This window comes from Dryobates pubescens, chromosome Z (genome assembly GCF_014839835.1).
Source record: "Dryobates pubescens isolate bDryPub1 chromosome Z, bDryPub1.pri, whole genome shotgun sequence".
In the NCBI taxonomy this organism is placed as follows: Eukaryota; Metazoa; Chordata; class Aves; order Piciformes; family Picidae; genus Dryobates; species Dryobates pubescens.
In genome coordinates this window covers 39752138-39896316 of record NC_071657.1, presented here as the reverse complement: position 1 = coordinate 39896316, position 144179 = coordinate 39752138, and the positions used below count along the sequence as shown (strand labels likewise).

General features: G+C 43.7%; 2 protein-coding genes across 2 annotated transcripts; one reads left to right on the top strand and one right to left on the bottom strand.

Annotated features, from left to right (window-relative positions):
• The first annotated feature begins 18064 nt into the window (after positions 1 to 18064).
• TMEM271 (transmembrane protein 271) lies at positions 18065 to 20420 on the top strand. The gene has a single exon (XM_054178298.1). The coding sequence runs from the start codon at positions 18220 to 18222 to the stop codon at positions 19309 to 19311; it is 1092 nt and encodes a 363-aa protein (XP_054034273.1). The 5' UTR covers positions 18065 to 18219; the 3' UTR covers positions 19312 to 20420.
• Positions 20421 to 52368: 31948 nt separating this feature from the next.
• PIGG (phosphatidylinositol glycan anchor biosynthesis class G) lies at positions 52369 to 138650 on the bottom strand. Its single transcript, XM_054178291.1, has 13 exons — positions 138473 to 138650; positions 132635 to 132840; positions 132005 to 132214; positions 130359 to 130547; positions 128313 to 128451; positions 120992 to 121204; positions 116824 to 117041; positions 113182 to 113463; positions 102020 to 102477; positions 97283 to 97474; positions 91931 to 92240; positions 84924 to 85084; positions 52369 to 52802 (listed from the first exon to the last, which is right to left on the bottom strand). Exons 1-13 carry the CDS (start codon positions 138630 to 138632, stop codon positions 52577 to 52579), a joined length of 2964 nt encoding a protein of 987 aa, XP_054034266.1. The 5' UTR covers positions 138633 to 138650; the 3' UTR covers positions 52369 to 52576.
• Positions 138651 to 144179: the final 5529 nt, after the last annotated feature.

The following is a 144179-nucleotide window of genomic DNA, read 5'->3' as shown; positions in this document are numbered from 1 at the left end:
TGCTGTGTGAAAGTCACCTGTGAAGGTTCACAGGTGACAGGCTCCCCCAAGCACCTGAAGATACCTATAGTCAGGACACCATCCACACCAGGCCCACAGCAGTGTAGGGAGTTATCATTCTTTAACATATCAAACACCAGCTACAACCAAAAAGTATAGCAGTGTGCCAAACTCTCAGAAAATTAGGTACCATGGCATAAACAGTCTACAACATATGCTTGCCCGGTCTGTTACTGGATCTTTCCAATAATGTCATTTCCATACTGTGTAAAGCTACATGTTCCTCAGTTCAGTATCCAGACAGTGACTTGCTAGAATTTCTATAAATTCATTAACAACAAAAGGATGACTGGAGAAATTCTCTATCCTTTATTGGATGCAGAGGGAAACATAGGGACTAAGCGACGAGGAGCAGGCTGAGGTGCTCAGTGCCTACTTTGCCTCAGTCTTTCAGCACTGGGTCCAGCAGTTCCCTGGACATCCAGCCTCATGAACTAGGAGTCAGGGAGGGGAATCAGAATGAGGTCATCACCATAAATGAGGAAGTGGTCAGTGATCTGCTATGCCACTTAGACACACACAGCTCAATGGGGCCAGATGGGCTACACCCAAGGCTGCTGAGGGAGTTGGCAGATGTGCTTGCCAAGCCACTATCCATTATTTGCCTGAAATTCTGGCTAACTGGGGAGGTCCCAATGGACTGGAGGGTAGCAAATGTAATCCCATCTACAAGAAAGGGGGATCCAGGAAACTATAGACCTGTCAGTCTGACTTCAGTACCAGGTCAAGGGTAGGTCACCTCAAGCACCATTACACACCATATAGAGAACAACCAGGGAACCAGGCCCAGTCAGCATGGGTTTATGAAGGGCAGATCCTGCCTGACCAACCTGATCTCCTCCTATGACAAGACAACACAACCATTGGATGAGGGAAAGGCTGGATATTGTCTGCCTAGACTTTTGAAAAGCCTTTGACAGTGTTTCCTACAGAATTCTCATGGACAAACTGGCTGCTCATAGCTTAGATGAGCACAGGCCCTGCTGGATAAAGCATTAGCTGGGTGAACAGGCCCAGAGAGTGGTGGTCAATAGAGTCAAATCCAGCTGGCAGCCAGTCACAAGTGGTGTTCCTCAGGGCTCAGTGTTGGGACCACTTCTGTTTAGTATCTTTATTGATGACCTTGATGAAAACATAGAGTGTGTCATCATTAAGTTTGCAGATGACACTAAGTGAGGTGGGAGTCTTGATCTGTATGAGGGTAGGGAGGTTCTATAGGTGGACTTGGACAGATTGGATCCATGGGCCAACATTAATGGGATGAGCTTCAACAGGTCCTGTGTCAGGTCCTGCACTTGGGCCACAACAACCCCAAGCAACACTGTATACAGGCTTGGCGAAGCATGTCTGGAAAGCTGTCTGGCAGAAAGGGACCTGGGGGTTCTAATTGACAAGCTGTTGAATATGAGCAAGCAGTGTGCCCAGGTGGCCAAGAAAGCCAGTGGCATCCTGGCCAGTATTAGAAATGCTGTGTCCAGCAGGAGTAGGGAGGTGATTTTCCCCTTGTACTCAGCTCTGGTGAGGCCACACCTCAAGTATTGTGTCCAGTTTTGAGCACCTCAATACAAGAGAGTTGTTGAGGTGCTGGAGCGAGGTCAGAGGAGGGCACTGAAGCGGGTGAAGAGCCTGGAGAATAAATCTTATAAGGAGCAACTGAAGGAGCTGGGGATGTTTAGTTTGGAAAAGAGGAGGCTGAGGGGAGACTTCAGTGCTGTCTACAACTACCGGAAAGGATGTTGTGGAGAGGTTGATGCTGATCTCTTCTCCCTGGCAATTAGTGGTAGAATAAGAGGGAACAGCCTCCAAGCTGTGACTAGGTACATTTAGTCTGGACATTGGGAAAAAATCTTCATAGAAAGAGTGGTCAGGCATTGGAATGTGCTGCCCAGGGAGGTGGTTTAGTCACCAACCCTGCACGTGTTTAAAGGTCGTTTGGATGTGGTGCTCAGGGATATGGTTTAGGGGTGAACCTTGTACAGTAGCGTTATCGGTCGGACTTCATGATCCTGAGGGTCTTTTCCAACCTGAATGTTTCTGTGATTCTGTGGTATATAGAATCATAGAATTATTTAGACTGGAAAAAACCTTTAAGATTATCCAATCCAACCATTAACCTCATACTACCAAGTCTGCTGCTAAACCACATCCCTAAGCACCATGTCTACATCTCTTTTAAATACCTCCAGGGATGATGACTCAACCACTTCCCTGGGTATCCTGCTCCAGGGCTTGACAACCCTTTCAGTGAAGAAATGTGACAGGTAATTCATTTCTTCAGTATCACTTCCTTCGCCACTAATGGCACAAATTTTAGTGCCTCTTTGAGCCATTAGTCTAAAACAGAAGGTGATTTCAGCAAATTAATATCAATGCCTCTTATGGTAGTCAGTCTATTCTTCAGACTATGAGCTATACTAAGGAGAAGGTCAGGATAGAAACAGACCCTTCTTCCTGCCATCATATGGACTCTTGCAGGCAAAGGCATGCCAACTGTCGTGGTAAGACCGCCGCATTCCCCAAACTTTCCATGGGCTGTTTATCAACAGGTCTAAATCATATTACTTTAAAGGCCATTTAAAAAATCCCCTACCTGCCCTCACACACAGATATCCACACCCACACACAGGCTAATTCTGCCCATTTGATTTTTTTCAGAATTTTTGAAAAAAGGTTGCAGGTAGGAACACCAAGAGAAAGGATTTTCTGACTTTCGGCACTGGCTCTTGCAGGAGTCAAGGTTTCACACAGTCCTTATTTCAGAAAGAATACCACTTCATGAAGAATACACACCAGTACCAATGTTGCTTGAAAACACAACTTTACAAAATCAGTATTTAACACATTGGATTTCCTAGCAAGTCTTCAGAGACAAGTGTCTGACATTTGAGCACTCCTGGGTCACTATTAATTGCATGTAACTTCTCATCTGCATTTACTGTCGTGTTTCTGCAACTAAATTATAAAAACTAAATGAAATCTCTAAGCTTCATAGATAAATCTGCAGGCTAAGTTAATTAACACTGTAATGGAAACCATATAAAACCCAAGGCCTGAGTGATCCAAGGCCCATTCAAATCTATGACAACTAGATTATAATCTGACGCAAATTAATACCCATGCAGCCTTGGAAAACTAGGGAGCAATGAACTGTTACATAGGTGTCAAGAAGCTGTTTCATATGGAGGATAACCGAAAGACCTTCTTGTGTCAGTGTCATCATTTGTGGCTGTAGCTGTCTGAATATTCCCGGAGCCAAAAAGCCCTATGGGACAGATGTAGGTGCCCCCTCCCTCCTCTCCCCTTCCCCGAGTGGGGAAAAGTTAGGCAGGAGACAAAGGGGTACACAACAAAAGAACAGCTGTGCACCGACTTGAAAGTTTAAAAAAAATTTTAAAAAGTAATTTTAACAAAAATGTAAAGGTATTTATGGGGAAAAAAGGTTAAAGAGATATAAGGGAAGAGAATAGATACAGGTATATGGACAGAACCAGACGGGGTGGCAAAGGAGATTCTGGATGGCAATGGATTCTCTTTGGATGCAGGCTCCCAGAGGAGGTAGAAGGCCAGACCACATGGAGTAGGCCCAGCCACATGGTCAGCAGCAGGAGCAGCAGGAGCAGTAGGAGCAGGAGCAGTAGCAGTAGGAGCAGCAGCAGCAGCAGCAGAAGGCAAGAGAGGAAGTGCCCCCCGCCTCTTTGGGGGCAGACAGGAAATGGCAGTGTAATAAACATGACCCGGGGGGCCCCTCCCCTGGAGTCCAGTTTCCCTGCCCACCTTGTGTGCACCTCCTGCCCAACTGGGGACTCTCATTCCCAGCTCACTCCCTGGCAGGCCTTAATCCACAACAGTGGCATGTACTGTGCATGCACTTTTTATTTTCATGAACTGTACACAGGGTAGACCTTAAAATACACACTATCAGCCTTGCTGCTTCCAGACTTTCTTCAGGAGACAATATGTTAGGCAGCACCTAGAGGACAAGGAGCCACCATCGAATGCTAGGCTGAGCTGCAAAGATGCTGATTTTCCTTTATTGGAAAAGTAGAGTGTTGGGCACGAGAGGGTGCGACAATATGCCACAGAATGCTCCTCACACATGAACTGCATTAGCATCCTTTCTCTTACTGCCAAACTGCTTTTGTCTTTCAATCACCTGTTTTATATAATTTCATAATGCATGACACTTCAGAGCATTTTCCAACAGGAACAACAAAAGCAACAGCAAAATTAATCTTAAAAAGTAAAGGGAAACAGACTTTTAAAAGAGCCAGAATGTTGTCTCAGTGTTTAAGAATAGTGAAGTGTTATTCATCACATTTGGTACTTAGGCTTTTGTCAAACATGGCATTTACACATCTAACTAGCTTTGGCAACGTAAGAAGATGATAAACTGGGCACTGAGATGCCACCATGATCAGCAACTCCCCAGAAGTGATAATGGTGTGAAGAGCACCACAGATGCACAATGAGGATCCTGCACTCAAAGCATAAAGCCTTCCAGGATGGAAGTTCATTATGCAGCAAACTGAAAAACCTACCATTGGATTTAAAGGTACAGGTAGTGGAATGAAAAAGGGAACACCTTCAATATGAATGAGTTTGAACTTGCAAATGTAGGTTTGTTAGTCACAAAGGCAACTAAGGCCAGCCCAGAAAATGGTAGAAATGTCAGAAAAATTAGTATGGTTAATTGAAAATAATTATACCTAATTATGTATGTGCCATATGGCAGAGAATTATTTCAAAACACATACACTGTACAGCACTTACAATATGGAAAATGATGACGAAGATTTAAAGAAAAAAGATATGTATGAAGGCTAAAGTTAACAGTGACAATTCCTGAGTATCAGTGGCTGCTCACACTCTAAGAGCATCTGCAGGTGGCTGCACTCACTCATTGAAAGATACACAACACCTTTCCGCTTCCATCCCTGTCCCACAAAGAGCACACAGGCCCTACCACCCAGATGCTCCCCTACAGCCACAAATCCTCTTCACACGCTGGCACTTTAGGATCTGCAGTCCCCCCAGGCTAACAAAAAAAAAGTCACTGCTGGTGAGATCAATATAGGGTAAAGAGGCCAAGAAAGACTATCCTGTCTCTGTCAGCTATTACTGTAGTAAGTCACCAAAGGAGATGGAACTCATGACTCAGTTGACTGAATACCTGATGGTCAGGTCCAGATGTCTCACAAAACCACTGTCCAATGTGTTCCATCAGGAAAACAAGGTATTTGAGCACAGCCACCTGGCCTGGGACTACCCAAGAAACTATATGAGGCTCAGGAAAAGCAATGGTTGTTAAGGAGGGCTTAAGATAAGAGAGAAATTTTTTAAAAACCCTGTTACCCAACAACATTGATTCTCAAAATTATAATTGTGGGGTACAGATTTATGTTGTCAGATCATACTTCCAGTACAGTGAGAAATAACTGAGTGTTTCCAGTATTTTCAGCTTGAGAGCTTACTTGAGAAAAATTTGGTATTCACTTCAGCAAGAAGCTAGTAAGGTTTAGAAGCTACTTCAGAGATCCTTGCAGCAGCCTGTATCAATGGAGCACCAACATCTCCTTTGTTTAAGTGTTCAACCACCTGTGACTGCCGGTACCACCCTCTGCAAAGGAGCTCCACAGAGAGGTCCTCATGAGGCAGCTGGTACAAACTAGAACACAGAAAGCACCATCTAAACATAAAGAACAGAGAGGTTGTGGAGTATCCTTTTCTGGAGATAATCAGAACATGCCTGGACACAATCCTGTACAGCTTGCAGTAGGTGAACCTGCTTCAGTAGGTAGTTGGACTAGATGATCCTCAGAGATTCCTTCAATGGGAGTGGGAGGTCCTTGCATGCTTTTTAAGTTGAAGGCAGTAAAGAAAATCCTAAAATTATGACAGTGATGGGAAGACCTGAAAAGAATATAGACATCAACAACAGATTAGAAGGATGAGACATGCTGAGCATCCTTTACAATCATCTTGCAGACAAGCACCTAAGATTCAAATTGGAATATGCAGCCATAGCAGAAGGGGGGGAGGAAATAAAGGAAAAGAGAAGGTGCATGAGATATAAAGAACGAGACAGATCTTTAGCTCCAGACGATGCACAGGAAAGGGGGTGGGGGGAAGAAGAAGAAAGATGCAGCAAACAAACATAGAATCATAGAATCAATAAGGTTGGAAAAGATCATCAACTCCAACCTATCATCCAAGACCTCATGACTACTAAAACCATGGCACCAAGTGCAACATCCAATCCCCTCTTGAACACCTCCAGGGATGGTGATTCCACCACCTCCCTGGGCAGTACATTCCAATGGCTAACAACTCTATCTGTGAAGAACTTTCTCCTCACCTCAAGCCTAAACTTCCCCTGCCACAGCTTGAGACTGTGTCCTCTTGCTCTGGTGCTGATTGCCTGGGAGAAGAGATCAACCTCCTCTTGGCTACAGCCTCCCTTCAGGTAGCTGTAGAGAGCAATAAGGTCACCCCTGAACCTCCTCTTCCCCAGGCTAAACAATCCCAGCTCACTCAGCCTCTCCTCATAGGGCTTGTGCTCAAGGCCTCTCCCCAGCCTCATTGCCCTTCTCTGGACACATTCAAGAGTCTCAATATCCTTCTTAAACTGAGGGGCCCAGAACTGGACACAGTACTCAAGGTGTGGCCTAACCAGTGCTGAGTACAGGGGCAGAATGACTTCCCTGCTCCTGCTGGCCACACTATTTCTGATACAGTCTAGGATGCCATTGGCCTTCTTGGCCACTTGGGCACTCTGCTGGCTCATGTTCAGCCTACTATCAACCAGTACCCCCAGGTCCCTTTCTGCCTGGCCACTCTCCAGCCACTCTGGAGGACCCCAGGACCTCAGCCTGTAGCACTGCATGGGGTTGTTGTGGGCAATGTGCAGCACCTGGCATTTGGACTTGTTGACTGACACCATGCCCTTGGACTCTGCCCATCTGTCTGGCCTGTCAAGGTCCCTCTGCAGAGCTCTCCTACCCTCTAACAGATCAACACCTGCCCCCAGCTTGGTGTCATCTGCAAACTTAATGATGATGGACTCAATCCCCTCATCCAGATCATCAATAAAGATATTGAACAGGATGGGACCCAGCACTGATCCCTGGGGGACAACACTAGTGCCTGGCTGCCAGCTGGATGTGGCACCATTCACCACCACTCTCTGGACTCCGCCCTCCAGCCAGTTCCTAACCCAGTGCAGAGTGCTCCCATCCAAGCCATGGGCTGACAGCTTGTCCAGGAGTTTGCTGTGGGGAATGGTGTTAAAGGCCTTGCTGAAGTCCAGGTAGACTACATCCAAGACTCCCACCAGAGGAATGAGTTACTCCTGCTAGAGCTGAGGTACTGCTTGTACCCAGACAATGAGAAGAACTAAGCAGGAGAAGGATATGGGATATCCAGGAAGAAAGCAGTAGCAAGTCTAATGGAAGTAAGAGAAAGAGAGGCTGTATAAATGAAAAAAAAAAAAATACAGAAAAGACAGAAGAATTATAAGGGAGAGAACTGGAAGGGGCCGACTTACATGACAGAGGACTTTGTTAAGACAAAAAGGGGAAAAAGAAAAAGAGGGGAAAAAAAAGAAGATTTATTATCAAAGGAAAAAATCCTGAAGAGCCCTGGCAGCCAGCCAGAAGCAAAGCCATGATGCTAAGAACAGGGTGAAATAAAACACATGGAAGAAGATGAGCAAGAATGGAATAAAATGTCACCTACAAATATGACCAAGAGTTGGACAGCAAAGTGAGAATTACCAAGAGTCAAACAGAGCTACACTGCACAAAAGGGTTTGCCAGTTTTTAAAAAGGAAGATAAGGAAATAAAATCCTCACATGCCATGAAGTAAGCAGAAGAGAGAGGGAAAAATAGAGGGGGGGAAAATTACAGTGGCGCATACTGCCTGAACACTCTGTCAAGCTTTCTGTAAAGATGGTACCAAGTCTAGAGCAAAGGCAGGACAGTGCATGGAAATTAAAGCACTGAAGACAAGGAAGCTATGGCACTCAATGTGGAGCTTAAACTCACAAAGCTTCACAGACTCAAACTGAGACACGTGGACAGCACTAGCCTAGTGTTACAGAAGAAGCAGCAGATGCAAACCTGGAGTCATTGTGTGACAAAAATTTGGAATTGGTGGAGACAAACATTAAAACATACACTTGCCCCTGCTGAAATACCACATGAAGAAGTCTGGGTATATTATTTGCATCTATATCAGACACCAGAACTAATTGTGAGGTGTGGCAGAAGGGTGGGGGGTTCAAAATAAGCAGAGATAAAACAGCACAAGTTTCCCAAGTTTGAACAGTTCATTCTCCTTTGGTGGCATCCCCAACTGTCTCTCCCTATTTCAATAAAGATATGGGAAGATAACTATGAAGATGGCGTAAATGGGGACAAAATCTGAAAAGTGAGAAAGGAGCTTGCTAAGAGGTAGATGACAGCAGCTAGTAAAGTGAACTGAGTGAAGACAATAAAAAAGGCTCTTTGAGGAGCAGAAGGCATAATGATATTGTCAATGCAGAGGACAATCAAAATATCAGAAAGGCAAGAAATTAATTACCTTAAGGATGCAAAAAAAAAAAAACCAACAGTCAAAGAAGGAGAAAGGTCATCAGTGCCACCAATTGTCAGCCCCTCATCTGGGAACAGGAGTGGAGGACAAAGAACAAGGTATGGATATAGCCTCCTAAGGGAAGGACCTGGGTAAAAAGCAATCACAAATTCTTGCATAATTGAGAAAGGACTTTCCACTAGAGAGGAGGAAGCTCTAACACCATCATCCAAAGCCTTGGTAACACCACAAAAAAGGCATCCTACTACCCTGTCTGGTTGTGTGTTTAGGGAAGAACTCAAAGTGCAGAGTATAGAGAGGTTTTAATAAAAAATAGTAAAAAGTTGTATTTTAAAAAAATACCTGTTTGGTTTAGCAAAATGAGAACTCAAAGGGGTATGCTTGCTGTCTATAAATACATCCAGAGAGTAAACATCAGAGTAAGAAGGTCCATTTAAGGACAATCTTGATGCAGGACAAATGTGTGCAAGTGGACATAAAATACATTTAGCACTGAGACAGTCAAAAGGTTTCTAACCATCAGAGTCATTGAGTGCAGCTCAGCATTCCAACAGACAAATAAAGGCTTCAAGATAAAAGTGAGAGGTCTTCATGAGTGCCATAATAGGGACATGACGTGTACAGGACCAGCAGCCTGCATAGGCTGACTTGAACAGTCCCTTGTGTTCCACCATTTTCTAATGACTTCCTCTCAGCGGTGCTTTAAACTCTTCTATAGTGAATGTAAGTTACCTGACAAAAGGTTGCCTTTCACCAGCCCCTTAAAAGCAGTCCCAGGGACTCAAGAAAAAGACAGTGCTGCTCCATCATCACCCCACAATACTTCTAACACACAGACTGATCAAGTCAGGACTGACACTTGAGATGTCAGGATGCAATGATGGCTCCTTAAGGGAGTAAGAAAGGCAGCTCTGGCAAGAGCTGATTAAACAATACTCCCAAAATGGCCCTGTGATGTATATATGGAGGTGCAAGAGCCATGTTGGTTTGACAAGCATATGGCACTCTGCAGATGGCTCTCCCTGAGGACCCTAGTAGCCACATGGGAGGTTGAGAAGACAATAATCTAGTAGCCAACAAAAATGGCTACTTGTGGGCAATGTTGTGTCTTCAATGAATGTGGCACTTCTTAGAGTCAGCTTTCCCCAGCAGCTGCTGCCATAGGTGAAAAGGATAGCATGCTCCTTGCCCCACTGACTGTGGCATCTTCAGCTCTCTTGAATCCATTGCTCACTACTTACTAACCTACACCTCTAAGTGATCTTGACTTAGTGACTAAGTGATCTTGATCTTCAGGAGAGACAGGCAAGGAAGAAGGGGTGGAGGGGTGGCCCTGTACATCAGGGAGGCACTAGATGCCATTGAGATGGAGATCAGGGACAGTTGGGTTGAGTGCTTATGGGTAAGAATTAGAGGGAAGACCAGCAGGACAGACATCCTGGTTGGAGTCTGTTATAGACCACCCAAACAGGAGGAAGATGTTGATGAATCATTCTATAGGCAGCTTAAGGCTATCTCAACATCGCCTGACCTTGCTCTCACGGGCGACTTCAAACTGTTTGATATCTTCTGGGATCTCAGCACAGCAGAGAGGAGACAGTCTAGGAGGTTCTTAGAGTGCATGGAGGACAGCTTCTTATCCCAGGTTCTGCGTGAGCCTACCAGGGGCAAGGCTATGCTTGACCTCCTCTTCACCAACAGGGAAGGGCTGGTGGGTGATGTGGTGGTCGGAGGCTGTTTAGGGGCCAGCGACCAGGAGATAATTGAATTTTCGGTATTCGGTCAAACTAAGAGGGGCAGCAAGAAGACCTCCACTCTGGACTTCCAGAGGGCAGACTTCAGGTTACTCAAGGAACTAACTCAGCAGGTTCCTTGGGAAACAACTCTTTAAAACCAAAGGGGTCCAGGAGAGCTGGACCTGCTTCAAGGAAGAACTCTTGAAGGCGCAGGAACAGGCTGTGCCAATGTGCTGGAAGATGAGCCGCTGGGGCAGACGGCCAGCCTGGATGGGCAATGACCTTCTAAAAGAACTATGGGGAAGAAAGAGGGTGTATCATCTTTGGAAGAAACGTGAGGCAACTCATAGACTGTTTAAGCATGTTGCTAAGTCATGTAGGAAGAAAATTAGGGAGGCAAAAGCACATTTAGAGCTTAGACTGGCCTCTGCTGTGAAGGACAACAAAAAGTCCTTCTATAAATATATTAACATCAAGAGGAAGGGCAAGGACAACCTCCACTCCTTGGTGGACATGGAGGGGAACATATTAACTAAAGATGAGGAAAAGGCAGAGGTACTTAAAACCTTCTTTGCCTCAGTTTTTAATAGCAGGACAGAACGTCTTGCAGACAGCTGGCCTGCAGAGCTGGCAGATGGAGCCAGGGAGCAGCATAGCCCCCTTGTGTTCCAAGAGGAGGTAGTCAGAGAGCTCCTCAGCCGCTTGGATCCCCACAAGTCCATGGGCCCAGATGGGATCCATCCTAGGGTGCTGAGAGCTGGCAGATGAGCTGGCCAAGCCACTCTCCATCATTTTTCATCAGTCCTGGCTCACTGGAGAGGTCCCAGAAGACTGGAAGCTGGCCAGCGTGATACCCATCCACAAGAAGGGCCGGTTGGATGAGCCAGGGAATTACAGGCCTGTCAGGATGACCTCAGTGCCAGGAAAGATTATGGAACAGGTCATCTTGAGTGCAATCACACAGCACTTAGAGGATGGCCAAGGGATCAGGCCCAGCCAGCATGGGTTTAGGAAGGGCAGGTCCTGCCTGACCAACCTGATCTCCTTCTATGATCAGGTGACCCACCTGGTGGATGTGGGGAGGCCTGTGGATGTAGTCTACCTGGACTTCAGCAAGGCCTGTAACACCATTCCCCACAGCAAACTCCTGGACAAGCTGTCAGCCCATGGCTTGGATGGGAGCACACTGCAATGGGTTAGGAACTGGCTGGAGGGCGGAGCCCAGAGAGTGGTGGTGAATGGTGCCACATCCAGCTGGCAGCCAGTCACTAGTGGTATGCCCCAGGGATCAGTGCTGGGCCCCATCCTGTTCAATATCTTCACTGATGATCTGGATGAGGGGATTGAGTCAGTCATCAGCAAATTCGTGGATGACACCAAGCTGGGGGCAGGAGTTGATCTGCTGGAGAGTAGAGAGGCTCTGCAGAGGGACCTCGACAGGCTGGACAGATGGGCAGAGTCCAACAGCATGAGATTTAACACATCCAAGTGCCGGGTTCTGCACATTGGCCACAGCAACCCCATGCAGTGCTACAGGCTGGGGTCAGAGTGGCTGGAGAGCAGCCAGGTGGAGAGGGACCTGGGAGTACTGAGGCTGAACATGAGCCTGCAGTATGCCCAGGCAGCCAGGAGGGCCAATGGCATCCTGGCCTGCATCAGGAACAGTGTGGCCAGCAGGAGCAGGGAGGGCATTCTGCCCCTGCACACTGCACTGGTTAGGCCACACCTCGAGTACTGTGTCCAGTTCTGGGCCCCTCAGTTTAGGAAGGAGGTTGACTTGCTGGAACGAGTCCAGAGAAGGCCAACGAAGTTTGTGAGGGGTTTGGAACACAAACCCTATGAGGAGGCTGAGGGAGCTGGGGTTACTTAGCCTGGAGAGGAGGAGACTCAGGGGTGACCTTATTGCTCTCTGCAACTACCTGAAGGGACGTTGTAGACAGGCGGAGGTTGGTCTCTTCTCCCAGGCAAGCAGTACCAGAACAAGAGGACACAGTCTCAGGCTGTGCCAGGGGAGGTTTAGGCTGGAGGTTAGGAAGAAGTTCTACACAGAGAGAGTGATTGCCCATTGGAATGGGCTGCCCAGGGAGGTGGTGGAGTCACCATCATTGGAGGTGTTCAGGAGGAGACTTGATAGGGTGCTTGGTTGCATGGTTTAGTTGATTAGGTGGTGTTGGATGATAGCTTGGATGCAATGATCTTGAAGGTCTCTTCCAACCTGGTCTATTCTATTCTATTCTATTCTATTCTATTCTATTCTATTCTATTCTATTCTATTCCATTCTATTCTATTCTATTCTACTCTATTCTAAAAAAGGATGCACTTTGATGAGGAGCACTTGCAGTAACAACCTAGGAACGATCAGGCAAGCAGCTGAGCTAGGGACAGAGACCTAACAGAGTAACGAGTTATGACAGGACAGCTAGGACATCAGTTTTGTTACCAAGCCAGAGCAGGAACCCACAGTTCACCACACTAAGTTCTCAGGCAGCAGAGACATATTTCAGTCTTACCATGGCCTTTGCTTTCAAAAACCAAGACATACTATTCCTTGTTCCAACATGCAGTCAGCAGAAGAACTCATGATGCAAGTGAGCTGCAACTGCTCAATACATCATTTTTGTTACAAGACAGACCCAGGTAGGAGAACAATTCCTGTATTATTGGATCAGGGGAGATCCTAGCGTATATCATAATGCTTCCTTGAGTGAGGACCTGCTCTCCCCTTCCACTTCTGCCTTGCAATTTCTTTCTTTAGAAAATTCAATGTTGTTTATTCAATTTATTCAATGTTTAGTCTAAAGAAAAAACATTCAAAAAGGAACTACAGTTTAGCAGGGCACTTACTAGAAGGTGCATAAGCCCTTGACATGAAACAGATTGGATAAAACTGAATGTAGGTGCATGCAAAACTTTAAAATTCAGAAGTAAGGCATATTCTGAGGACTGACTTCTTTAACACAAAGAGCAGGTCAGAAGAGACACCTCCCATGGTCCACTGCAATCTAAATTATGCCATGATTTTATACAGCAAATGGCCTTATGTTAAAACCCAGAATTTCACAACCCTTTCTTGCCTTAATTCAAAACTCCAAGGGCTATCAGCTGCCACAACTACACACCTCTAGCTTAGCTACCACAGGGTTTGCTTTCTCTGTCTTAACTCCTTATATTTTCTTTCCAACCTTTCTGCTTGCTATTTTAAATGCCATTCATTGAAGCAGCATGCCTAGACACTGTGTTCCTATGAGTGCACAACCATCAGCTAGCTCCAAACTTGCAAGCTGATGTAAGGCCTTTCCCAATGCGCTCTCCCTTAATGTATTTTCCATATGTTCCCTGCACAGATGAGTCTACCGTGTGAATACTGCGAAAATACAATAGCAGGCTTCAAGTAGACAGAAACATCTTGATGGATCTTGCAAATGGAACAGAAGGACCAGAAAGAAATTTGTTAAGTTTCCATCTTCAGAGTTTAAAAATTTCTAATTTCTAATGTATTCTTAATGAGTAAAGCAATTTTTGTATAAAGTTTTTCCATTCCATAATGCCTACTAAGAAACACACAAAAAAATCAAGTAGTAGGCAACAGAATAAGTTATGGGAGGTAACACAGCCATCATGATTGAGTAGTCAAAGCTGTGACATCCATTCATCAAACTGGTGCTGAAATAACAACACATAGATCTTACCATAAATGTAGTGTGGGAGGAGAGGCACACAATAAAATAATACAGTGCTTTGCACTTTGGTAGTACAAGATGAAGTTCTCCATCTATTTCATAAAGACACAGTTTAGCTTCCAGCCTGGAGAGTAAATAATTAATAGCTCTGTCATCCTTTGTGCCACTGAGTCACCACAAAAATGTTAAGAGGCTGATCTGCACCTTACTGCAAACATCCAGCTCTGTGTACACAGAGCACAGGAAGCCTGCATGACTGGTCATGAGAGTGCCCACTCCCAGCCAGCATCTAGCAAGCACAGCTTCAGCTCCCCTGTAAGCTAAACAAATCCTCAGACCAAAGCTCCCCACCCCTCTCTGGAGACAGGATTTGGCCATAAATATCTTCTCTAAGACATGCTCTATAATCATAAAAAGTGTTGGGTACATTGTGTCCCAAGCAAATGTCTTACAAAACTGTTGTTCTTAAGTCCACCAAAATAACCCTTGAAAACAGCTGTGACAGATTTTCATTTGGGGAATTTAAAAACAAAGCAACACCCAACCAACAAAGCTTGAAGATAAAACTAACACCCACAGACTCAGAACATGGGGCATCTACCATATTTCATAGTCAGCAGCTCTATAGCAGTTCCATCAGGTTCTGACTGGTACTACTTGAGTCTGACAGATCAACTTGCCTGCAGTGACAGTCAGGTAATGGACTATGGTGGCCAAGTGGCTTGCAATTCAGTCTCCTTTTGTTGCACAAGAGTATTCTTTTTCAGTAGACCTGGATGACTGATCAGACACATATATACCAGCTATGAACATGCAGATGGACATCCTAACCTTGGTGTGAAGGGGTTGCTTACCTGTGACTGAGGTGATCAGCAGTACCCTTTGGGATCCACAGAACTCTCCAGTGACCCTTATTTAGGCTGGTAGGCCAGTCATTTCAATTCAGTCATCAACAAATTAGTCAATGTAAGATGTAGATGTGATACAGTATTAAGTAGAATCCTATGTCTTTTATTGATGTAACATCATTACTGTGTTTTCAGACCTGTGTTTTCAGAACTACAAAATGAAATATATCCTAATGACCTTACTCTTGTGTGTACATTTGCACGTGTTTATGAAGTACTCTTTTACTGGAAAAGTGCCACAGTGCAAATCTGTAAATAACCATATCTAAAATCATGCTAACACAGAATGTCACTGAAACACAAAAGGTTTATGAATAATAAATAATACATGAGGATGCATGTTGTTTCTGAAACATCTAACCTCGCTTATTGAACATGGTGCTTGGAAACCAGAGAGTCATTTTGTGTAGAAACAGGTAAGCTTTGGAAAGGATCAATACTAGCAAGTTATCACAGTATCACTAAGGTTGGAAAAGACCTCAAAGATCATCAAGTCCAACCTGTTATTACACAAGAGGAATAAAAAGATGTGGCAGAATTACTAGTTACATTATTAAACTGGTGTGTCAGCCTTGCCTCTCACAATGCCTCTCACAGAGCTCTCTGCAGTCATAACACAGAAAGGATTCCTTCCGTGTAGGATTACATTTCAGATTAAAAAGACTGGACAGCTGAGACAGATGTAGGAATGTGTGAAGGACCATAGTGGCTTGCTGCTTACCTCCAAAACAGGAAGCAGGAAAGAAATATCAATAAAGTCTTTCTATAATACAGGAACAATCTACCCCGGTGGAAGGTTTGATTTTCCTACCCTAATCAGTACCAGTTAAAGGCTCATTAATAATTTGATTTATAAAGGCTTAATTTTGTATTTATTTACTGTGAAGTGGTTGTTCTCACTATTCATAATAGCTTTTCTGAACCCCGTTAAGCTCTTGACAGTAATAATGAAACAGTACAAATTATACATTTTTCCTCACGAGTTTGCTGAGTGTCAGAGTAAGTCACTTTGCCCATTCTACATCTAATTGGTTCATTAAGTGCTTACTTACGAGTAGTTACAGCTCCTTTCCCTCCACACCTACACATAGTGTGTGTCTCCCCAAGGCATTCTGAACTCACAGCTGCATTGTGAATTTACACATGCTTTCCAAGGCAATATTTAGAGCTCAAGAGAAATCTCAAAAGATGAGTGCTGTTTCTTATAAATCTGTTGTGCCCTCTATGCATTTACTTTTAAGGCATCTTAATAACATAGTGCAAGTTGTTTTACAGCCATCTGAAGATCTTCCCCAGCAATCCAGGCATTCACAACAAGCAGAGCTGAAGTCCCAGATCCTACAGCAAAACCTTCATAGGGTGGCAGACCAGCAGACCTGCATACCCCCATTCCTCAGGAGCCAGGCCTGGGAAGGGGAAGACCTGATGACAACTGTGTGTAGCATGCCCAGTCACAACCTCATAAAGGGACACAAGAAGACTGGTTTTACCCCCACAGCTAGGGCTATGACCCAGAAAGGGATCATGAGCTACAAGTTAGCTAGCTCTAGAGTATCGGGATTGCCATGTTTCCTCACACAGTCAAAGTGTGCCATGGGTCCTTTATGAACAACAGCGAGGGTGCAAAATACCCTGTCTGACACCAAGGGGCAGGATGACATGACTCATTCCAGCCACTGATAATTTTGGACAGGGCCACCAGGGAGGGCTAGACTGCAGGCAGGGCAGTCTTTCATCAAGGGCCCTTGGAGGACCACTGCCCCAAGCCAGCCCCAGAACTTTCAGAGAGGATCAGGACCTGCAGCAGAGCCCCACGCACAGCTGTTCGGCCCAGCTTGGGGCTGCAGCAAGGTGCTGGTGCTGCTCGGGGAAGTGCCGATGGGGCCTGACCTGACAGGACAGAATGAACGGGATCGCATCCCTGAGAAAGCTAAACACCGGATCATGCCCCACATACACTTCCAGTCACCAACAGGTGCACTGGTCTTGCTGGAGAGGGAGGAGAAAACGGCTTGCTCTCCCTCACTTACTCCCCTGAATGCTAATCAGCGGCGCCTGCTAAAAATATCCAGGCAAAGCTGGCGTGCACACGGCAGAACGGGAAAATGGGGGAGCTGGAGGCTTCTACCTCCCGGAAGCAAAAAGGACAGGCGAGGAGGAATCTTTCCCAAGGCCCCCTCCTTCCCCCTCCAGTGCCTGGCTGCTGGCACACGGCCGGGGACCCTGCTCCACCGCTCCAAGGCAGAGGTTCCCACCTCTCCTTCGAGAGGGTATCCGGGATGCTCCCCGCGGAGCTGCCGGGCTAGCCGGTGCCAGGGCTGGTGGCGGAGCCCTCTCTAACATCGGCTTCCCTCCACTGGTGCTGCGGGTGCTCCGGGACGGGGCGTCCCGGGGGTGCCGCGGAGAGCTGCCAGCCCTCGAGCCCCGACGCCCACAGAGCAGCATGCCTGGCCCGGCGCGGAGCAATCCCAACGGGATTCGCCGGCAGAGCACAAAACAAAACGGGATTGCTGGCCACAGCCGCCTGCTTGAGCGCGAAGGGCTCAGTCCGCTGCATCAGAGCCTCCGACACACTGCAAAGCAGTAACAGGGATGCACAGCGGCCTCCCGGCCTCCTGCGAGAGCAATCGCTAAAAATAAAAGAATAAAATTAAGAGGGAGAGAGAGGACGCGAGCACGGCGACAAGCGGCAGCCCTGCGCAGCAGAACCGGCGGGGAAGGTGCAAGCCCCTGCCGCCCCCTACCCTTGTTGCGCGGCCTGCGGCTGCGCCTGCGATCCCCCCGCGACCCCCCAGCGACCCCCGTGCCACGCCGGGGGAGGGCAGGGAGACAGGCCTCTTCTACCCCGGGCCGAGGCAGGTCGACCTGGGGGTCGCGCTCCCCCGCACCACCCACGGCGGGCCGACGAGCGTCCCCCTAGTCTCCCCGCCCGCCGCGGCTCCATCCATAATTAATCGCCTCCCCGCAACCGCCGCGGTAAGAGAGGGCGGGCGGGGACGAGGAGGCGGCGGCGGCCAGGAGGCGGGGGGGGGGGAGCGTGTGCGCTCGCCGCGCCCGGCTCACTGCGGCCGGCGGCTGCCTGCCGTGCGGAGGGGAGCGGAGCCCAGCCGCCCCGTCGGGGAGCGCCGCGTTCGCATGGCCGCGCCGCGCCGCGCCGCCGCCGCTGCCGCGGGGCCGGGGGGGGCCGCGGGAGGAGGATGAGGCGGGCGGCGGGGCGGCGGCGGCGGCGGCGGCGCGGAGGATGAAGTGGAGCGTGCGGGGAGCCTGCGCCGCGCTCTCCAGCTGCCTCCTGCTCGCCTGCGCCCTCAGCGCCGCCGCCGTGGGCCTCAAGTGCTTCTCGCTAGGCTCCGAGCTCAAGGGTGAGCCCTTCCGCCTGGGCACCGCTGCCGGCGCTTTCTACTCGGGGCTGCTGCTGGCCGCCGGCCTCTCGCTGCTCGCCGCCGCGCTGCTCTGCTGTCGCCCGCCCGACGAGGTGCCTGCGGCTGCAGCTCAGTCTTCGGCCCCGGCCCCGGCCCCGGCCCTGGCTGCGGCCGAGGATCCGGAACCTGCGGGGGGCTGCCCCGGCGCGGGGGAGGCAGCGGCCGCGCCGTCGGGTCCGGTGGAGAAGTCGCCGCCTGGGGGGCGGCAGAACTTCCTGCTGCTGGGGGTGCTGGTGTTCATGCTGGGCGTGCTGAGCGCCTTCGCCGGCGCCGTCATCGACGGCGACACCGTGTCGCTGGTGGAGAGGAAATACTCGCACTACTGCCTGCTGCAGCCCGGCGGCGCGGCTCGCCCGCGGAGCGGCCCCGCGGCACCCGACGGCTCTGCTGCGGCGCTCCGCTGCCAGAAGCTGCGGGACTACCAGCAAGGCTTGGTGCTTTCCACTGTCTTCAACGCTCTGGAGTGCCTCCTGGGCCTGCTCAACCTGCTTCTCGTCAAGAACTACAAGGCCTCGCAGCAGCGCGGGCGGCGGCGGCGGCGGCGGCGAGCGACCCCGGCGGCGACGGCTGTGGCAGCGGGCGGCCGCCGGCGGCGGCGGAGGGGCGGCGGCGGCGGGCGGCGGGCGCCGCGCCACAGCCAGGGCTCCCTCTTCTCAGGCGGCGAGCCCGAGCTCAGCCCCGGGGATTGCCCCTTCCAGGCTGTCTCCTACATCAACGTGGGCGTCTTCCACGTCTTCGACGAGGCTGGCGTGGAAGTGCACTGCGGCGGGCATCCCTCCGTCGAGCTGCCAGGCTACTCGCCCATGGACCCCGAGCTCAATGCCTCCTACCCCTACTGCTACCCGCTGCCCAGCGAGCGGCCCCCGGCTTACGAGGAGATCTACCCCGGGGAGCCCTGTTCTCATGGCACCTAGCCCCGACAGCCGGCGGGACGCCCGGCTCTTCACCCGGCCCCCGGCTCACCGTGACAGCTGGGAGCGGGCCCGCTAGCGCCTCGCAGCTGCTGGGCTTGGGGACAGCCCTCGCACCACCGACAGCGCGGCTCTGCTGCCGCGGGCGCAGCTGGCCGCGGGCGCGATGCCGCCCTGCCTCTGGCTCTATGGAAGCATCTCCTCCGACCCTCTCTACTTTCCTCTTCTTTACCCCTTTTCCCTCCCACACACAGACCTGCCGTCCGTCTGTCCGCCTGCGGCTGAATTTTCCAAAGGCTGTGCAAGAAACGCCTAAGGGTTGGTTCTTCCCGCCGCCTCTCCTCCGTAGCCAAGTTTAGTTCTCTTCAAGTGATTCATCAGTCTTCAGCTTTAGCAGTCCAGAGTTACCCATTTATGATAACCAGCCAGTGTAAGGAAAAGGTGTCATGAAGCTTCTTTACCTCTCAAAAGAGCTAAATTTCTGAACAACGCAGAGACATTTGTGTCACGTTTACTAGAGATGTATTGGGGATCTTTAACGTTTACACTACTCCTTGGGAGAATTGAGTTCTGTTTTAAGATTTAGTGAGTTAAAACATTCGTTGGTCTTGTGAGATGCACATTGAGAAAAACCTGCACTTTGAAAAAGAAACAGGAAAAAAAATCAACAACGTTTTTGTACACTAATGTGCCTGCTTTTGTTGATAACTTCTTACTGTAAAAGCTTTCAGAAGTCTATAGTGAAAATGTTTGGTAAATTCACTGCAGTTTAAATTGATGATTAATTCCTTTACTAAAACAGCTGAGATGTTGCTAGGATATGGCAGTTAAAAGGAAGTCCAAATGTCATACACATTCCTTTTTGTAAACAGGTTCTGTGTTTTTAATGCAAGGCAGTATTTCTTTTTGTTTTACAAAGATGAAGGATTTAATTCTATTTTGTACAACTATATGGTTTTTCTTGTAAAGAGTTCTGTTTTACCTGTTACAATTCATCAATCTGGTAAGCTTGAATATTAAAAATTTTATTTGAAATATATATATATAGTAAAACAGCCTTAACTGGTGCAGTGGTCACAGATTTAAAGAGGAGATAAAAGTAAAAGAAAAAAAAAAAAAGGTGAAAAAATATAAACCATCTTGGAAGGCATCTTCCAAATGTGTTTTCAAAACAGTCTATACTCCCATTACAAAGCAAGAATTTAATTTTTAAAAAGAAAGGCTGTAGGAAGGGTGGGGAGAAATAATAGGGGTTTTACTATCAACTCTTTCTGAATTCAGAGTTATCAAAAAGGCTTTCTGCAAAGAGAAAAACTGCTAAATCCTCCTTCTGGAATCTGCTGTGGAATGCTATTACCAGGTAGTGTAAGAAAGTGCTAATTAAAGAGAAGCAGGTATGGCATATACATATTACATCATTCAAGAACTGGTGAAGGCTTAATTTCTTGTTGCACGATGAGCCAAAAAGCAATTCAGACTGCATTTGGTTCAGTACCCACTCCCCCGGTTATGGCATACTGAAAAGAAACATTACAAAATAACCTTTCTGTTAATCTTGTGTTTGGAGCCTGCTGCATAATGCCAGTGTATCAGCTACCCAGAGAGAGGGTACAGGGAATGCAAAGTTACATTGTATTTCTGTGGTCAATTGAAAATTATTTTTTTAGTTTTCAGCTGCATAGAGGCTGACGTAATTAGCAGCCTTAGAGCAGAGGAGAGAAGATTTTAGTCTGAAAACTATTCTATTCTATTCTATTCTATTCTATTCTATTCTATTCTATTCTATTCTATTCTATTCTATTCTATTCTATTCTATTCTAATCTCTCTGCACTGTTTTGCTTTCCAAAGTGTTTGAACTTTATAATCTAAAATGTGGAATGCCTGAGAAGTCCTGAAATTGCCAACTAATGTCTGTGAGACTCACAATTAAGACTCTAACCTAAAGAATACACTTAAAAAAGCAGCAGTTGCCAATTTGCCAAGTAGTTCCAAATAGCAGAAATTTGAAACACAGCTCTTTTTTTTGGCCAGCAGGTTTCTTTGTGTGGAATGCAAGCCTAAAACATATGCCCTAGCTATGTCCCGTTATACTACTGAAGACTGGCTTTATATTGGCTCTCTGCAGATGCACCTCCATAACCCCTTATCAGGGGAGTGACTGGGAAGTCCTGTAGTCTTTACTTATAATACTAATGTAGGCACAAACTCAGTCTTGTAACATACAGTATTGTTCATTCAGCAAGATTTTGCAAAATGAGTAGCTAAAGCAAGGAGGCTAAATCCTTTTGTAGATCTCTGATTAAACTGAATTTATGAGACAGCTGACTCAGAACTGTACCCGGTTCTGAGTTAAATGGGAACTGCTGGGCTGCAGGGCGAGCTTGAAAAACAGACCAGCCAGGTGCCTAAATACAGATGCAGAAGTGTAATAATGATTTTTGGCTTTAAATGAATTGGCTATGTACATTGTCATTCATGGAAGTTTAATCATAGTTTTACTTAAGGAATTGATTTTTGACATTAAAAGACAGTATTTTACTTACTATAACTATTTTAGGAATCGTGAACTAGACAATTCTGAAACTCCAGATGTTCCAAAGATCAGTGCTCAGGGAAATAAATGGAAAGTCAAGAAAGCTACCTATTATAGTCAGACGTTTAAGTGTAAACAATTTTAAGCTATGAATTTTGAAGATTGTCGTTTTATTTTTGTGTGTGTGTGTGTGTGCATACATGCGTGTTTAAGTGTGTTTGTGCTTCATTTAAGTCTTTTCAGAATGCCATTGAATTAAGACATTTGTCTGTGGCATAGTTTTAGTTCCTGAATTTTTACCTTTCTTCATTTGGGCTTTTATTCCCAATAAAAGTTTCATTTAGTGATGGACAGATTGCCAGAAAGATATCCAAGGCAAGCTCCCACAGAAGCCAGTAGGCGTCATTTAATTGACTTCAGTGCATCTGGGCACAAATGATATGTAACACCTACTGTAGATAATCTTAAAAATAATATTGATCTTCTGGCATGACAGGATGCAGCAGTGGCATATTATTTCTCAGTTATTATTTTATGGGCAGCAGTATTAAGGGAGGTCACCTGTGGTATTATACACATTTATTTTTATTTTTTTTTTTCACAAAAGGAATTTTAAAAAATCACCATAAAAACTTAGCAGGCAAATTGACCATACAAGCCATGTTTTCTGAAAGATGGTATACAAGTGTTTCAGGTATCTGGCAACTAACTTTTCTGATAAACCACCACATGAGTTTATTTCTCAGTGAGAAGAAATTTATAAATACAGGATACAAGATGAAGCTTCACAAGCATGATTGCAGTTTTGTGAAGCCATTTTTAGTAAACCTGAATCATCACTCTATCTTCTGAGCAATAATGTTAGAGTGTATAAACTGTACTGTGCTGAAATTGAAAATAGGCTGGTGTGGGAAGCATCTGAGCGTAGGTTAATTACCTAAGAGGACTCATACTCTCCCTTTATTTTCCATTCCCTGTCACATGATTGTCAAGGCAAATGCAAGCCTGATCAATTTGTGTCTCTGGAGGGTGTTAACTGTAGGGCTTTTGCCTTAAATAGCAAAACCAGGGAGAACGTAAGAGAAACATCTTGTGTGTGCTATCAAGACTCCATTTTGCTTAGCTGAAGCAACAAGACTGGATTTTTTGCCCCATGGTTTGTTTTACTTTGCTTACAGCTTTATTCACATGTGTTCAAAGGGAGGGATGAATAGACACAGTACTGCTGTTTTGGTCACAGTGGAGTACCAGTTCGGTAGCAGACTGCTCCCAGCTTTCCTGTCCCTTTTGCAGGTAGTAGCAGCTAGTTGAGGGCTGAAATCAAGACAGCTGTCTTTGATGTGACAGAACTTGCCTTTATGTGGAAAAAAAATATATTCCCACCAGCCTATTAGCAATTCACGTGAATTATTTTCACACTCCAACATCCTTGCTTAGATCTGTAACTTATACTTTGCATTGTAATTGACACACAGAATATATGTGAACCTAAAAACAGGAAAACATGTTAGAGGAAAATTGTACTAAGTAGCACAGATTTTACTCAAAAGTTCAATTTCACTGTAGGACTTCCTTGGTTTACCAAAAAGCGCTATGGTGGCTGGTATAACGTAGATATATTTCAAACACATACTGTTTAATCATTAGAAAAGGTTTCTGAATGTTACATGAGAATGGCAATCTGTTTCTGCTTTTGGACATAGTACATATGAAAACCTTTTCTTCATTTTGCCATTTAATCCAAGATTGATCCTCAAGAAAATGTCAGTAATTGATCTTGTAATTTTAGGATCAATAAAATACGTTTTAAAGCACAGCATATCCTATAAGAAAAGCGTAATGCTCTTTCTTCATTTCATATTCATTGTCTTAGATGATTGTCTGACAGTACAACTGAAACTAGGAATTTTATTACCACTTTTATTACAAAAACATATTTTTCAGGGACTTAAAACTTGTACAAGTGGAACCCTGACACAAAATACCAGGTTTTTCCAGGAAGTCAAGTCAGTTGCTCTAAGTTAGATATTTCTCAGTTACAGCATGTTCCAATATTTTAGATAAATTCTATTGGTAAATATCTAGGTCTATTAATTTCATGTGATGGCACATTTTAAGTGTGCTAAAATTACCTCTCCTTAATACAAGCTCATATTTCCAATTAAAATGTGTAATTCTGAGTAAGATTGAATTCCTCCTGGTCACTATCGAGTTTCTAAATGTATTAATTATCTCTCAGTACTTAATGGCATGTGACTAGTGCTTAGTATATGTTCCAGAATAAATAATAGCTGAACTAATAAGAGTTCAGCAGATGAAAGCTGAAAGTCCTGGAAGTCCACAGGCTAATGTAGTGCTGGGGGAAAATCTTCAAATATATGTTGCAACAGTTCCATGTATGGCATGTCCTGCCCAAAAGGAGATGCTGCCTAAACAAAGCAACTAAAAGAAATCTGAGTGTTCAAGTTGGGTACAGGGTGTTTTGTTCTGTTCTTTTTTATTACAGTACTGGTTCTGAAATTCTTCCACCTGTATAGCTTTCTAACAGGGAAGTCCACAAATTGTGCTCTCAAAATTTGATTGGAGTTAACTGCCTCACTTTCAGCTGTCCAGCTGGGCTACGTACTTTCCACCCGATGTTCAGGCACCTGGCAAAATTCTTCTCAAGTTCATAGACATGTCACCCATAGGTGAGAGGCCTTTCTAGAAGGCCTTCTTGGATAATCTCAGACTGGAGTTCAAGTCATTGAAGAAGTCATAAGACTCTCTTAAGAAGAGCCTATTTTTTCTTACAGGGAAAAAAAAAAACAAAACATTAAAATCCCGATGTCTTTCTTCAAATCTAGCTGTTTTAAACTTCAGTGAGTTTGCCTTGAGGTAGAAGTGGACATGACATTGCAGACTGCTTACTCCTTCACTCAATGGGTTTTAGATATCTGAAAGAATTCAATAAACTTTATGGAAGGAAACATTACCAGTGAAAAACATACAAAATGGCTCTGACTCATCAAGAGATTACAGAAAATTCAACATTCTGTGTGAAACTCTCCAGTAGATATATCCCAGCAGCAATACAACCTAGCAGAAGCTCCCAGTGTTTCACTCCTGGATTTCTACTCCTGGCATGGTTTTGTCTAATGGGGATGTTAGGAAGTTAATTTTATGGTGTTTGCAAATGAATTGTTTGTTTCGCTACAGCATGTAGGAAATTAAACACCTTCTAAATACCACAAACATCCTCACCACTTATGTCTCCTCTGTGGCCATTGTTAGCAGAGGATAAAGTGTGGGAGGAGAGAAAGCTTATGATATTCTTAATGGTTTCAGAGGACTAAATGTTTGTGTTTTGGTGTGGGTTTTTTTAATTAAAAAAACAACATTGTTTTTATATTAAGATGGCAGATTTGGGGACAGAAGAATACCTGTAATATTTAAAAGGATTATGTTCCAAGGATCTATTTTTGGAAACGTAATACTTGGGTTTAGAGCAGATTCTTTCAGAATTTGCATTTTCTCTCAGGTTCTGCTTTCAAAATGAAAGCTTATTTCACAGAAATACTCTGCAGGCTTTTAAATTATTAAATTTGGGGAGTCTGAGAAGAGCTTCCCTACAAGTTACTGAGTGCCATCAGTTCCTATAGAGGTCGTATTGACACATGGTGCAGATGGAGCTTTATTAGCTAACATCCAAATTTCAGCATTTATTCACAAACAAACGAGGTAACAGCACAAAGTTGTGCTACAGAAAGGAAAGCTCTGGATTCCCAAGCAATCTGGCAGTCGTGGATTTTGGATGAGCTACACACAGTCTCAAGGTGTATGTAGTTAGCAAGCACTTGAGATTTAAACAAATGTCCTCACAAAGATATTCACAAGGGATTGTCGGTGACGCATCTGTGTAGAAGCTCGTATTGCTAGCTCTGGCACAAACAGATCCTAGAAACGGAAAAGTCCTACCCAAAGAAGCTCATGTACTGGAAAGCAGAGAGCTGCTGTGAAATTTCTACTCTGTTGCATTTCGGAGTATCTCTTCCTGAAGGACCCAGAAGCTACCAGTGATGCAGATTGTCTTAAATTAGACCCCTGGGAAAAAAAATAGAGTAAACAGAAATGCAAGTGTTGAAAACTACACAATCCATCTTAGGTTTGTTTTTTTTTTTTTTTAATGTATAACCAAGAACTGTGTTAATTCCAGAAGCAGTACTTCGTCATGTGAACGGTCAAAGTTAGTAGTAGCTGAAAAAATTACTAACATAGTAAGACTAGGAGATGAAGAAAATCTTATGCTTCTTTCTCTCTTGTCCTTTGCTCTAAATCAAGAGAAGGAAAAAAACCCAAATCACTATAGTTCATTGTGAAACTGGTGCTAAGATGTATAGCTTGTTATGCTGAGTAGAACAGAAGGGTACTTCTCTCAACAAACTGAGGACAGATAGTTGCACAGAAGCACATTTGGCTGGCAGGGAGACTTCTTCTTCAGTAAAGTCCTTGGAGAGCTACCAGAATTTATTGAAAGGCACCATCATCATCTGAGCTTACCCAAACCATTTTTTAGTGTATTGAACTCTATGTGCATTGAGCTTTATGCAGTGGACCACATGGTCTTGTCTTGCCAGTGGGAACAGACAGCTGTCTCTCAGCCAGTACATGACAGATACATGCAAGTAGCCTCTGAACCTCTGAAAATGGATGTGCTGTGGCACTGTTCTGTGTATCCGTTGAGAGAAAGTCAGTCAGGACATACTGCAGACCTGGTGAAACACCATCCTGTATTACATGATGGGGAAGGCAAGTTGCTGCCATAATGCCAAGCCTCCATACTTGGTACACAGAGGTCTTGGCTGCAGATGGGCCTAGGCTGTATGTGGGGAATTGCTCCTGGGTCACTTCTGCAAAAGTAAAATGCCAAAGTCAAATGGAATGGAGATAGGAGGACTGTCTTATTTCCCTGCAGCCCGCCCTACCCCCACCCCAGGCCCCTGGAAGAAATGGAAGTGATCCAATTGCAGACCTTTCATGGAGGTGTTACTTCTTGAGCTCCATTTTCAAGCTCTGCTCCGCCTAGCAACTGCCCCAAAAGAGCAGCCTGCACACAGGATGCCAAAGTGCCAGAATCTCTACTGCCTCTGTGCTTAGGGGTAAAGCCTGCTAATTATTCAATCAGCTGGTAAAATAATGTGCAACAGGATATGAAAAACCTTTGCCTGTGTCCTGTGGGAAGTTACAAGATGCTCTGAGCTGTTGTTTACTGAAGGCTGTGGCAATTCTTACCTGCTGAGGGTTTGCAAGATCTAGAGCTGTAAGAATGAGGATTCTCATTTAAAGTTTTCCTGAACAGATCTATCTCAAAGGTCAAAAAGCAACCCTGACCCTGTTTCAGTAAATGCATCTCAGCATCCAAGCATGAAAAGAAAAAAGCATAAACAAGGAAGAACTGTTCATTCATTCATAGTCCTTCAGTTTTTCATCAAAAGCAGCAAAAAGACAAACATTAGTGTTAACATCTCAGATCTGGAAAAACTGCTTCATTGTTAAAAGTTTTGAAGCTGACTGATACGGAAGCAGCAGAAGGTGTTTACACCGGGAGAAAATGGATACTTAGTAATTCTGCTGTCACGCTGTTCATAATGTGCAGCAAAGGCTTACAATTACAGGAATTTCATCTTGCCTTACACATGCAGCTGGAAGTGCTTCAAAGCTACAGATGACTATTCAAAAACTATTTCATACATGAGTAGAATACACTTGCAGTTTGGAACCTACTGGGTTCATTACTACATATTGGAATGTTTTAGTCTTGAGTGTGCACCGTTACAATGTGTATGCTGGCTGTGGATAGATGGCCATCTTCACTAGCCAGGTCACTGCCACTGGTGGGGCAAGATCATTCCTTCTGTTTGGCACTGCAGTGGAGTACCCCCACTCAGCCACTGAAGTTCAGCAGAAGTGCAGGCACTTCCAGCATTGTGGGGCCACATCTCACTCTTTCACATTCACACGCTATGGGTAGGCCCAGTGAAACATGCAGGTCTGTGGATGGGCAGGTATCATCACACTTTTTCACAGGTCTCACAAGAAAAAGAGGAAAGAGTGGGACAGCTGAAATCTTCATCGACTCACCTTACCCTTAAGGCCAGGAACAAGGCCACAGTGCGCTATGGGGTTCAGCACACCAGGAGGTAAGGGTGCCACAAGAAATGCCTTTCTTACCCAAAGGAGTTATCAGTATCACAAGACCACACAAGAGAAACTAAAGCACTGATGTCTCTAACTTACAAAGCTGTATAGTTAGGGACTGAGAGTCATGGCACTGTGCTATGGTCCCCAACCCCTACCACTCATCAACTGGTGCATACATGGTGAAGTAGAAGAAGTGTATTTAACCATTTAAATTAATTACTGATGGACCAGCTAAGGGTCAGAGGTGGAATTAAAACAAACAGAGACAACCTCATCTTCACCCTGCACATGTCTAGAGAATGTCTGTGGAGACAGGTTGGACTCAATGATCCTCAAGGTCTCTTCCAACCTTAGTGACACTGTGATACTGTGTGACTTTGTGGGGAGAAGTTTTAATAGAATCAATTGAAAAGAAAACCCCTTTTACGCTGTGGTAATGTCCAGGTACTCTCAGAAAATAACGGCTGTATTGTGAAATAGAAACCCACAAGAAACTCCCAAGAAATGTAGTTCAAGTGGAGATATCCAGCTAAAACCCACACAGTAGATGATCTCTTAAAATTTCACACATCTTCTTTCTTTTGGAACAGTCAACGTCAATTTGTTCTTTACATTTTCAGCTCTTAGGCAAGATAGAAGCTGGTAGGAGATAGATACTGATAAAAGCTCTACTGGCAAAGTGTCAGGTAGAGGGAAACCATTTTTACATTTCTGCTCTGACAAGACAGGACAATATATTCTAGCCCAGAAGCTTAGATAGCAGAAGCAGCACTGATGAATTGCTCTAATTAGGGCTCCAAATAGGAAAGAGCCAGTTTCCTGAGTTACTGCCTGCTAGATTCCTCACTTCTGCTAATAACTGTATTGCTCAGAGGAGATGGGCATCAACGTGCATCTCTAGAATGAACATTTATCCACTTCAACTTAGAAATACCACTGGAACCTCAACAGAGATAACTAATGCAAAAAGACAATAGGCTATTTCTGCATCTGAGAGGCAGCATAATAACCTGGTTCAGCTGCTTCCCTAAGAAACTTAAGTGTTTGCCTGAGCAACTGTACTGAAAATGGGTGTGTTGCTGGCCTACCACACTACCAAATGCTAGTTTCAGTGAACCACCACTTTCTGCTGACCACTGCAGCACTAACAGGAGACTTCTCAGGAAAGGAGTGATAATTATCTTTGTCTGTTTTTCACTAAGGTTTGTTCCCTTTCTACTTCCACCTGCCTTTCAGCCAGCACTTTGAGGTACCAGTCAAATCCTGATTCTAATGAGTAGAACTGGAAATAAAACCACTGCGGTCAATAGAATTACACTAAAACCTGCCTCTTGTCACCAGGAGAGCAGAGCAAGTGAAGTGCTGACTATCAGCTTTGTGTTTCTCTAGAAATAAGCTGAAGGAGTTTAGAACACATAAATAAATAAGGGTATTTGGAGTATATACTACACAGTCCAGGATTCAGTCGACTTTAGCAACCCTCTTCTGTCATATGCAGATAAAGCTTTTGCTTCAGCTGAGTCAAGCTGCCTCTTATTGACAATCAGATGCACTGGCACAGAGCATCTCATCTGGATTGTGGCCATCTACAAATAGCTAGAAGCACACAAATAATAACGGTTCATCACTGCACTGTGATTTATGTGAGCATTAATATGGCCATTATTTTCTTCTGGTGTTTGCTTGAACTACTTGCTTGCCTGGCTAATACAAAGCACTAATAGAGGCAGCAGGCATGTCAGAGGAGTCTTTACAGCACTACATTGCCAGAGATTTAGCATCAGGGCTGCAGAGGAATGTAGGCTGGTCTTAGAAGTGTTCCTGCTGGAGAAGCAAAGTAGACCAGAAATGCATTAAATAAGCTCAGCTGCTAATTGTACCCTTCTATTTGTATGCTCAACACTCTTCCAGTAATGAATCATCAGCCCCAGATTCTGCTCAGCTGTTTGTGGCTCCAAGGGCTGCAATGGCACTAAACTGAAGAGGGACACAAATTCAACTCCAAATGACCAAGCACAGGGGATGCTGGATGCCCATGAAGCTGCCAGCTGGCATAGTACATAGCAGAGTTGAATAAAGGAGAGACACACCATGACAAGTTGTCTGCAGTGCAATGTGTATCGGCAGCAATGGAAATTTTACTCCCCCTTTACTCTGAATGTTCTGGGGAACTGCAAAATTACCCAACTATGGCCATGCCTCCTCTAGTCAGAAAAATCTTTTTATCAAGACAGGGGAAAGTGATGCATTCTATGGGGAATGGAGTATTCCATCCCTTTCCAATAATCAGAACAATATAGAGAAAAACCATGATGTTTTGGACATTGCCTCATACATTCCCCAGCAGCAGGGCAAACCTGTTCCAGGTATACACAGCTCTTGCCTGAAAGAGATGCCTGGAAATTACACCATAGTAAGCAACAGAAAGGATCTACCAATCCCACAGACACCTGCAACCAGCTATGAACTTTTTCCCAGCAGTCCCATCTCTGGAAGAAAACATGCCTTTGCCTGCCAAGAGCAGAGCTTACATGCAGAGATAACAGTGCAACATGGTGTTTTTTTCAAGACTCCATGTGAGGAAAGAGTGAGAGGTTGGTTTGTTAACATCTCAGTTTTGGTTACAGATGCTTATGTGCCAGTCCAGCTAAGTGAAACAATGCACAATGCTGGAAGAACTTGAGGGACACAACCAAGCCTCAGGTACCACCTTCATCTGAAGGTGAACATGTGCAAAGTACACCTTGTCTTGGTGCCTTTCAGGGGAATGGCATCAAGTAAACAAATCCCAGATGCAGAGGAAATTAAAGATGAAGTCATGGTCTACATAATAAAGAGGGGATATACCTAAGCACAATTTCAAAATTAAAAATTTAAACTCAGACTTGAAAGGTGAACATTTACATATGGAGCCATTTCATAGAATCATGGAATGGTCTGGGTTGGAAGGGACCTCCAAAGGTTATCTAGTCTAACCTCCTCTGCAGTCAGCAGGGGCAACCTCAACTAGATCAGGCTGTGCAGAGCCCTGTTGAGCCTCACTTTGAATATCTCCAGGGATAGGGCCCTAACCACCTCCCTGGACAACTTATTCCAGTGTTCCACTACCCTCATGGTGAAGAACCTATTCCTAACACCCAATCTAAATCTCCTCTTCTCTAGTTTGAAGCCATTGCCCCTCATCCTATCACTCCAGGTCTTTGTAAATAGTCTCTCTCCATCCTTCCTGTAGGCCCACTTCAGGTAGTGGAAGGCTGCTAGTAGGTCTCCCTAGAGCCTCCTCTTCTCCAGGCTGAACATTCCCAGCTCCCTCAGCCTGTCTGTATCAGAGGTGCTCCAACCCCCTGATCATTTTCATGGTTCACTTCTGGACCTGCTCCCTCAGGTCTGTGTCCTTCCTGTACTGAGGGCTCCAGACCTGGACACAGTACTCCAGGTGAGGTCTCACCAGAGCAGAGTAAAGTGGCAGAATCACCTCTCTGGATCTGCTGGCAGCACATCTTTTGATACAGCCCAGGATGTGATTTGCCTTCTGGGCTGCAAGCTCATGTCTAGCTTCTTATCCATCAGCATCCTCAAGTCCTTTTCCACAGGGCTGCTTTCTATCACCTCATCCCCCAGTCTGTATTGATAATGAGGATTGTTCTGGCCCAGGTGCAGGACCCTGCACATGTTTTTGTTGAACTTCATGAGGTTCACTTGGGCCCACCTCTCCAGCTTGTCCAGGACCCTCTGGATCACATCCTGTCCCTCTAGCATTTAGTCTTTAAAAGCTTTGCCATCAGGAAAATTTGAGATGCTTCATAAAGTCAATCCTGAGGGAACAGAGAAGGTACAATTTCCCATTTTCTCATAATGATTCACTTATAGCAGGCCAGTAAGAGAAACAAAGGCAGTATCAGGTATGTCATTGTCATAAATAAGGAAACATTAGATATGGATGAAGGATATGGATGAAGGATCAATTAAAGAGAGATAGAAAAGATGGGAAAGAACTTGAAAAGGTGTATTGTTTTGACAGCAGTGGGATCAGGGAGGTCACGTCTTTATAAGATATACAGGCTGTCCACACATCTCGGCTAACAACTAGAAAATAATTTCCTTATGTAACAGCCAGGTGGTGACTTAGACTATGACTTAGACTTTCTCAGTTCCAGCAACTGCGGCCTTTGCCACTTTTGCTCCCTAGCACTGCTGTGGAAGGAAGTAGCACCTCTCTGTTACAAGCAGGACAGATGGCGCTTATGGTCCAACAGCCCTGCACAAAATTGTTTGCTCCAGGAATTAAGACATTTCCTTTTCCTGCTGCATTGTTGCTAGGGAGATCCTGAGGTTCCCCTGGATACTGTGGAAGAGATAATAAAACACTCTCCTCTGCCTGAACAAAACATGACTGCTATCTGCAGTTCTCCTTCCCTCTTCTCCTTTTGGCTTTGTTTGCTTTACCCCTGATTTGTTAAAAAAAAAAAAATAAAGAAGAAGAAGGTATTGCCTAAGGTCCACATAGGCAAGATAGCATTAAACTCATGCACATTAAGCTTTCTTGAACTGAAGCTGTGTGCATGTCAGCAGCTTAATCTGAGTTTGCTGGGATGTGTTCAAGGCTGTGATCAAATGCTTGTATCAAGCTTGGGTCCTCCATGCTTACATAACCTAGCAGCTTTTCCAGGATCCTTCCTTGTAGTCACGCTCCTTGCTTGACAAGCACTCCAAAATGTGCATACTTAGTATTTTTGAGATGAAGCCAAAGAGCTAAATGTCTTTTTGTGAACTGCAGTGACCCATGTGCTGCCTATGAGGACTCAGGCTGAAATAAGCTCTGTGGAACAGAGGGCCTGAAGCCGAAAGGACAAATTGGATGGAATGTTGAAGTAATGCTAGAAAAAGGAATGCATTCCAGGTAAATCTGTGATTCCTCTGCCAATAAAAAATTTGAAGAAGATGGTTTCATCTGCTGGGTTTTCAAATAAGCCAAGGCTCAAACACACAGCACCACATACCTTTCAGTTCCCTGGAATGCAGGCATTAGCCAGCTTGGGTCAAATGTCCTGACTTTTGCTTATCCCATCTTAAGCTCTTTGCTGACAGCAAAATTGCTAATGGCTTGCACACAATGGCCTGTGATTCTGTCCCCTCAAAACCAGGATAGTGTGACCCCTTACTCAATGTGTTTTTGTAAGCCAGGACAGATAAACTGGGTGGCTGACACCTGAGCATCTGTGTTTTACTTTTGGTGAAAATCTGTGGCAGGAGTGCCTGTGGTTCTCCAGATGGAGATGGCTGGTTTTCTTCTGTGCAGAAGGGAAAAGAGTGACAGGTTCTGAGCTGTAAGATACCACTTGAAGCTTAGTGGTGTCTCTCGGTGGTAAAAGGTAGCTGCTATAGCACGATCACATTTCAGTCAAGCTCAGCAGGGGGCATGGGGTGCTACCCTTCCTCTGAGTCCAGCAGGTAGTAAGCAGCTGAGCTCAGCAGGAGCCCTCTGCCCACTGCCTTCAGGGCCATTTCAGGCTCTGGCAGGGCATTCACCAGCTGAAAAGACCCAGAGCAGCAACTGGGCTAAATTGCCCAAAAGTCCCACAAAATTAATCAAAACCCAGCCTGAGCTGGCTTTTCCTGTAGACCTGGGCACATGCAGGGGAAAAAATAAATCATTGTTTCATAGCTTTCCTTAAGCAAGAACAGCAGATGCAGCATGACCAGATGGCTTTCTATGTGGCCGTGGATGTCTTGTGATACTGATAGGGACCTTTTTTCTTTAGGCTATGTCCACCACATTCATACATTCTTAATCTATAGGGGATGAATCAGCTCCATTTCTAGGGCACCAGCAGCAGTAGTGCAACAAGCCATGCTATTGCCTGCATTTGGCAGACCACGTAGACCAAACAAATCCAAACCTTTCCTCAGCCACAAGTTGAGCTGCAAGGGATTATCTCAATGATAACACATTGACGCAAGAACCCCATCCCTTGTGGCTCCCTTGCACCTACACTTTGTGGATAATTACTCAAATCCAAAAAACTGAAAATTAAACCTGATGGATCTATTCTGCATAAAAGATATGATCCTGACAGTGATGAATTACCTCTGCATTTCACCTCCTCTTCACAGACCCTGGAGGACAAAATAGTGATATCAGTTCATCCATTACTTCTTCATATACCACCTTCAGGGTTGTGATGGCAGAAAAAAAAATTACAGTAGAAATAAAAATGTTGATTAGAAAAATAAATCTGCACAATTAAATTATTTTTGTATGCTTCCACAGAGATCACCAGTGACAAAAATGGGTCCTTTGAATCAAAAATTCCCTGTAAAGAATGAAGTCCAGGCAGATCTTTGTATGTATGATTAACACTCACATGAGCATGGTCCTGATCCTTATCACCTCTTGCTTATCACCCTCAGCCTTACACATCATCTCTCATCGTGTCCATTCAGCTAGGCACACCTTTGAACTTTCTTTCTCAGAAAATGCCTTTCTAAAAGGCCAGAGATAAATGGTAATAATTCTACAATATGGACCAGAGGAAATCAGTAAAGTGTATATACCATCATCTAACATAAGCACATGAGCTGGAAGAATGTATACTCTGCAGTTACTAGACAAAGACTCTTCCAAAGCACAAAGAAAAGCAGGAACCTAATTTAGCTGCACTAAACTGTCCTCTGGAAAAGCACAATGTGCTTGCTGATAAATTAGGAAATAATCTCCCTAGATAGCTGATTATTTACTAAAGATGCTCAAAATCATGTGGCATGAGAGCTCACAGCTACAGGAAATGCACCAGGTGTTGACTGGTTACTCTGCACAAGGCTGACAAGGAGCTCACCTGCAGGACAGGACACACCTCTGCTTACACATTGCCATGGTTTTCCAGGAGTGAAAGCGGGAGGGCTGTTCACAGCCCCCCGGGTCCTCTGGGATGGTCAGCAGCATTCACTTGCCCATACATGGCTGCTGTCAAGCAGACAGTGATTGGAAATCAGCCATACCTGCAGGCAAAGCATAACCCCCATTCCTGTTCACCAGCTGCTTGGAGGGTGGCTTCCATTACCACCCAACCCCCGCAGACAGGGAAGTGAAGCAATTCAGCTATTTAGCTAAAAATAGGATGAGAGACTTCCCTTTCTCCCTAGGCCTCTTCAGTGAAAGCTCTCCACACTGATTCCAGCCACTTCAACAGCTGTTTATCTCTTTCCTCTTTATTTCCCAGCTCTGACCTGCATTCCCTGCCCTAACATTTCATATCCAGCCTCCCCATCTCTCCTCTGCCATGCCACTTCAGCCTTTGCTGTCTTTCTTCCACAGATGCATCCTACCCCAGCTTTTCCCCATCAGGATTCATACTGACATGTTTAGAGTATTACAGATGTGTAGGAAACCACCATTTTGAGCACAGTCTCATTACTACTATGCCTTCTGATGGCAGCAATTGGCAGGAACCCAGGTCTGATGCAGGCATCTGGGTTGGTGTCTTCCAGCCTCTGCAAAGCCACAGAGTACTAGAGGCATCAGGGAGCATGAGCACACACTGAGCAATTGTCTCACCATGGCCAGCATGTCAGACTAGCAGGCTGCCTGGCCTTTGGAGAGAAAGGCTGAGGGGGACAGACCGAGGTGTGAGGCATCTTGAAGCAAACTCAAGCTCAGTTTACAATAACTGCACGTGAACTAATTTTGCTTAAATTCTTGGCCTGGTTCCACATTAAAATGAATCCTAAGTGAGACCAGAATCTGTTCCTATTTTCAGGTTTTGATCCCTTCCAAAACTCTGTGATTGTGCTTATAAACACAATATCTGTAATACTAGAAAATTCCAGTGGTGTATTGTCATGGTTTGAGGCATGTGCCTTTTTAAAGAAAAACATAGAGTCCTCCAAGAGGACCAGAAAGGTCCAGGAGGAGGACCTTGGAAAATTGTAACTTTGTTATTCAATCCCTTAATTCTGCTTTCTCTTTATAAACTAGCAGCAAGGCCAACTAATTGTCTCTCCTCCCTCCATTCAGCTCTTTGGCAGGAGTCCTTATCTGCTAACACAGGGGAGTAGACCTGTTTATGGCCTTTAGAGGCCAACTAATTTTCTCCTGTGCAGTTACAGCCTGCTTAGGCCAGGGAGACAATGATGGGGGTAGATAATGATGTGGGGAGAAAAGAAGCAACTGGGGTCTGTAGTTTAGTCTGGTTGGGAGAAGGTTTGGGGGGGGAGGGGGGTCATGTATCCTGTATATGTACTTGGTGTTAAGGATTCATGTATTCTGTATTTTCCTGTATATTTTTAAATTCAATTTCTGTATTTCTCTCTAATTCAATGAGAGCATCTTTATTTCACTTCCTTTGGGAGTGAAAGTATTTCTGTCTCTCTTTGAACTAAGACATGTATCCAGCTAAAATCCTTTGACCAGAATCAGCTGCCCCATGGAAATACACGAAAGCCTCGGGCATTGGGTTATTACCAACTAATCTGCTTGTGGGTTGTTTCTTCCAAGCCTCCATCAAGGCTGAGGGTTGGCCTATGCCTGAAGGCACATATACAGCACTGAATGTGCTTATTTCTTCCTTGAAAGTCGTTTTTGTTTATTTGTTTATTTGGGTTTTTTGGTAATTTAAAGTGAATACCTATTTTGGTCCTGCTTACAAAAGTCATGGGCAAAATGCTAAGGAACATCAGGGAATTCAGTCATCATCTCAGAATGTGCCCTGCTCACCAGCTTTGTGCCTAAGTGGCACAAAGATGTCATTGCAGCATTTCACTCTTACTTGAGTTCTAGCATCAAAATTTGTTGGTATAAAGATACCTTCAGGAGCCATTTGTATTCTGGTCCTAAAGCTGCCACATCGTTCTAATATAAGCAGTGAAGTGCTGACCACCTTTATGGAAATTAATCCATTTTTCTAAGGTTTTTCAAAACACGACACTGTCAGAACAGTGCTATACAAGGAAAAGAGAAAAAAAAAGGGGCGGGGGGAAGGAAAAACAAAAAGACAAGGGAAAAAAAGGCAAGTTTATTATAGTAACATTGGCATAATGGAATTCTTCTACTGAAAATATGAATCGCTGCCTATTTATTCTAGAAAAACACCAAAAAATCTGTCCCACTCCTCTCTAAAAATTGCAGATAAAAGCAGAATTTTTGCTTTTCTGAAGCAAAGCATCCCAGGTATAGGAGATATGTAATTATATTGAAAAGTTACCTCCCAAAGGGAAAAAGTATCCTACAACTTCTCATTAGGTAATAGCAGATACTGTCATGAGGTATGTTACCTACCCAGTAACTAAATGGCATTCATTCCTCCCCTCTGAGATGTGAGGGTAGAGCTGCATCTTACAACAACTCAACAAGTTACTACCTCTCAGAAGAAAATAAAAGGCCACTCCTGTGTGGGCTGTATGCTGCTGACTCATTAAGGCAATTTTCTGGTGTCTCCCCTACAAACTCTCTCATGCACAGCCTAATGGCTGTACACTGGCCAGCCGGTGCTCCGACTCAAGCTGAACAGGTAACTATGCAGCAGGTTTTTACTGATTTGGGAAGGAAGGGGGGATTTCTGAGTGAGGGAGAAGCTCTCGGCTGGGTTGGGTTTAGTTCTTGTAAGAAAGAAGACAAAGTAGGAACTAAAAATTTAGTATCCAAATGCTTCATGTAGCAGAAAAAGTACAGTGCTGACAGCAACAAATGCTATTGTGGCACTCTCATAGGCAGAGCGTTAGTCAAAATCCATCTCCAAGCCATTGTTTGTTTCTCTAATATAGTGCCTTGTTTGCAGTCTGGGCAGCATGGAATACTAGGAAGACATAAAAATGCTGTGCTGGATCTTGTCCTCGCTAGCACAGAGGGGCTGGTGAGTGATGCAAAATGTAAGGGCAGCACTGACTGCAGTGACCATGAGATGATAAAATTTAAGATTCTGAAGATATCAGAGGGTATGAAGCAAGATCACTACTCTGGATTTCAAGAGAGCAAAATTCATCCTCATGAGGGATCTGCTAGGCAGAGTGTGATGGGATAAAGGCCTGGAGAGAAGAGGGGCCCAAGAGCTGATCAGATTTTAAGGACCATCTCCTCCAATCCTAGGAGCAGTGCATTCCAAGAAGGAAGAAGGCAGGCAAGAGTTCCAGGAGGCCAGCATGGAAGAACAAGGTGCTCCTGGACTTGATAAAAAAAGGAGAGTCTATAAGCAATGGAAGCAAGAAAATGCTGTGTGAGAGGAGTATGAAGCAGTTGTCCAAGCAGCCAGGGATCAGATTAGATAAGCTAAAGTGCAGACAGAATTAAATTTGGCTAGAAACATAAAAGGGAATAAGGATTTCTTCAGGTACATCAGGGATGAAAAGATGACTAGGGAAGATGTGGAGCCTCTACAAAAGGAGAATAGAGACCTGGACAGAAAGGCTGAGGTACCCAATGACTATTTTCCCTCAGTGTTCACTGGCAAGGGAACCCAAGCTATACCACACAAGCTCCAGAAAACACAGGTTGGGAGTGGGAAAAGGAAGATCTGCCCACTGTAAGCAAAGATCAGGTTCAAGACCATCTAAAGAACCTGAAGGTCCATGGAGCCCAATGAGATCTACCCACGGGTTCTGAGGGAACTGGCAGATGAAGTTGGCCAACCACTGCTCATCATATTCGAAAAGTCATGGCAACCTGGAGAAGTCCCCTGAAGTTCCCTGGTTGGAAAACAGGAAACCCCCATCTTCAAAAAGGGAAAACAGGAATAGCCCAGAAACTATAGGCCAGTCAGTCTCACCTCTCTTCCTGGCAAGATCATAGAGCAGATCGTCATGAAAGCTTTGCTAAGGCTTATAGAAAATGAAGAGGTGATTGGTGATAATCAACATGGCTTACCAAGAGCAAATCATGTCTGACAAACTTGGTCAGAGAGGGACCAAGGGAAGAGCAACTGATGTCATCTTCCTGGACTTGTGTAAAGTGGTTGACACTGTCCCACATGACATCCCAGTCACCAAATTTGAAAATCTTGGGACTGAGGGATAGACCACTCACTGGAAAAGGAATTGGCTGGATGGACACACTTCCAGAGTTACAATCAGCAGCACAATGTCCAAATAGAGACCAGTGGCAACCCTCAATGATCAGTACCAGGATCTTTGCTGGCAGTGTGGACAGTGGGATTGAGTGCACCCCCAGCAAGTTTGAGGATGACACTAAGCTGTGTGGCTTAGTTGACATGCTGGAGGGAAGTGATGCTATCCAGGAGGACTAAGGCAGGCTGGAGAGATGGGCCCAAGCCAGCTCATGGTGTTCAACAAGGCCAAGTGGTAGGTCCCAAACCTGGGTGTTATGAATGAGGCAAGAAGTATTATAATATAATACTTATATATTTATTTATAATTTGGCTCCACCTCCCTTGTAACATGATACAAAGTTTATAAATGTTTGGACACTTGGTTGTGGGTTATCTTCACAATAATAATGGTTAGAGAGAGTTTGAGAACAGTAGGTGGAAAAGATAAATCCGAAAGTAGCAGTGTCCCACCTACCAAAGGAAGGAACTTCCTGGGGACTTAGGAACATATCAGATACTCAGAACACTGTTTGCTGATTGTGGGGATTCTTCTTTTTGTCTCCTTTTATCAGAAGATTCTTCTAAACTGCTCCATCTCTTAGTCCACGTGTGTGGTGAGAAGAAAAAAAACAGAGAGAAAGAGCTCAGTCTCTCTACAACTGTCCCATTTTTATGAAGAGCTAGGTCTAATTTTGTCAGATGTCACAAAGGAAGCATTTCCAAACTCAGGCAGACAATAGCAGTAGGCACCAGGAACAGATGAACCTCTGTCCTTTGCCCAGACTTGTCCCAGCACAGGGTCTGTGTCTTACCATGTCTGGCAGGGCACATGGTTTGGGGAAAGGACTCATGTGACCCACAGTCCTGGGTCAGGGGAGGTGTCTCCCCACTGGCTCACTCTATCCCAGATTCTCTGCTTTCTCCCAACCCAGCTTTGCAGGGGTGGGGAGGGGCTTTGGATGTACTGCCACACTGGGTTGGAGTAATCCCAGACACAAATACAGGCTGGGCAAGGAGTGGCTTAAGAACAATCTTGAAGGCCGACTGCATACTGGGATTCATCAAAGAAAATGTGATGAGGAATGTGATGAGGATGAGGAAGCTGATTCCCTGCCTCCGCTTTGCTCTCATGAAACTCCACCTGGAAGACCATGTCCTAGCATAAAAGGGACATGGAGCTGCTGCAGTGGGTCCAGGGGAGGTCCAAAAGTTGATCAGAGCACTGAAGAACCTTGCCTATGGGGACAGGCTGCAAGAGCCGGGGGCTGTTCAGACTAGAGAAAAGAAGGGTCCAGGGGCATCTCATAGCTGCCTTCCAGTACCTGAAGGAGGCCTCAATAAAGTTGGGAAGGGACTTTTTACAAGGGCTTGTAGTGACAAGAGGGAACAGCCTTAAGCTTGAGGAGGGTAGTCTTAGACTAGGTATTAGGAAGAAATTCTTTACAGTGATGGTGGTGAGACACTGAAACAGGTTGCCTAGGAAGGTCATGGATGCCCCCTCCCTGAAGGTATCCAGGGCTAGGCTGGATGAAGCCTTGAGCAGCCTGGTCTAGTGGAAGGTGCTCCTGCCCATAGCAGGTTGGAACTAGTTGATCCTCCTGGTCTTTTTTCCAACCTAAACCATTCAATGACTCTATGAAAAAGAGACCAGAAAATAATTAAAATCCAGCCAAGACTTCTCTTGAACAATCAGTTTTCACAATCAGTCAGGCACAAGGTGTTCAGGGGAAGGAGTCTCTTCAGCAAGAAAACTACTACTTTGTTCATGCTATTGAAGCAACTCCACAGATGCAAATTTATCATCTACTACCAGCTCACAAGCAGCACAACCTCAAAAACATGAGGTCTTTGACAGGCGAAAGTGAGAATCCTGTTTCGGTAAAGTTGTGAAACATCATTCTCAAGTTCTTCATTTAACTACAAATCCTGAGATTTTGTCATGAGATTGTTTCTTCTGACAGTTTCAGATTCAAGAAGTACACAGGTCTGGCTTTTGGTCTCAAAGCTTGTAGGCCTTACCCAGACCTTATGCTGTACATCAAAATTTGGAATGCTTTGTAAATCTCTTTCCCTGTCCCCAGCCTCCTACCCCTCTAGAAAAAAAAAATAATAAAAAGTGCCTGTGATTGTTATACAACTCTGTCACTATATTTTTGATGGCACTAGATGAAAAATGTATAAAAATCTGTTGCTACCACTAAACTTACATCTCATGATAATAATCTAAGCTATTCAAAGAGATTTTTCCTTGCATAAAAGAGATCAGTGCATTTAAATTAGCCTTAAAGTATTGGATTGAGATAATTTTCTCTAACCAACCATTCCAATTTCTCCAATGACTTCCCCTAGTAAGTCAAAGATATTTATCTTCTTAATTCTGCTACTACTGTGTCTAAAATAAGTCTATTCTCAATTTTACATTGCATTTTCTGATACAGTGGATCTAATAAACCACCTGAGTTACAGAACAGAACATACAGAGCTTTTGGGCTGCAGGGATGAGGGATGAAGGAATGAACAGGAAGAGCAATTAGATCAATGCCTGGCTCCAAGCCTATGTCCAGCAGGACACCCAGTTCTTTAATCATGGGCTGATGTGCAGGACACCAGGCCTGCTGGCAACAGACAGGATACACCTGTCTCAGTGGGAAAAGGATCCTAGTACAGGATCTCTCAAGGCTGATTGGAAGATATTAAGCCACATATGAAGGGGATAAGGCACAAAACCAGGCTTGCTAGGTGTAAAACCAAGGGCAGCACACCAATACCTGAAGGATGTTGTGCTAATGAGGTCTTTCAGCCTGCTCTATCAGTGGAGGTAGGGAATGGAGACCCACCTTGCAACAAAGAGTCTAGGGTCAGTGATGAATAAGCAACCACAGGAACACCTGAGGCAGGAACTGGAGCTTCTCACTACAAATAGGTGGCAAGGCCTTTGGACCAATTGAAGTGTATCTACACTAATGCATGAAGCATGGGAAACAAAGAGGAGGAACTGAAAGTCAGTGTGTACCAGGAGAACTATGACCTGGTGACCAGCACAGAAACATGGTGGGATATCTCACACAACTGGAGTTACACAATCAGTGGCCACAAACCCTTCAGAAGGGGCAGGCAAAGAAGGAGAGGCAGTGGGATGGCCCTGTATGTCAGGGCACGTTTTGATTTTCTTGAGTTCACAGATGGTAACAATGGTGTTGAGTAAGAATCAGGGCGAAGGTGAACAAGGCAGATATCCTGCTAGGAGTCTGTTACAGACCAGTCAACCAGCATGAAGAGACAGATAAAACATTTTTTAGGCATCTGGCAGAAGTCTCATGATTGCTGGCCCTTGTTCTTGTGGGAGACTTAAACTTCCCAATGTCTTTTGTAAGTATAACACAACAGAGAGGGAAGAGTCACGGAGGTTCCTGCAGTGTGTGGAGGGTAAGTTCCTGAAACAGCTGGTGATGGAATCAACTAGAGAAGGCCCTGCCAGACCTGCTGTTCATGAATAGAGAAGGACTTGTGGGTGGTGACTGTCTTGGGCACAGCAATCGTGAGTTCTCAGTTGTTGGAGAAGTCTTTAGCAGTAAGACCAGGTGCTCACCTAATAGCCAGCTCCCTGAGCTGGAAGACAAGGGTGAGGAGCAGAATGAAGCCCTCATAATGCAAGGGGAGATGGTTAGTGACCTGCTGCACCATTTAGACATACACAAGTCTGTGGGGCTGGATGGTATACACCTGAGGGTACAGTGACAGATGGTGAAAGTGCTCATTAAACATCAGTCCTACTGAAGTGGGGAGGTGTCAGCTGACCAGTGACTGGCAAATGTGAGGTCAAGGAGGACCTGTCAGTCTGACCTTGGTGCCAGGGAAGGTTATGGAGCAGGTCATCTTGAGTGCCACTATGCAGCATATGCAGGACAACCAGGTAATCAAGCCCAGTCAGCATAGGTTCATGAAGAGCAGATCCTCCTTGAGGAGGATCTCCTTCTACAACTGGCTGGGTTGTTGCAGGACTTGATGATCTTGAAGATCTTTTCCAGCCTTAGTGATTCTCTGATTCTAGAGGCTTTTCCAATGGAAACAATTCTATGATTCTGTGGGAAGTTGTCCAACCCATTAAATTCAGAATTTACTTTCTTACCTCCAGCTTGCAGCAAATCCAGAACATTTTGCAAACTCACTTCCCAAAGGTAAGCAAAGAGCTATGTCAGGCAGTAACAAGACACTTGAGGTGCCATGCTATGAGACCCTGGTAAGAGGAACATTACACCTTTGGGTGACAACCCCTTCCTGTCATCTCAGTGAAATGTTTAAGAAAGGCAACAAAACTGGGTGTAAAAGTAATTCATATCATACATGCAGTACACTTATTACCTCACTTCAAGGGAGGAAAGGTTGATTGTAACTGATTTTTAAAGCTTTTCCCTTGCAAGCAGAAAATGTCCTCTCTACAGGACTTCGGTGTCACAATATTTGTTTCACCAAGAAGAGGAGAGCATTATCCCTTAGGGAGAAGGTGCTTCCTATGAATAAATAATATGTGCTACTGAGTAGTGGAGTAGAGGGAGCTCACAGAAATCACTGTGTTTTTCCTTTTCTTTCAGGAAGTTATGCAATCTCTCAGACAGTATCGGCTACTTCCAGAGCTAGGAAAGAAAACTGCAGCTGTCTGAGCACTAGAGTTAATCCTTGGGATAACAATGAAAATCTGGCCATTCAACTAGCAAGGAAAACCCTTACAAGCTTTTGTGTAAGGTCTTATAAAATATCCATATAGTCAGGCACAGCAACAGCAGTGAGTTGCGGCAAAGCCATGTCAGCAGCCCAAGCCTAGGCTCTGATCCCAGACTGGTAGCAATGATTTTATAGAGTTTAACAGCATCTTAGAGGAATCCTGTGCACAGCTGACAGGATAATGCCCCTGGAGAGCATTAAAGGAAGGCCTGAGCTGAGCCAGTAGGGCAGAGTGTTGCTGCTGTGTTCTGGTGTGACTTCTCCACTTTGCAGGACACAATACCTGTAAGACAATGAGGGAAAGAAGATTGAGCCCTAGAGGAGCCATCCACAGAGCTGTATGGCCCTGGGGGTTAAGAGGAAGCCCACACTGCCCTTCCAGCCTTTCAAGAGCTGAAATACAAGGCCGAGATTTCCCTTCCACTAACTCCCGCTTCCAGCTGGGAGGAGTGCTGAGGCTCAAGGGCAACCCCTGGAGTAAGACTGAAACCCCACTGCAGTCCTCAAATAACCCAGCTGGCAAAAGCTATCTTCTACTACTGTGTTACATTGTTTTGTTTTAAATCATAATGCCTGAGTCTTGTTATCTATCTGCCTGCTTGACCAAAGAGCCCTCTGTCATCCCTTCCTTGCTCCTGGCAGGTATTTGGAAATATGGGCCAAGGCAAGGTTTCTGGTCTCCGAACCATTCTCATTGCTCTTCTCAGAGACTCATTCAAACTAGCAGCATGTTTCTGAGCTGCAGGCTCAGGGTGGGATACAATTTTTCTGGTGCAGTTACTCCAGCAGCAGCCACACTGCTTTTGTGACATCATTGTTTTACTTCCGCCCCAATACTGCGGTTTGTGTCCCAGCTTCACCCTGGGACACTCTTTAACACCAATGTCCAGAATGAGATCTGCCACTGTGAGTATAGACTGCATTCATTGCTTTCATTGCTGCCAGCTGAAATAGCTTTGTTTGTCCAAATGGTTCGTCTGCACTCAGCTCAAATAGGTTCCAGATCATTTCATAGAGAAATTGCCTACCCCAGTAATGATTTCCTTTTCCCATCTGTGTTTACTGCAAACTTTGTATTGTAACTTCTTTTATGACCCTCCAAGTCCCCTATGCAATCCAGCAGCATTATCTGGCCACTTACAGAGGGTAGCAGGATTCCCTCTCTTCTTAAGAAGTGCACATTTATCCAACAATGAGTGATGTATTGACACACATCACAGGCCATGCTGGCAAGTCTTGTTCCTTTAGTTGTCAGACTGAGGGAGGCTCCTGGTGGAATGTCACCAGCAAGCCATTGGTTGGCTGAAATATACCAAATAATAATGAAGCCAGAAGATTCTCCTGGAGGAGACAGGCTCTCCAGGTCACACTGGGACTTCAACTGCCAGGTGTGCACTTTGTTTAGCAAAAGCCACAGCCTGTGGTTTGTAAAACAAGGCTGTGTCCTTGTAGTGCTGTTTACTGAAGGATTTATCACAAGCAGCCATCCTCATGCAAGTGCCTTCACAGAGTGCTATGCTGCGGCCACCTTATTCGTACACACCTGGTTACCTCCTGCAGTGTATCCCCACAGTTCAGTCCCTGGAAAGCAGGAGGGAAGCCTGTGATTTCTGTGCTGCAGCATACTGCCTAGCAAGACTAAACTGTCAACACTGGACACTTTCTCTCAACCAACATAGCAGGAAGGAGGTGTTTACGTAGAATCATCCATACAAACGTGTTGCTGGCAGAGATGCAGATAACAAAGACCCAGTTATAATTGCATTTCAAGCAGTCCTCTCTAATGGGCCTCTTGTCTTTTTACTGCAGCTATCTTCTATGTCACAGTTGTGAAAGTGGAGAACCAAGAACTTTCTTCCATCATGTGCTGGGTTGAGGCAGCCCCCTCTCTCCCCACCACGGGCAGCAATAAACACTCAGACAAACGGATTGCAAAAGTGATGAAAGTTTAAATAGAAAGCAGTGAATGTTACAGAAAACCCCAAGCGCAGTGACAAAGAAAGATCCCAAAGCAAACCCAGAGGCATCCCATTCCCACCTGAGGGTACACCCAAGACCCCCAGGGCTCCTTCTTCCCCCTCCCTCTGCTGGGCTAGTCTCAGCTGGACAGGTCTGAGACTGCCCATCCCCCCGTGGCCTTGGGCCTAGCCCGGCCCAAAGCCAGAAGACATCTCCCCCAGTTACCGGCTGGCGGAGGAGGAAGAAGAGAGAGAGTGCTAGACCCCACACTGGGTCTTATAGTGGTGCAAAGAATCATGGTAGGAAATACACAATCTCCTGTGTCCACCCCTCTGGGCTGGACCTCTGGACACAGGAAGTAAAACACAGCAGGGGGCACCCAGCCCAAACTACAACACATCAACAAGGCACCTCTAGCATGGGTTTATGGAAGAACTTTTGGTGGCTTTTAGTGTTACTGCCAAAAGTGGTGAGCAGTGACAGGAAGGAGAAGTCATGTGCAGAAAAAATGCAAGAAGTTGGTCATCCCACTCCTAAGCTACTGCGCTGGATTGTTAACTACAGCCAAGAGAGATGCTTTAGTCATTTTAGCTTAGTTATAAACATTTTTTCAAAGCAAAAAGTCACCAATAGCATGTGCAACTGTTGCTCCAGAACTTCCCTTCTATCCCCATGCCTTGCTTTTCTTATCAGACAAGCACTTCTGGAAGTCCATGGCTGACTGCAGTAGGTACTACATGCAGAGACACAGACAGAATTTGGGCCAGAGGATCTGTCATCTTCCATTTTGAGAATAAAGTCTTGATTTCCATGGCCTTAGGTGTGATTCAGAAGCATGATTTCCTTAATTTGATCTTGTGTCCAGACACCCACAGCATTTACAGGCTAACTCTCATCAGCAACTGCTGTACATAAATTGTGACATAGCAACTCGTGCTAAACCAGCTCTGCTGAACAACTGCAGCCACTCCCATCTCCGGGACCACAGATTTAAGATTTTTTTAGGGGAACACCCATACAGGAAAAACTCATCTCAAATTTTCCTGTCTCACCAGATAAACCAAACTCTCAATGTAACAGGTTCATGGGCTTTTGTCTGTTTTGGACCTCATATCTTCCTACTGGTGACCAATACACAACCGTGCATACCTGGTGCACATCTGCTGTGTGAGCTGTGCTATGTCCTGTTCTCCATCCCTAATAGTCTTTGCAGCAAATGCAACACACTAAAGTGGAAATATTTGAGGCATTAGAGAGGCATAGGTGATGAAAGGCTTGCCATACCCAGTCCATCTTGAGACTCAGTGTTATGCTGATGCCCATCTCTAAGTGTCTAGCACCCTCATTCTTAAAATGAAAACAACAACATCATGCAAAAATTGAGTACTTTAAGCTACAGACTGAACCTACATCTTAAGCTGAAAATGTGCCCTCAGCACCCTGTCAGTGGGAAGAAAAACAGTGTTACATTGAGTGAGGAGAGGCAGCTGCTGAAGGAACTCGTCTGCTCCTCATAGCAACCCAAGCTTTTTATTAGGTGGCAACAGGTTCTTCTGAGATGAACCTGTGCATCGCATCAGGCAAAATGCAGGCTTAATTCTCAGTCTGAAGCCAGAAAAACAACTTCAGAAATTCACCTGTTTATGGGTGTCCTGCCAGATTTATCTGGCATGGGCCTGACTGGCAAGCTGAATGTTTTACAGAATCAACTAAACCACAAGAGAAGCAATGGCAAAATAGGATCACAGTATCATAGTATTACCAAGGTTGGAACAGACCCCAAGGATCATCGAGTCCAACCTGTCTCGGTAGACCTCACGACTAGACCATGGCACCAAGTGCCATGTCCAATCTCCTCTTGAACACCTCCAGGGATGGTGACTCCCCCACCTTCCCTGGGCAGCCCATTCCAACGACGAACGACTCGCTCAGTGAAGAACTTTCTCCTCACTTCGAGTCTAAACCTCCCCTGGCGCAGCTTGAGACTGTGTCCCCTTGTTCTGGTGCTGGTTGCCTGGGAGAAGAGACCAACCCCTTCCTGTCTACAACCACCTTTCAGGTAGTTGTAGATGGCAATGAGGTCACCCCTGAGCCTCCTCTTCTCCAGGCTAAACAATCCCAGCTCCCTCAGCCTCTCCTCATAGGCTTGTGCTCAAGGCCTCTCACCAGCCTCATTGCCCTTCTCTGGACACGTTCAAGTGTCTCGATCCTTTGCCACTGAATCTGGGAATCCTCAAGCTATGGAGGCACTGAGGGCAGCTGGCACAAAATCTCTCCTTCCAATGACACTTCCTTCTAGTATCTAATATGGAAATACATGGCCACATAAAATAAAAAAAAAAAAAAAGTTTTCAGCTGTGATGTTTATGTCTTGCAAAAAGTAGCGACACAGATGTTTGATTTCCTGTTGCTTAATGTTTTAAAATTTTTGTGAAGAAATTGATGACACAGCTCTTAGACTTCAGGAAACAGTCTGTGAAGAGGTCAGTAAAAATGGCAGAGTCAACTTTAAACATAATAAAGCCATAGAATCATTCAAGAATGTTGGCTGGAGCTCTGGAGCTCAACCAACACTACTTACAACCCACAGCAGGGCCAGATAAATGAGGTTTCCTTGAGGTGGGAAGATTCCCAAGGGTGAAGGCCTGGGCCCCATCTCAAACAGTAAGCATTAGGAAAAGATCTATTTGGCCTCTGGGAGCATCCACTACTGCAGCTTGTGCCTGCTGTCATGGGGGCTTTGTCTCTGTAGTTGTGATGGTTTAACCCCCTGGAACTGTCACAGTAGTCTTCTGAGAAGAGTCTTCCTCCACCTTCATGCCCTCTCCCCTAGGAGCTAAATGCATCCAAAAGGGCTCCTGACAGTTTTGTCATCCCCAGGCCAAGAAAAGGCACTAATCACTATGAATTTAGGTGATTAAACACTACTCATGGTTAACAAAAAAGGTCTGGAGAGAGACTGAACAAGGACATGCTGAGAATATCTACCAGTCTAATCAATCAATAGTTTATAGTCATTTATTCAGATTATAACCTAATCACTCACTAAGCAATTAGGCAAATTGTCACCAGGATTAGTCAACCAAAGAAGCTCCTCTCCTGGAAAATCTTGCAGACTGAAGAAGCTCAGTGCCTGGAGGCATGCAGGCCTCATTATAGGATACACAGGGAAAAGCACTTGGGCATTCTGCAAGATTTATGGGGCATATTTAAGGGGGTTGACAAAACAGGTTGTATTGGGTTTGGGCTGAGCTGGAGTTAATTCCCCTCCAAGCATCTTTCTATGCTGTGCTTTTCAATGCTGTAGCTGAATGCTGATAACACACCAGTGTTTTGGTTACTGCTGAGCTGAGCACCCTGGCTGTGCCTTTCCAGTATTTCCCTCCCCAAGAGTACGCTGAGAGGACACAACTGGGCCAGCTGACCCAAACTGGCATCAGGTCAGATACAAGAATGAAATGAAAGAAGGAAGTGGGGGGATTTGCCCAAGGTCTCTGTCCTCCAGAGGAACCATTAAGCGTAGAGAGCCCTGCTTCCCGAGACCGACCACTGTCCTGCTGATGGGAAGTAGACACTAACATCTCTCTCGCTGCTTTTTGCTTCCAAGCAGTCTATTGCTTTGCTTATCATTATTATTAAATTGCTTCTATCTTATTACTGGCCTTTGTTATATTTCCCCCTCTGCCCTGTTCATCTAAGAAGGTGAGTGATAGAGCAGTTTTGGTGGGCATTTGGCCCCTAGCCAGGGCCAAACCACCACATTGCTAAGACATTTTTTTAACTCCTCCAGGGCTGGTGATTCCACCACCTCCCTGGGCAGCCTTTTCCAGTTTCTTACCAATCTTTCAGTAAATGATTTTTTTCCTAATACCCAATCTAAACATTCCTGGCATAACTCAAGGCCATTTCTCAAAGCACAGGCAGGAAAAGAAGGTCATCAGAAACAGTCAATATGGATTCATGTCTGACTAATCTCACAGCCTTCTACAAGGGCATGACTGGATGGATAGAGAGATGAGGGGAGGGCTGTGGACATTTTCTACCTTGACTTCAGCAGGCCTTTTGACACCATCTCCCTCCTCACAGGCAAGCTCACAAAAGTGTGGGTAAGATGAATGAACACTGGGGTGGATTGAAAACTGTCTGAAAGGTAGAGTTCAAAGGGTTGTGGTCAGTGGCACAGGTCCGTAACAATTGGTGTTCCCCAGGGGTCAGTACTGGGTCCAGGCTTGTTCAGTATGTTCATCAACAACCTGGATGAAGGGATAGAGTGTATCCTCAGCAAGTTTGCTGATGACTCAAAATTTCAAGGGGTACCTGACACAGCAGAAGGCTGTGCTGCTGCCATCCACCATGACCTAGCCAGGCCAGAGTGTAGGGCAGAGAGTAATCTTATGAAGTTCAACAAGGGCAAGTGTAGGGTACTGCACCTAGGGAAGAATAATGTAATGTATCCAAAAAGGCTAGGGGCTGACCTGCTAGAAAGCATGCTTTCCAAAAAGACCTGGGAGTCCTGGTGGACAACAGGATGACCATGGCCACCAACATGCCTTTGCGGCAAAGAAGGTCAATGGTATCCTGGCATGCATCAGGAAGAGTATGGCAGGCAGGTCGAGGGAGGTTTTCCTCCTCTGCCCTGGTGAGGTCTCATCTGGAGCAGTATGACTTGTTCTGGGCCAGTCTTTTTTTCAGAGGTGATGAACAACAGGACAAGAGGTAATGGGCACAAACTTGAACATAGGAAGTTTCATCTAAACATAAACTTATTTACACTGAGGGTGCCGGAGCATTGGAACAGGCTGCCCAGAGAGGTGATAGATGCCGTCCTGTGCAACCTCCTGCAGGTGAACCTGCTCTGGCTGGGGGGGAGGGTTCATCTAGGGAGACTAGATGATCTCCAGAGGTCCCTTCCAACCCCTATCACTCTGTGATTTCCTTTCATCTTATTGCCAGTTACCTGGGAGAAGAGACCAACAGCCACCTCAAGCTTCTTTCATTAATATCCTCTTATCACAGCCTATCACAGTTAGACTGGACAGCCTCACTGAGATCAGCCAGCTCCCTCTCCTGCCCCACTGATTCCACTACTTGATGAAAATGTCAGAAGGAAGAGAAGATCATGAGAATGTCACCCCATGTTGTTTTAGGATTCTGTATGCCAGAAGAAACTTCCCCTCCACCCCTTCCCGATCTTAATAGCATCCTTTCTCTCTGAGTCTAATATCTTATCAATGTATTCTGCATGAGCACAGGGGAGGACTGCTTAGGAATTAACCAAGTAAGCAAACAAAGAAGATGTTGATAATCCCCATATGGTTGCTAAGCAACAGGTAACCAGAAAACCACTGAAAATTATGAAAATGGTAACATGAATGGTGAAAATGGTACAACATTTACAAATATTCCACAATTTGCAGTGAAAAACCAAATTATTAAAAGTATTTAATTTTCAAACTTCCAACAGCTCACAACAAATAACATTAAGATCCAGTAGTCTCTTCTCCAGACCAACAGCTCATATTCAAGACACTGAAAATCTTGTTGGTTCACAACTGAAAAATAATTTCATTAGTAGTAATCAAATGGCCTATTACTAAAAATGAAAAAACAAAAAAACAAACAACCCCAAAAACTATTAAAAACTAAAAGCTTAGTTTCTGACATTTGCTTTATCTGAAACATGAGATGAAAAATGTATCAAGTGTGCTGTCGGCCACTCAGGGCTTAAATGCTTCTTATTTCCAGATTTATAACAAAAGTTAAAGTTGCCTTTATGCCTTTTTTCTGCTACGTTTCTAATACATTCAGATTAAATCCTATTTGCTGCTAACATGGGCAAAAATACGAAGCAAAAAACCCCACAGAAAGAACACTGATGCTCAGGACAGTCCTCAATGCCTATCTTCTTGACAGAAGCAAGGAAAACAGCATCGCTAGGAAATTAATTATGGCACATTCAAGTGCATTGGCCAGACGGGTCACTAGGACAAAGGTGATGCAAAACACACCTTTTCTTCTGATAGTAGTTTAGGCCATTAAACTATTTTCCTGTTCATGGCTCATAACTCTGTACCCTGGTGTGGAAAACATGATCACATTTTCAGCGCAGCTGCCACCATCTTGATTTAACATTTATACATTAATAGAAACATGACATTTCATCAGTGAATGGACTCCACCGAAGACTCCAAACTTTCTTAGCCCATTAGCTCTTCTTATCCACTGCCTGAAGTGCAGACTGAAACCCATTACATGTAATGACTGCACGCATCTTAAAACCGAAAAACAGAAATGCTGCCTATGCAAACAAACACAAAAATCTCTTACCAGTGGCATTTGTACAATAATTCAATGTTAATTTCAATGCACACAGCAGAAACAAAACAAACAGACACAAAACCCCAAACAGCTGTGAACAGCACCAAGAAATCCTGCAATATTTTTAGGATTTCTAGCCTAAGAAAGTAAAAAAAATTGTAGACACAAAGGGTTATTTTCAGTGCCCAGGAGGGAGTGGTCAGTATTTATAATAGTATGTACATTTCTAAAATTCAGATCTGGTACTATTGCCCTGGAGAGTGCTGTAATGACAGCTACATAACACAAGTTATCCAGGAAAAAAAAAAAAAAAAGAGTTTACTTCAATTCAGTATTTTTAAAGCAAACTCTGTTTTAAAATGTAACACCCCCCTCAAATCCTGTTCTTGATTACAATAAACAAGGTCACTCTTCAAATTCTGCAGGTCAGTGCTCAAATTCTGCACAACAATTTGAAGCTGTTGTTTTCCTTCTTCCATTCCTGTGACACACTGGACCTTGCAATGCACACGCTGATTTTCAATCCTGCACTTTCTGCGAATGGTTCTGATCCATGGCTGTGAAGAACAGGCAGACAGCAGCTGTGATGAACACGTGCACTCCCTCATAAAGTATTTTTGGTGAGAAGACACTCCAGATGAACAAGTGGTAGCGCAGACCTGTCACCAAAACAATGTAGACGGCAACTGGAATGGAACGCATCAGAGCGTAGCAGAAACAGCCATGACCCACTGCTGCTGAGTTCCTGGTAACAAAAAACAGAAGAGTTCATTGTCAGGCAGATTTAATAGACATCCAAGTTCCTCTGCTCTTTATTCACAGATTTGTAGAATACCAGGTTGGAAGGGACCTCAAGGATCATCTAGTCCAGCCTTTCAGGGTGAGAATATAGTCTAAATGAGATGGCTCAGCACCCTGTCAAGCTGGGCCTTGAAACTGTCTAATGTAGGGGAATCCACCACCCCCCTTGGGAATTTGTTCCAATGTTTAATAGGTCAAATGGTGAAACAAAAAATTCTGGCATCCAGTCTGAATCTCCCCAGTAGCAACTTGTGGCCATTACCCTTGTCTCACCAGGTGACTCTTTGTGAAAAGGAAGTCTCCCTCCTCATGACAGCCACCCTTCATGTACTTGTACATGGTTATGAGGTCTCCCCTAAGCCTTCTCTTCTCAAGGCTGAACAAACACAGTTCACTCAGCCTTCCTTCATGACAGGTCTTCCAGTCCTCTCATCATTCTTGTGGCCCTTCTCTGGACCTTTTCCAGCCTGTCCACTTCCTTATTGTATAACAGGGACCAAAACTGTACACAGTACTTGAGGTGGGGCCTGACCAGCACTGAGTAGAGTGGAAGAATGACTTCTTTATCCCTGCTTGTGACACCCTCATTGATGCAACTCAGCATCCTGTTGGTTTCTTTGCCACTGCAGCACACTATTCACTCATGTTGAGCCTTTTGTCCACCAAGACCCCCAAGGTCCCTCTTCACAGTGCTGGTCTCAGGCCAGGTGGCTCCCCGTCTGAGCTGCATTCCTGGGTTATGTGTTCCCAGCTGCAAGACCCTATGCTTGGCTTCACTAAACTTCATACAGTTCCTTCTTGCCCACTTGACCAGACTGTCAGGATCTCTCCCATCTGGGGTGTCAACTTCCCCACTTATTTTTATGTTGTCAGCACACTTCATCAGGATGCTCTTAATTCCAATATTCAAATGATTAATGAAGATACTAAACAGCATTGGGCCCAATACTGATCCCTGGGGAACCCCACTAGTGACAGGTTGCCAGTCTGAGAAAGGGCTATTTATTACCAACCACTGGGTATGGCCTGTCAGCCAGCTCTCCACCCACCACACTGACCACTTGTCTAAGGCACAGCATGTCTGTTTAGCATGATTTCATAACACACCCACAGAAACAATACTGGTGTGACAATGCAACCAATAAAGCTTATGCTTTTCACCTTTATATATCCTTTAATGTGTATGTATGTTAAGTGTAAGCACAGCAACTGTCAATGCAATTAAAGGCACTCAGTAATTCCACCTTACACTTAGAAGGAAGTCATTGTGCCCCTGTACTCAGCACTGGTTAGGCCACACCTTGAGTACTGTGTCCAGTTCTGGGCCTCTCAATTCAAGAAGGACATCGAGACACTTGAACGTGTCCAGAGAAGGGCAGCGAGGCTGGTGAGAGGCCTTGAGCACAAGCCCTATGAGGAGAGGCTGAGGGAGCTGGGATTGTTTAGCCTGGAGAAGAGGAGGCTCAGGGAAGACCTTCTTGCTGTCTACAACTACCTGAAGGGAGGTTGTAGCCAGGAGGGGGTTGGTCTCTTCTCCCAGGCAACCAGGACCAGAACAAGGGGACACAGTCTCAAGCTGCACCAGGGGAAGTTTAGGCTCAAGGCGAGGAGAAAGTTCTTCACAGACAGAGTTGCTAGCCATTGGAATGGGCTGCCCAGGGAGGTGGTGGAGTCACCATCCCTGGAGATGTTCAAGAGGGGACTGGACGCAGCACTTGGTCCCATGGTTTAGTAGTCATGAGGTCTGTGGTGACAGGTTGGACTTGATGATCTTTGAGGTCTCTTCCAACCTTACTGATTCTATGATTCTATGATTTAATATACTTTGTTCTAATTCTTAAAGCCTCCATTAAACACTTCCAAGGCAGCTTTGTATCTTGCTAGCCTTCCACACAACCTGGATGATAAGAGGCAGGGAAGAAAGACTTCAGTACTCTTTACAAAGTGCCTAGCCTGTACAATAGAGTCTCCTCCTCTTGTGAAGAACATAAACTTGCTGGAGTACACTGCTGCCCACACCCAGTCACACTGCACAAAGCAGCATAAAACTGTGCTATTAGAAAACTTTGCAAAGCTAGCTAACTCAGCATTCTCTAGAGAACACCATATTCTTAGGCTTACACGAGAAATGCCTTGCATTCCCAATCTGCCACACTAGGGTGTTCTGGTGGGTGACAGGAGTCAGATGAAAAGGGAAGTGAAAAGATTTTCTCCACTTCCCATAGAACCACAGAATTTTTGAGGTTGGAAGAGGCATTTGAGATCATCAATGTTAACTGCTCATCCATAGCCTGGAATCCCACAGCTACTGCTAAACCACTACCGCTAAACCATGTCCCTAGGCACCACAGCCGTGAGGCCTTTAAATGTCTCCAGGGATAGCGACTCCACCACTTCCCCGGGCAGCCTATTCCAATGCTTGATAGTCCTTTTTGTGAAGAAAAAATTTCCTAATATGAAATCTGATCCTCTCCTGGCACAATTGAAGGCCATAACCTCATGAGATGCCAACTTGCAGCAATGCTTCTGGTTGGCACATGTCCAGTTTCCCCAAACCACACCTGCAGAGACTAATTCACACCAAATTCAGATGATTTCCTGTTCAGGAAAAATAAAATAAAATGAAGGAATAATTCTATTGGACTGGAATAATAAGCAGGACATTTTCCTCTCCCTCTCAAAGTATTTTATATCATCAGATCCCAAAAGAACACATTGGCAAAAAGCATAAGTTATTTACACTGAAATCCTGATCTGAGAATCTGTTCCGCTCCTCCCAGTTTGTAATTCTGATCTTGCTCCAAGCAATATAAATTTAAGATGACTACCACTGATGTGAGATGTAAATTAGTCACTTATGAGTAAGTAAGCTACATAGTGCAGTGTTTTACATAAACCACTAAACTTATTATCCTTTAAATTAAAATAATTAGGATGCAGTCCTGTTTTCCAGTGAAGTCAAGGACGAAGTTCCCAAAGCTTTCAGTGTAAGGAAGAACAGCTCAGGAAAACAGAGCCAAACATTTCCCTCATTGCTTTGGCAAGGAAACTGTGGCTTGGGAGTGAACTAGGCCACTTCCAGCTTCTGCATAACTATCTCAGTCTTCAGTGAGATTGTGTAAATAACCAGCTTTGTGTTTAATAACTGATTTTGCTGACAAGAATTAAGCAAACTGCAGTTCACTCCATTTTAGCTGTTTTCATACTCATGTGAGTAAAACCAGTATCTAAACAAACAAAAGAAATGTTTGAGACAGGCAAACAGGAAATTTAAAAACCATTTTCTAGAGAAAACCAGACCAGCTAGATAAAAGCTATCAGTGGTTGTGGCTATCACATTTGTTTAAGTCAAATGATGGGATTTAAAAGGGAATCCTAAAAGAGCCAAGAGAGAGCGTCCATCAACCTATACATCCAGGTCTTTCAGGACCCCAGTATTTTAAGCTGCAGTTTCAGCTCCTGTCTTTTTCCCTAGTTTGTGCTCACCTAACAATACATTTAGCAACTACTGTGAGAACGCTCCTAAATGTACATCAATGCTGTTAAAAACTGTAAAAATGGCTACTTTTTAAATCATGGTGAAACTGGGTGGAAAATCATCTTAAATTGATTCTCTGTGTGTTCACTTCTTTAGCTCAAGAATTAGGTAGACATAATACTAGGTACATTTCATACTGGAAAGGGGGGACACGGTAACCATTACTAGTAACATTTAAATTCTGTATCACTAGCAAAGAATCCCCAAGTAAATACATAAATGGCAGGATTCTTTCTGCATTGTAACACAGTAAAAATAATCTACTGTTTTCTGCTTATACAGTGCCTTTACTTCCAAAAGGTCTCATCACTCACTTAGTCTCTCAACAACACATGGATATCTACCTGCAGAGGGAAGTCTTGGACAGTTTCACAGTATAATGCAGCAGTGCTATTTAGAGAAAGCAACTGCCACACACTGTATCCATAATGTTAAACTGTTAGTGGGGTTCAGTAGCAGGATAATTCAATTTACTTCTACACACATGGAGTGACCACAGGATACAGAGCTTCACTAGGCCACAAGAAATGCCAAGGATTGGGCTGCTGCTGATAAAGTGACCAAGGAAACCCAGCTAGATCAGCTAATTCCTGAGTTATTCCAGAAGTCACCATGACAGCACAGAAAGCAGTTTGTGGAATGCTGTGTACCAGTATATGCTTGGGACTGATCTGTTGGAGAGCAGCTCTGAGAAAAAGGACCTGAGAGGATGACCACGAGCAAGCAATGTGCCCTTGTGGCCAAGAGAGCAAATGGCATCCTGTGCTTAGAGAGGATGGGCCTATCAGGTAAAGAGAGGTTCTCCTTCCTCTCTGCTCTGCCCTGCTGAGGCCACACCTGAAAAATGGTGTCCAGTTCTGGGCCCCTCAGTTCAAGAAGGACAGGGCATTGCTTGAAAGAGTCCAGTGCAGAGCCACAAAGATGATGAAGAGAGTGTCACATCTTCCTTATGAGGGAACACTGAGGGAGATGAGTCTCTTAAGCTTGGAGAAGAGGAAACTGAGGGGTGACCACATCAATGTTTTAAACATGTGAAGGGCAAGCGTCAGGAGGATGGAGCCAGGCTCAGCTCAGTGATGTCCAATGACAGGACAAAGGGCAAAGAGTGCAGGCTGGAGCAGAGGAGGTCTCACATGAACATAAGGAGTAACTTTTTCAGTGTGAGGGTGACAGAACGCTCAAACAGGCTGCCCAGAGAGGTTGTGGAGCCTCCTTTGAAGACTTTAAAAACCCACCTGGATGTGTTCCTGTGTGACCTAGTCTAGGTGATCCTGCTCTGGCAGTAGGGGTTGGACTGGATGCTCTTTTGAGGTCCCTTCCAGCCCTTAACATTATGTGATTCTGTGATGTCACTCCTGTATCCTACCATTTCTGAGCTGGATCAGCCACTAATGCTTGCAGCCTTTCAATGCCGCTTCAGTGAAAACAGAAGATTGAAGGACAAATCTAAAGTAGCAACCTGTAACTACTCCATATAGAGATGCCTCTCCAGCATCTAACACTTTTTCTTATTTAAAGAAGAAAAATATAGAAGGATGTAAACATTACACACTAACTCCATACCCTATCCCAGTATTAAGGCTTCTGCATAAAGCATGAGTGAAAAAAAAGAGAAGTACTCAGGTTCTGATACCGGGTTCATTTAGCAAGTTATCTTCCTGGGGACTTGAATAAAATATCTAAATGTGTTAAAGATGACAAAACATATCCAAACTTCATGATGTATTGATGCTAAAGGTTGATAATTCCAGAAAAACAATGCCTTTAGACACTTCTGAATCAAAGAACATTTACGGTTTCACATCACCCAACATGCCATATTGAGACTGCAAACATTAAGTACAGTCTGGCTTACAACAGTATGTACTCTTTATTTTAACTTAATATTTAATACATGGCCAAGAAATTGTGCTATTAGTAGACTTCCTGCTTCTTTGGATCTCCTGAATCCTAGCTGCCAAGATTTCATCAGCAAATCTACCAACTCTCCATCCATCTCTAACATTCTGTTAAGGTTTGTAGAATGAAAAAATTACAATGCCAAAAACACAAAAGGAAAAACACTCTTTTCCTGTCAAAGCACATCTCCCAGTCATACAGAATACTTGGCAGACAGTGGCAAAAGTTTCGCAGTTTGAAAATCAGCCCTGCAAATAGTTCCACAAAGAATTTTAAAATACCCTACTGATGACACTAAACTAGGTGGTGAGCTGGACACATCAGAAAGAATCATAGAATCAATAAGGTTGGAAGAGACCTCAAAGATCATCAAGTCCAACCTGTCACCCAAGACCTCATGACTACTAAACCATGACACTAAGTGCCACATCCAATACCTCTGAGCTACCACAGAGGCTTCTGTCCTCTGTCAGCTGCCCCGGCACGTGAAGTCGGGCAGCAAGGCTCTCCGGCCACAACGGCCTCACGCGCTCAGCCCCGCCGGGGTTTAAAACTCCCGCGGCTGAGGTCAGGATCCCCAGCAGGCACGTGAGAGCACGACCCTGCCGGACCTCGCCCTCTGCCAGGGGTCCTTCCGGCCCGCAAAGCCCCGAAAAGAAACCAAAAGAGAAAGATCTCAGCTCAAGCACACCGGTCCCAGTGCTGGTCCCAATCAGCTCTCCAGCCAAAATGGCTGGACCCACCTTACAGAGAGTAAGTTGCCAGGCTGGAATAGCAGGCTAGCAAGAACAGTATGAAGTTTAACAAAAACAAGGGCAAAGTCCTACACCTGGGACAGAAAAAACAGAGGGCTCAGTACAGGCAAGGGTCTGCATGTCTGAGGAACTGCCTTGCTGAAAAAGGCCTGAGTGTGCTGGTGGACAGCAAGCTGAACACAAGTTGGCAGAGGGTTGCTGCAGCAAGGAAGGTAAATCAGGTCCTGGGATGCATCCACAGTGGTATTACTAGCAAAGACCAAGATGTGATCATCCCAGTCTACTCAGTGCTTGTCAGGCCACACCTGGAGTACTATGCTCTGGTCCCCACATTTCAGAACTGACATGTACCGACTGGAGAGGTTCCAAAGGAGGGATGGAGATGATCAATGGAGTGAACAACCTGCCCTGCAAAGTCAGATGATAAGAGTTAGGTCTCTTCTCCCTGGAGAAAGCTCATGGAGACCTCATCACAGTATTCCGAGGCTTAAAGGGCAGCTAGAAAGAGCAGAGGTGCTCTCTTCACCAGGTACCACATGCAACTGGTACAAGTTGCACTGGGAGAGGTTTTATGAGAGTATCACTGAAATAACCTCTCTAGGGATGTAGTAGAGTCCCCACAACTGGAGGATTTCCAAGATTCAACTGGATAGGATGCTAGATGACCTTTCCAAGGCTTCTTTTCTCATGAAAGGTTGGATCAGATGATCTTTTAAGGCTTCTTCCAACTTGGGCTGTTCCATGGTTTTGTGAAGCAATGCTCGTTCTTCTGCACTGAGGGCAGACTCAATTCTTTCTTGGTGTTTTTGGTGTTTTTTTAACAGTTACTATTTTTAAACTGGGGACTTAACTATAATAACAGTTTCTTCCTCAAACTAATTCTGCCAGCTCAATAACATACATATTTGAGAACTTGTGCACTTGAAGAAAAGGGGAAAGAAGACAGGAACATCCTGGATAAATGCAGAAGGACATCATTCCATGTACAGTCCTATGCTCAGCTACCAGAACCAAGCAGTTAGTTATGCTGGCCACAGAACAGAGGAGTACAGGCTGAAAGAACTCAGGTTGCTCAGTTTGGAAAAACTAAGGCTCATGACCACATAGCTACATTTCAGTATCTGATGGGGGCCCACAGGAAGGCTGGGGAAGGACTGTTTAGAAAAGCCTGTAGTGAAAGACTAGGGGCGATGATTTGGAACCAGAGCAGGATAGGTTTAAATTGGACATCAGGGAGGAAGTTTTTTACAATGAGAGTGGTAAAATACTGAACAAGTTGCCCAGGGATATAGTTGAAATCCCATCCCTGGAGATATTCAAGATCAGACTCAGTGTGGACAGACTGATCTAGTTGGAGGTGTCCCTGCTCACTGCAGGGAGGTTAGACAAGATGACCTTTGAGGGTTCCTTCCAATCTGATTCAATATGTGAATCTGTGAAACTGCATGTACAAGGGACATAAAGAGATGCTAGGCAGGTGAGACAGAGAGAGAGGAGAAGACAGATCCTGAGAAAGAAGGGAGCACAGAATAAGGCAAAAGAGGGGAAGAGGCAGGAAAGCAGAGAAAGAAAGAAATTAAAGAAAGAGAGCACAGTGGGCAGAGCAGTAACAGAAGCAGAAATAGAAGCAGGAGCAAAGAAATCCAGAATGCAATTGAGAGATAAAAAAAGAGCAGATAGAAAAGAATGAGAGGGAAATGAGTCATGGAGAGGGAAAGAAAAGCAAAGGTAAGACAGCAAGCAAGAAGGAAAGGAAAAGAGCAAGCATAGGTAAAGACTGATAGGGAGTGAACAGGAGAGATGGGTGCAGAAGGAGAGGAAATGTCACAGCTGCTGCCAAATGCCTGTATAGCTGACAGGCCTAGAGCATTGCTAAGAGCCACAGCAGTTTGTGCAAAATGGCATAATGAACAGATCCTCACCTCAGTTCCACCTAGCCTAGACATTCTCAATACGGTAGTGATTCACCAGAACATATTCTCCAGAAGCTCCTAGCACTGCACAGGGCCTCTTCCTAAGGTTTGCTGAGATGGTTTTCTTTCCTGAAGCAGATTGGTTGTTGTTGAAGAGCTGTGCCACCCAGTGGAGGAGCTATGAGATGAAGTGAGCACCACTTTGCAGCATCAGGGAGGATGAGAGAGTCATGATCTTCTCATATACTCTTCAAGGGCCCTGAACTCCAGCTGCAGTGCAGGCACAGGAAAAGTCTATCTTTAGCAGAACTGTAAATGAAAACTCTGTGGAAGCCAAGGCTGAAAGACTTCTGGAACCCAAAGGAAGGCTCTTGCTCCACCTGAATGCTTTCAACATGTAACAGGTTCACTGTCTTCAAAGCTGAGGAGGATCTCGGTGTGCTTTTGAAGGTGCTTATAGGGAAGGATTAAAGAGCAGATCTGTACAGGTGTCTGCTAGAGGCTACCTGACCAAAAGAACAAGTAGACAAGTAGCCTCATTGTTGGCAGGCTGTAGTCCTCATGTTGTACTTCAACCATCCCAACATGTGTTGGAGGGACAATGCACAGAAGAGCATAAGAAATCCAGGAGGTTCCTGGAGAGCATCAGTGACAGCCTCCTAACCCAAATGACAAAGAAGCCTATGAGAAGAGGTGTAATGGTGCACCTCATATGCACAAACACGGAAGGACTCATTTGGGTTGTGAAATTCAATGGCATCCTTGGCTGCAGTGTCCATGAGATGGTGACTCCTGAGAAGTAAGGAGAAGAAAAAAAGCAAGCTCACAATCCTTGACTTCAGGAAAACAAATTTTGGCCTCTCCAAGGATCTGCTTGAAAATACTAAGGGAAAAGACCTTAGGGGGAAGAAAGGTCCAAGAAAACTGGCTGATATTTGAGGTTCACCTCTTCCAAGGTCAATAGAAAACAGGAGGAGAGGCTGATACACCAGGAGGCCATGTGGCCATTCAGAGGGAGCCCAGCAGGTTGGAAAAATAAGCCAACAGGAACCTCAGAAAGTTCAACAAAGGGAAGAGCAAACTTCTGCAGGAACAACCTCATGCACCAGTACATGCTAGGCACCAGCTGGAAAGCAACTTTGCAGAAAATGATCAGGTGGATATCAAGTTGTCATGAGTCAGCAATGTGCCATTGCAGCAGAGGCCATTGGTATCCTGGGCTGCATTAGAAGGAGAGTTGCCAGCAAGTCAAGAGATCCTTGCCCTCTGTACAGCACTGGTTCAGGCCAGACTTGGAGTTCTAGGTCCAGTTCTGGGATCTCCAGTACAAGGGATATATGAAGGTACTGGAAAGAGTCCTGTGAAAGGCCATTAAGATGACAGACTGGAGCATCTCTCCTGTGATGAAACGTTGAGAGAGAATAGAATAGAATAGAATAGAATTAACCAGGCTGGAAGAGACCTTCGAGATCATCATGTCCAACCTATCATCCGACACCACCTAATCAACTAAACCATACAACCAAGCATCCTGTCAAGCCTCGCCCTGAACACCCCCAGCGTCGGCGACCCCACCACCTCCTCAGGCAGCCCATTCCAGTGGGCAATCACTCTCTCTGTGTAAAACTTCCTCCTAACCTCCAGCCTAAACCTCCCCTGATGCAGCCTGAGACTGTGTCCTCTTGTTCTGGTACTGGTTGCCTGGGAGAAGAGACCAACCTCTGCCTGTCTACAACCCCCCTTCAGGTAGTTGTAGAGAGCAATAAGGTCACCCCTGAGTCTCCTCTTCTCCAGACTAAGCAACCCCAGCTCCCTCAGTCTCTCCTCATAGGGCTTGTGCTCCAAGCCCCTCACCAACCTTGTTGACCTTTTCTGGACACGCTCCAGCAAGTCAACATCCTTCCTAAACTGAGGGGCCCAGAACTGGACACAGTACCTGAGGTGCGGCCTAACCAGTGCAGTGTACAGGGGCAGAATGACCTCCCTGCTCCTGCTGGCCACACTGTTCCTGATGCAGGCCAGGATGCCACTGGCCCTCCTGGCTGCCTGGGCGCACTGCAGGCTCATGTTCAGTCTACCATCAACCAGCACCCCCAGGTCTCTCTCAGCCTAGAGAAGCCTAGAGAAGGCTTGTGGAGGATCTTATCCAAGTATATAAATACTTCAAGGGACGCTGTTAAGAGGATGGAGCTGGGCTTGTGGTACTCATTGACACGTCAAGAAGCAACAGGCATAAACCAGCATAGGAAGTTCCCTCTGAGTATCAGAAAACACTTTTTTACTGAAGGAAGCTTGAGCACTGTTACAGGATGTCCAGAGAGGGGGAAAGAGTACATAAGGCAGAGTGTAAGAACATGTGAAAGAGACAGGAAAAGTACACTCAAGAAACTGCATCGGAAGAAAAGTACAAGAAATGGAAAGTATGTCAGGAAGGGAAAAGCATATGGAAGAGTATGAGAATATGAATGAAGAAAGCACATGACAGAATGCCCACCTGATACAGATAGGAAGTTCAAAAAGTTAAAGAACCAGGGGTAAAAAAACACAAAAGAAAGCAAAGAGGAAAACAAGATTAAAACAGTGAACAATAGAGGGAAAGAGTGAGCAAGAGAGAAATTTCAAGAATAACAAAAACCACCTATGAGTGAAAAGTGTGCATGAGTATGGAAAACTATGCACGGGAGCAGCGAAAGTGTGAAGTGTCCCAGAGAGACAGGAAGAGATACATGAGACACAAGTAAAGCCTCTAAGAGAGGGGAAGGAAACCTTAACAGAGTAGGGAAGAAGACAAAACATGAGAGAAAGAAAGGGAAAGCTGCCCAGGCGGCCAAGAAAACCAATGGCATCCTGGCTTGTATTAGAAACACAGTGGCCTGAAGGAACAGGGAGGTGATCATCCCCCTGTACTCAGCACTGGTGAGGCCACACCTCAAGCACTGCGTTCAGTTCTGGGCCCCTTGCTAAAGGAAAGACATTGAGGTGCTGGAATGTGTCCAGAGAAGGACAATGAGGCTTGTGAAGGGCCTGGAGCACATGACCTACAAAGAACATCTGAAGGAGCTGGGGTTGTTCAGTCTGGGGAAGAGGAGGGGGAAGGGAGACCTCATCACTCTCTACATCTACCTGAAGGGAGGCTGGAGAAAGAAGGGGGCCAGCCTCTTCTCCTTGATGACAAGCAACAGGACTAGAGAAAATGGTTAGAAGCTGGAAAAGCAGGCAAGAAGGGAAAAGAAATAAAAGGGTTTGACTGGGGGTTAGGAAAAGAAAGATAAATGCATAGAGAAAGTGTGACAAAGTAATAGGGAGACAGGGAGGAAAGGGAAAGTGGGGAATAGAGAATAAATAGAAAATAGAAAAGAAACATGCTGGAATGCAAATACAAGTACATATGAGCTGTGGAAACCAAGAGAAAGGCAAAGCATGTGTGAGAGACAAAGTACATCAGGGAGGAAATGTGCTTAAGACTGAGAAAGAAGGGCCTAGAACGAGTAAGCTGGTCAGAAGGAGAGGGAAAACACATTAGAGAGTGAGCAGCAGGGTTTCTGTGAGAGATGGAGAACACATTGCTGAAGACCAGGTTGATCAAGGCCTCATCCAAGCTGGCCTTATAGACCACCAGGGAAGGGGTGTTACAACCTCCATGGAGGTTTATTCATATTCAGTGTCTATAGATAATCTTTAAGATTGCTAGTGATGAATGCACCACTACAGAATAACTTTATAGCTACAAAACACAATTGCAATCACAAGCTTGATTTTCTGGAGAAGCATTTGTTGTAGCCAAGGTAGCAAAACTTACCAAAAAGGCTTTCCTATGAGGGAGGGAGGGAGAAGGACAAACCTGTTAGTCTGTCCCTTCAAATGAGATATCAAATTGTGGTAACATTTATACCTACACTATTATCTATAATAGTATGTGGTGTTCCTGCATGGTTGTCGTGGGTTTAGGCTATGCCTTCAAAATTAGCAACAGATTTAGAGCATAAAAGTAGAAAAATATAAATAAATCACTTTTGGGTGTAAAAGGAAAAAAAAATTATTCTAAACAAATTCATTGGATAAATATGTAGAATAAGATGAGCTGTACCATAACAATTCTCTCTCTTCTCTTCTGATCTATGGCTGTTTTTCTTTGTTCAGGAGAGAAAACGTGCTTTGGCTGGCCTTGGTTAAGTCTAACCCACTGCTTTTCTCTCCACTCCTCTTTCTCTCTTGGAACAGGGGCGGTGGCAGGGGACAGTGGAACAGGTTCCCTGGTTTCTGACCAGGGGGCTTTTTGTGTTGTTTGCTAATTGTAAATACCCAAATAATAATGTAAGTACTGTATAATTGGTACCCATTCACCATGGGGCAATTGCTTGATTCACTAATTCCTGCTCAGATTAAGGAAGCACAATGAAGCTGTTTTTGGTTTTGTGGCATTTGATATATTCTGTTCTGACGGTGATTCTGTATAGATGGTGCATGGCCATAATGTTTGATAAGCTAGGAAGATATTTGGCATATAAACTGTTCCTTTTGTTTTAATACAAGCTGAAAATGCTGTATGACCGCTGCTTGGAATTTCTTTGGCTTAAAAGATTTGATAATGTGACTGTAATTATTCCTCCAGAGATATATGAATTCAGCATTCCTGTAGCTGAGAGTTATGTGAGCAGCTGGGACCCCAAAATGGTTTATTTGCTATGTGTGAATCTGCTATTGGTGATAATAGTTGTGTTCTTTTTGATGGTACTGTACTCAGAGAGACGTGCAGTGAATAGGTGTTCTATTTTTAGACATAGCAGACGTAGACATTGTAGGGCTAGTTCTAACTTGAATGTAGAAATTACTAGTGACAAGGAAGACACAGAAACAGGAGAAACGGGGGAAACAGGCAGGCAAGAGTTAATGTAAAGCATTCACATCTCTGAGATTGGCAGCAGCTCTGGCGTTCAGCCAGCAGGGGGGCAGAAACAGCTGACAACAGCAGCGCCCGTACCTAATAAGGCAGCCACATTGGCGGCGCCAGCAGCTAAGATGGCAGCTGCGGCTTCACCAGCAGCCATTAAACAACGCAAAGCCTCTTCTGCCTGCATCAGCAGGAGTGGAAGTGAGCTCTGCAGCAGCTGCTGGGTCCCAAAATCCACCCGCTGATGCTGTTTCCTTGCAAACCCCTTCTGCTTCTGCAAAGTCTGCTGTAAATTCAAACACAGCTCCAGTTAAATTGCAGCTTTGGATAAAAGGGGCAGGCACAAGGCAGATACAGAGGAACAGCAAGAACAGCAAGATCCCTCTCCTGGTCAGGGGCCTTCTGTTAGAAAGATCCTTCTGAAGATGGAGAGAAAGTTTGCCTTAAAGATATAGCTGAATTACTGAAACCATCGATGGATAGTGGAGATGCAGGACAGGATATAGGTTCTGGCAAACCAGGAGCTAACAGAGGTGCTTCTGAACTTAAAGAGGTCCTATGGGGAGTATCATCAGGATTATGGGGACAGCAGCTTCAAGAGGATGAAGGTGATGAAGAGGAAGATGATATACAATCAGCTAACACTCCCAGGCAGGAAATTAGGCATGTAAGAAAGGATTACATTAGAGGACAGAATGAGCCAATTCTGACATGGCTAGGCAGGTGCAATGATATGGGGGGTTCCTGCTTTAGCAGTGGGGGACAAGTCAGCATGTCAGCTTGGAACACCATGGATTAGGGAATTAAGAGCTTGAGAGTGTTTGCTGTGAGAGAAGTGATGATGGAGACCATGGTACTCTGAATCCTGATGAAATTCCTGTGGGAACAGAGCTTGCCAAAAAGCTCATCAAACTTGCTCCTCCTAATTATGCTATTATTCTGGCAAGCAGAATTGTGGCAAGAAATTATGGGGGAACGCCTCCTACTGTTAGTCACTTCACTGACCAAATGAGACATCTGGAGGATAGTCTCACACATGGTTCTTTGGTTTCAGCCACTGAAACTCAGTCTCGTGAGATAAAGAATTGCATGAAAGAGCTGAAGGAGGAACTTTAAACCTCCATATCCAAATTGGCACAGGGAGATAATTCCAATTCCTCTTCATCCAGATGGATACAAGTTTCAGCTGTTAGAAACAGATGTCCTCCATGATGCCATTCCAAAACAGGTCAAACCAAAACAGACAACAGAGGCAATCATGTGGGGGTATTTGGATAACTCTGCATGATCAGTTTGGTGAGAACATGAACAGATGGGATGGTCAACCAACTTCTGATCTTTTCAGGAGACTAAGGGAACTGCAGAGTGGCAGAGCCCGAGGTAGCAATACCAGAAGGCTGTTACTTCCTCAGGTTCCCAGAACTCTAATAACTCCAACAGCAATGCCACCTCTAACATCAGACGCTGTGCTAACTGCACATGCAGATGGATTCCCCATAATTAGGGGTGCCCTGCCTCCTGCCAGGGGGAGGAGGGGGATAATGGAGACAACAGAATCTATTGGGATGTGTACATCCAGTGGCCTGGCACTTCTAAATTTCAGAAGTACAGGGTCTTGGTTGACACAGGAGCTCAGTGCACCATATTGCCATCAAATTACCAGGGATCAGAGCCTATAACTATTCTGGGAGTCACTGGTGGATCTCAAGAGTTGACTAAGATACAAGTTGACATGAGTTTATCCGGTAAACAGTGGAAGAAGCATACTGTTGTGACAGGACCTGATGCACCTTGTATTTTGGGAATTGATTTTCTGCGACTAAGGCATTTCAAAGACACTAAGGGTTACAAATGGGCTTTTGGAATAGCAGCTGTGGAAATTGATGGGAGGAAAACTGAAGCTGTCTATTAGACCTGAGCTTTCTGACGAATTTGCAGTTGTGGGACAACATGAGGTAGAGGATGTGAAGTTGCCAGCTGCTTCTCAGACTGTGCATCACAGACAATACAGAACCAACCGTGACTCTTTGGTGCCCATTCAGAATCTGATTCGTCAGTCGGAGAGTCAGAAAGTCATCAGCAAAACTCATTCACCTTTCAACAGTCCAGTGTGGCCTGTGCGAAAGCCAAATGGAGACTGGTGTCTGACAGTAGACTTCCATGCTCTGAATGAAGTAACTCCACCTATGAGTGCAGCAGTACCAGACATGATGGAACTCCAGTATGAGCTGGAATCCAAAGAGGCCAAATGGTATGCTACCATAGACATTGCTAATGCTTTCTTCTCTATTCCCATAGCAGAGAAATGCAGGCCTCAGTTTGCCTTTACCTGGAGAGGAGTCCCCAGTACACCTTTAACAGATTGCCCATGGGCTGGCTACACAGCTCAAGCATCTGTCATGCAGTGATCCATGATGCTTTGGAGAAAGGTGGAGAGCCAGAACACATTCAGTTAATCAACAACATCACCGTCTGGGGTAAAACTGCTTGTGGTGGTTTTAGGCTATGCCTTCAAAATTAGCAACAGATTTAGAGCAGAAAAGTAGAAAAATATAAATAAATCACTTTTGTGTGTAAAAAGGAAAACAAAAGATTATTCTAAACAAATTCATTGGATAAATATGTAGAATAAGATGAGCTGTACCATAACAATTCTTCTCTTCTGATTTCTGGCTGTTTTGCTTTGCTTGGGAGAGATAATGTGCTTTGGCTGGCCTTGGTTAAGTCTAACCCACTGCTTTTCTCTCCACTCCTCTTTCTCTCTTGGAACAGGGTCGTGGGGGTGGGGGGACAGTGGAACGGCTCCCCTGGTCTCTGACCAGGGGGGTTTCCATGTTGTTTGCTAATTGTAAATATCTGTATAATATTGTAAATACTGTGTATTTTGTACATATTCATTGCATTCCATTGTAGAGTGGAGTTATTGCTTGTAAATATCACAGTATCACAGTATCACAGTATCACCAAGGTTGGAAGAGACCCCAAGGATCATCGAGTCCAACCTGTCTCCACAGACCTCATGACTAGACCATGGCACCAAGTGCCACGTCCAATCTCCTCTTGAACACCTCCAGGGACGGTGACTCCACCACCTCCCTGGGCAGCCCATTCCAATGACAAATGACTCGCTAGGTGAAGAACTTTCTCCTCACCTTGAGTCTAAACCTACCCTGGCGCAGCTTGAGACTGTGTCCCCTTGTTCTGGTGCTGGTTGCCTGGGAGAAGAGACCAACCCCTTCCTGTCTACAACCACCTTTCAGGTAGTTGTAGAGGGCAATGAGGTCACTCTTGAGCCTCCTCTTCTCCAGGCTAAACAATCCTAGCTCCCTCAGCCCTTCCTCATAGGGCTTGTGCTCAAGGCCTCTCCCCAGCCTCGTTGCCCTTCTCTGGACACGTTCAAGTGTCTCGATGTCAGTTTAAGAACTGAGGGGCCCAGAACCCGACATGGTACTCAAGGTGTGGCCTAACCAATGCAGAGTACAAGGGCACAATGACTTCCCTGTTCCTGCTGGCCACACCATTCCTAATGCAGGCCAGGATGCCATTGGCCCTCTTGGCCACCTGGGCACACTGCTGGCTCATGTTTAGGCGGGTGTCAATCAGCACCCCCAGGTCCCTCTCTGTTTGGCAGCTCTTCAGCCACTCTGACCCCATCCTGTAGCTCTGCATGGGGTTGCCGTGGCCAAAGTGCAGCACCCGGCACTTGGACTTGTTAAATGCCATCCCATTGGACTCTGCCCATCTGTCCAGTTGGTCGAGGTCCCTCTGCACAGCCTTTCTACCCTCTAACTGACTAACATCTGCTCCTAACTTGGTGTCATCTGCAAATTTGCTGATGACTGACTCAATCCCCTTATCCACATCATCAATGAAGACGTTAAAGAGGATGGGGCCCAGCACTGATCCCTGGGGGACGCCACTGGTGACTGGCCACCAGCTGGATGTGGCACCATTCACCACCAAATGCAGCTTCATTTGCTTCTGAGTTGGTCTGGTAAAGTTAATGCTGGGGGGAAACTTCAACCCACCAGAGTGGGACAGTGGTCAAGCCACCATTTCTGGTTGTCAAACAGTTATTCCTTTACCAGTTGCACAAAATGTTTATTAATTTTGGTGTAACTCCTCTGGTCAGCAGTGTTACATGTGCTAAGTGGAAGAACAAAACTGTAGGACTCTGCATTGCCCCTCCCTTCTTCCCAGTGATATGGCAACATAGACCACCAGGTCTCTGTGTGTGCTCTGGCCACCATGTGTTTATCAGCAGTATTGAGCTTCTTAACTTTCCACTGTTTTGTACTTCTACGCTTAAAGTGGCCTCTACTTAAAGCCAGCAGTTCTGTTGATGGAAACAATCTCATAGCAATGGCAAAACACAGTATCAAAAAGGACCAAGGAAAAACTGTGTGGCCAGCTCTACAATGCACTTAGGCAGTAACTAGCACCCTGAAGCACAAAGTCTCTATTAGGGGCATCAGTTATTACTAGGAAACAAACCACATGTTGCATATGTCAACTCTAACACAAAATAGATCATAATTTTTCAACTTCCAAATCTGTTTAGATGCTTACTTTTGCCTACACAAAGCAAAAATAACCCAGCCTCCCCCTTCCCCCCCAATCTCTGTATTTATAAATTCTATGCACACAGCTTTCCTTAACATTTATACAGAAATTGTTTCAGCTCCTAAAACCCAGCTAGCTGCACAGTTGCTCCACAGGGCAAGACGATGACATTTATTTTACAAATAACTTTGAAGCAACTTGTCCTTTGTAACATAGAGGCAACTGCAGACAAACCTACATTGCTTGATCACTTTTCATTACTAATAAAATACTTTTAAATGCTAAGAGCCATGGCTGCCTGAAGAAAACCTGATAAGAAAAGTCAGTGTCTCTGCAGCATGACAAAGGAATGAATGAAGAGGTCACTACCACAGAGTGCTAATGATGTCTAATAGAAATCTCCAGCCATCACTGCAACCACAGCATGTCAGGAGACACCTGAGTAAAATACTCTTCTAGCTTGTAGCAATAAAGCCCCATTACAGTTTTGTCAAATTCTTTCAAGACTTCCATGCTGTTGTGGGTTGAAAGGAAAGGCTCTGCTTTCCCTCCCCCCCTGAGAAAGAAACCGCGGCTAAAACTCAGTCAGAGAAAAAGCAGACACATATATTTACAAGCATATGTAGGAAGCAGATTATACGTAACACCACAAACACAGGTATTTTACAATATATACAGGAATATTCAGCAAATGAACTCAACCAGAAACAAGACCCCCAACAGAGGGGCCTTCCCTCTGTTCCCCCTTCACCCCCCTACCTCCCTTCTCCCCCCAAAGAGGTAGAAAAAGAGACAAGGGTGGTTAGCAGGGGAGAAAAAAGAGAGAGAGGCCTTGTACAGGAGTTAGTATCTCTTATCTATTAGTTGGCCAGAAGCCCAGAAGAAGTCCAGCCAAAAGGGAGAGCGGATAAAGGAAGACTGAGAGAAAGTCCCAGCTCCCCTGGGTCCATCACCTCCCCCCTTAATTAGCCAATTAAATTAGTTTAGAATACCAAAATATTTTATAAACATTTAGCCAGTGTTCCCCTTCCTTAAAGGCACAGCCTCAAACGGTCACACATGCACATCAATGAACAAGTATATACCTTCTTCTACATATTAGCCAATGTGATCCCCATCCACAAGAAGGGCCGGATGGAGGAACCTGGAAACTACAGACCTGTCAGCCTGACCTCAGTGCCAGGGAAAGTGATGGAGCAGATCATCTTGAGTGCAATCACAGCGCACCTGAAGGATGGCCAAGGGATCAGGCCCAGACAACATGGGTTCTGGAAAGGAAGGTCCTGCCTCTCCAACCTGAGCTCCTTCTATGATCAGGTGACCCGTCTGGTGGATGTGGGGCAGGCTGTGGATGTGGTCTACCTGGACCTCAGCAGGTAGACACCTTCCCCCACAGCAAACTCCTGGCCAAGCTGTCAGCCCATGGCTTGGACAGCAGCACACTGTGCTGGGTTAGGAACTGGCTGGAGGGCTGAGCCCAGAGAGTGGTGGTGAATGGTGCCACATCCAGCTGGTGGCCAGTCACCAGTGGTGTCCCCAGGGATCATTTCTGGGCCCCATCCTGTTCAATATCTTTATTATGATCTGGATGAGGGAACTGAGTCAGTCATCAGTAAATTTGCAGATGACACCAAGCTGGGAGCAGATGTTGATCTGTTAGAGGGTAGGAGAGCTCTGCAGAGGGACCTTGACCAGCTGGACAGATGGGCAGAGTCCAACATGATGGCATTCAACAAGTCCAAGTGCTGGTTGCTGCACACTGGCCACAACAACCCCATGCAGAGCTGCAGGCTGGGGTCAAGGTGGCTGGAGAGCTGCCAAACAGAAAGACAGCTGGGGGTGCTGATTGACATATGGGTGAACATAAGCCAGCAGTGTGCCCCGGTGGCCAAGAAGGTCAATGGCATCCTGGCCTGCATCAGGAATAGTGCAGCCAGCAGGAGAAGGGAAGTCATTGTGCCCCCATACTCTGCACTGGTTAGGCCATACCTTGAGTACTGTGTCCAGTTCTGAGCCCCTCAGTTTAGGAAAGACGTTGAGACACTTGAACGTGTCCAGAGAAGGGCAACAAGGCTGGGGAGAGGCCTCGAGCACAAGCCCTATGAGGAAGGGCTGAGGGAGCTGGGATTGTTTAGCCTGGAGAAGAGGAGGCTCAGGGGAGGCCTTCTTGCTCTCTACAACTACCTGAAGGGTGGTTCTAGCCAGGAGGGAGTTGGTCTCTTCTCCCAGGCAATCAGCACCAGAACAAGAGGACACAGTCTCAAGCTGCATCAGGGGAGGTTTAGGCTCGAGCTGAGGAGAAGGTTCTTCACAGGAAGAGTTATTTGCCATTGGAATGGGCTGCCCACGGAGGTGGTGGAGTCACCATCCCTGGAGGTGTTCAAAAGAGCATTGGACATGGCACTTAGAGCCATGGTTTAGTCATGAGGTTTTGGGTGATAGGTTGGACTTGATGATCTCTTCGGTCTCTTCCAACCTTATTGATTCTACAATTTCAAAAAATTCTGCTAAATAAAAAATACTTATGTGAAATACTGAATGGTTCTGGGAAAAGTGTTTGGATTGTTCCTTTGTTGCTAAGGAAGGCTGCACCTTCTACCTGAGACTCAGAAAAAACAGTTTATTGAATCACTCACTGCATGTCCAGCTTATGTCTGAAAGAAAAAGGAAAGGCTGGGAGACCTAGTGCTTTTTAGTCTGGAGAAGACTGAGAAGAGATTTAATAAATGTTTATAGATATCTGTGGGCTGGGCGTCAAGAGGGTAGGAACAGGCTCTTCTCAGTTGCACCCTGTGATAGGACAAGGGGAAATGCATGTAAACTACAGCACAGGAAGTTCCACCTCAACAAGAGGAGGAACTTCTTCGCTCTGAAGGTCACAGAGCACTGGAACAGGCTCCCCAGAAAGGTTGTGGAGTCTCTTTCTCTGGAGACTTCCAAGACCCATCTGGATGCATTCCTGTGTGACCTGCACTAGCTTTTACAGTCCTGCTCTGGCAGGATGGCTGGACTGAATGATGTCCAGAGGTTCCTTCCAGCTCCTAACATCCTGTGACCTTGTGACTAATGTATTGACGTGGGTTGTGAATGATGAACTCAATGAATCGAGCACATTAGCTGAAAGATGGTGTAAGTTGATGTTAAATGCTGAAATTCCTTTAGCTAGAATGTCTTTCTAATTCTGTTTAGATAAGATTCTAGATGCAGTTTTGATATCCTATCAAGGATCTCACTGACTACTACCCCAACAACACTGTTATTTCATGTAATACAGTGATACAGCCAAGAGTAATCTGAAGACTCCAGAGCACAGGCAGACTTTTCATCGATCCTCCCAGTGAAAGGGACACAAAAGGGGCAGTTGAAATGGGACAAATCAATGAATGGTTATGGGAGCGTTGCCACAGCCAGGACTTTGGTTACTTATACCACAGGACTTGCTTTGAGAGACCTGGTCTCCCTGGGGCTAGACTTTGTTCTCGTCAATGAGGGGCTGTTGGGCAATGTGAAGCTAAAGAGCAACCTTAACCACAGTGACCATGAAATGGTTGAATTCATGATCCTTACGACAACAAGGAGGGGGCATAATATACTTAATATCCTGGACTTCAGGAGAGCAGAATTTGAACTTTTCAAGGACCTGCTTAGCAGGGCAGTGTGGGATAAAGCCCTGGAGGGAAGAAGGGTCCAAGAAAGCTGATTAGTATTCAAGGATCACCTCCTGTGAGCCCAGGAACAATGCATCCCAGCAAAAAGGAATGTGGGCAAGAATGGCAAGAGGCATGCATGGATGAACAGAGAACTCCTGGACACTATTAGCTGCAAAAAGAAAGTCTGCAGAGGGTGGAAACACAGACAGGTAACCTGAGAGGAATACAAAGAAGTTGTCAAAGCAGCCAGGGATCAGGTTAGGAAAGCCAAGGCCCAGACAGAATTAAATCTGGCTAGGGACATCAAGGAAAACAGGAGAAGTTTTTGTATCAATGACAAGCAAGAAGAGGGAAAATGTGGGCCCTCTCTGGAAGGAAATGGGGACCTGGTCACACAGGATATAGAGAAGGCTGAGGTACTCAATGACTTTTTTGCCTTGGTCTTCTAGAGTAAGGGCTCTAATAACACCATTCAAGCTGCAGAAGGCAAGGACAAAGACAATGAAGCCCACTGCAAGAGAGGGCTGGGTTAAAGACCATCTAATGAAACTGAAGTTGCACAAGTCCGTGAGGCCATACACAGGTCTTGAGGGAACTGGCAGATGAAGTTGCAAAGCCACTTTCCATGATATCAGTCATGGCTGTCTGGTGAAGTCCCAACTGTCCAGAAAAGTGGAAACACAGCCTCCATTTTCAAAATGGGAGATAAGGAAGACTCAGGAAACTGCAAGCCAATCAGACTTAGTGCCCAGCAAGATAATGGAGAATATCATCCTGAAGACTCTGCTAGGGCACATGGAAAATAAGCAGGCGATTGGTGGCAACCAACATCGCTTCACCAAGGGCAAATCCTGTCTGACAGATTTTGTGGCTTTCTAGGATAGGGTCACAGCATCAATGAATAAGGGAAGAGAAGAACTGACATCATCTTCCTGGAGTTGTGCAAAGTGTTCAGCACTGTCCCACACAACACCCTGGTCTCTAAATTGGAAGGCTATGGAGTTGATGGATGGACCATTCAATGGGTAAGGAAGCTAGATGGCCACTCTCAAAGAGTTGTGATTAATGGCTCAATGTCCAAATGGAGACCTGTGAAGAGTGGAGTCCCTGAGGGATTGGTTCTAAGACCAGTGCTGTTTAACGTCTTTGTCAGTGACATGAACAGTGGGATCAAGTGCACCCCCAGCAAGTTTGCTGATGACACCAATTTGCAGTTTGACACTGTTGCAGTTTGAGGCCATTCTTGTTCTGCCACTAATTACCTGTCAGAATAGACCAGCACCATCCTGTGGTGAAGGCACCTTATGCCCAGATATTGAATCTTGTCCCAGCATGTGGACAAGTTCCCCCTCCTTCAGGAGGAAGACAAAAGCCAAGGCATTAGCCAGGCCAGCACGCACCCAGCGCATGCAGTGCTCGTGCAAATACCAAGTATAGACATAATTCTGGCTTCACACTTTCTATAGGCTGAAGCCAGTTGTTTATGAGAGTGCCCATTGGTCAAACCCAGCCTCGAGGAATCTATAAGTATCACCCCAGTTGGTAAACAAGTTGCCTCCTCTTTCACTTTGTCTCTGTACTTGCTCGAGAGAACAACTCTCAAGCCATAGCCTCTGCCACTGAGCTTATTGTTAGCTTCTGTCATACATGCACGCATACTGAAAGCCTCTGGATTGTGAGAAGCAATCGTGAGGATTATCTCCAGAGGGAGGACCTTCACTGAGCCTGAGAAGCCCAGCGTTGTCACAGCCAGCCGTACCAACTGGGAGAGCCCACCGTGCCACCGGAGGACTGAACCAGCCCCGAGGGTAAGATCTGCCCAGTTGCCAGGGAGAATGGACTTGATCAAGACCGACTCCACATATGCCTAGCCCCGCCGTAGCAGGAGAGGAGCCGCCACGTGTGCCGCTCTGAGCCCTGTAAACCTCAGGGAAGACTAAAGCACCATTCGTGCCTATACTGCACCAAACCCAGGACCACTCTGAGCGTTCCACTATTCCTTTAAGCTCAGTAAACGAGAATCTGCAGCTTGATGCAGCCACATTCTCTCCTTGAGGCCGTTTACATCAGCCCCAAGATTCACCGTAGCCTTGGTCTGCTGTCGTGTCCGACCAGAAACCTCCATGCCTGCCTACTGCCCTGTTGTGCGAGCCGACTCCGAGGGCCAACCCCATGGGCTGACCCTGACCAGGACCGATCCCTGTTGTCTGGAGGGAATCGACTGAGTCCTGAAGGGAACCTGCTTCCAAGCTAAGCCCAGGTTCCATTATTCCCTCTCCACTGCTGCAGAGAGATGAGACAGTAACCCAACGCCACTGTCCAACTCGACTAGGAACCAGTCCAGCGACAGCAGTCTGCCGGACCTCCACCTTGCTACAAACAACAGCTACAGAGTATCTTCCACGTGCTTTCCATCCACTAGCACTCAGTTCAAAGTATCCACGTCTAGCAGAGTAATCCCTGACGCACAGAAAGATTATAATATTGCTGTATATAGCCAGAAGCCACCCGTGTCCCGCTGAGTCGCCATCTAGTGGCCAAGCAGCAGAACTGCACCCTTCTTTATATGAATATAGACATAGTCTGTAGATAGTTTAATTACGTTCTAATCATAACACTAAGCCATTTATGGAATGTATTTCACGAACGTGCACTAGAACATGTATATAAGTTAGTGATTCATCGGTTATTAATAATTTGATAATAAAAATAATATTTTTCATAATTCATATTTTATATTAATAAATTTAATACCCTCTTCATCACACACCCTCTCCACAATGTCTTCTCAGGTAGTTGTAGAGAGTCTCACCTCAGCCTCCTCCTCTTCAAATTTAACAGCCCCAGCTTCTTCATACAATTTATTCTCCAGGCCCTTCACTAGCTTCATTGCCTTCCTCTGCACACACTCCAGCACCTCAGCATCTCTCTTGTATTGAAGTGCCCAAAACTGAACAATACTCAGGATGTGGCCTCACCAGTACCAAGTACAGGGGTACAATCACCTTCCTGCTCCTGCTGGACACAGATTCCAATGTGCAAGCAATCTGAAAAGTATAAGGATGCCCAGCTAAAGAGTGGTAATTACACAATATTGTGGACACGACCCACATGACAATTTTGTTTGGGTAGCTGGAAAAATGAATCCACCTGGAGTGTACTACACAGTGAGGTCACATAATATTGGGCAGATTAACCAACATCATGACCTTTTCCCATTCATAAGGATGTTAAAAGCCAAAATTTTACTTCAGATTAGAGCAATACAGAGTTCACTGTAAAACCTATACATGAATCAGGTGCTCTCTAGAATTTGTGCAAGTCATACACTGCATCAGGCATCAGTTTAATCATTACTCCGTGTTTCAAAGACAGTTTCAAGAGTTATTGTACAGTTTCCATGGAGACTGGAGCCAGTGAGGAGTTCTTATTTCTGTCTGCGAAACTCCTGTCACATTTAAACTGCCAAGTTTCTTAGGAGAGCCTGATGGACTAAAAGTGGCAGTAATATCCTTGATACTGTCTATCACATACCACTTAAATTATTTTAGAAACATATTTACATTTCCATATCAGGAGAATATTTTACAGTTCCATATGTTTGATCAGATGGAAGCAATTCTTTAAGGAGTTCCAACTACATTTAGCAGATGTGGTATTTCAAAGTCTCCTTATTTTCTATTTCATTTTAGCATACTGGCCAAAGATAGATAGGCTACATATATATGTAATGCACTTTCAGCTCGCAAGGAAGCTTTTAACATGATCTCCTACAGCATCCCTCCAGGCAAACTGATGTAGTACAGGTTAGGAAGGTGGATAGTGAGAAGGACAAAAGCTAGCTCCTATGCCAGGTTCACAGGATTGCAATCAGCAGTAAAAAGTCTACCTGGAGGCCAGTAACTAGCCATCCACCATAGACCTTGACAGTGGGGATAGTATTTTTTAACAACTTAATGACCTGGCTCATGGGGCAGAGTGCCCTCTCAACAAGTGTGCTCACAATACTGAACTGGGAGGAGTGACTGATACAGTTGATGAATTTGCTGCCATTCAGAGACACTTTGACAGGGTAGAGAAACAGGCTGACAACAAACTCAATAAACTCAGCAAAGGGAGATACCAAATCCTGCATCCTGGGACAAATAAACCCATACATCAGGTCCGGCTTTGGGATGGAAGCCTTGTCGCAGCAGGAAAGTTATGATGTAGTTGCCATCACAGAGACGTGGTGGGACGACTCACATGACTGGAGCACTGCAATTGATGGCTACAGGCTCTTCAGGAGAGACAGGCAAGGAAGAAGGGGTGGAGGGGTGGCCCTGTACATCAGGGAGGCACTAGATGCCATTGAGCTGGAGATTAGGGACGATCGGGTTGAGTGCTTATGGGTAAGAATTAGAGGGAAGATCAGCAGGACAGACATCCTGGTTGGAGTCTGTTATAGACCACCCAAACAGGAGGAAGATGTTGATGAAGCATTCTATAGGCTGTCTCGGGATCGCCTGACCTTGTTCTCATGGGCGACTTCAACCTGCCTGATACCTGCTGGGATCTCAACACAGCAGAGAGGAGGCAGTCTAGGAGGTTCTTAGACTGCATGGAGGACAGCTTCTTATCCCAGGTGCTGCGTGAGCCTACCAGGGGCAAGGCTATGCTTGACCTCCTCTTCAGCAGCAGGGAAGGGCTGGTGGGTGATGTGGTGGTCGGAGGCTGTTTAGGGGCCAGCGACCACGAGATAATTGAATTTTCAGTATTCAGTCAAGCTAAGAGGGGCAGCAAGAAGACCTCCACTCTGGACTTCCGGAGGGCAGACGGCAGATGGCCAGCCTGGATAGGCAATGAACTTCTAAAAGAACTAAGGGAAGAAAAGAGGGTGTATCATCTTTGGAAGAAAGGTGAGGCAACCCATGGAATGTTTAAGGATGTTGCTAGGTCTTGTAGGAAGAAAATTAGGGAGGCAAAAGCACATTTAGAGCTTAGACTGGCCTCTGCTGTGAAGGACAACAAAAAGTCCTTCTATAAATATATTAATAGCAAGAGGAAGGGCAGGGACAACCTCCACTCCTTGGTTGACATGGAGGGAAATGTTGTATCACAGGATGAGGAAAAGGCAGAGGTACTTAACACCTTCTTTGCCTCAATTTTTACTAGCAGGACAGAATGTATTCCAGAGAGCTGGCCTGCAGAGCTGGCAGAAGGAGCCAGGGAGCTGCACAGTTTTCCTGTGTTCCACGAGCAAGTGATCGGAGCTCTCCTCAGCCGCTTGGATCCCCACAAGTCCATGGGACCAGATGGGATCCATCCTAGGGTGCTGAGAGAGCTGGCAGATGAGCTGGCCAAGCCACTCTCCATCATTTTCCAGCAGTCCTGGCTCACTGGAGAGATCCCAGATGACTGGAAGCTGGCCAATGTGATGCCCATCCACAAGAAGGGCCGGTTGGATGAGCCAGGGAATTACAGGCCTGTCAGCCTGACCTCAGTGCCAGGAAAGATTATGGAACAGGTCATCTTGAGTGCAATCACACAGCACTTACAGGATGGCCAAGGGATCAGGCCTAGCCAGCATGGATTTAGGAAGGGCAGGTCCTGCCTGACCAACCTGATCTCCTTCTATGATCAGGTGACCCAACTGGTGGATGTGGGGAGACCTGTGTATGTGGTCTACCTGGACCTCAGCAAGGCCTTTGACACCGTCCCCCATAGCAAACTCCTGGCCAAGCTGTCAGCCCATGGCCTGGACAGGAGCACACTGCATTGGGTTAGGAACTGGCTGGAGGGCCAAGCCCAGAGAGTGGTGGTGAATGGTGCCACATCCAGCTGGCAGCCAGTCACCAGTGGTGTGCCCCAAGGACCAGTGCTGGGCCCCATGCTCTTTAACATCTTTATTGATGATCTGGATGAGGGCATTGAGTCCATCATCGGTAAATTTGCTGATGACACCAAGCTGGGGGTAGGAGTTGATCTGCTGGAGGGTACAGAGGCTCTGCAGAGGGACCTCAACAGGCTGGACAGATGAGCATGAGATTCAACACATGCAAGTGCTGGGTTCTGCACATTGGCCACAGCAACCCCACGCAGTGCTACAGGCTGGGGTCAGAGTGGCTGGAGAGCAGCCAGGCAGAGAGGGACCTTGGGGTACTGGTCGACAGTAGGCTGAACATGAGCCTGCAGTGTGCCCAGGCAGCCAAGAGGGCCAATGGCATCATGGCCTGCATCAAGAACAGTGTGGCCAGCAGGAGCAGGGAGGTCATTCTGCCCCTGTACACTGCACTGGTTAGGCCACACCTCGAGTACTGTGTCCAGTTCTGGGCCCCTCAGTTTAGGAAGGATGTTGACTTGCTGGAACAAGTCCAGAGAAGGGCCACAAAGTTGGTGAGGTGTTTGGAACACAAGCCCTATGAGGAGAGGCTGAGGGAGCTGGGATTGCTTAGCTTGGAGAAAAGGAGACTCAGGGGTGACCTTATTGCTCTCTACAGCTACCTGAAGGGAGGTTGTAGACAGGTGGAGGTTGGTCTCTTCTCCCAGGCAGCCAGTACCAGAACAAGAGGACACAGTCTCAGGCTGCACCAGGGGAGGTTTAGGTTGGATGTTAGAAAGAAGTTCTATACAGAGAGAGTGATTGCCCATTGGAATGGGCTGCCCAGGGACGTGGTGGAGTCACCATCACTGGGGGTGTTCAGGAGGAGACTTAATGGGGTGCTTGGTGCCATGGGTTAGTTGTTTAGGTGGTGTTGGATTGCTTGATGGGTTGGATGCGATGATCTTGAAGGTCTCTTCCAACCTGTTTTATTATTATTATTATTATTATTATTATTATTATTATTATTATTATTATTATTATTATTATTATTATTATTATTATTATCACCATCATCATCATCATTATCATTATTATCATTATTACATTTAAATACCTGCAAAACAGCTTGGCAGAGAAGAACATAGCAACTTGAACACAAATATGTTCCTTTCAACCATCCCAGGGCTGTAGAGGTAAAAGTAGAGCCAGCAGGTTGATGAAGGTGATCTTTTTTCTCTGCTGATCAGTAGTGACATCACATCTAGGGTTCTGCCCCCAGTTCTGGATGTACTGAACTGTGTTCACTGAAAGGTCACAAAGATGATGAACGGATGGAACATAAAACATGAGAGGCTGGAACTGTTTATCCTTCAGCAGAGAAGCCTCAGCAAGGATCTCACCAATGCTCATAAATATCTGATGGGCAGACATAAAGAAAATTTACTCAGACTCTTCACAGCAGCATCCAGTGAAAGGATGAAAGGCAATGAACATAAACTAAAATACAACAAAATCCTCTTAAACAAGTGTTTTACTGCAAAGGTTGTCATACACTGGAACAGGTTCCCAAGGAGACCCTGGAGTGTCCATTCTTGGATGCACTCAAAAAAATAACTAGAGAGGGCCCTGAGGAACTTGCTCTGATTGACCCTGCTTTGGACAGGAGGGTTTGACTCCACACTCAAGTATTCTGTGATTTCATAAATAGAAAGTGCAGAGAGAAAGGGAAGGGTATGCGCATGTGCTTGCCCCTATGAAGTGATGCTCCTGAGTAGCTTGGGTTATAAGAACTCCAGCAAGAAGTTCTGGTCAGCTAACTCAGCTGAAGCAGCTATAAATTACAGGGGTTCTGCTAAGTGGCTGGAATAAATAAAGATAGGTGTCACTGAAGTCAGGCTTCTTCATCCAGGTTAACTTCCTTAGATGCAACAGCCCTAAAACAGGCTGGAGGATGCTAGAGGCTTTGCTAAGAATGGTCTTGCTGAGTGGTTCTGAACACATCCATTCAGCTAAGATTGTACCAGGATGGGTCAGGAATCCTAACAACATGCTGTGACAATCTAATTGGGCCCACTCAGCATATTTAAAAAAAAAACAAACAGAGGAGCTGGATTCTTGTAGACTTCCTATATGGAGGAAGTGCAGAAAGCATCCCTATCTTGTGCTCAGGATGACAAGAAAGAACAGGAAATGGTTTGAATTTCATTGGTAAGGCAATTTTTGAAAAAGCTCAGTCTTCCACACATTTAAGAAAACATATGAAGAAGATAAAACATTTTACAGTTCCAGCTTTGGCTCCAAGGAATAATGACAAAGTAATGAGGCAAACATTTAGCCAGCAACCACAGAACACAAAAGTAAGCTGAAAAGTCTACAGAACAATCTCCAAGCACCATAACACACCAATTTAAACAAGTCTCAGTGGCAACAGAGATGCCAGCCCAGAGTTACACACTGTTTCATCGAGGAAATGACCTTACCACTTGACCCAAATGAACCTTAAAATGGTTACAGATACAAGCTGTTTGACGGACTCTACTTAACTAAGTCATGTGGGGATTACAGGTCACAGCTGCCCACTTGAAAGCAGCTTAAACCAGACCTGTACCTGATAACACTACTATCTGAACTTTTAATCTGCAAAAATTCAACCAAGAAAACATCAGAACAACCAACACCACTACAGAGACACATTATTTGAAACAATACTAAACGAGTTTAGACCCTCAGAGTTTTTGTTAGAGAGTTTTTTAGTATTTTGTTAGAAGAGCTTTGAAAAAAAAAACATGCTATATGGTGTCACTTTCTCTTCATTGTAGATTAGTGTTAATACCAGGCTGCAGTCCAGAGTTTAAACAGTAAAAATACAGCTCTCTAAAGATGTTTCTGTAGCTCTTACTCTTTCTCTCTGCCTCCCCTGACAATGACTGAGACAGTTTATTCCACTCTGCTTGGAGTCCTCCAAGCATAAGCAAAAGGGTTCAGTTCCAAAGCACCTACAGTGTAATAATGAAAGAACTGCCAAAAAGCAACACAGCAGCATGGATGTGATCAGTGAAACTGTTTAGCTCTATTCTAAACAAAGCATGGCAGAAGTATAAAGGAACTGGGGAAAACAATAGGTTAATAGAATGTAATACCCAGAGTCATGGGTCACGTATTTACTAGAAGACAAGAGACAGAGCTTTTTATATGTACATGATAATTATTTTTCAAAGATAGTTGAAAGTATGGAGAAAACCTGAAGAGTGTGGACCCTGGGAGTATGTACTGATGGAGCAAAGCAGTAGCTAAACTGAGGAGCACTGAAAACAGTTACAATTGAGTTTGGTGTCAAGATGCCAGGTAGTAAGCAAAATTCAAGAAAGGGGTTTCTGTATTTATACAAATCCAGATATCAATATTTGGTCTGTTCCACAGCTACTTTTCCTGAAGAAAACAAATTTAAAAGGCTGGGTTTCAGAGGCATTAAACATAAAGACCAATACTTAGTATCAATCTATGTAAAACCAAAGAGGACTTCAAGGTAACTAAACCCAGGTTAAAAGGCAGTCTTCTACAGTGAGAATCAATCTACACTAAGGAATGCGTGTCTCTTCCAACCTTAGTGATACTGAATACTGAATACTGAATACTAAAGCAATACAATGGCCTAGCATTGGGCTGCAAAATTCCACTGCAATAAAGTAGAAAGGACTAGACATTTTTAGAGAGGAGCATGGCAGACAGCCCAATCAGTAAATAATGTGAATAGCAACTCAAGCTGTTGAAGGTGCCTATTAATGTGAAGCAATGGACACAATGACCATGCAGGAATGTAGCCTGTCAGAATGGGTCCTTCTGGGTTCAAAAATCTCTACTAGTCAATGGAGCTTGGTCAGATGGGCATCCCAGCTTTGATGAGCACACATGTGCCACCACATGTACACAGCTTAGGTATAGACCAAAACAATCAAATGAAAAGATAATACAGAAGACAGAAAGCAAAACCACCAACAGAATACGACTGGATGGCACTGTAGGATAAAGGGAAGTCAAATGTCTACAGAGGATGACAATGCATAAGGCAAAGAGTTCTAATAAACTAAATGCTGTCTAAAATCCAAACTGCCAAGCCTACTGAAACATATTGTTCCCTGTTTAAAAAAATATAATAAAAAACAAACCAACCAAACAAACAAAAACCCACAAAGCAAACAAACAAAAACCCACCTTATATTTAACTCCCACAGATAACAGAGAAAAGACTCTGAGATGGTAAGAAGTTAGATGCTGTCAAATGTTATTTCTCTGCAAATATATCAGGTTTGTGCATTTGTTCACTGGTATTATAAGATACAGAATTTACAACTCCTCTCTCTATTTTAGCCATGCTTCATCTCCGAGTTTGAATGCCCTGGACGAGTTAAATGGAATATGACAGAGTTCAATTGGATTTTACACATACACTATAAGTTATTAAAGCATTTTTTAACTACATCGTCTTAAAATTCCAAATGCACTAATTCGTTTTACATTAACCTATTCACAATACAAGATGCACAACAGTACAAATACTGTAGTTACAAATTACTGTAATAACCAGTAACATAACAATAAAATAAATATCTTTTCTTTTTAAAATGTTGTATGTCACTATGCCAAACAAGGACACAAAGAACAGCATGTTAGCTAAATTTGAATTGTATTCTAGAGCTTTAAAAAGTCCTTCTCGGGTGCCTTACTTAATAGGTCCCTTGAAAAATGTTTTTAGGCAGAACATGCTGTTACAACAAAATGTGATAAAATTTTAAGTAATTTAGCACAGAAAACTGAGAATTCGCTGCAAAACAAAATTAGTAAAACATTCATGTGCATTTCCAGTGTAAAATTGCTGCACAGAAAATAAAACTGGAAGTGTGAGGTGACACAAACTCACACCAAAGAACATGTATTTGCTTAACAAAAAAGTTACATGAACAAAACTGTTTGTTTGAAAAGGTATACATTATATAGATAGTATTTATATCTGCAGTATATGAAGGAGCATTACTTTAATGCAAAACATAATTACCTGAATTCAGAACTCAAGTAACACAGCAGATGAATGGCCCAAAGCAAAGGTCCTGCATATGTTGCAAATGCAGTAAGGAAGATAGCTGGTATCTCCACATAGCTTTCTAGTCCCACGAAACCTGCTGAAATATCCACAGTAGCAATGCCATTTGAATTTCCCTGAAATACAAATTAAAAATATAAAGATTCAAGTAGCTCCAAAGAAACATTGAGAAGACATTAGAATAATATTAATTATTGCATCAGTCACTTTACAGTACAGCCATACTATTTACATCAAGAGTTTCAATAAAATAGCTTACCAGTGAAAGTATAAACAACATCATCTTTTGCTTGTCTTACTTTGCTTGCAAATTAACATGCATGTTGTTTAATAAATTACATCAGAAAAAAAGTGTTTACATTTGCTGATTTCAGTCACAAAAATAAATCATCAGAAAGTCCATTTTTTGTCACACACAGTTTAAACCCAAGATTTTAGGTCTGTTGCCTAGAATTACACTTAGAAGTAAATATTTCTTGTCCTTGGAGATAACAGGGCTCTAATTCACAGCTGCAGTGGAACACTACATCCCCTATGATTACAGCAGAGTGTTTCTTAGTTTAGCAGGCCAAAGACAGGTTTCCTCAGACTAGTGTAAAAGCTCTGAGATGTTCTTACCATACCTGGAGAAGCCCATTGGTTTCTTCAGCAGCAGCATTTTAACAGACACCAAATTTTCATTTCCCCCCCGCCCCGCCCCGAATCTCAGAACAACCCAAATGTAAAAGATGTCACCATTAATATACTCAAACCCAGTCTGAGCAGCATGGAGTGGCAGATCTGCCTTTTCCTCCAATCTGATCTCCTCTCACCTCAGTGACTGCGGTCTTTTTGAAAAGCAAGTAACCCTAGCTAGGAAATGCTATCATCGCATACACATATCTGAGTTGCCCATGAAATCCAGAGCACAAAAGGAAGGACATGAGAAAAACAGGCAGCTTTTTCAAGAATATAAATAACTAGGCACCAGGGACAGCAAAAAAACCTGTTCCTGAAGCAGCTCTAAACTCTTATTTTAGAAAGAAGAGATTTCATTTTACATTAAGATAGACAACAGTACAAATACTGTATTTACGAACAAATGTAATACCCAGTAACATACAACAAAATAAATCTCTTATTTTAAAAATGTTGTAGGTGACAATGCCAAACAAGGACAGATGTACAAAGAACAGCATGCTAGTTAAATCTGAATTCTAATTAAGTTTGAAAGAAGAGATTTAGGAGAAAAAAGAGCCATCCATGTAGACAGAAGCATTGAGCAGTCATTATCACTAGCCACCAGTCCCATCTATGCTACCATGATGATATCCCTGGCATGTGAGGGAAGCCTGAGAGGGCAGTAAGGTAAGTATTTTACCAGGGTATCATACAGCAGAAAAATCTTGACTTGTGACTGTCAGTCTTCATCATTTTAACCTTCATCATGCACCACTGTAGCAGACTGTTGCAGTGCACCAGTGTAATAACATCATTGTTATGCTTTTAGCATAATGTTCATTAATGACAGGAACAGTGAAAAGAGTAACTAATGATGAGCTTGTAAAGTAAAAAAAAAACATTGTCTTTGCCTTTGAACCTGTAAGATTAGACTGCAGGGGGGAAAACGTATAACAAGGCTCCTCCTTGGGTGTAAAGGGTATAAAAAAGTGAATAAATTGAGAACACGGCAAGAGCAGAAAGGTCACGTGCAGCAAATTGAGAGTAGGGTATGGTGCTGCTCCACAACAAGCATAAGTTGACAGTGACAGATGGGCACAGAACCTTCTCTCTTCCCTATTCACATCAACAGGTCTTCTCCTCACCACATCTAATAGCTTTCTCTCTCCTCCTTCTCTTGTGTATGATGCATGCAGAGTAAGAACAGATGAGACATCAGGCAATTCTGCTCAACTGATGAAGAGCTGAAAGGCCTCCTCAGTTTGCCCCAGCTGCACATAGCTGTGTTCATGGAAACACAGAAAATATCTGGTTGGAAGAGACCTCAGTGATCATCCTGTCGAACCCTCAAACCAGCACTGAAAGGTCCAAACTAAACCATGTCCCTAAGTTGATCCTTGGCAGCTTGGGGCAACTCCCTATCCCACTGCACATGAGAAGGAGCAACAATAACTGTAGCATGCAGAAGTGCATCTCCTGCACAACTGGGCAAAAAGCTGTACTCTCCTCTGAAAGACACTGAGAGCAGAGAAAGGAGCCTGGAGGAAGGAACAGCACTCTCCCCCTTCTTTCCCTGTGGTTCCTTTCATACAGGGCTCACTTCACCCAACCTTTGACTTTAAAGTGATAGAGCTGAAGACCAAGATGAGCAAAGACACATACACTTGGATCCACACACATCTCCTACCATACTGGATGATAAGTGTTCTTCTAACACCCCACTCTTTTAAGAAATCTGCTGAGCCTCATGGATAGCTCCACACCTACTACAGGAAGAGCCCTGCTAAGCAGTAAGCAGCATTTTTTCTTCATGTTAGATATCCTTCTCCAAAACTAATTCATACATTTAAAACGATTTTTTCTAGCTTCTAACTTCTAATATTCCACACAATACATGAATTCAAGATAGCCAGCACAGCTTCACCAAGGGCAAGTCCTGCCTGGCAAACCTAGTGGCAGAGGGACTACATCAGTGCACAAGGGAAGAGCTATAGATGTCATACCTTTGACTCAGTCCCACACAACATACATCACTCTAAATTGGAGAGGTATGGATTTGATGGGTAGACTATTTGATGAATGAAGAATTGGTTGGATGGTCACATCCAGAGGATAGTGGTCAACAGCTTGATATCCAGACGGAGAGTGGTGACAAGAGGTCCACACCGAGACCATAATTGTTTAGTATCCTCATCAATGATACAGACAGTGGGATCAAATACAAATTTGCAGATGACACCAAGCTGTTTGCATGTCTGAGGGACTTGGATGAACTTGAGAAGTGGGCCCATGTGAACCTTACGATGTTCAACAAGGCCAAATACAAGGTCCTGCACCTGTGTTGGAGCAATCTCTGGTATCAATACAGGCTGGGGGATGAAGGCACTGAGAGCAGCCCTGTGGAAAAGAATTTGGGGGTACTGGTGGATAGAAAGTTGGACATGTGTGCTCACAGAAGCCATATTAAAAAAGCATCTTTGCAAAAAGGGCCTGGGGGTCCTGTTGGCTAAGTGGAAAATAAGCCAGCACTGTATCCTTGCAGTAAAAGGTGGCCAACAGCACCCTGGGCTGCGTTAGAGGAAAATCATTACCAGCGAGTTGAGGGAAGCAATCCTTTCCCTCTGCTCAGCACTGGAGAAGCCACACCAGGCAGATTGCATCCAGTCTGGGCTCCCTGAGATGGAAAAGATATGAACAAGCTGAAGTAAGTCCAGTGACAGACCCTAAACATGATGTTTGCACCAGAGCCTCTGCCATACAAGGAATGGCTGAGAGAACTGGGATGGCTTCAAGAAGGGCTTCAAGAAGGGAAGGCTTAGGAGGTTCTTGTCAATGCTTAAAAATATTTGACAGGAAGAAGCAAGTGTAGAACACTAAACCAAGTGTCAGCTGAAGGCATTTGTTTTCAATTGCATTTAATTTATGGGACTATTTTTTCTACTTAGGATCAAAACATTAGCTTCCATGTTCAGGCACTTCATTTTTCCCTCCCATTTTCATCAACTATGCCAACTGATTAAAAAAAATAGTGTCTGCTCCTCCAAAACATGCTTGCTCTGTACTCTTAGGATTTCCACAGCTATACTTCCATGAGGTCTTCCAAGATCCTACAGTACTTCTTTGAAAGAACACTATCTCATTCATTAAATATGCTATCCTAAACAAGGCTATTTTTACTCACTGTCACATTAAAAATGCCACCACTTATATACCACACTTAGCAAGACAGAGTTACTGCTTTTGTCATTATGTACCCTCTTGCCTCTTTAAAAAAGGCTTAGCAACATGGGCATGAAGTCACATTCTCCTAATCATACCAGGACGTATGCAAAAAGTAGTTCTTCTAATCTGTCTCCTGTTTTCAGATGGAAAGGGTTTATAGTCAGTTCACATTTCTTTTCTCTGCCTCATTTAGCTGGCATAAATTTAGTATTTAATCTGATCTACATAAACAACAAATTTCAGTGCTTTCAATTTCTGTATTTCAACCATAAACCCTGCAGCATTTTTGTATGCTACATTAGATCTTTATGCCTGTCTGGAGATTAAAAACCTAGCACCACTCTGAACTCAGCCAGATTAATAGTGGTAGCTCTAGTAAGCACACAGCTTTAGGAAAGGAAGACAGGGAAGACATTTAAATCTATGTCAGCAGTGCACATCATGACTAATAATATAGTTATGCTCCCTTCACATCTCTCCCTTAGCCTTCAAGCACAGATAACACTGGCCCAAGAGGCAGTAAATAAATGACTAGTCGATACCAAGGCAGACTGAATGGAAGAGCTCAAGAGTGAAGCTGGGAACTTCATGGGCTTCTCCAGGAGAACCAGCTCAGTTGTACTTCCTTAATTCAGTACCTGAGAACAAAAGATACATACTCTGTCTGAAACACAGCCCTTTCATAAGTCACTCAAAATTGGTCACGGTCAATTGGTGGTCATGGCCAAGACAGGCTGTTGCTAAACCGCAGACACCTGCAGTTCACTGAGTAAGAATGGTATATCTTCGCTGGAAGGCAAAGAAGCAAAGGGAGGATCTGAAAGCTGTCACCAACCCTGTAACCTGTCTGTTATTCCAACAAACTAAAGAAAAAAGACTAAACAGCTTGTTCAAAAATTTGAAATCTGTTACTAAACCAGAAAGCTATATTGTAAATAGTATGGGCAATTTCAGAGTTTCATCTTCCATCATGTCAGGATGAGCTGGGAAGTGTACATAACCACAGAAAATCATCTGTCTTCTGAGGTCACTTGTTTATGGGCCTCTTGCAAACACTTAAAGCTTAAGTACCTGCATCTGTGGCAAGAGGTGTGCATAAACAGAGGAACCACTGTCATGAGAAGACAGTATTTGTAACACACCTGAAGCAGAGGTTACCTTCTATGTCTTTAGGAGTTGGGGGTCCCAGTGCAAGGGGTTCCAGACAAAGCTCTCTATTCAGCCAAGTCAGTCCCTTTATTGATGGATCCTCTTTCAGCAAACGGGGACAGCCTGTCCTGCACCTTTAAGACTTCCTTCTTCAAGTACATCCAGCCTTCCTGGATTGCTTTATCCTAAAAGACTACCGCCCAAGGCACTTTGTTGATCAGTCCCATGAACAGGTTAAAGTCTTCCCTCTGGAAGTCCAAGATGGCAGTCGTATTGACCCCCTTCCTTACTTCCCCAAGAACTGAAAACTTCATCATTTCATGACCGCTGTGCCCTAGACAGCCTCCAACAGTTACTTCCCCCACAAATCCTTCTCTGTCCACAAACATGAGGTCAAGGAAGGCACCTTCCCTAGTTGGCTCCCTCACCAGCTGTGTCAGGAAGTTATCTTCCACACACTCCAGGAGCCACCATGATTGTTCTCTCCCTGCTGTATTGTATTTCCAGCAGACATCTGGGAAGTTGAAGTCCCCCATGACAACAAGTGGTAATAATCATTAAGCCTCTCCCAACTGCTTATAGAATATTTCATCCACTTCTTCATCCTGGTTGGTCTATAGCAGACTCCCACCATGACATCAGTCTCAGCTTCTCTGTGATGGCTCTGTGAAATTCTCAGCAAATGGTACCAATTGATCATCATTCAGTATCTCAGTATCACAGTATCACCACGGTTGGAAGAGACCTCAAAGATCATCAAGTCCAACCTGTCACCACAGACCTCATGACTAGACCATGGCACCAAGTGTCACATCCAGTCCCCTCTTGAACACCTCCAGGGATGGTGACTCCACCACCTCCCTGGGCAGCACATTCCAATGATTAACGACTCTTTCGGTGAAGAACTTTCTCCTCACCTCGAGCCTAAACTTCCCCTGGTGCAGCTTGAGACTGTGTCCCCTTGTTCTGGTGCTGGTTGCCTGGGAGAAGAGACCAACCCCTTCCTGGCTACAACCACCTTTCAGGTAGTTGTAGAGGGCAATGAGGTCACCCCTGAGCCTCCTCTTCTCCAGGCTAAACAATCCCAGCTCCCTCAGCCTCTCCTCATAGGGCTTGTACTTTATGAAAACATTTAAAGCATTTTCACAAGTCCCTTTTCCACAATTAGGACTTTTTTTCCAGCCTACCCACCATTAAATGGTGCAGCTGCTTTTGCTTGGTACCTCAGTACTGAGAGATTTTACTTACAGCCTCTTACCAACCCCATTAAGGGCTGCTCTCAGGCCATACCCTGAGCTGACTACCTAAACAAAAAATATACAACATAAAAGAAAGCCTGTCCTCCTAAACCACAACCAGCCTGATTCCCAACTTCACAATGCCCTCTTAAACGGTCTGCTACACTAAGTTCTCTACATTATTTGAAGTGGAAATAATCTCTCCAGCATCAGTATTGAGGAATGTTTTCATGGAATTGCAACCTTATTTGCAAAGAAAGGCAGTTAGTTTTGATTCTCGTAAGAGACACTACCTTGTCACAAAGAGCTTCTCTTCAGTCTTACACTGCATGCAGATCTAGTATGATACTGCACAAGTTTTGTAAGCCTCAAGAATCAGGAACAAAAAGCTGAAATTTTAAAATTCATTATCACAAGAGTAGTTAAGAGGCCATTGACAGACCCAAATCAATCCTTCATATATGTAGTTGATATTTTTAACACTTTCAGAAACCTATACTGAAGACAAGTTACCGAGGTATGCATCCCTTCTGGATTCTGAAAACAAAACATTAACAATACAGTTAGAAAACTTTCTGAGAACTCAGTGAATTACACTCTGAGATTTAATTTCCATTTTAATCACAATGGAGAGTATTTCTTTCAAAAAGCATTCCCTCTCCACCCCTGTAGCAGGGAGAGTATTCAGCTTACCTGAAAATAGAAGAAAGCTTGGCCAAACCAGTAGTGCATGATAGTAATCTGTGCTGCATCAAATTTCAAGGGTCTCCAAATATATTTTGTCATCATTGTCTGAATCAGCAGACAAAACACCAAGACTGGTAGATTGTGAGGTCTAAATAGAAGGGCTGATAGTAGAACCAATCCACTATACACTTCCCATAATCCTGTACACTTTATGCTGGAATCTGCAGAAATAACTTGTGACTTCAGTAAATCTTTAGTGCCAGTGAAGACTATGCCAAGAACAAATACATAAACAAAACGAGCTTCAGTAATCCCCCTAAAGAGGAAATAAAATGAAATAAAATAAATTTTAAAAGTAGTAAATAATACAGAAAATCTTTAAAGCAAGGTGTGAGGCCAAAGCAGTTCTGCCAAACAGGTTAAATTCTATGGCTAGTATTGGCAAGGTTCATGAGAGAGCTTTTTCAAATAAATAGACTCTAAAAATAGTCCACAGTTAAAATTAGAGGTTCTGGGAAGGGAATTGGCAAGTCTCATTGACAGGGCTTCAAACTAGATTCAAAGGGGGAAGGGGCTGGAACCAGTCCCGCCAGACAGGAGTTTGGGGGTGGTTAGCTGAAGTCAGGGGTGAAACCAGAAGCCCAGCTGAAGTGCATGTACACTAATGCATGAACCATGGGTAACAAACAAGAGGAGCTGGAAGCCTTGTTGCAGCAGGAAAGTTATGATGTAGTTGCCAGCACAGAGACGTGGTGGGACGACTCACATGACTGGAGCACTGTAATTGATGGCTACAGGCTCTTCAGGAGAGACAGGTGAGGGAGAAGGGGTGGCCCTGTACATGAGGGAGGCACTAGATGCCATGGAACTAAAGATCAAGGACGATCAGATTGAGTGCCTGTGGGTGAAAATTAGAGGGAAGACCAACAAGGCTGACGTCCTGGTTGGAGTCTGTTACAGACCACCCAAACAGGATGAAGAAGTTGATGAATTATTCTATATGCAGCTAGAGGCTGTCTCAAGATCGCCAGACCTTGTTCTTATGGGCGATTTTAACCTGCCTGAAATCTGCTGGGAACTTAGCAGAGAGAAGGCAGTCTAGAAGGTTCTGAGAGTGTGTGGAGGACAGCTTCTTATCCCAGTTGCTGTGTGAGCCTACCAGGGGTAAGGCTCTGCTTTTTACAAATAGAGAAGGGCTGGTGGGAGATGTGGTGGTTGGAAGCTCTCTGGGGTCCAGCAACCATGAGATAATTGAGTTTTCAATACACAGTCAAGGACACAGTCTCAAGCTACGCCAGGGGAGGTTTAGGCTGGATGTTAGGAAAAAGTTCTTCATAGAAAGAGTTATTGGCCATTTGAATGGGCTGCCCAGGGAGGTGGTGGAGTCACCATCACTGGAGGTGTTTAGGAAGAGACTTGATGGGGTGCTTGGTGCCATGGTTTAGTTGATTAGATAGTGTTGGTTGATAGGTTGGACTTGATCTCAAAGGTCTCTTCCAACCTGGTTAATAATGTCTAACGTCTAATGTCTACACCACCTCTTAATCAACTTAAGCAAAGAAAATAGCTTGTGCTAAAAGCTAAAGCAACCTAACATTCAAAAATAAAATGTCAATTAATGCAACCAAAATAAACTTGTTAATATTATTCATGCTCTAGATCCATAAATAGATTCACATAAATACACCATTTATACAGCATAATGAATTCCCCCCCAAAATATTGCTTACAGTGATATGGAAACCTTATTTCAGGAATTAAATTGACTTTAAAAATCCTATTATCCCCTTTAAGCTACTCAGTGATTTTTCACAACTCATTCACATAAACTTATGTTACTTTTTAGCCAACGAAAACAACAGTGATAGTGTTTGAAGACCCTTATTTCAGTCAAAAATTTCTGCACACTTCAGGTATTTTCTCACCTCTCATATAGCTTGTGGAAAAATTTTGAAGGTACAGCCCAAAACTACCACAAGCTGCACAGACAGACATAAGCTGGTTTATATGGCTGGAGAGCGGCCAGGCAGAGAGGGACCTAGGGGTACTGGTCGATGGTAGGCTGAACATGAGCCTGCAGTGTGCCCAGGCAGCCAAGAAGGCCAACGGCATCCTGGTCTGTATCAGAAGCAGTGTGGCCAGCAGGAACAGGGAGGTCATTCTGCCCCTGTACACCACACTGGTTAGGCCACATCTTGAGTCCTGTGTCCAGTTCTGGGCCCCTCAGTTTAGGAAAGATGTTGACTTGCTGGAAGGTGTCCAGAGAAGGGCAACAAAGTTGGTGAGGGGTTTGGAACACAAGCCCTACGAGGAGAGGCTGAGGGAGCTGGGGTTGCTTAGCCTGGAGAAGAGGAGGCTCAGGGGAGACCTTATTGCTGTGTACAACTACCTGAAGGGAGGTTGTAGACAGGCAGGGGCTGGTCTCTTCTCCCAGGCAACCAGCACCAGAACAAGAGGACACAGTCTCAAGCTGTGCCAGGGGAGGTTCAGACTGGATGTTAGGAAGAAATTCTACAGAGAGAGAGTGATTGCCCATTGGAATGGGATGCCTGGGAAGGTGGTGGAGTCACCATCATTGGAGGTGTTCTGAAGGAGACTTGATAGGGTGCTTGGTGTCATGGTAAAGTTGATTAGGTGGTGTTGGATGATAGCTTGGATGTGATGATCTTGAAGGTCTCTTCCAACCTGGTCTATTCTATTCTATTCTATTCTATTCTATTCTGTTTCAGCACATTGTCTTCTTGTAACTGTACACTTTTTTCAAATCCCTAAGCAATCGTGTTGCTAAAAAAACTACTGTTCAAAGTCACATAATTAACATCTACTTCTATGTTCATTACCTATATAAATGAATTGGCTCACAAGGACACTCAAAAATATCGATGTCCTATTCTAAAAGCACAAGGCCGAAGGGATAAAGAAAGTGAAAGCAGATATCCATCAGAATGCACTGATATTCTCATTTTTACTGTGAAAGAATAGTCACAAATCATGCTAGTGTCAGAGAAGTTATTATAATAATCCAATGAAATCAACAAATGAACATACTAAAACTTTTGTGGATATAAGTCAATTTTTAAATCTTGCAAAACTACATATTAACTGCACATTTTATCTGTAATTTAATGTACATTATCCTCAGGGATTAACAGTCACTTCACACACGAGTAGTGACCCAGTATGGCCCTTCTACAAAGTTAATGTAATTCAGAGAGAACTGAGCATTCCTGAGTGAACTGGAGGTATCAGTCTATGGAAAACGACACAATTTCACTAACAATAGCAAAAGCATAGCCACACTCGGTGTAACCAGTGTAACTGGGTGACCACAGGAAACATCACTAGTCAAAATTTCTACAAAAAAAATTTCTCCTTTTGGGTTTTGGTTTTGGGTTTTGGTTTTTCCAGTCTTTGGAATATCATCTTCCTTCTCACACAGTTATTAACAAATGAGCTTGAATTCAGTCTTTCTTTTACACACACAGAAAAAAGAAAAAGATAAGAAATAATAAGAAACTGTATTTACATATTCTATTTTCTTTTTGCACCCACAGAACCAAGAAAAAACACAAAGTCATCACATGATAGTAGTGTCACCTTCCTAAATCTGAATACAGCACTCTGTTCTGTTGTTTAGCTTTCTGAGGTTCAAACTTTTACCTAATGTTGTGTACAAAGGGGCTTTACTATTTTGTCCCCTTAAATAGCAAGCCTTTTTAAAACCCATGTAAAGCTCAGAGCTTTGTCCTTAGGGAAAAAGTTAAAAAAGTCTATGAGTAGAATAGAATAAACCAGGTTGGAAGAGACCTTCAAGATCATCACGTCCAACCCATCATCCAACACCATCTAATCAAAACCATGGCACCAAGCACCCCATCAAGTCTCCTCCTAAACACCTCCAGTGATGGTGACTCCACCACCGCCCCAGGTAGCCCAATGGGCAATCACTCTCTCTATGAAGAATTTCTTCCTAACATCCAGTCTGAACCTCTCCTGGCTCAGTCTGAGACTGTGTCCTCTTGTTCTGGTGCTAGTTGCCTGAGAGAAGAGACCAAACCCCCACCTGTCTACAATCTCCCTTCAGGTAGTTGTAGAGAGCAAGGTCTCCCCTGAGCCTCCTCTTCTCCAGGTAAGCAACCCCAGCTCCCTCAGCCTCTCCTCACAAGGCTTGTGCTCCAAACCCCTCACCAACTTTGTTGCCCTCCTCTGGACACGTTCAAGTGTCTCAACGTCTTTCCTAAACTGAGGGGCCCAGAACTGGACACAGGACTCAAGATGTGGCCTAACCAGTGCGGTGTACAGGGGCAGAATGACCTCCCTGCTCCTGCTGGCCACACTGTTCCTGATACAGGCCAGGATGCCGTTGGCCCTCTTGGCTGCCTGGACACACTGCAGGCTCATGTTCATACTTCTAATGCAGAAATTCAGTACCCTTTTTCAGTATCTCTGGTAATTCTGATGTAATTATTACCATGAAATATTCAAACATATTCACATGACTTAGAAAACATGTTTCACTACCAAACCTGATAGTCTGTATGTCCCAATATTTTCTCCTGCAGGGTTTTTCTACCACTGCATATCTTGTAAATCTTGAGTGTCTTTTGTATCCATATCAAATCCAAAATGAAGGAAGTTTGTTACATCCAGAAGGTTTATAACTCCTCTTCCATGATCCCTTCCTTCTCATCAAATGTTCACACTGACCCTGGAAATTATCTGCAACTCTCTGGTATTTAGAAAAACTTGGAGACTGCAGATCCACGTACAATCTAACAGTAAAGAGTATCATAAGAAAACTAAAGCCACTTAGAAGTAGCAACTGTTGAAAAAGCTAATAGCTTCCTTACAGTTACATACTGGTTCTGTAAGAAACTACGCCCACATGAAAATCTTCAGTACGCATTGTGCAGCATAGGCTAGGTCTCAAGAATAATTTGGTTACAGCTTGAAAGGCCGTACATTACAGACCACTCACCTGCACATTGAAGAGACAGAAAAGCAACTTTCCTAATCACTGCCTAAGCATTTTCCAAAACCAGAAGTAGCTAAATGAGTTTGGCATGCACTATGTTAAATGTGGCAAATCAATCTAGAACAAGAGGAGATGGTGCATTTAGAGTCTCTTTGTAGCAAATGTACAGGGTATGACCATTAGAACTGATCTGTCACAGCAAAAAAAGACACGTCATGGGGCTCACCCAAAAAAGTGAGCGCTGGCTGCCTACAAAATAGGAGTTTTATTCATAAGAATGTGATTTCAGCCTAGATAAAATGTCTCCTCCCACCTCATCCCCTGATATCCAAAGCGTTAACACCTCTCTAGAAATAGAGTTACATATCTGTTGATTAACTCACTTTGAAATATCTTTGCTGTCATGTTGCCATGGAAATATGACATTTCCAATAGCTGCGCGGTAGCTGTAGACTCCCAGGAGCCCAAGTGCCATAGCAATTTTTGAAACCAGGGAGCATCTTCTTTGAACCAGAATGAAGATCAGAAGTAGGGAGACTGCAGCCAAGAAGGAGAGTTCAGATTTGTGTTCAGAGCTGGGAAAAACAAACAAAACAAACACCTTAAATGCACTGTAATTACTGTTAAACACATCTGACAGAGTCTTAGCTACAGCACTGCATTTCCAAATGAATCACTGACATCTGTTACAAATATTTGTGTGTGTGTGTGTGTGTGTGTATGTGTGTGTGTGTGTATCTATAGAGTGTGAAGTGTTATAGTATTTTTGGAAAAGCAGATGATTTATTAATGAGGTTTTCTATTCAAGCATGCACGTTTAAAAGTGTAATTACTGTGTTCCACGATATGCCACTTATTCTGTTAATTATATAAAAACTGGGCTGCATGCTCCATAATGGAAAACGGTCTAACAGTTTTAAACTAGAGTTTTGTTATTTACGTATTTTGAAATGCTGCATTTTGGTTACAGTACAGCATTTTATTTTGTAGCAGAAAGGCTAAAAGCATTTCTGCATCACAGAAAATAACTTTATATGCATTTTATTTAATTTCAGACATATGAAACATCATCTAGCCAAAATGACCAGAAATATACTTAATTTAAAAAGATACACAAACTCATTAACACAGTATCCTTCCCTCACTCAACTACAGCACCTTGCACTGTATCAATACATACAAGAGGCAAGATACAAAATTTACATCATGGTCAAGACGATTACGGACAGTTCGCTCCCCTGCATCCCAAACAGGCAACACTCATTCCTTAATCAAGGGATTTCACTGAGAATGCTATCAGCATTATGTATTTAAATCGACCGTGATGTCAATTAGCACTGAAAATGGAATGGACTCACGGAACGTGCTGGGTTGGAGGGGACCTTTAAAGGTCATCTGCATTCAATACCTACCATAGCTAGCTGTACAATTTCAGGAAGCCCACTGTAATGCAGTAAGTAGCCCTTGCCTACTGCAAATATTCTCAGTATCCCAAATGACCCAGAACCACTAATTTTGTTTTAGATTTACCTTCTGCGAAGAGCACCATGTAGAGTGTGAGAGCCAAAGGCTTTCTCTTCTGTCTTCCACACTACAAAATGCCATGACAAAAGACCACTAACTTGAGCGAACTGTCAGCAAGCCTGGGCTGTTACCTGCTTTAACTCCAACTGCACTAACAAAACTCCAGTTTTATTTTTTATTTAATCAAAATTACAGTACCTCAAACAGGCTTATTTTCCTGTACCCTGGAACAGGCTTTTTCAGGAGTTTGACCAACAGCTGCTTCAGCTGTTGTGCTCGGAAAGTCACAGAGCAAAGGATACGGGGCAGAAAAATTGTCCTGTTAGCTCTCTGCAGAACCAAGTCAAGCACTTAATACACCGTAATAAGACTCCCAAGAGACACACTGCTCTCTGCAGGCCAGTAGAGGAAAGTGAGAGAAGTTAAGAACTAGAACACCCTGGAATAGAAAATGTTGTCTAGATTTTTGTCCTCACTATTGTTCTTCCTCTCCAGGAAAGGATAACAGAAGCAGTGAATAGATTGCTTCAGCAACCTGTGAAGACCTGTGAAGTGCACAGACCATCGCTTATGATCCACACATAAAGAACTAACCTATAAGTCCTGCATCTTTCAGATAAATGTCTGTGGAAAAAATTAAAAGCTTTGAGGCTAGAAGAGTAGATTTAAATTGATGCTAGCACTGGAATGGGTTGCCCAGGGACATGGTTGAGGCCCCATCCCTGGAAATATTCCAAGTGAGGTTCAATAGAGCTCTGGGCCACCTGGGCCGCATGATCTAATTGAGGATGTCCCTACTTACGACAGGGCAGGTTGCACTACATAACCTCTACAGGTGCCTTCCAAATCAAACCACTCTATGATTCTAAGTGAATTCAGGTCAGCATAGATTACCTACAGTTTCAAGGTCTTTCAGCCAAAGTTCTTACAGTTTGGCAGCTAAGTGCATATTAATTACCAAGGGAATGTAGTTGGTCACACAGTGATGAATATAGCAGCCATCAAAATATCACCTCTGACCAAGACTAACAGCCAAATAACTAACTGAACACCAACTAATTAAATTAAAACCTGACTTCTAGGCAAATTAGAGATTGCATGTTCTCTTCTACTTCATCCTCTGTCTGATTTTCTTTTGCTCTTCTTCCCACCAAAGTATTTTATTACTTTTCTTTGCCACAGGTTCTCCAGATTCTCTCTGCAAATATTTTCTTTATTTGAGCACTGTTGAACGCATCCTTAGCAGCCAAATTCACTACACTACAGGCAGACTGTACACGCAACTTACATTTTTCCATGCACAAACCTGTACAGTAGTCTTTGCCTTCCATGCTGAGCTCTTTAAGCACTGTCTAGCTAAGCAAAATATTAGTCTGAGCAAGAACACAGATGTCTAAAAGGTTAGTACAGGGGGGGGAAAAAAAAGTAGTTTATTCATTAATTTATCTTAGAGAAAAATTAGAAAGCTGGTTAAAAAAGCCTGAGTAGCTTTAACTCAAAATAACAAGGGTATACATGATCTAAATAAGGCTCTAATTTTTTTAATCACAGGAAAAAAAACAGGGGGGGATGCTATTAAGACAGAACTATGCAAATTAAACACATACTAAAAATAGAATAACAATCAACCTTACAGACTAGCAATGCATTTTATACTTCATGCAACTCAGCTTAACACCAGCTTTTAATATATGCTGTAAGGAAAACACATCATCTCCCTCCTGATCAAAATACTAGGAAAATAGGCACTTCTACCACTTTGTTCTCTCATCAAGGAGAACCAACAAAGGCATTAAAACCTCCAAAGAAAATGCAATCATGGCTGCCAAAGAGCAATTCACAGATACTCTGCAAAACACAGGATGTGTGAAGATTTAGTTGTGTCATTGACTGATCTTTCCAAAGCTTATCTAAGTGAACCATTTAAGACCCCAGAACTCAAGTCCAAAAACCTTGCACTTCAAAGGCTGCTATTTAGGCAATCTTTCAACTAAGCAACTCAAGTATATGTCAGCATGGTGACATATATTCTGTTAGGCTAAAAACTGGTCCCTTGGTTTAAATCAGGATGCAGTTCCACAGCAGCCCAAACCAACCTGTGTCAGAGTTGCCAGGGTTCTGTTCTTTCATGTACTGCCTAAACATGGCAGAAGTAGTTAATCAGTGAAAGTGAGAAGACAACCCCAATGGTATCCCTTAGGCTGCCATGGCACAGCTCTGCACAATCTTTCTAAAGCCCCTAAGAGTTTGTGAATTACTGTTTCTCTCTGAGATATGAAAAACAAGTGGGGTTTTGTAACTTCACCTGACAATGGCAGAAGCCCTAGAAGCATCTGTCTAGCTGCAGTCTTACCTGTGATATCTCCCCAGTCTAAACCTTCCATCTGCCATCTTAAAAACCATTCCCCCTCATCCTATAAGTGCAAGCCCTTGTAAAAGATCCCTCTCCAGCTTTCTTGTATGCACCCCATCAGGTACTGGAAGGCCACAATAAGGTCTTCCCAGACCCTTCTTTTCTCCAGGCTGTATTACAGAATCACAGAATGTTAGGTGTTGGAAGGGTCCTCTGGAGATCACCAAGTCAAATCCCTCTGCCAAAGCAGGATCACCCAGGGCAGGCTACACAGGAATGCATCCAGGTGGGTTTTGGAAGTTTCCACAAAAGGAGACTCCACAGCCTCTCTGGGCAGCCTGCTCCAGTGCTGCACCACCCTCACTGTAAAGAGTCTCCCTGTGATGAGGGGGAACCTCCTGTGTTCTAGCCTGTACCCATTGTTCCTTGTCCTATCACTGAGCATCACCAAAAAGTGTCCATCACCTTCATCTTGACACCCACTCCTCAGATATTTACAGATGTTGATAAGATCCCCTCTCAAGACTAACCCACATACTCCCCTGCCAGTTATCTCAGTCTTTCTTCATAGGAGAGAACAAAGACCAAGAGAACTGACTTAAAGACTGAGAGAATTGAATAGCCCCAGGTCTCTTAGCCTGCCCCCATAAAGCAGGTAGTCCAGCCCTATGATCATTTTCATGGCCCTTCTCTGGACTCACTCTAAAAGATCTGTGTCCTTCTTGTGTTAGGAGCTCCTGACCTGGACACAGTATTTCAGGTGAAGCTTCATGAGAGCATAGTAGAGGGGCAGAATCATTTCCCTTGTCCAGCTGGTCACACTTCTTTTGATTGCAGCACAGGATACAGTTCACCTTCTAGGCTGCAAGCACACACTGCCAGCTCATGCTGAGTTTTCCATCAACCAATACCCCCAAGTACTCTCTTCAAGACTGCTCTCAAGCATCCTCTCCCCAGCCCATATTTGTAGTGGTATTGCTGGAACCCAAGTGCAGGACCTTGCACTTGACCGTGCTGAATTTCATGAGGTTGGCATGGGCCTAACTCTCCAGTGTGTCCAGATCCTTGTGGATGGCACCCCTTCCCTCCAGGATGTCAACTGGGTCACACAGCTTAGTGTCATCCACAAACTTTCTGAGGGTGCACACAATTCCACTGTCTGTGTCGCTGACAGAGATATTGACCAAACAAAACATTTCTTAATTTTTCAGTAAGACAAAAAATATGACAATAAATCAGATACCTTGTCAACCAATGTCCAAAGTCTGGCCGATGGGCCCACTGGACACCTGTCTGATTCAAGGAGCGAAGTAGCCGACAGCAAATAAGGATGATCCATGGACTTGCTAAGCTTATCCACTTGTGTGATCCTTTGATGAATTCAGCTGAAGAGGTGACCTTGCTCAGTTTTGAATCATCTGTTGCTGAAATATCTATATGCTTGCACTCAGAGGCTTTCCTGATACTATCAAAAGTTTGTTTCACAGTGGTGCTGTGTTGAGGATCACCTTCTTCCAGAAGAAAATTACTTCTACAAAGTTCGTGACCCAGCATCAAGCAAAGCGTATTGATAAGAAAATACCAGGTTTGATGTTCCTCTTCTATAAAACTGCTTGCCCCCAAACTCAAAACATGGCCAACTGTTCCAGCCAGAATCAGTACATCTATTTCTGACCAACTGGAACCGGACACAACTGGATTCTGCAAATGAAAGAAAATATAGCACTGGTGAATGTGTATAAAAATGTCACTGAAGCAGTCACAGTGTGCTCACAGCCATTTCCTGTAGAAAACAAAATAAAAAGTGAGACAATTTCTACCTTGACAAATTAAAAAAAATACAGAAGAATCATCTTACTGCAGCTTATTTAGCTAGCACTGCATTATAGTCATACTTTTAAAAGTTGTGTTTGGTTTAAGGGAAATAAATTCCTCTTAGAATAACCGCCACAACTGTACAGATGAAATTACCTACCACCACCCTGTGACAGAAGGTTCAAAACAAGCTCTCTCCTCATTGTACATTCATAAAAGTAACAATAGAAATCCTGCAGAAACCAAACTTCCGACAGAGACAATGGGAAACTTTCTAATAATTTAAGTGTGTGCTACTCTCAACTCCATACACTGACAGCCTTCACTACTCAAATTAACAATTTCTTGGAGACATTTTGATAGCACTCCTTAGCCTTGCTTAGGTTGAAATGTGTGTTTCATCACAAAATCTACTTTAAACCTTAATGATGTATTACTTACTTCACACACTGTGCCCACCTAAAACCGTAACACTCTTTGTCTGTTGCTTCCATTAGTTTGATTTTCTGTTCACAGCAGCCACTTGGAATTACCTTAGCTTCACTGCCTTTGGTGATACAGTTGAAATAAAGCATTAGGGTATGGGGAATGTGAGAGCATCTGGTTTCTTTCTTTCTTTTTTGTGGGGTTTGGATTGGGAGGGGCATTTAATTTTGTTGTGCATTTTTGGTTGTTGGGGTGTGTGTGTTTGCTGTTTGTTTTTGTTTGGTTGGGGTTTGTTTTGGTGTTTTGTGGGGGGTGTATGTGGGTTTTCTCTGCTTTTAAGTTAGCCATTACCTGTATTTAAGGAACACATTTTAAAAGGAGGGCAAAGTTTCCGGAAACTCTCCAGGATGGCCTGCATTAGGAATAGTGTGGCCAGCAGGAGCAGGGAAGTCATTGTGCCCCTGTACTCTGCATTGGTTAGGCCACACCTTGAGTACTGTGTCCAGTTCTGGGCCCCGCAGTTTAAGAAGGACATTGAAACACTTGAACGTGTCCAGAGAAGGGCAACAAGGCTGGGGAGAGGCCTTGAGCACAAGCCCTATGAGGAGAGGCTGAGGGAGCTGGGATTGTTTAGCCTGGAGAAGAGGAGGCTCAGGAGTGACCTCATTGCCCTCCACAACTACCTGAAAGGTAATTGTAGACAGGAAGGGGTTGGTCTCTTCTCCCAGGCACCCAGCACCAGAACAAGGGGACACAGTCTCAAGCTGCACCAGGGGAGGTTTAGACTCGAGGTGAGGAGAAAGTTCTTCACTGAGTGAGTCGTTCGTCATTGGAATGGGCTGCCCAGGGAGGTGGTGGAATCACCAGCCCTGGAGGTGTTCAAGAGGGGACTGGATGTGGCACTTGGTGCCATGGTCTAGTCATGAGGCCTGTGGAGACAGGTTGGACTTGATGATCCTTGGGGTCTCTTCCAACCTCAGTTATACTGTGATACTGTGGAATTAAATGCAGATGCCAAATCAGAGGTAGCATCTCTATTGTAATCACAGGTCAGTGTTAGTTCTTCTACGAAAAGTATGTTTAGAATAATGTAACTCTTTTAAAGTGAGATTATTTCTGACAGCTGCCTTCATTTTACATACAGAAATATTAAAGTCTGTGATTATTAGTGAAAGTGCAAAATAACAAAAAAATAGTACAAATAGTACAAATTTCCTCCATTCATGCCCATCATTTCCACCATCATGTTACTTTCATGTAAGAAGCAAAGAAATACTACACCATCTTATTTTAAGATAGCCTGAATTTAAACTATACTAGCTTGAAAGCATATCCCTTTGGGGGAAAAGAAAAAAGTTATTCTAATCCCTCTGCAATTATATTTTTCTTTAGACTTAGAATTGATTAAAACAAAACAATGTTCCAGCCAGACCTGCATTCTTTTCAATATTTTCCCATCCTTCCCTTATCATTCTTAAAAAGATGTACTTTTACAATATGGACTTTTACAAAAATGTACTTCATTGATGTTATCAGTTAAGGACTTTTTCAATTCACAGAGAATATGAAGTAATAGAGAAAGTCATAAAAAGACTACACAGAGACAAACCTGGTAAGTAAACACTAAGGAGAGCATAAAGATGATCAAAACTCTGTAGTAATTAATCAGCAGGCCATTAAGAAACCACAGGTTCTGAAGTGCACCAATCTGGACTTTTTAAGAGACAAGGGAAAAGTGACAGACCATGACTATTACAGACATGTGATGACACCTGCCATCTATACAAACCCTTTAAGCAATGCTTCAGGAAAGTGTTAAAGGTGGGGGAGAGCAGGAGGCAAGGAACAGGCTGAAGGTAGGGGACAGAGCAAGAAGAGGAAGGATAAAGGGGCCAGAGTCATGTATAAGCAGGTGTCAGTCAGTGCACATCTTTGACTAAGCCCTGTACCTGATCACTGCACTGCTCCTGTCTTATTAAATCCTTTCCTAATTATCTTTCTGTGCAACTTTAGTCTCAGTCCCACCTGTGGGTGCTGCAAGGTCTCACTGCAAGGTAACTGGGGACAAGCATCCATGCCAACAGTTTGAGACTAAAGTGAATAAATGCAAAAGCCAGCAACAGAGTGGCATCAGGAGTCATTAGAGCCACACACCTGCAATGCCAGTGACTGCAGGACGTGAAGGTCCATATACCAGAGGCTAGAGTGCAGACCACAGCCATTCAGAGTTTGTGCCTGTGGTGCCCACAGCAGGAGGGATCAGAGTGCAAGAGAGGTGAGCATATCAGCAACAGGAATACTGACCATGGATCACCAAGCTTGCATCACCAACTGGAGGGCCCAGAGTGCATATCTAAGTGTGAGGGCACAGGATCACTGACTTGAGGGATCTCTGTCTAACTTCTCAAAGACTAAGCAAGAGGTAGGGACAGGGCATGGACTGTCCCTGCCCAGCTGGGCTCCAGCAGCAATGTGGGACAAATGCCCTGGACACCAAAGCCAGAAAGGGCTTCCTAACACACCTTACCAAATAGTGTTAAATACTTGTGAAGCATTTTGGGAAAGGCACTGTCAAAAAAATCACCTCTCATCATTGTATTTTCTCATTAATTTTACCTCTGTTAGCAAATATAGCAGGGATCTCTTAAAACTGATAAAAAAACCAAGGTAAAGTCAGATCAAAAGTACTGCATGCCATTTTTACTTCAAAATTAAGATCTCCTAATCTTTCACATTAAATTCTTTAACTGCATTTCAATGACACCATCCTCCTGCAACTGAATTTATTAACAAACTTTAACAAAACACCTTGAATATTCATATAGGTAAATCTTGTACAGAAAATACATTCAAAGATACACAAGAACTGTTTAAATAATTTCTTAGAAAATTACAGAAACTCCCTCATCTCAGAGCAGGTAACAAGAAAGTAAACAACACAAACAGCTCTGTGCATCTTAGAGGCAAGTCTCATGCTTAAGATTTACTGACAGCAGCATATGTACTTTTGTTCAAGAAGCAAAGCCATCTAGCATGGGAAGGACAAACACACTTGGTGCACGAAGCTAGTCAACGTGAGCTGGAACATTGCTTTAAGGAAAACAACTTTTTCAGGATCAAGATTTTTGTAAAATGTATGTGAAAGAATGCAGGAGGTATAGTTAAAGTTATCATCTATTCACATCACCTCAGTTTCTTGTGCTGTTAAAGAAATTATTATATCAAAGTCCCTTCATTAAAAAACAAAAACAAATCCAACAAAACTCAAAACAAACAAACAAAAACAACACAGAATGGCACACATACAAAATATGACCAGAAAACCTCACAAACAAACAAAGAAACCAACAAGAAAGTCTCCATGAGGAGACACAACAATAATGGGAGGAAAATACAATTAAAATTTTAGAACAAGAACAGCCATAACCTGAAAAACTGCCCAGGCTAAATCTAAGTTTTAATTTCTTTGGTGCTTTAAAGACCATGCTTTTTTGTTTAGTACTTTACTGTGAACACCAAATACCATTAGCTTATATCTGGAACAAAAGCACAAGGTAGTTTGTCCAAAGACCAAAGACTGTGGAATTCACAAAGATGAGATAAATATAGCATATGATTAAACTACAGGAAGTGCAAACTCCAATAATTTTGCGATGCTGACCTTAAAGATCCTGCCCAACTAAACAACGAGCAAGCACATAAGCACCATTTGTTTGCAAAGACAAAGGAATATGACATCCTCTACAAAGGAAAATGAATGGTCTTCAGTATTATTTGTCTTCAGTATTAAGTGTCTTGGTTTCACAGTTTGCCCTCCAAGTGAAGCTCATACATACAGATATGAGAGAAAGTAACACACACAAAATACAAACCCTGGGTTGAGATACAGAGTTTAATGACACAGCAAGATGAACAATTACCTTGGCCTATTTTGCAGAAAAGCACAAAAGCAAAAGCAGGAGCAGAAGCCAGCAATACAATGACCCCCTAAACACCATGCCTGCAGCCAGCCCAGCAGTAAAGATCAACACCCCAAAACAGAGTCAGAAACCAGAAACAGGAAGCCTCTCATGTCACAATCTGAACTTCAAGCCCCATGATATTTGTTTTAAAGCTGGCATGAGGTCAGCATAGTATCAAATACTGACCAGCAGATTCAATTGGCCAGACCCATGACAATAAGCCACAATATAAAATCTATGTAAGGATTCCTCTAGTGTATCTAGTTGCTGTCAGCACTGATATGAAAACTGAAGAAGTGATGTATTACCAATAGGGAACATGAAAAAATCCTCAAGAAAATTATGGCGCTAGTGTGCAGTGTCCCAGTGTCAGAAGTCATATTTCTTATCTGCTTTTTTGACTCCTGTAACTCCAGTGAAAAGAGAAAAAAAAAAATTCTACTGCTATATTCACATCAAAGGATTAAAATTCAGTGGCATTTACTGATAAATCACATTTCAGACCAGTTAGGCACTATGCAAAATGAAAAACTTCCTGCACATTTTCATCTCCTGAGCCTTGATGATTGAAGAAATACTCAGAACAGCTTCATCAGCTGTTTGTAAATGTATTGGTAATCCTTCATATACAAACTGTGCCTTATTAGGAATGCCATCATTACAGATTTTTTTTATACAGCCTGATATTAAATTATTTACATTTTGCTTATTTTTTGGTCTGGTTCACAGAAATGTTAAGTCCAACTCTGGTAGATTTGTCATTCTAGCTGACACACACTTCTAACCCCCAGGAACTCAGCATGAACTCCAGAGACCAAAAGACTCACACTGTTATCTTGGCAAACACACTTAACACAGAACTTTTAGTTTCAAAATTTATAAATATCAGGTTTTCAATGTAAGCCTATAATCTCCCAAGCCAAGGTATCTCTAGCCTTTGATGTACCAGAATAGTTATCAGGTAGTACAGAAACTGACCTCTGCCCTGTCTTTGAACATATATTGCAGAAGTGTCAGTGCATAAACCTTCAAATGTATGCATCTCTGAACGTGAAACGTGCATTTGCTTCACTTTTACTTCACCTCCTGCAGTCTGTCTGCTGAGTCCCATTCCAGTTATGTGGCTTCTGTATGTTTGAGAGTAAAGATCATTTTCACCAAAATTAACCACCCCTACTTAATGCCTGAGGAATTTTACAATCACTTTAGAGATGAGATACATTTCATTTTTCATACTCATCACCAAAAACTTAAATACTTATCATAGTGTTCCCTTCCAGTGTTTGAGCTCCCTGCACCCAGTTTTGCATCAAAAAGATGATAACTTTCCTGTGACAGAGTATTAACAGACCACAGTGAATCCTGTATTTTCAAAGCAGATTGGGATCATTTTGAAAGCTACTGAGAAAAGTCACCATCCAATCTCCTTATTTTTCCCCCCAAGTCAAAATATTCTAAACAATTTTAGGTACAATTGCATAAAGATGTTTCAACACTCACACAGATAAAGAAAAACATGGTTTAAAATTAAGAGGGTATTTTAAAATAAACAGAAAGAGGGACGTTCTGTTTACATAATTAAAAATATACATCATTCTGCTTCAGCTTTTGTTTCCTGTTTTTGAAAAACTGTTTGTTTTGATTTTTATCAGAAATAGGTAAAAATGCAATGAGTAGTAGTAAATATTCCAATGACCAAGCCATTACAGTGAAGCTATAAACAAAAAGTTAAAATTTGTTATGATTTTCTGGAATTTGTAAAGGGCTGCAAAACTATTTAAAGTGTCATTAAAAGAAGGGACTGGTGCTGCTAGAAACATAGTAATCTGGACTTATAAATAACAGCCAGGAAGCAGATGCTAACACTGCCTGCACTGTTCTTCAGAAAATTCATGAACTTTATAATCAGTTTCTATATTCAGCCACAGTAGGAAAAAAAAAAAAAAAAAGAGCATTACAAATGAGAAGCACTTCAGAGAAATCTTTAAATGTGAACGGAAACAATTTGAAGGAAAAGACTCTGAAGCCATTAACAGGAGAGCTTATCTTAATTACATTTAAAATACCTACATTATATCATACAACATCAGCTTAGAAAAGGCATTTAGATTTTTAACTGGCAAGATCCTGACTCAGGATTCTGCTCCTGCCATCAGAAGGACAGGGCTTCAGAGCTCTTCCAGAAGTGCAGCATACATGCAGATTTGCACTGTGGAGATGTACAGGTCACTGGGATTCAGAGATGTTTTAGCAGAAGTAATACTCCTAATTCACATAGAAGGCCAATTAAAATCAACACACACCTGACACAGTCTCCCCCAAGTCTAGGTATTCTATGAGAAAGGAGGATGAAAGGTGGGGCACAAATGTAAATTACAGTGTTCATGTCCTAGTTATCAGTAAATAACTCTCATATCCACACTGTAGGCAACATCAGATTTATCCACTGCTCCTTTCACATTCTCCAGGCTCTATCTTTGTATAAGCAGCCATCTGCACAAAAAACCTACTGTATCATTCTGCAAGAGCCTTGAGTCTGGTAAAAATGTAAATCGAATTCAGGTCACTGCTTTTAGACATGCCTGGAACTGAGGTGCTTCACTAGCTAAATCTAGGAAATACTTCAAGCTTGCTTTGCAACTTGAACAGAGACAGGAAAGCCTATTTGACTGATGAGATGCATATCCAGCAACCCATACACCCACAGAACAGGACTGAAAAAAACAGGAATAACAAAAATGGATTTCTACAGGTCTGGATACAAAGTTATGTCTGCCTCAACCAGAACTACTATTGCCTACACCTCATAAGACATTCTCCCACTCCCTCATGTTCAGGTATGTTTCAGGGAGGAATGTAATCACAGACAGACCTGGGACAGAGAATCCAGTATTTTTCATTTTGTATCTGCCTCAGCCTTAGGAAAAAACAAACACAAAACCCTCCTGTAAAACATTGCTGAAAACTTCCTCATTCATGTGTTACCAATATGCAGATGATCTGATCTTCTGCTAATGTGTCCTGAGGTCCCAGCTAGGTAAACCTCCAGAAAGCACATATGAACCAATTTCAGATATTCCCCTACATTTCTAGTTCAAACAGGAAATACTTGAATTGACAATTGTTCCATTACAGCCAAGTGGATATACTTTCAAAGACAATATGAAAATAAGCATACTCATTTTCAAGAGACACTAACTGATCCCTGTCCTAAAATGACAGAAGTGTAGTTGCCAGTGAGACCAAATTTCATTTGTGAATTAAAGGTTTTTTTTCCACTTCTTGAATTCCAGATGGTCTCATAATTGGCTGCTTCTGAAATATACTTCTTCAAGCAACAGGGGATTCGATCCAAAGCTCCAGCATCAACCAGGAAGAAAGCTCTAGCTGCAGTGGTCTCTCATATGCAGAATGTTGGGTGCTGGAGGCAAAGATATGAAAATGGATACAATATCCTGGATACAATTTCTAATCTGTTTGTCTGGTTTTGTTCCATTTGTTCTCAAAGGTAAACATAAACAAAGCAGAAATGAAGAAGGAAGACAACTGAAATAGAACGGATAAAAGGGAATAGAAGGGATTCTATCTTGTGGATAAAGACTTCTCACATATACTCATGTGAATGCTCTCTAGGCATAGCTGACCAGGTGGAATCATCAGATACGGTGAACAGATTATGGGAATGGAAACTGCACTTCCTCCTCTAAAGTTCCCCAGCAAGATCCATCCTAAAAGTGGAACAGCACAGATAATATGTGTGCTTCTTTTCATGAGTTCCTTGAGGAATTATTTGCCTCTGTCAGGGAGCTGGCAATTCATTTCTTTCATAAGAAAAGCCTTTTCACTCAACTTGTTTTGAGCACCAGGAGACATTTTGCAGTTCTTGCTGTGATCAGTCACAGAATATCTGTACTGGCAATATATAAACCACCTGCAGGAAGTTGTTCACACCAGCAGCTGTCACTCACCAACAATGAAGAAAATGTGCCAAGAGCAGATGGGAATGCAACCCTAAGACTCAAGACAAACTTAAAAAGTAACAGCCTATGCTAAATTTAGTAACAGCCAAGGAAGAGAAACATCTTCCTAGACTTCAGTGTTTGACCTAGTAAAAAAGCATTCCTTCTGGGTCTTACAAAGTACTTTAACATCACTCCTACAGTAGTGGGTGTCACAAGAAATTGACTCATTTCTAGCCATGTAAGAAAGATTTCTGACCACAGACAGACTGAATTGCTTTGAGACTGTCAGCCTGGAGGAGTAAACTGCAATACATTGTCCTTGCTCTCAGCTCTACTGATGTGGGACATCTATAAATTTTGCACAGGTCTAGACAGTCATAATTTTTATATTCTTACTGTTTGCTAAAGTTAGAAAAAACTGGCAACAAGATTAAAAGATTAAAAAAGAGCTTGTTTTCCACCGTTGTGCTTATCATTTCACAGCAAGTAAATATTAATTTTCTACAGAATACACTGGATCTTTAATTACTATTTAACGATCATATTCTTTTGCTTTTTCTAAGAATAATCTCCACCTCATTTACAGTAAAACACAGGAAGATAATAAAGGTCCTAACTAGAACTGTCAGAAATGGAAGAATTTAACTGAGCCCATTTAAAAACCAACACGCCCCTAAGTACCAAAAGTGTTTAGAAACTGCACAATTGGACATCTTATGCATCAGATTTCTCCATTCACATTAATTATTTTTAACTTATTTTATTTGCCTTTAAAAAAAAAATAAATAAAAAACCCACACCCAAACAAGCAAACAAACAAAAAAAAACCACACACAAACCCACAAGAATTACTAGCTTTGGCAGCAAAACACTAGTACTACTTTGACACAAACATTTTCAGTACCAAAAGTAAACTGTGATTTACACTTAAAAGGACTGTCAGCAGCTATACCCAAGTTGAAACTTCTTTCCCTGACTTCATTAAGACAATGCTGTTAGCTGACTTGTTACTCTGTTTTAGTCTGTCTAAATGATCAACAGACACAGATAAATCTTACGTGGCTAGTAAGCACAAGAATGAAACACTAACTTCTATCAGCACATACTGTGAATAAGGAAATTCTTATAAGAATTCTTATAAGAATTTAAAATCAGATCAGGAATTACAGTTTATAGCTGCAGAGAAAATAAAGTTAACCATATTCACTCAGTAGTGAATTTTCGAAGTACATTAAATATAGCACTTAGTAAATGTTTTTCTAAGTTAGGAAGTCTGCTTTTTAGCTTGAAGGAACACGCCAGCAATGTCCATGCCACATATTGTCACACAATAAAAAATAAAATTAAAAAAAGAAAGGTATTAAAAGCCTAAAACTGATTCAAAGAACACACCCCCCCCCACCCCAGACTGACAACAGACTCTACTGCACTGAGGTTCCACCACTGAAAAAAGCACTATAAGCACTAACATTTCTGAATTTCAGAGACCTTTGAAAGATATGACTAATGAGCATGTGTGAAAACAGCTACAAGCTGATTTTATGGTGTGACTGACAGGTTTTGGCATACTAAGTTTCACAATGAAAGAGAAGCAAGGCACGACAAATTCTATTCCCCTGGAATTACCTGAATTCTATTTCAGGCAACAGTAAAACTCAGCAAGTACTTTACAGAAGGTAACTACTCACACAACTGAAAACATTTGTCAGTATTACAAAGATTGTAACAAACTCAATTTCTTAAACATAAAAAACTTTAAAAGCATAACTTAAAAAGTGGAAGAGACAGATTAATTTTCCTCCGTTACAGCTTCAAAACTATTCAAAGAAAAAAAAGTATTAGGAATATCAACATTAAGAAAGGCTACTGGCAAAGCATTTTCTTATTAGTCTTAAGAGTATTAATGTTTGTGGTATTTGGAGAGGACAGATCATCATCAGTGCATATTGTTGCAAAATAACATACAGCTTCCTTTAATTGCAATTGTGAAACATTACTGTGTAACATCATAAAATCTGCACACAGTAGACCCATTTCTAATCTCATAAAACCTATTCTCATAAACTCCACACTAATTAGAACATTTCAAAATGTGAAGGTATGTACTTTATGATCTTCATTATAGCAATTAGTACAGTGTCACAGTGAACATTCAGGAATAATTTTAACTTACAAATAGAAAGGTTTTAGAAAACTTTATCTGAAAGTATACCATAAAGAGTACCAACTCATGCTCTCACCTTCAGTGGAAGTCTGGAATTCTCATAGATCTTTGCCACAGCAGATAAAATACCACACATGAGCACAGAAATCAGCATCATCACTCCAGCTGCTGTTAACCAGGACATACTGCAGAAATAGCATAAACTTTCTGCTGATGTGCACACAATGACATGAACTGCACCCAGCATCAGACACATCAAGTAGAACAGCAGAGAGAAGAGTGGAGGAGAGAGGGGCACTTCAAATTCTGCCCGTCTGCTCAGGGCTTTTGGCACACTGAGCAAAAGCAGCAGCAGAACCTAGAAAAACATAAGAGAATTAATATTTAAAGAACTAGTGTTAGCTAAAACACTATAAATTCAAACAAAAAATCATATTGTTGTCATCCATGTCACATACTTCGTAACAATAAAGAAATAAGTAAGTACAAAACAGAAAACAACAGGAGGGAAAAAAAACTAGTTTCTAGTAAGATATCACCATATCTATGAGAGAATCAAATACTGTGTTTTCTGTATTAAGTGCTTGGACAAATAGGTTACCAGAGTTTAATAAATTCCCAAGCATCCTCTCACCTCTGGGAACAGATCACATACATGGCATTCATTCTCTGCAAGAGCTTTAACCCCCAGTAAGAAAACAGTTCCTAAGTGAAATAATTTGACCCATTTTTTTGTCTCTGGAAATGTCTGAAGTTACAGACACACTATGCCAATTTATTTCACAATATGTGAAATACATATACACAGATCCTGCTGAGTTTAATAGCTTCACAGATTAGGGAAAGTTCTCACTGCATTGCACAAGCGTAAGCTGCATTTTAAACTTATTTATTATTTGAACCTCTTTTCATCTGGACTTGATTTATTGCCTTTACTTTTTTCTTTTTTCTTTTTTTCCTTTTTCTTTTTTTTTTCCCCCCTAACCTGCACACAGATCAGGCAGAACTTTGAATTTCCTCTCAGGTTAACTGTAGCAGAGGAGATGAGTAATTTCTGCCAACCATGTACAAACCTTTACAAGGGAAAATGCAGGCACCTGCTAAAATGCTTTGCAAGGGACATATATGCAGCTAGGACTAGACTGAGTTCAACTAGCTTGTGCAAGGGCAAGATTAATCCAAATCAAGATAAAAATAATGGTATCAGACCACTGCCAACCTGCAATCTATCACTTCTGAAGAATTCTGCCTAAAAATTTTCCCACAGTACAGTAAATGTATAGTAAAGTAGATCAAAAAATCTAATGCATTGCAGTAGTAGTCTTTCATCCTCATATTCTACTTCACACAGTTTACTTGGTCATGAAAACAGTTTCACAAGTATCACACTGGCTTAGGTCTTACCTTTTAACACAACACTTAAAACAAAAACAGCACTCATGATAGGAAAATTCTCAAATTGTGATTATCTACGAATCTAAACTGTTTTGAGCGAATGCACTCTTATCAGTTCTTGTCCCCAGAGGTACCATCCTCATCTGACACAGTATAAACGGCATTTATCACATGGTGAAGCCACCTGTGATGCTCCCTACCCTCACTTATGTAGTGGGGGTAGAAAATTCATACCAAAACAAACAGATTTTGGAAAGCAAGGCCATTTCTTGAGCACCCAGAGCTACAGAAAACACTCCCAGCAGTTCTACAGTGCCAACTGTTTCAAAGTGATGCTGAGCAAGCTCTTCATGAACAAAATTTTCATGAGGTGGGTGTCCTAGTAATGGAAGATAGACAGAAGTTGGAGCTAGTGAATGTCTTCTTTGCTTCGGTTGTTACTACTAAGGCCAGGTCTCAGGAACTCCAGTCCCTGGAAGTATGAGAGAAAGGAAGACTCTCCTTTGATCAAGGAGCACTGGGTTAGAGATCAAGCCACACACCCACAAATCCATGGGCTCTGATGGGATGCACCCATGAGTGCTGACCGAGTCTTGTTCAACGTCTTCATCAAAGACCTAGAAGGGATACAATGTACTCCTTGCAAGTTTGCTGATGATACAAACCTGAGAGGAGTGGCTGACACAGCAGAACGATATGCTGCTGCTCATCAAGACCTGCACAGGCTGGAGTTGAGCATAGAGGTACATCATGAAGTTCAACGTGGGCAAGAGTGAAGTACTGCAGCTGTGGAGGAAATCCCCATGTACTGCAGGTTAGGGGCTGACTTGCTGGAAAGCAGCTTTGTGGAGAACCTGGGAGTCAGTGGTGGACAAGAAGTTAATCATGAGCCAGCAACTGCTCTTATGGCTGAGAAGGCCAGTGTCTTGGGAGTGCATTAAGAGTGTGGTCAGCAGGCGGAGGGAGGTTCTTATCCCACTCTGGGCCTCCCAGTTTAAAAGAGGGCAACAAGGACGATTAGTGGACTGAATCGTCTCTCTTACAAGGAAAAACTATGAGACTAGACTAGAAAAGACTGAAAGGGGATCTTATCAATGCTTATACATAATTAAAGGGTGGAGGTAATGAGGATGGGGCTGGGCTCTTTTCAGTGGCATCCAATGACAGGACAAGGGGCAATGGGTACAAACTAGAACACAGGAAGCTTCACTTGAACTTAAAGAAAAACTCCTTTACTGTGAGGGTGACAGAGCACTGGAACAGGCTGGCCATAGAGGGTGTGAAGTCGTCTTCTCTGCAGACTTTCAAAACCCACTTGGATGCATTCCTGTGCAACCTGATCTAGGTATTACCCCAGGAGGCAGTTGAGGCCTCATCCCTGGAGATATTCAAGGTGAGGTTGACAGGGCTCTGGGCAACCTGATCTAGCTGAGGATGCCCCTGCTTAATGCAGAGGGGGTTAGACTAAATGACCTTTGGAGGTCTCTTCCAACCCAGACCATTCTGTGACACCTGCTTTAGCAGGGGGCTTGGACTAGATGATCTCAAGACATCCCTTCAAAAACCTACCACTTCGTGATTTCCATCCTAGGAAACAATGTGCTTTCTTACAAAAGGTGACCCTTATAATTTAAAAGGTCAGAGCAAGCTTCTGTACATTTAAAGTTCAGTGTCCAAATATGGTATCCCTTCAGCAAGGTTCTCAAAGTATTACCACTGAAAATATTTCTGCCATTTGAGATCTATCCAGAATACCAACTACAGAGAACCACTTAAAATTCCAGACATGGTACATCTTATCTGTATTCCCACATGAGATATGAAGCTATAACCCAGCACCTTAGAGCATGTATTTCTTTCAGGGCTCTACATCTATCAGCACAAAGAACAATTCTTGGAATGGTGAAAATTGCCCACACAAGGTATTGCCTGTTCTGAGCAGCTACACTCACTGTTAAACAAAAAGGAACAAGTAGAAACTTACTTACTAGACTTTCTCAAAATTCATTTTATTAATGCAGTAAGGCTACTCAAGCAGAAGGCTAAGTAACACGGAAGTGATTTAAGTCATAGCAATCCATACATTTAACGTAACTGATTACACCAAAACATAACTAGTTTATATCAAAAGCTGTCTGGAATAATTTGGAGGCCAAGTTACGCTTTAAAAAGAGTATTAATCTCATCCAAGCAGAAAGTCAGACAACCCTAGGAGGTCATACTCGGTAATTATAGAACAGTAAGAGGATACACTACGAAGTGAAAACCAGAACATTTTATGGTTGTGCATTTATCTTTTCCACATTAAGACATATTTTCGTACCTCCATAGTGATCACGATCCCCACCATCATTGAGTACATGTCATATTGTGCCACTTGTTTGCTTAGTGAAGAACTCAGTGTCTTCAGGGCCTCCAAATACTGCTTCAGGACCTTTTTGCCAAGATTTAGGAGTATTTCTGAATTATTCCCCTCTAAATACAGTTTGATCCAATTACTGTGAGACTTCTCTGCTATTTTAAAATGTTCATATCCAGGATCTAAGGAGGGGAAGGAAAGAGGTAAGATGATCCATGAACAAAGGAGGATTAATTAGAGAAGCGATTATGTCTTTATATTTGCTTGTATGGTATATATAAAGAAAAAATGCTGTCAGAGTCAAAACATTTTTCACACCTAGAAAGTTACACTATCTTCCTGCAGCAAGAGCATAATGAGCCAGTTACTCAGAATAAAAGCAATTAATCCCTAACCTGATAAAATGTCAAGACCTCTAAAAGTGAGAAATGTATTTAAACACCCATTTACTCTTACAAAAGGTTTCTGGGACAAGCTTATTTAAATATTTTAAATTCTCATAAAAACTCAGGTTTTTCTGCTGGAGGCACTCACTATCCAAGCCATATTCTACAAGTCAAGTAGGAAATGAACAAATGGCTGACCTCTGTTTGATTAAATCATCTGATAAATATAGGTGTAAATGGGACTTTGGGTGAACACTGACAACACATACAAAGACTGTGTTCTGCTATCAGAACTGGAGATGAGAGCAAAACTAGCATTACAAATGCCTCTGAAGGAAGTAATTTTAATTCTGTGGCTTCAAGTTTTAAAGTGAGCACACTTTTTAATACAGGTACAGAAACATTACAGTTTCTTTTCTTTCTCTCTTATACTGTAGAATCACATCCGCATTGCTTTGTTCTAAATTTATTTCAAAAGCTTGCATGAGGACAAGAAACACAGGAAAGAAGCAGACAGACACATCCTACATTTTAGAAGTCATTTGCAAGAACAGTAGCAGTGCCTTTTCTCCTCCATGTTTGCCCCTCACTGGTTCCATATAATCTTTACTATGCATCAGCTATTCTGGTTCATAGCAAAGGGCAGGTGTGGAAAGACAAATGCTTCAGCTGCTTTAAAGTAAGAAGAACATCGAGACACTTGAACGTGTCCAGAGAAGGGCAACAAGGCTGGGGAGAGGCCTTGAGCACAAGCCCTATGAGGAGAGGCTGAGGGAGCTGGGATAGTTTAACCTGGAGAAGAGGAGGCTCAGGGGAGACCTTATTGCTCTCTACAACTACCTGAAGGGTGGTTGTAGCCAGGAAGGGGTTGGTCTCTTCTCCCAGGCAACCAGCACCAGAACAAGGGGACACAGTCTCAAGCTGCGCCAGGGGAAATTTAGGCTCAAGGTGAGGAGGAAGTTCTTCACCGAGCAAGTCACTCATCATTGGAATGGGCTGCCCAAGGAGGTGGTGGAGTCACCATCCCTGGAGGTGTTCAAGAGGGGATTGGACGTGGCACTTGGTGCCATGGTCTAGTCATGAGGTTTGTGGTGACAGGCTGGACTCGATGATCCTCAAGGTCTCTTCCAACCTTAGAGATACTGTGATACTGTGTGAAAGGGCACATGAAAGTACTCTATATTTTATTTTCCCATCAATCACCATTAATTTTCATCATCAACTTTCCCACTACTAAATATCTACACAAAAAGCTGCAGCACAAAAAGCTGAGTCTTGATGGCCTTTTTACTTCCCCGAAAGACATATTCAGCAGTGGCAATAACCAGATCCAGCAGGTAAAATCAGAAATTTTGCTCACATGTGAACATTCACTACAAGTACACAATTTAAAAAAAAACAAATAAATGTTTCTGCCAAAATTATTATTGTGGGCCCTGTGGGTACCCAAAGAGCATTCTTTTCACATCACATAGTTTAATTCCAAGAGCACTTATTTAGGATAGAACAATTAGGTCAGTTTCTGTGCTTTATTAGGACTGTGGAAAATGGTGTTATTTCAGAAAGTACTTACAACATGTTTTCCTTCTTCATTTTATTGGTGCATCACTCCATACTTCCACATGCCAGGTGATATTTAAAACATTGGTCATGGAATACAGCATGCAATTACAATATCGATTGAGTTGCCAACACAAGGAAATTGAGACCGTAACTTTCAGAAACTTGCCTCTTACTGGACATTGTGCTACATGTGAATATTCACATATCTCTGTATTTTTTGCAAAAAAAAATGTTTGATTTCATTCCATATTAATAACCCTTACTATTTCCCTGTGACTTCACTTGAAAGTCAGTGACAACTTACAGGCAAAAAGGACAATATGGAAATTACTATATAACAAGCCTATGATTATCTTCCACCCTTGCAATGCTTACCTTCTTAGACAAAAGCAGGGCAAAATATTTGCTGTAGAGTTTCAAAGAACAAGGGCTAAAGCAATGACTGACGTAAGTTTGGTGTCACAAAGGCAAGTTACAGATCATTTTCACTCCTAGTAAAACTATCTGATGAACAGTGTTACCAGTCCTGGAGAAACATCACCATGTTCCAAAAAAAAAAAATCACCATGTTCAAAAAAGCAAGCCTTTTCAGCAAAAGTACATTATGAAATCCAGAAACATTCTAGATTTTATTTCAAGTGAATGAATATGAATGAAGTATGTCTGTTCAAATTTCCTGCAGTTACAAAAGAATTGTGCTTACTGTTTCTAAGTCTCTTATCACTACAAGACATTTTGTGATCCTCTACAGGCCAAATTCAAAGTGAGAGTTTTAGAAAGCAATTCTTAACTCAGAAGGTCCAGCCTGGTCTCCAAAACTTCTAACAGATTCCAAAGCATGCTCATCATGCTATGCAGGAGGCTTACAGATATCTGCTAGAAAGTAAAATTCTGCCAACAGCAAACACTTGTTGTTGAGACAGCTGCCAACATGCATGGCGACTTTGATTTCTCTACTGCAGTTCTTTGAACAGTGAATTCCCTATAAAGTTCCTCTTCCAGAATATTCCAGAATTCATTTTAAGAATATGTGAAAGTTAAATATTCATGCTTTCGAGGAATTTCAGATATACAGAAATGAGCTTTAATCACGCTGAGATTTAACATGACAGTACTTCATTAGAAAGAATACTGAAATGAGTACACTTTAAATTTTGATATAAAAATAAATTCTCTCCACATCTTCTGCTCCTGTTCTCCTTTTCCCTGCTTTTTGCCCAGTTTCTCTCTTCATTCTTTTCAGCATTTTTATTTCATGCTCATCTGACTTTTCCTGTGCTACTGCACACCAAACCCATCCTGTCCACACTGTGTAAGAGGACTCTTTAAGTCAAACCCACATTTATATCACTGATATATACCACATGAATTATTTAAACATCCTGCAGAGAGGAACAAAGCACTATGGTTCTCAAATTTCCCTCAACAGCTCCAATGATTCTGCTTACTGGGACATTTGTACGTAGTAAGTATAAAATGAGAAAGGTCACTGACTCCAGGTTGTTAGAGAAACATTTTGGAAACCTGTGGGTAACATTTTCAAGTCACTCCTTACAAGTACTTGCAAGATACTTAGAAAGCAAGTGAAACTGGAGGCAGACTCCAACGAAAGCTTGCCTAGCTGCAGGTTTGCTAAAGCAATGGAAATACATTACTTGCGTAGTTATTACACTAGCAGTTTCTGCCTCAGCCTCCCTCTAATGTTAGCACTTTTAAAAAAAAAAATGTATAAAGTGACTTCTCCAGCTTGAATATATAAACCTTCCAGTTACAATCACATTATTTCAATCAACACACGCACCTATACAAGCTCGAGATCAGTTCCAAAATAAAACACGGACACTCAGTTTAATAGCAACATCCAACTTGCTCTCAAGCATGATTCTTCATACCACTTTCAGGTGCCTTTCAAAGAAACCTGTCACGTTGACTTATTCTTTCATCATTATTTCTGCCCTTCTGCTCACAAGGAGGAGTACTAGTCATTAAAAAAACCTTACTCAGAGGCAATGTGTCAGAGTATGTTGCAGTTAAGACTGAACTCAGTATCATTTCTCTGAACACTGTTCTCAACTGGATGCCTAATTTGCATTCCTGTGTTATATTCCTGAATGCAAAAGCCCAAGCTGTGTTATAAACAATCTCCTTTTGCATATATAACTTTTTTGTTTTAACTGATTTACCTTTTTCATATGCAAGTGTATTCTCTTGCAGCAGAGTGCTAAGCTGGAACCCATTCAAGTGCACAAAACGTAGCTGTTCTCTCATTGTCTTGCCTCCCACAACTGGCAATATAAGGTTCCCAACACTGTTTCTTGAAATTGGTAGACCGAGACATATGGCCAGTGTACTAGCCACATCAGTTTGTTGCACAACTTCAGGGTGCACTGGAGGACCTAGAACCAACAAAGGAAAAAGAAAAAAATATAAGGAAAAAAACATGTTCTATAACAGGCCCATTCTATTTCTCCAAAGACAGCTGGCATCTTTATCAATTCAATTTTTTTTCATTGGGGTTAGATCAGGTACAAAAGTGATCTAGAGAGAGCTGAGTGATCTTTTTCACAGAATCACACAGAATTACAGACTGCAGTGTTCTCTATTGTTCTAAAGATGAAATGTGTGACCGTTTGAGGCTGTGCCTTTAAGAAAGGGACAGTGTTGGAACACTCTGGCTGAATATTTTGAAAACAAAGATAGGTCTAAATGAATTTCATTGGTAGATTGGTAGAATGCAACTTTAAGTTTTAGTTCAGTTGGAATCTTTCTCAGTTCCATTCTGTTCTGCCTTTCCAGCCTGTCTGCTTCTGAGCAACTAGCCAGAGTTTGGCCTTGAATACCAGATAAGAAATACTCTTGCATGCGCTTTGAAGCCTAACAGAGAATTTCCTCCTTAGTAACTACCTTTTCTCTCTCTAACCCTTTTTGGGAAAAAAAGGGAGGTAGGGGAGAGAGGGGGAGGTACAGTGGGGGTGAACCCTCCTTTGTCCGAAGGAGGGAGTTTTGTTCCTGTATTATTTTCTTTGCTGTATATATTTCTGTATATATTATAGATACTGTGTATATACAACCTGCATTCCATATTGCTTGTGAATACAGCTCTACCCCTTTGCTTATCCGACTGAGGCAGCTGTGGTTTCTTTCTTTGTGGGGGAGGGAGACCTGGGCCTTCTCTCACCACCACAAATATAATAAATTCTTAGCAAGTATCATTCTTCAATAATAGCAACTACTGTAAACACAACACAAATATTACAAAACAAAAGAGATGGTCCAGGAGATCAACTTAGTATCAAGTTGCAGCCTACATCCTAAGAGGGTTTGAGAACTTTTGCATTGGAAATAATAGAAGGAAGCACAAGGAAATAATTTAACGCATGAAAGAAGAATTAAGAATCTAAACGCTAACAGCATTCTAGAACCCACTCGACAACAGCCTAAGATTTAATTAATGTCAGGTTGCTAGGCAAAGAAAATTAGAATCACAGAACTGTCAATGTTAGAAGAGAGCTTTGAGAAAGTCATGTCCAGCCACGCACCCAGAGCTTGCAATCTCACCACTACTGCTAAGCTACTATCACTGAACTGTGTCCCTGGACATCATACCCACTCATCATTTAAATGCCTCCAGGCATGGTGACTCCACCACTTACCTTGGGGCAGCCTGTTTCAATGTTTGATAATCATTCCAGTGAAGTAATTTTTCCTAACATCCAACCTTGAATAGCTTGAGGCCATTTCCCTTTGTCCTGTCACGTGTTGCATGTGAGAAGCACATGCCTCCACTCTGCTCCAACCTCCTTTAAAATAATTGCAGACAGCAATAAGGTCAGCAACCCTACTTCCCTCAGCTGTTCCAAAACAGTGGGGAAGGCCCCTCACCAGTTTAGCTCCTTGGACACTCTCCAGCACCTCATATGTCCTTCTTTTAGTAAGGGGCCCAAAATTGAACACAATAGTCAAGCTCTAGCCTCGCCAGTGCTGAACACAGGGAGACAATCACATCCCTAGACCTGCTGGCCATCACTATTCCTGATGCAAGCCAGGGTGCCACACTGATGGCTCACACTCAGCCAGACATCAATCAACACTGCCAGGTCCTTCTCCACTGGGCAGCTCTCCAGCCACTCTGCCCCAACCCTGTAACACTGCATGCAGTTGTTCGGAGCAAGTGCAGCACTCAACGCCTGACCTGGTTGAATCTCATACTGCAAGCCTCAGCCCCTCTATCCAGCTTGTCCAGATCCCTCTGCAGAGCCTTCTTGCCCTCAAGCAGATCAATGTGTCCACTCAACTTGGTCCTGCCTGCAGGCTTAGGGAGGGTGCACTCAATCCCTTCATTCAAATCACTGATAAAGATGTTAAGCAGAATCTGTGGCTCCAGGACTCAGGCCTGGGGAACACCACTTGGAACTGGCCACCAACTGCAGTTAACTCCACTCACCACCCCTCTCTGGGCCCAAAGAGGCAGCACATTTTCACCCAACAAAGCATGCACCCATCCACACTATGAGCAGTCAGTGTCTCCAGGAGGATGCTGTGGGAAGCTGTGTCAAAGTCCAGGTAGGTCACCTTGTCACAGAAGGAAATCAGATTGGTTAAACAAGACTTGCCCTTCACAAACCCATGCTGACTGGGCCTAATCATCCTCTTGTCTTGTGCATCACTCAGAATCATCTGCTCCATGTCTTTCCCTGGCACTGAGGTCAGGCTGACAGCCCTGTAGATTTCTGGATCCTCTTTTTAGCTCTTCCTATAGATGGGCATCACATCTGCTAACCTCCAGCCCTCCAGGACCTCACCAGTTAGCCAGAACTGATGAATAACTGATGGACAGTGCCTTGGCAAGTTCTTCTGACAGCTCCTTTATCACCCTTGAGTGGGTGCCATCTGGACTTTCACGTCTCAAAAGGCTGTAGCATGATCCTAACCATTGCTTCTTGAAGCCTGGAGGCCTCTCCTTCCTATCTACCAGTTCAGGGGGCTATGTACCCACAGAACATTCCTGCTAATAAAGGCAAAAAAGGCACTGAGTACCTCAGCCTTTTCCCAATCCTTTGTCATTTTGTTTCCTCTCATATCCATTAAAGGATGGAGATTCTCCTCAGCTCTCCTTCTGCTGTTGATGTATTTATAGAAACATTTTTTATTGCCTGTCACAGTGGTAGGCAAATTAAGTTTAGTCTGGGCCTTGGCTTTTGTAATTTTCTCCTCACAGTGTCTCACCACATCTTTATAGTCCACCTGAGTGGCCTGCCCTGTTTTCCAAAGGTCATCAACTCTCCTCTTGATCCTGAGCTCCAGCCAAGGCTGGAGCTCTATCTGGGTAAGCTGCAATAGCCCTGGTGGATGCAGAGCACATCACAGTATCACAGAATCACAGTGTATTAGAGGTTGGAAGGAGCCTCCAGAGATCAATGGGCCCAACCCCCTGGGCAGCCTGTTCCACTGCTCTGTCACTCTCACTGTAAAGAACTTTCTCCTCATGTTGAGGTGAAATCTTCCATGTTCAAGCTTGTACCTGGTGTTTCTTATTACTGAGCACCACCAAAAAGATACTGGCTGCCTCCACTTGACAACCACCCCTCAGATATTTCTACACATTTTTGAGATCCCCTCTCAGTCTTCTCTTCTCCAGACTAAACAGCCCCAGGTCTCTCATTCTCTCTTCATAGGGGAGATGCTCAAGTCCCCTAACCATCCTCATGGTTCTCTATTGGATTCTCTCTAGCAGTTCTCTGTCTCTCTTGAACCGGGGAGCCCAAAATTTGACGCAGTATTCCAGGTGTGGTCTCACCAGGGCAGGGTAGACGGGGAGAAGAACTTCCCTAGATCTGCAGGACACATTTGTCTTGATGCACCCCAGGATACCCCAGGACGTGACTCTCTTGGCCACAAGGACACATTGCTGTTCCATGGAGAACTTACAGTCCACTAGAACTCCAAGGTCTTTCTCCATGGAACTGCTCTCCAGCAGGGCAACCCCTAACGTGTCCTGGTGCCTGTTGTTATTCCTCCCCAGATGCAGGACCCTGCAGTTGTCCTTATTGACCTTCATGAGGTTTGCCTGCACCCAGCTCTCCAGCCTGTCCAGATCTTGTTGGATGGCTGCACAGCCTGACAGGGTGTCAGTGACCCCCCCCAGTTTTGTACCATCAGTGAACTTGCTGAGGGTGCTCTCAATCCCCTCATCCAGGTTGTTGATAAAGATATTGAATAAAACTGGACCAGTACTGATCCCTGGGGGACACCACTGGCCACAGGCCTCCAAGTTGACTCTGTGACAGTGATGACAACCCTCTGCTGCCAAGCCAGTTTGCAATCAGCCTCACTGACCAACCATCTATACCACATTACTTGAGCTTTTCTATAAAGATGTTATGGGAGACAGTATCAAAAGCTTTACTAAAGTCAAGGTATATGACATCCACTGCTCTTCCCTCATCTTCCCATTAGGTCATGGTTTCATAGAAGGCTATCAGATAGGTCAGACAGGATCTCTCCTTAGTAAATCCATGTTGGCTACTCCCAATAACCTTCTTGTCTTCCATGTGGTTAGAGATGACCTCCAGGATGAGCTGCTCCATCATCTTTCCAGGGATGGAGGTGAGGCTGACTGGTCTGTAGTTGCCTGGGTCCTCCTTCTTGACTTTTTTTAAGACTGGAGTGACATTTACTTTCTTCCAGTCATCAGGCACCTCTCCTGCCTCCCATGACTTTTCAAAAATGACGGAGAGAGGCTCAGCAACAGTATCAGCAGCTCCCTCAGCACTCGTGGATGCACCCCATCAGGGTATAAGAGATTTCTAACCTGGTCGTGACTGACCAATGGAATGTCCACATCTCTCCAGTTCTGTTCCCTTGCTTCTAGTGACTGAGATTCCTGAGGGCTGGTTTTAGGAGTAAAGACTGAGGCAAAGAAAGCATTCAGCAACTTTACCATTTCTGCATCATCAGTCAACACATTTCATATACCATTTAGTAGCGGGCTCACTTTTTGCCTGCTCTCCTTTCAGTATTAATGTATTTGAAAAACCTCTCCTTCTCTTTCACCACCCTGGCAAGACTCAGTTCCATGAGGGCCTTGGCCTTCCTTGTTGCATCTCTACATTCCCTGGTTATATCTCTATAATCCTCCCAACCAACCAGACCTTTTTTCCACATATTGTAAACCTCCTTTTTGAGTTTTACTTAGAGTTCCTTACTTATCCATGAAGGTCTTCTGCCTACCTTACTTGATTTTGTTTTCAAGGGAATAAATTTCTCTTGAGCTCAGAGGAGGTAATGTTTGAATATTAACCAGTTCTCTTAGGCTTCTCTTCCTTCCAGAGCCCTTAGCCCACTGGATACTGCTATGTTGAGTCTTGAAGAGGGCAAAGTTAGCTCTGTGGTAGTTTTAGGCTGTACCTTTAAAATTTTCCATAGATCTTGAACAGAAAGTGGTAGGGTGAATTCTAACAACTCTCTGCTCTTTCACTTGTCCCTTTGTGTCCAGGACGGTGAGCAGGGGGGTAGGGAGTGAGAAGCTATTAGCAGCTCCCCTGGTTTTTGGCCAGGGGAGTTCTTGTGATGTTTATAAATTGTAAATGCCAGTAAATATTGTAAATACTGTATATAGTGTACATATTCATTGCATTTCATTGTAGGTTGTAGTTTTGCTTGTAAATAGAGCTTCATTTGCTTCCAACTGGTCTGGTAATTTAATGTTGGGGGGTTAATTTTCAACCCACCACAGCCTCTTGAAGTCCCAGGTTGAAATTTTATTTATCACCCTGCTTCTTTGTCTGTTGATATTAAACTCTAACATGTCATGGTCACTACAACCAAGATGACTCCCAACCTTAACATCTACAACCAGTCCTTTTTGTTTGTTAATACCAGGTCCAGCATTGCACTTCTCTTTGTTGATTCTTCAACTACCTACAGCTGTCATCAATGCCTTTTGGACTATTTGTGCTTGGCTGTGTGATCTTTCCAACTAATATCAGAGTGGTTGAAGTTGCCCATGAGCACCAGGGCACTTGAGGTTACTCCTAGCTGCCCATAGAAGGCCTCATCAGTACCTTCTTCCTGGTTCAGTGGTCTGCAAACACCCACAACCATATCATCCGTGTTTGTATGTCCCTTCACTCTTATCCATAAGCTCTCATCACACACCCCCCGGGTTAAATTCAACACATTCTAGTTGCTTATTCACATAGAGCAACTCCACCACCTTGCCTTGTCAGTCTCTCCTTCCTGAAAAGTACAGTCATCCACAACCACATTCCAGTTGTAGGAGCTGTCCTACCATGTCTCTGTAATTGCAACAAGATCATAGCCTTGTGACTGCACCCAGATTTCTAGTCCATCTTGCTTATTTCCCACACTTCTAGTCTTGGCATACAGACACTTCAGAGACTTAGCAGAGCAGTATCTGTTACCATTGCGAGTGTCACACAATCCACCACCCCCTACAGCCCCTGGGATAGCAGTGAAGCTGGTACCCTGCCTCACAATTGTCCCAGGAATGCCCTCAGTGAGCCTGTTTTTCCCCCTCTTCCCTCTTCAAAATTAGTTTAAAGACCTATCAATCAGCCATGCCAGTTCTTGTCCCAGGATTCTTTTTCCTCTTAGAGGCAAGCATTTTCTATCTGTAGTCAGCAGGCTGTAGAGTAGCCCGTGATCAAAGAACCCAAAATCCGGTCATTGACACCAGCCCTGCAGCCAGGCATTAGTCTGCTGAAGGCCACAGCTTTCTGCCAGGTGGGTACCCTTTTACCCTGGCTGTGTCAGGTCAGGTAAAGAACACTGAGGCCCAAATCCACAGCTCCATGTAGGCAAGCCTACTGATTTTTAAAGGGTTCTGTGCAGGGTCCTGTTATCTTACTGCAGCTATCAGGATTAGCCTTCAGTTCCACAGGCACAAATAATTTCACTAACGTAATTTCAGATGAATAATTTCATTAACGTCTTTTGTTTAAGACTATTTTGTCTGTTGTTTCTTCATATGCTTTACTAGTTCACAAGAAAGTGAGTTTCACAAAAAGCTAAACTCACATCAATTATTTAAAACTAACTGCTGGGCAATACAGTAAAATGCACTCATGTTCCATATTCTTTCTTTAACTCTTAGCAATCAGTAGCCATATTTCTACTCTTCTCTCACCTTCTCACGTGAGCAATTTTCTCATTTTCCTGTTACCCTTAGCATGAGAATTTTCATTCATTCCTCTACCCTGGCTGTCTAAGGAAGCATGGAGGCCAGAATGAAAACATTCCAGCCAAGAAAGATAAAACTTTAACATTCACTTCAAATAGGCTTATACTAAAATCCTATCTCATTAGCTTTCAACACTCATGTAGGACAGATGCAAACTCTGGCTAAAACCAGAGTTTTGGGTCACACAGATTTGTCAGATATCTGCAGAAGAAAGCAAAGCACTTCTCAGGAAAATTCTATAGCTAATATAAATTAAAGATGGCAAAGTGTTCCTTAAATGGCCAAGTTTCTTCGATCCTTACCACTTCTCTTTTCAAAAGCAGAGCTGATAAACAGCAGTGGCGTGTGCACTTCTCCTTCTGAAGAGCCACCATGACTACCTGTTTCAGACATCCCATGATCCCCACAAACAAGTAGCAAATTGGGCAGAGAAGCTTCTTCCTGCAAGTCACAGAGATAAAATTAAGTTGTTCTACAAACAAGATGCACATATATAATGCTTCACTATCTGTATAATTTTTACAAGCTAATATTTCTCAAAATATATTCCTTTTTGTAAATTGGCTCACACTTGAGAGAGATTAAAAGAGATGTCTGCCACTGTTACACAGCAATACTTAGCATTTAAGGCACACAGTAATATTTAGCATTTAAGGCACATATGTGTCTAACAGTCACCAACAGATTACGAAACTCACCAAAAAAGCTTTGATAAACCCTCTCACTTACAGAGTCACAAGTAACTGACTGAAGGATTAAATAAAAGTCATCATACTGTAAGAAAAATATCAGAAGTCCAGGAGCAGTAGCATTAAGAGAGAAGTGCTCTCCCACCACATCTTTCCACATTCATTGAGTATTTAGTATAACGTAAATGTCACATTATTGGTATCTTAAGTACTAACATAAGAGAAATTTAAAGGAAAAATATAATCCTATTTGTAATAGTAGATGCAAAATCATAGGATTGTGTTTCCTTATCTGAAGAAAGAAAACAGAAGCAAAAGTGAGGCCTGTCCAACCATTCTGAGCTAACAAATCAAAGATGGCAGGAAAAAAAAAAAATTGTCATTCCATAATGAAGTAGCTTTTTGTCATCTCTAGTTATTACCATCTAGTTATTATCTGTTCATCCAAAAGTAAAATGCTTTTATTGTTTCTGTGTTATAGAACCAAGATAAAGGCTTGCATGCAGGTGCCAAAAGCAAGACATACTAACAAACTGCATCGAAGCCACCACAAATTCACAAGAGCATAACTTCCACAAGCAAGATTTAACCTCCCTTTTCATAGAATAGTATCCATCTGTCTAAAAATGCTATTGAAATTTTGTGAGCTGTGGGAACCCAGGGATCAGCTAAGCTGGCCTTCATGAGTGTGTGGGGCTCTGGCATGTAGTAAGAGATGCTGTACCCCGAACCACGTGAGTGAGGATGGGACTAAAAGATAGCAAAGTGTTGCATCCTTGAAGTAGGTGGGAAAAGCAGCTGGGGAGGAAAGCACCCATCTGATTCTGTGGTAAACAGTGGGCTTAACAGGGGTAGGCTGTGGGAAGGTGAAATTGTACCATTCACAAATCCCGTAAAAAACAGCCACCAGCTCTGCAGAGGGGGGCCACTGGGCCCACCTTGCAGCCGCAGTCTCTCCTCACAAACTGCTCCGTCAGTCTGTGTCTCAGCTGACCACGGTGGGACCAGATGGATCAGGACCACTAAGGGTTCCACAGTTCTCTCGGGACCACCACAGCGAGCAGCCATTCTGAATTGCAGTTGCCAAAAATGAACAAGAAAAAAGCTTCAGGACACTTGGAATCAGGACTTGGTACAGCAACATCCAGACTGTTTAGATAAGAGACGTCCTGTATTCCCAAACCTAAAAACCAGACCCAGAGACGGTAATTTATGTGTGCTACATTTAGCAAAAGAAAAACGCTGTTTACAGTCACCATTTGAGTGTTTCAATATCTAAGAACTAGGCATACCTTCACAAACATGGAAATCAAAGCTGTTATTCCTCCCCCTGAATTTCATTACTAGAAAGAACAAGCCATTTTAACTCATGAGCGAGATATAAGAATTCTGGCACACAATTCCTCTCCTCTTCCCACACACCAAGAGGAAGTTATTTCCCACAGCTGTTCAGAAGAGACTGTTAACAGAAGTTACTAATGTCAACCAATAAATTCTTAAAAATATTACACTACACTGTTAGCTGGGGAATGGTCAGGGAAGGAAAAGAACAGAAGAATACCCACTTTGGTATGGGAATAAACAAGCTACCACCTACAAACAAGCAAGCATTTTAAGATGACAAGTAACACACATTGGTCCAAGAATAAGTTGTATTACCTTTGAAAGAAGAGAAATGTGAATCTTCTTCAGGATGTTATCCATTTCACGAAGTTTTGGTCCCACTAATGGGCTGTTTGGCCCAGTCATATGTCCAATATGGTCCAACCCCAGGTAATGCAGTATTAGGAGATCCCAGTCTTCTCTCTTTAACACTCTATCCAAATGTCTGGTAACATTATCATCAACCTCAGACATAAAAGCAAACCAATCCAAATGTAAAAATAATTTCCCAGTAATTACTTTGCACTACACATGAGAATTCTGTAGGAACTGGTGAGAATTACAGCCATTCACAATGTTAATAAGAAAAGAAAAAAATCAGATTGATTAGTTCAGTGCCAGGCAGTCAAAATTTCAAAACAGATTTGTCACCTCATTTCTTTTTAATTATGAGGCATCAGATTACATATAAACAGAGAAAATGGATTGCTGTGCTTTCACAGATACTTTTAAAAGCTATTTAAAGAAAAATTCAGTTGCTTTCAACTTTAACACTCCTTGTTTATCTCTCCACAACAAGCAGGTACAGGGAAAAGCCTCTCTTTGGTTCCTGAAAGCACAGGGCAAAAATTAAAAACACCTATGCTCTTTCAACACCATTTTTGATACTGCAATACACAGCAATATTGTAATTGCTGTGAAATAATGATCTGATGGCACAGGAAGTAAGACCAATTATTTCAAAAGTGTTATTGGGGGCATAACTCACATGTTCTCCTGCTTGAGCTGATAAGTTATTTTTTAGTTGCATATATTTTTCCCTGGATATTCAAAATGCCTACATAATCCACATGCAACACTGCTTTGTTGACTCTAGATATAACTTAACTACCTAAAACACCATAAAAAGCTCTCTGTTTAATAGGCTATATTCAGAAAGCAAAAAGACTGTGTAAAGAGCTTGAGACCCATACAGTTGCTGAATCAGCAGCACATCTACATTTTTCCACTTCAAGTTGAAGCTTCTGCAAGTCTTAACTGGTTACTCTAATTAAAAATGTCTTCCAATTCACATCAGACCAATCAACTTCCTTAAACACGGTAATAAAGTACTTACAGCAGTATCAGCAGGAGGGCAGCCTGAGTTTTTACAAATCATAAGGTTTCAAAATACAAACTAAAACTGCTAAACCATTTACTCTTTCAACATGCTCACAGTAGGAAGGTTCACAGTTTGTTTTGTTTCTTATCTAAATGTCCTCTTTGATAATATATGGAAACACTGCTCATACTGTAACTACAAAAGTGATAGAATACTACAGAAAGTATGTCTCTAAGAGACAAAGATTAATGGGCCCTTTAAAGATGGTACATACTAATATTAATGTGACATCCACAGATAGTGGAATTTTTAGACAAAGCCAGTGGTCTAACTTCCTACCACAAGTTTCATGGGAATACAGTATGTTTAGCAAAGCTGTACAGTAACAGTATGTTAGCCCAACACTTCCCACAGCATATGTATCAAGGACTGAAATGCTTAGTTTCACATTGTCAATACCAAGCACACACAAAAATTCAATTTCTATTTAATTGCCAAGTTAGCATTTCAGAACAAGAATCTTCATACTCATTCATTCTTTGAAGTTCCCACTATGTGTTTGTACAGATTATTTAACCCAAGATTACACAAAGCCTCTCACCTCTGTAAAATCTGATACAAAAAAGGATGTTGTACCATCATATTCCACAAAATGCTTTGGAAACAATTTAACCCAAGTATCATCACCATAAAAGATTATTCTTTTCCCAGCTGTTTTTGCCTGCCATATCAGATTGTCATCCAAAAGAGCCGGGGAATTGAGATTCACAACAACATCAATGAAACCAGGTATGCTGCCCGTCACCAAAGCCTACATAAAACAAGAAAAGAGACATATTAATTGAAACAAAAGATTCTCCAGTACTCAGAAAACAGTACTAGTGTATGAGGAAGCAATGAAGCAGAGAAAAGAGAAACCATACTTTCAATAAAGACCTTCCTATCACAGAGTATCAAATAAGGGAACAATACAAGATGGAGTAACTGAAGCGGAAGATGCCACCTCCTCCTCTTACTCAGCTCTGCTTTCCTTTGATCACTGATCTAACCTTTCCTGCACGAAGCACCTCTGGGCTCTATCCCATACACTGTAACAGCAAGGCAAGTTTCAGCCAGGAGTTACAATAGCAACAGGGAACCTGCCCTTCTTGCCAGCCCTGAGGATCAGAGACAATCCAGTCCTCAAAATTTTCTCAGAAAGCTCTAACTGTGAAAAAAGCCCCAGACTTACCTTAATTCGAGGCATAGTCACAGTGGGTGGCTTTGCTTCAGCAATGAAACTGTAGGATGTCCCTTTTTCAACAACTTGTGTAGTGTATGGCATGAACTGTTTACCTTTGGATCCAAACACAAAGTCATCTCTCAAAGCATCTATCAGCACAATGACAACTTTTTTGAAAAGTGGTGGTGGAATTTTGGTCCAGTTAGAAACTGCTCCTAAGCAACAGAAAAAGCATATATAAACATCACTAACAAATGTTAACAGCTAGACAGAAGTTAAAGGACAATGTCACTCCAGAAATGAGCGCTTCCAACTTCAGTATTAACTTTACATTCAAAAGGAAGAAGTTGCAACCAATGGCAAATATCAGAAACAACCACAGGAAGCTGCGTTTTCAGGCCATCCAGCATAGGAATGACAAAACAACAAGCAAACAATGCTATGCAGCATGTAGAAAGGAACAAAACATGAATGGAATGCAAGATGGGAAATTGGGAGAACTAAGGAAAAGATTAAAAAATGGAGAATGTTCAAAGGAGTAAGAAGAGATAGGTGCTACCTCCTCTCTGGTTAATCCAGTAAAGATAAACTACATATCCCCAAAAGACAACTTTTGTTAGAAAAACAATGCAGCCTTCACCTGTACCAAATTTTGCACATCAGAACAGAACTGAAGCAATACCTCTCAATCAAATTCCACCACAAAAGAACAGGAACATCACAAAGAAAGAGAGAGTTTATCTCAAATTTGAACAGAAAAGATTTGTGCACAATTGCATCCTTGTAGGTAGAAGACTGTATGCCACAATAGTTAAGTGATGGCAGATGCAGGACCAACATCCAATTACAGAATTCTTTGAACAGGTTGTGTGGGCACATACAGCAAACTGCAGCGTCATGCCTTCTTTGTCATGTATGGACTGGCTGCCCCAACTCTTCATTTGCATTGTGCTTGGTCCACACAATGACTTTTAGCTTTTGCAGCAGCAGTTTTTGGCCCAACCTCTACAGGTCTCATATCTCTACTAGGAAAAAAAAAACAAACAAACCAACACTAAAAAAAATAAAAACCAAACCCAAATAAAGACAATCAACAGGAGAACAAAATGGAAGCAGAGTATATTCTACTTGCAGATACCCACTTGGACAACTTTGTGGTGAATCAACTTCTCAGCATATATTAGGGGATTTACACACATTTAGAGTAAAAAGGGTTTCTGAGTAAATGGCTGGTAATTTGGAAAGGTCCCAGATAATGCTGTCTCTAACAAGATAATAAAAAAACCCCAGCCTCAGAACATGTATTTTTTTTAGCATATAGATAAACATCAATAAACTGACATTCACAGGCAGAGGTTGGTCTCTTCTCCCAGGCAACCAGCACCAGAACAAGAGGACACAGTCTCAAGCTGCACCTGGGGAGGTTTAGGCTGGAGGTTAGGAAGAAATTCTACACAGAGAGAGTGACTGGCCATTGGAATGGGCTGCCTGGGGAGGTGGTGGAGTCACCATCATTGGAGATGTTTAGGAGGAGACTTGATAGGGTGCTTAATTGCATGTTTTAGTTGATTAGTTGGTGTTGGATGATAGGTTGAACACGATGATCTCAAAGGTCTCTTCCAACCTGGTCTATTCTATTCTATTCTATTCTATTCTATTCTTACTGCTAGCAATTTGCCCTGTTAAGGAAAATGAGGACTGGGGTGCACAGCAGGGAAAAGAAGAAAATATCAACGATGAAATGGCAGAAATCCTGATTAAAATATCATGCTGTTTTTCCAGGACTTTAGTTAACAACTTAGTACATCTGCTTTGGCCCTCAAAACAGAAGACACAAGAAGATGTATCATGCTGTTTACTTGAAGTCTTTTTCTTAATTTGTTTCTATGCACCTGCTAAAGGAAACAAAATTTGCTGGACACCAAAAACTGTTCAGATCACAAACACATACACCCCACTCAGGAGCTTCTCCCACTCATCAGTAGGTCAAAGTACTGACATACGCAAAGAATCAGCTATCAACACCAAGCCATCTGAAAACACTTACACTGTCATAAGATAGCTAAAGCAACACATTGTGCAACTTCTGGCATGCAGCATGCTTATTTATCCCTGCTATGTTTATATAGAACACTGTCACTTTAAATGAAGCTGAACTTCTGTCAGCAGTGAAAAAAACCCACAGATTCTACAACTAACATACCATAATGATATGCTGCAAAGATTCCCTGTTATACAAGCAACTACATCACTTTATCACTCATCTCACAGGCAGGACAGCATAGATTAAATGGTACTCAGGGCTCACACAGTGAAACATTCAGGAAATTCAGGAGCATTGAAGAAATAGTCTTTACTGAACAGAACTGAAGTAGGCTGGTGCCACCACACAAGCCATACCTGTAGTGTTGCGAGGGTCCAGCCCAGTGGGTGGATAGGGGAAGCTACATATTTCATCCCATAATGTCCTGCTCCCTTATAAAACCATCAGCGAGGTCCTGCACTTTCTCTTTCTTCCCCCACCGCTCTTATGGAGGTGGTCCTTATCTGGTAATGGGGAGAGCTCTCTCGGGGCCTCTTGGGCCTGGCTAGGCCCAAGGCCAGGGGGAAGGGCAATCTCAGATCTGGCCAGCTGAGATTAGCCTAGTAGTGGAAGACCCGGGGGGGGGTGGGGCGGGGGGAAGGGGAAGGGAGAAAGAGCCCTGGGGGCTTTGGGTGTACCCTCAGGTGGGGATAGGATGCTTCCACGTATGCTTTGGGATCTCTTTTATCACTGTGACTTGTGGTTCTCTGTAAAATATTCACTGCTTTTCCATTTAAACTTTCCACCACTTTGCAATCCGTTTGTCTGAGTCTCATTTTTTTTGCCCAGAGCAGGGGGGGCAAGGGAGGATCAGCCCTTCAACCCACCACAGGAAGAACCAGAGAATCATAGAATTGTTTTGGTAGGATAAGACCTTTAAGATCATCGAGTCCAGTTATTATCCAACTCTCCCAGATCTGGTGCTAAAACATGTCCCTTACCAACAAAACTCTGCTTCTTCCCTGGGAAGCTTACTCCAGTGTCTGATGACTTTTTTAGTGAAGAAGTTTCTCATCCTTCTCTTGTCCTCTTACTTGTTGCTAGGGAGAAGGGACCAACACCTACCTCACTTCAGCTTCCTTCCAGGTAGTTGCAGAGGCAACAAGGCCTCCCCTCAGCCTCCTCCAGTCTAAACAACCCCAGTTCCCTCCGCTGCTCCTCAGAAGACTTATTCTCCAGACCCTTCACCAGTTTCATTGCCCTTCTCTGGGCAACCTCCAGCAAGGGCCCCAAAACTGAACATAGAGCTCAAGGTGTGGCCTCATCAATGAAAAATCACTTCACTTGTACTGCTGGTCTCACTATTCCTGACACAAGCCAGGATGCTCTTGGCCCCCTTGGCCACCTGGGTACACTGCTGGCTATGTTCAGGCAGTTGTCAACCAGCACCCCCAGGACCTTTTCTGCCAAACCACTCTATAGCCACTCAGCACCAAGCCCATAGTGCTGCATGGGGTTGTTGTGACCTAAATGCAGGACCTGTCACTTGGCCTTGTTAAACTTCCAATTCAGCCAGCCCAGGTCCCACTGGAGAGCCTTCATACCTTAAAGCAGATCAACACTCCCCCCCAGCTTAGTGTCATCTATAACTTACTGAGGGAGCACTCAATTCCATCCTCCAGATCACAGAATCACAGAATTACCAAGGTTGCAAGAGACCTCAAAGATCATCAAGTCCAACCTGTCACCACAGACCTCATGACTAAACCATGATAAAGATATTAAACAAGACTGGCCCCAAAGCACAGCCCTGGAGAACACCACCTGTGACCAACCACCAACTGGATTTAAATCCAGTCACCACCACTCTTTGGGCCCACCCATCCAGACAGTATTTTACCCCATGAAGTGTCCACTCATCCAAGCCATGAGCAGACAGTTTGTCCAGGAGGATGCTGTGGGAGATAGTGTCAAATCCAGATAAGCAACATCCACAGCCTTTCCCTCATCCACTGAGTCATGCTATCATTGATGGAGATCAGGTTTTTCAAGCAGGCCCTGCCACTCATGAACTCATGCTGGAAGTGCCTGATCATCTGGTTGCCCTGCACATGCTGCATAATAACACTGAAGATTATTTGCTTCATGGCCTTCCCCAGCACAGAGGCCAGGCTGACAGGTCCGCAGTTCCCTGGATCCTCCTTCTGGTCCATCTTGTAGCTGGGCATTTGCCAGACTTCATTCAGCTGGCACCTTCCCAGCTAACCAGGGCTCCTGGTAAATGATTCATTGTTCCACTGTTGCTCCATTTTTTGCCTACCTATATTTAGGATTGCTAATGACATGCCTAAATTTAAATGGTTCATAAAGCCCTCTGGAACACATTTAGACTCTGCAACTCAAACTAGTCTTTTCAAAACCCAGTTGTCTGACAATTCCTTCCTCCCAAACAGTATCACTGCAACATTTCACTCACAACAGCATATCAAACACCTCTGACAGTCTTGGTAATCTCCAGATAAAAAGCAACATGCCATTTGACAGCATCAACTCAGGTCTATTAACAGATTCATTTCTGATAGCTCTGAACTGCACAACCTACTCTTCCCTCCACTGTTTTTCACAGTTTAGGTAACACTGTTTCACCATAGTAATGTCCATACTTTATTAGAACTAACAATAACAAGCAGTTAAAATCCAGTCCAGCAGTTGTTCTGTTCCACCAGGCTGTCATGTAGATGTCTCAAGCAAAAGTTTTGTATGAACAAAATACTACTCAGTTCAGCTGCCCACTGAACCTGAAGTTTCACCCCACAAGCTCCAAAAAACTGGTGAAGAATAATCCTTCAAATACACATCCATCTTCTTCAAATTATTTGACTACAACTTGTGACTGGACATGCAAGACATCTACTTATCAGCATATCCTCTATTGCATATTCATTAAAGTGATGCTTGAACCTTTCACAATTTCAGCTAAGGAATACAGGACCTGCAGAGGCCATGATTTCAAAGAAGCAGTAATGGACAGCAATATTGTGCATTTTGCAATCTGACCAGACTGTGAAGGAAATTCATATTACTACAGTTGCCTTCCTCACTACCCCAGTATCATTCCAGTGGCATTAAGGCACTTGCATACCATAGTGAGAATCGCAGAAACAATGATTCTCAAGCACAACACAACCAGTAACTTAACAGAGCAAGTGCATGAAGTATTATACCTGAAAAGGCATTATTTAATGCAGACAACTTACCATTAAAGAGTGTGTGTATGACGGCTGTTTCAGATATAGGGAAAGGGAATAAAACAACAGAAACACACTCCCTCCAATAATGTGGCGGCCGATACTTTTTGCGACCATGAGCAGATACTGCTGGTAGTGATCAATACTAACATGCAAAATTAGTTAAGTTCTAAACTGTTCGGAAACGAGTCTGGAAACACGATGGCACTACGCTAAACTCTCCTGCAGCACCGACGAACCTGGCAGCGCTGGGCTCGTAGCGGCTGCTGTTTCTGCGACCCGGCTACACAAACGACCCAATACAAGCCGAGGGCGACAGGCACAACGCTGGGACGCAAGAGATCAGCCCCACTGGGGTTCCTCCGGCCCGCCCCATACCTAGCCGGGCTCTCGCCGAAGAGCGGGGAACAGCCAGGGCCAGCAAAGCCGGGCCGGGGCTTACCGCGGCGACTGCTGCTAGGGACGCAGGCGGGGGTCGGGACGCGGTTGCCCTGGTGACCAGGAGCAGCCCGCGTTAGGATGAGGAGGAGGGACGCTGCCTTGGCGACCACGGGAGGGGCGGACTGCTCGGGTTACCTGCGCCGGGCGGGGCCGGTTCAGCGGGAGGGTCCCCATGGGCCTCTCTGCGGGGCAAGGACCTGACAGGCACCGGGAAGAAGCCACGGAGGAACAGGGCAACCCCCAGAGCCTCCACCAGGAGGCAGGCGGAGGCGAAGACACCTGAGCGCAGCCGCATCCCCCTTCGGTGGCGCCAAACCCCGCCTCGGGCTCCCTCTTCGCGGGCTCTCCAGGTCAGACCCCGCGACCGCTCCGCTCCGCCCCTTCCCGTCTCCCCGCCTCTACCCTCGCCACCATACCTGTCCGCCGAGCTTTACTATTGGCTAGTGGCCAGCCAACCCCTACGCGAGTGGTGCGATCCCGAACCGGAAGTAGAACCCCGCAGATTCACAAACGGGAAGCAGTCGGGCGGGCCCAAGCTTCCGAGCCGCTGCCGCTGGGCGCCGCTCCTGCGGAGCTGGAGCTTTGCGTTCCCCGGCCGCCGGGAAGCTCCTGCAACGGGTAGCGAAGTGGTATGGCTGGGCTCGATGATCTTAAGGTCTTTTTCCAACCAGGCGATTCTATGAAAGGTCGTAGCGTTGAGGGGTGGTATCAGTGGGCTGCGTCGGGTCAGGGGCTGAGACAGCTGGAATCTGTCGGTCGAAGGGCTCTCGACGTGAGGCCCTGGCCAGCTGCCCTGTCGTGCAGCCTTCAGCGGCCCAGCCACAATGAAGTAAAGTCCCATCTCGAAGTTGCGACGCTGGAGGAAAGAGAAAAGGCGGAAGTGTGAGGGCCTCAGCTTTCCAAGGGTACCTTGTGCTGCATCCACCTTGCTTGTGCAGTCCGTGCTGAGAGCTGGTGTTCGCTCAGTGCTGTGAGCTGCGTCCTCTAAAACAGTTTTGAAGCCGGAGCTGTGATGACGGGTTATATGTGAAGTTGTAGTAACGGGTGCATAGTAGGTGTAGAAGGAGACTGAAGTCTCTGGCCGTTTCTGGTGGTTGGCAAGCAGACTTTTAAATAATACTGGATAGTGGTAATCTTTTAGCCTTTCCCATTTGTAAGGAAACATTGCAGCAGTGAGTCGTGGCAGATGGAGGAGAAACATGGTTTTTAAAGGCTTTAAAAGGGAAATAAAAGACATTCTGCAAAATGAAGAGTTGATACTGATCTTGCCGTGCCCATTAATTCAGGAAGACAGCCTCTAAATTAAAAATTCATTCCCCCAAACAAAACTTTGGCATCTCAACCTGAGCAGTTTCTATGTGTCCTGCCTGTTTGTTAGCTGTGGTACATTTTTTTTTTGCGGCATACATAACTCCTTAGCTTTGCCTGTGAGCAGCATGGACAGCATGCTTCTGATCTGGCACATAGAGTGTCAGATTAGGATAGATTAGGCTCCAGCCACAGACAGCCTGACTGGCAGTCACCATCCTGGGCATAGCTCACTGTTTCATTACCAGACAAAGCTGCACTGTAACAGCTTGATGCCGTTGTGGCACTTCACCTGTTTTACATCCATCATCCCAAGGTAACTTCTTGATGTCACTGCAGGCTCTTGTCTCTGGTTCAAGCTCTAAAATATTGTTATGATTACGAAAAATAATATGGCGAATGTGATTAATATTTTTAATTATTATTTTATTAATACGAAAATTTGGCCAAAATTCACTAACAGGTTCAGTGCACAGCTGGAATATGTATTTACAATGGGAATGTAAAATGTTTAAGCAGTGTAACAATTTAAACAATTTTGAGCAGACTGGAAAAATAACAGGGAAGGAGAATTCCCAGTGCTGTATGCTGCTCAATCACTGGGGGAGACCTGACACAAACCATTAAACAAACAAGGCAACAAATACTCGCAGTGGGTTCCACCCAAGTAGCGGGGGGGGTGCTGCTGCTGTACCTTAGCCTTTAAGGCTTAGTGTGCCTGGCGTGGTAAGAGGCTGGTGGTGGTTGCCAGCAGGGATGCCACGTTGCCTCAGTGGCTGGGCTGGCTTCAGTTTGATGGCAGGAGGCTCTCGAAGCTTCTTCCCAGGATCTGCAGGCTGTCCTGGGCTTTTGCAAAGCAGGCACTTATACTGGTAGTGGCTTATTGCTGCAAGGGAATGGTTCCCAGCGTCTTGGCTCACCCAGGATACATCCCTCTGCCCAGCAAGACATGTCTGTCTGCTCCTGGGCTTTATGACGCATTTCTGCGAAGGGCACTGCTGTAGTGTGATGGTTTAGCCCACCTGCACCAACAAAATGCTCAGTCAAGCCCAGCCAGAGAAGCGAATGAAGCTGTACTTTACAAGCAGTAATGAAACGCAATGAGTATGTACAAAATATACAGTACTTACAGTATTGGACAAGAATTTACAAAAAGGAAACAACAAACACAGAAATCCTCCTTGGGAGGAGGATTCCACCTCGGGGTCCACCCAGCCTCTCTCCCTCCCCTTTTCCCTTCAGTTAATTATAATAAAAAGAGAAAAGGAGGATATGTTAGGAGAATTTCAGTTAGCTCAAAGCATTGTTAGAAGTTAGCTTTGCTTATCAGTCTCTATCCGAGGGCAGCATGCATGCATTCCAGCCAAGAGACAGAAGATAGACTGACTACAGAATGTAAGATCGTAAAACTACATCCCACTCATCTACCAATGAAATTTGCTTAGAATTAGTCTTTGTTTTCCTTTTTACACCCAACTGTTCAGCTAGAGAGTTTTGCAGCTACCTTTCTTAAAGGCACAGCCTAAACTGTCACAGGCACTTGCATATTTCTGGGTATACTGAGGCACAGCACGGGTTCCAAATTGCAAGGCAAGCAAGGTTTGGCTTCTCATGCTTGCAGGGTAAGGCTCATTGCTTCTCTCCCAGATCTTAGGCAAGGCAAAGCAAGGTGAATACAGTTTGGCCAGTACTTATCACTTGGCCTGAGATTCTATTTGGGCCAACAGGGCAACTGAAGCCAGCAAACAGGCAATTAAATGGGATTCTGCCAGGCCATGACCACAGAAGGCAAAGACACAAAGCTGGTCTAGGAGAAGCATGGCCACTGCACCTGTTCTTGTACCATAAAGGGAGGACATGGCCCTTTGTTTACCACACTTACTGGTGCCTGTTCTTTTGTCTGTTTTCACACATTTCCCTGGCAGGAGGGAGAGGGATCAAGTTTGGATGTAACAGGACTTGTCTGGGTCTGTGTTGGGCCCATTTGACCCTACCCTCTTTAACATGCCTCAAAGTTACATTATTTGTGTGTCTAGAAAAGCTGTATTTCTAACTTTCTGTTGCATATTCTGCACTTCTTTAAAATGCTGAACTACCGAGTGCAAGCACAAAACAAGGAAGGTTAATTCCACTAACATCACAAAACAGCAACTAAGAAATGGCTGTTGTCTTTATTTTGTGGGCAAATATTACAACACTCTCCTTTTTAGGAATAAGGTGGAAACTCCCCAAACACTGCATCTTTCTCTGTAATGCATACCTTCAAATCCACAATGTTTGTGTTTAGGCAGAAGGATTGCTCCAAAGACATGTACTAGCTGGCATGTGATTCACACTCCCAAGACCCATCTCTGGGCATTTACACAGTAGCATCACCATTTCACTCCCACCACCATTTGGTAAGGTCTTGCAGCAACATGCTTTCAAATTCATTGTTATTACACTTTACTGAAGGCATTTCTGCAGCCATGTTACAGAGTTTTGGTGGTAGCCTCTTTCATTGTGTGTAAGAGATCTATGCCCTGTGAGAGATGGTCCTTTCATGAGAATTCAGAGGAAGTGGTTGTGTCCTCCCCAGTTTGTTAGCATACAACCAGCGTTATGTGCACCAATTTATGCCAAAGGGAACTGTCCAGGTTAGCCTTTAGAAGATTAAACATGTCAGTATCAGGAAAGGTTGTGCAGTAAAGTTTGACTCATGCCGCTCCGAAGGCTGTTTCATTAGAGCCAGTGCAACTCCTGTGCGACACTTCGGAGCACGGTGCAACTCCTCCACCTGGGGGATGGATTGCTGTCTTTCTCTGCAGAATCAGTGTGTTGCTATTGCTGCTGTTGTGAAGAGCCTCTCTGGCAAATATATCTCTCTGTATCTTGGGGAAGAAGAAGGAATTTAAGACTTTACAAAGCCTTCGCTAGAGACATTGCACCAAACCTGCTGAGAAATCAACAGACAGAAGGCTTGCCAACCCTTTGCAACCAACGAGGTTTCATCTTTCCAAGGTGATCAGACACTCTGAAAGCACTACCACGAAGTTAGATAATCCAGAGGGACACATATTTTCTCTTCTATCATTTTCCACTCTTCAGTACCTTGCAACTTCAATGTGTGTCAAATCTCTTCTGTATTTAAGCTGTGGTTACACATCAGAAAAGGTTATCAAAGACTGCTGAAGTCTCCCTCCTCCATTCTGGTGCACTGCAAAGCCCCCAGAGGTTTGTAGTTGCTGAGGCAAAAGGCAATGTAGAAGCACTGTCACTGCAAACCCTGTTTCTCAAATCTGAGACTGGGAGTTTCTACACATACAGGAGAATTAAACACAAAAAATGATTCAACAGGTTTATCCACATCAAGCTTGTCTGTCTTCACACATCCACACTCATGCATGCACACAGGGTCTGTCTTTAGGTTTAGATACTCTGGCGACCATGCTTGGAAAGCCTATGGGATTTGAGATCAAGGCAGCCAGAGATCACTGAAGAAGATAAATCCCAATAGCCTCTGAGGTGATGAGCTGTAGGACACCAAAGTCAGTTTTGTTTCTGTAGGATACAGTATGGAATTATTTTCATTCAAAGAGGAAGCAAAGCTGCAGAGCAAGAAATGATTGAAGAAGAAAGAGACTGGTTCTTAATTTTACCCAGAGCCCTGCACTCAAAGTTTGTACTGCTTGGTAGCAATACACCTATCCCTGTTTTTTTACACAGAGCAGTACAGGGATGTAAACAGTTGTTCCTGATTAAGAAAATCCCGTCTTTAGAACTGTGTGCTCCCATCCAGGCAGATTCTCTGAGAGATACAAGCATAGGCTGGGATCACTGAGCCTGATCCCTACATGTGCTGCTGGTTAGAACAGGTCTTGGGATGCCCTAATGCAATATTAGGGTTTTTTAATTCAGTCTAAATGAGCCAGATAAAGCATCAATGAAAAAAGACATCCTCGAGGAAGACTTCCAAAACCACTTAAGTGGATGGACTGAGATTGGTGCTATAAATGCCTGAAATGCCCTAAATAGCAGCAGATTCCACTAGTTAATAGCAGCCATCTAGCCTTCAGAGCAGGCACTGTGGGAAGGAGCCAGATCACGGTACAGCTCAAGAGACAGCTTTGCTTTATACATGAAAACTAACCATGTGCCTTACCAAATCTTCTAGGAGGATCTATGATCTTCTATGATCTTCCCAGGCACAGAGGTGAGGCTGACAGATTGGCAGTTCCCAGGGTCCTCGTTTCTACCCTTTTAAAAATTAGGTGCAATGTCTCCATTCCTCCAGACACCAGGGACTTCACCTGACTACTAGAAATCTTCAACTATCATGAAGAGTGGCTTGGGAACTACATCATCCAGGACTAAATCCCTCAGGACTCTAGGATGTATCTCATCAGGTCCTATAGACTTGGTATGTTCAGTTTTCTCAGGTGGTCATGAACTTTGTCTTCACAGGTATCCCAAGATAACTGTCCCTGCTTGAACTGCCTGTGTACACCCTTCTTGCCTTTTAGTTTGACCAGCAGGTCTTGACTCAGCCACACTG

Bases quoted from the DNA above. Each gene is read 5' to 3' on its own strand.
- TMEM271 (XM_054178298.1), top strand. From the start codon at position 18,220: ATGAAGTGGAGCGTGCGGGGAGCCTGCGCCGCGCTCTCCAGCTGCCTC.
- PIGG (XM_054178291.1), bottom strand. From the start codon at position 138,632: ATGCGGCTGCGCTCAGGTGTCTTCGCCTCCGCCTGCCTCCTGGTGGAG. The intron at 97,475-102,019 runs GTATCTGATTTA...TGTTTTTCCCAG, and splicing joins TTTGGACATTGGTTGACAAG to CTCTGAACACAAATCTGAAC. The intron at 85,085-91,930 runs GTAAGCTGAATA...TTTGTATTTCAG, and splicing joins AAGCTTTCTTCTATTTTCAG to GGAAATTCAAATGGCATTGC.